The 144,179-nt window shown below is 38.8% G+C and overlaps 2 protein-coding genes and 1 long non-coding RNA gene across 6 annotated transcripts; 2 read left to right on the top strand and 1 right to left on the bottom strand.

The window, feature by feature from the left end:
- Nucleotides 1–29,039: 29,039 nt before the first annotated feature.
- LOC116509640 lies at nt 29,040–33,180 on the top strand. Its single transcript, XR_004255521.1, has 3 exons — nt 29,040–29,126; nt 29,894–30,025; nt 31,159–33,180. It is a non-coding gene; the product is annotated as an uncharacterized LOC116509640 (long non-coding RNA).
- Nucleotides 33,181–40,225: 7,045 nt separating this feature from the next.
- LOC116509245 (polymeric immunoglobulin receptor-like) lies at nt 40,226–84,484 on the top strand. 4 transcript variants are annotated; one of them, XM_032218319.1, is made up of 11 exons: nt 40,226–40,377; nt 60,869–60,947; nt 69,249–69,587; nt 71,101–71,430; nt 71,542–71,865; nt 75,395–75,709; nt 76,335–76,476; nt 77,200–77,318; nt 77,915–78,043; nt 81,743–81,777; nt 82,752–84,484. In XM_032218319.1, the coding sequence occupies exons 2-11, from the start codon at nt 60,890–60,892 to the stop codon at nt 82,845–82,847; spliced, it is 1,887 nt and encodes a 628-aa protein (XP_032074210.1). In that variant the 5' UTR covers nt 40,226–40,377; nt 60,869–60,889; the 3' UTR covers nt 82,848–84,484. The 4 variants fall into 4 exon arrangements, with proteins under 4 accessions (XP_032074210.1, XP_032074214.1, XP_032074213.1 ...); XM_032218323.1 differs by lacking the exon at nt 40,226–40,377 and adding an exon at nt 40,628–40,702; XM_032218322.1 differs by lacking the exon at nt 40,226–40,377 and adding an exon at nt 42,422–42,543.
- Nucleotides 84,485–111,981: 27,497 nt separating this feature from the next.
- On the bottom strand, nt 111,982–117,000 carry LOC116509418 (interleukin-20-like). The gene is made up of 5 exons (XM_032218574.1): nt 116,899–117,000; nt 115,082–115,144; nt 114,064–114,216; nt 113,827–113,901; nt 111,982–112,056 (listed from the first exon to the last, which is right to left on the bottom strand). The coding sequence occupies exons 1-5, from the start codon at nt 116,998–117,000 to the stop codon at nt 111,982–111,984; spliced, it is 468 nt and encodes a 155-aa protein (XP_032074465.1).
- Nucleotides 117,001–144,179: the final 27,179 nt, after the last annotated feature.

The raw sequence follows: 144,179 nt of genomic DNA, 5'->3' as shown, positions 1-144,179 counted from the left end.
ATAAAACAAATAAGCATTATGGTAAGTATATAAGGAAGTAATATAATGAAATGAATAATAGTTTTTTTTTAATGCCAATCCTGAGTCAAATGACAATATGCTATAAAATGTGAGTTTCAAGTTCCTTTCATTTGTAGGCCAGGTCCAAAGAGGTTTCTTTTACACATTTAAATATCTAATTATTACTTCCTCGAGTGCAATTCAGAATTCTTTGCTTCCCTAGCTGATCAAACAAACAAAAGAAACCTTAATGCTCAGTCTGAGTTCTCTCTATTATTAGTGAACATTCAAGGTCAGATTTTTGATAGCAGTTTGTTGACAGAAAACACAAAATACTGTACGAAGCAACATAATTCTCCTTATCACATCTGCTTACCAGTGACTTGCAGTCAGGGGAGGCAGGGGAGGCAGCGCCTCACCACTGTCATGATGAAAAGAAAAACAAAATTAAAAGAAAAAAGGCAGAGGTAGTTGCTTCCAGAGTCACAGTGGATGACTCCGGTTAGTGCTTAACTGCAGGGGGAGGCGAGAGAACAACGGGCCTCCTTTACTCTAGCTTTATAATTACTTGAGCAGATATAAGCAAGGGTTAAAAGGTGAAAAATTCCATATGCAAAGGAGGCACGTGGTTTTCTCGCCTCCTCCTGCAGAGGGCACTTTGTTTAGAGGCTTTTTTTATGGTTAAGCAGAGTCATCCACGTGGTGACTCTAGCAGCAACTATCCTAGCTTGGCTAGAGCTGCTCTTGCCTTTTTTCTTTTTACATTTTCATTGTGGCAGACAAGAGGAGAGTTGAAATCCTCTGACACAGCTGGAAAAGGTATGTTGGTCAGAGGGAGGGGGAAGGGGGGAGGAATTCAAAATTATTTGTAAGTAATTGTAATTTGTTTTATTATAAGTAATTTGTGTGTGTGTGTGTGTGTGTGTGTGTTTGTTTTACCTGCCTCTGCTGGCGCGCGGGCTGGCACTTTTTTATTTTTATTTTTTAAAGCCATGCCGCCACTCCTCGCCATAGAGCGGGACACGCCGGCTTCCGGCCAAGAAGTGGGTCCCACTGTATGGCTGGGGTGGCAGCATGCACTTTAAAGTGCCAGCATGCCTCCTGGCCATAAAGCAGGACATGTTTTACTCTATGGCGTGGCGCAGCGGCATGCACCTTAAAGTGCCAGTGTGCCTTCCGGCCATTCAGCAGGACCTGCTGAATGGCCAGAAGGCACGCCGGCACTTTAAAGTGCATGCTGCCATGCCCCGCCATAGAGCAAAACACATCCTGCTTTATGGCCGGGAGGTGCGCTGGCACTTTAAAGTGCATGCCGCCTCCCCGGGCCTGGCCATACAGCCCCCTGTATGGCCAGGGCGGCGGCATGCACTTTAAAGTGCCAGCATGCCTTCTGGCATAAAGCAGGTCCCGCTGTATGGCTGGGGTGGTGGCATGCACTTTAAAGCGCCGCACGCCAGGCTGGGCGAGTCCCAGAAGACAGGCGGGAGATGGCACAGGCGTCCGGAGCCCCTTCTGTCACCGTCCCTGAGGAGCTACCACCGCTGCCTCACTCCCCCTCGCTTTCACCGCACGTCACTGGATCCAACTATAACTTGCTAATAATATAGCCTTGTTGGCATTTTCAATAGCAACAGAGAAAATTCAAGAAGTAACACCTAAATACTTCAATATTTGGATATGTCATTGTCCTGAAATTTGCAAATAAAGAAGGACAGTAAGGATTTCCAAAAGAAAATCAATATTCAGTTTAAGATCAACTAAGTTTGGATTCATAAAGATGTAACATTAGCTCCTGTTTATCTAGCTAAAGAAAATTTAATCCAGCCAATCTGTTATATAGAGTTTAAAAATACTTATTTTTTCCTTCAGAAGGTGGAGGAAAGCACAAAAAGATCAGCTCTCTTTGACTTGTCAGTCAGGAGGACTTAGCAGGGACAGCAGAAGATAACCACTATGTCATTTTAAAGTTCATGACTATAAATGAAACAAAAATATTGGACTTCACAAAAGTAATTTTTGGTAAACTTAGAGCAATGGTTCTAAAATTAAACAAAATGTCAACAAAAAAATGGAAAAAGGAAAAGTTGAGCTTCTTAAGGTCTATTTTGATTCAGTCTTCTTCAATGAGAAAATACATGCTCCACTTGGAAATTGGGAAGAACAGAATGAGGAACTCCAAACTAATATTATCAGGAAGTATCTATACACAATGCAGGTCTACTTGAACTACACCTGAGAGTATTGAAGGCACTACCCAAAGTTTATTCTTGGAAAATTCTGAAGAAGGGGGGAAGAGTAAACATGAATAGAGAACTAGAGTGTGAGAGAATGAAGAATCTGGCCAGACTTAATCTGGAGATTAATAAACTGAGAAAACAGTATTCTTCAAACATCTTAAAAGGTGGCATATAGAACAAAATCAATAGTGCCAGAATGGAAGGATAATGGTATTAATGTTAGGCAGATTCCTGTTTTGAGCAGGGATTGGACACAGTAAAACACAATGACACCAACTCTTCAATCAAAATTCAACATTAATAGTGTCCAATAGAATAGCAATAGCAATAGCAATAGCAGTTAGACTTATATACTGCTTCATAGGGCTTTCAGCCCTCTCTAAGCAGTTTACAGAGTCAGCATATTGCCCCCAACAATCCGGGTCCTCATTTTACCCACCTCGGAAGGATGGAAGGCTGAGTCAACCTTTGAGCCGGTGAGATTTGAACAGCCGAACTGCAGAACTGCAGTCAGCTGAAGTAGCCTGCAGTGCTGCACTCTAACCACTGCGCCACCTCGGCTCTTAGAAGTCAGAAGAATACCACAGGAATTATATCTATATACTAAAATCAGTGTTTCTCAATCTGGTAACTTTAAGATATGTGTACTTCAACTTCCAGAAGGGCTGGGGAATTCTGGGAGTTGAAGTCCATACAGCTTAAAGTTGCCAAAGTTGAGAAATGCTGTGCTAAATCATATCTAGGTTTCTGGTAATGAAAATAAATCCCATTGTCACACTAACAGGTTTCATGTGTGCCAACAGTTCTGATGACAATTGATTTCTATAATGCCTGATTTGAAGACAATCCATGCTTCATGGTCTTAGCCACTTTAGTACAGATATTGTTTTCATGATTAGAGTAAGATGATTCTTCATGTCAAACTAATATAATGATTGTCTCTATAGCTACCTGTCTCTATGGTTAGCCATCTTCCTGTACTGGATGTAGTCCACATGGGATAGACTAGAACTTCAGTAATCCACAGCCAATATAGTTAGTATATGCTAACTATAAATAATGATACTTCTGTTATATGGGTCAGACATGGTTGGAAAAACTTTAATAAGGAAACATTTCTATGGATATTTTCCTAATGACCATGAAAATGACTTATCCATAACTATTCCCTGCTAGGTGAGTGATCAATTAAATTATTTTTATAATTTAAAATCCATCATTCCAGTGTAATATTATTTCAGTGGAAAATACCTGTACATGGTGTGACTGTGATTGCTGAAGCAACTTCAATGTTACAATGGGGAAAACAAATTACTTCAAGTCAGTCAAAAGTCCACCAGGTGGTGACAGTTTTGTACTAATAATAAATATTTATGTCAGGGTATCTTGGTAATGTAATTTTGTGTGGTTAGGAGAACAATGGTAAAAATTGTAAGAAACCAACAAGAAAACCATTCCATTCATATTTATTATAACAGTGTTTCAGGAAGCAGTTTTATTGGCCTTGGAAATGCCCACGCTAAATGGTTAATCATAAACAAATGAGGCTTGCTTGTAATTAAATGAAGCTAGGATAAAATTCCTGATGTCTTCTGGAGCATTCATTAAGCTAATTTTCATAGAAGATCCACTGAAAAGTTAGCTGTTTCCAAATCCACAAAAACTCATATTAAAAAGAACTCTCCATGAAAACAGCTTTTCAGGAAAAGATTGCTTACAAAGCTTAATTAATATAGAAAACAGAATTATCCTATTATATCAGTTCTGCAGCTAACACATGATCCTAGGCAAAACCTTTCTGGTTTGAGATGTTCATGACTGCTGTGTCATACATGCTCACAATCCCATATTGTCCTCAGAGATATTTGAAGAAGAGAAGGTCAGAAAAATTAAGATGGCTGCAGCAACTGAACAAGCAAACCCCCACCTCTTTCTCATGAGTTACAGTTACGGTCTCCATCCTGATTTTTTTTTTTAACTCTCTGACTGATGATGCTCTTTTTGTTCTTTGAGTCTAGATTGCTGCAGGGTTTTTTTTTATAGTTACACTTTTACAAAACACCCTGTTATGCAGATTACTACTTTTAAACAGCCACATGATGGCAGTACTAGTTCATGTATGCTATAATTGGAAAACTACAACCAGAATTTAAAAACAATAAAGTGCTGTCTCGTGAACTAAATAAAACAAATGTACAGTATATATAAGGTGACCAGATTTTCAGATTGGTAAAGAGGGACACCATTGACCGGGGGGGCGGGGGGCTTGATTAAAAATTTTATATTTTGTCAAAAGGTCACCCCAGGACACTGAAACCATCATAAATACGAATCTGTTGCCAAACAAAATTTTGATCACGTGATCATGAGGATGCTTCAACAGTCGCTAAATGTGAAAAATGATCGCAACGGTCGCTAAGTGTGAAAAATGGTCATCAGTCACTTTTTTCAATGCCATTGTAACTTTGGTCACTAAATGTTTTTCCCCTTCTCGAAACACCTCACTTCTTCCTTCATACCTCTTGCTTATCTACCTTCACCTTATCCGTCTTCTGCTCTTTCCCTCTTTTCCTTCCTTTCTCCTTCCATCCTCTCTTCTTTCCTCACTCATTCCCTTCCTCCTTTTCTCTTCCTTCCTCCTTCCATTCTTTCAGCTTCCTTTCTTTTGCCTATCTACCTTCTCTGTCTTTCTGCTCTTTCCATCTCTCTCTTCCTCTTCGCTTCTGTTCCTTCCTCCTTCCATCCTTTCACCTTCCCTCCTTCTTATTTCTTCCTTCTTCCTTCCTTCTGCCTATCTACCTTCACCTTCTCTGTCTTTTTGCTCTTTGCCTGTCTTCCCCTTTCCTCCTTCCCACCCTTATTTCTTTCTAGTTCCATCTTTTTTTCTTTCCTCTTTCCCTCCCTTTTTCTTTCTTCCTTCCTTCCTCCTTCCTCTTGCCTATCAACTTCATCCTCTTTGTCTTTCTGCTCTTTCCCTCTCTTCCCCTTTTCTTCCTACTTCCTTCCCTCTTTTCTCCCTCCCTTATTCTTTTTCTTCCTTTCTTCTTCCATCTTCCTCCTTCTCCTTCCTCCTTCTATTCTTTCTCCTTCCTTCCATCTTTTCTCCTTCCATCTTCTCTCCCCACCCTTCTTCTTTTCCTTCCCCCCTCCCTCCTTCCTTCCTCTCCTTCCCACTCTCTCCTTGGGAGGGCTTGGGGGTGGGGGTGGGCAGCAGAGACCAAATAAAGTGAGAAAATCTTATTAAAACTTTCCTATTTGTTGGATCTCATTGCTGTGAACTTATAAACCAAATGAGGGGAACATTTTGCAACCGAGGGTGCTGCAAGGAAAGGGGGGAGGCAGCCCTGCTCTTTCCCCAGTTTTGCAAGGAATGAGAAACGGTGCTTTAATCCGAAGTAACTGCAATCGGAACCGCAGACAGGGAAAGAAAGAAAAAAAGATCCTTGTAGCAGAAAACCCACCTTTGCATGGTTGTGAGAACATAGGTAAAACAAAACAAAAAAAGCACAGCGTCCCTCCGCCCTCTGAATGGAACTCAGCATGACTCCGATTTGAATACAAGGACACGGAGCTGGGCGGGGAGATAAGCACCTTCATTTGCATTCTCTGCGACCATGATGCTTTTCAAGGAACATTCCCCAGGCTCCCCGTGACTTTTTGCAGATTTTTCCTTTCGTGCTTAAAAAAAAAGAACGGGACTTCTTTAAAACGCCACAGAATGAGCTGTCAGCCTGACAAAAATGCAACCCCTTCCTTCGTCCTCCTTCTCCTCCATCACTAACAGCTGGGTGCTCAGAAATTGGAGCGAAAAGCCAGTCCTCCATCTCTTCCCTCTTCCTGGATTCACTCCAAAGTTTTTAAAATCCCCCTCCTCTCTCTCTGTATCTGTTTGTATCTCATTCTCTGTGTGGCTCTTTGCCTCTATCTCCCTCCCTCCCTCTGTCTCTCTCTCTGTCATTCTCTGTCTCTCTCTCTCTCTCTCTCTCTCTCTCTCTCTGTCTCTCTTCTCTCTGTCTCTCCTCCCTACCTCCCTCCCTCTGTGTGTGTGTGTGTGTATCCCTGCACCCGTGGATGGGCTCCGGTCTAGCGGAGCCTCCTCTTCCTCCTTTTTAACCAGGCGATCTTCGGCTGCTGCACAATCCCAAGGGCACGCGCTGCCCGTTTTGCTGAATCCGGTGCAGCTACAGAGAAAGAAGGCATGCGAGAAAGCCCCCCCCCCATCCTCGCTGCCTGAACGTTTGAATGAAGGAGGCTGCAGGCTCTTTGTCCTTGGCTATGCGATTTTCTTTTGTTTTCTGCTGCCTGAACGAGTGAATGAGGCAGAGGGAGAATGAAAGGTCCTTTGGTGGTGGCAGGCATCCTAGAACCTGCCTGCTAGCAAAAGAGCTTCCCAGAGTTGCTTTTCTGAGCAACGGGGTGACAGAAAGGACAAAATACCAGCTGGCCAAGACGGGTATACAGGGCTGGGGGCGGGGCAGGCTTACTTCCGGGTCCGGTCACAAAAATCGGGACTTGTTAAGAATGCCTCGGGACGTGGGACAAATTGTGCAAAATCGTGACTGTCCCACGAAAATTGGGATGTCTGGTCACCTTAAGTATATAAGATTTTAATGAAACAGTTGTCTGTCCAAGTGCAGCAGAAAACCATGTTGCAAAATTTTGAACACACAAACATTAGAACTATATATCTGGGCTTCAAATATTTATAATGTCCTCTAAATATCAACAACAGAATATATATTTAGATACCTATTGTTATCTAGTGGTTTGTTATCTAGAGTTTTGAGCCACTGTATGAAAGTCCTACAAAAGAGTCCAGATGGCAAGCAGACTCAATTTTGATCCAGGGAGAACAAAATTTGATCAAATATACCAGTAGTCTGCTTTTCTAGTGTATGAAAAAGCTGTAGGTATATGCTGTGCAAATTTGATATTTATAAAGAAGTATCTTTCAATGGCCATATGATGGCAGCAATTTCCTACAGTGTGATAGAATCAGCCCTCCAAACCAATTAGGATGGAAATATCACTCAGTACTGGAAATGCTGAACTGTATTATTAGTTGCAAGAAACTGCAATGATATCTTGATATGTACAAACAACAAGTGATATAATAAACAAAGACATTTAATTAACAAACATCAATTAAACCTAAAAGAGGCAGAGAAAATTTAGGGATAGTTTTATGAAAATCCAACACAATTTTGGAAGTTGCTAAAAAGTGCTAAACAAGAAGGTTTGCAGAGAGAATGAAATAAAAAATAAAAGTGTCCAGAATGTTATAGGATCTCCTGCTAAAGCAAGGGCTTGGATTAGAAGACCTCTAAGGTCCCTTCCAACTCTTGGTATTCTGTATTCTGTACGTAGAACTTTTTCAACACTATCACAAGTTTGAACTGTCTCTGAATGAGTGATTGTTAAGCAAGGACCACCTGTAGAAAGTACGTTGCCTGCAGGATGAAATTTAAGTTTGTCAAAAGATGCAAAAATTGATGGGTGTAAGAACACCCTGCTAACCACTTTGTTATATGAAAGTGAGTGTTGTATAGGTCAGTAGAAACATAAAGTTGAATGCAGTGGCAAAGAAGTACTTATGGAGCCTATGTGGTAAAGTAAGATCAAGAAGAATCAATAATGAATGAATGGTGAATGAATATTTATTTAATACAAAATGAATGACCACTATGAAAAAGGTATATTGCGCTGATTTGGTCTTACAGAGAAAATCAACTGTTAGAAACAAATGTATGAAGCAAAAGTGAATTGTTTATCAGAAGGAATGGTTTACCAGAAGGAAGAAGAGAAAGATAAATCCTATTCATCCTTAGAGAAAGAGACATGAAAGTTTAAAAAATAAATGGCAACATATAAATGAGGACATGGTAGAAACAAGGATGTTTTGTGAGAATAGAAGGGAATAATGTTGATAAAAATTAGATATAAGAAAATTTCCTTTTTCTTACCTCATGCTTTAAATTTTTCATTTTCCTTTTTGTTGTTATTTTGCATACTGTTTCTTACCTCTCAAGGGAATATTGTGATGCAGTACTGTGTCTATGTGAAATAACTTGCTGCAGACTGTCATGCCTCAATTTTCATACCTTTTATGTAGATTCTTGGCTTGCTAATGTGTTTGCATAACTTTTTTTAAAAAAAATTTTTTTCCATTCAATCTTGACACCTGTGACTGCCTAGCAAATCTCTGTGGTTTTCTATGGTCAAGATTTTTTCAACTGGTGTCAGAATTGGTTTGATAGAGAGTGACTGGTCCAAAGTCATTCAACTGGTTTCATGCCTAAAATAAGACTAGAGTTCATGGTCTTCTGGTTTCCAGCCTGGTGATAACCAAACCAGCACACCAACATGGCTGTCTTGCATAACTTTTTGTTATAGTTTGTATTATGGTGCATATAGTTTGTACTATGGTGCATGGAGCCAGTTTGGCATAGTGGTTAAGGCATCAGTCTAAAAACCAGAAGAGAGTGAATTATAATCAATTGGATGGTGCCCCCCCTCTCTCCTCCTTCCCCTTTCTCCCCCACTTCTCTCCCCTCCCTCCTAGGAAGCTGCAAACAATGTCTGAAATTTTGGCTACCGGAACTGTTGGAACAAATTGACTAAAAGGTATACACACAAAAATTAAAAGAATGCATTATGAAAGGATAGTGTCAAATATAGGGATATAAAATAAGGTCCTGATTATAATCTGTTACTTGGGGACTCAAAAATCTAGAGTTATGTACTATCTCTACAGTACTCTAAAGTATTACTTCAATCAGAGGTTGGCAATATTATCAAACAGGCACTTTCCCAAATCAACCTTTATGTCTTCCTCTTTCTGCCTTCAGTCTACCAAGGAGTAGAACTACCCTTCTTAAAGGTTCTTAGGAAAGGAGATAGCAAAGACTGGAGAAAACATTACATTACTAGGTGTTTGTGGGCTAGCAAGGAGCTCCTTATCTGCGTACTGGAGATTAGGGGACTTGGGAACATGCCCAGTATCCTCCCGAAAGATCATTTGAAATGAAAATAACAGAACTTTTAAAATAAGAATACTATAATTTCTATTTACTGTCATAGAGAAACCTCAAAAATCTCCTCTGTTGCCTCCTCTTTCACTGCTTCTATAGCCTCCTTCATTCTGTTGTGAACAAAATGAAGACATTGAAAAGATTTTTTGTTGAATATTCCCAAGTGTTGAATATCCCCAATTCACACTAAAGTGAATTATCTATCTCAATTTTGTTTGAGCAATCATACTGAAAAATTAAAAATCCATATTTAACCAAATAACAGAGTTGGAAGGGACCTTGGAGGTCTTCTAGTCCAATCCTCTGCTTAGGCAGGAAACCCTACACCACTTCAGAAAAATGGTTATCCAATATCTCCTTAAAAACTTCCAGTGTTGGAGCATTCATAACTTCTGGAGGCAAGTTGTTCCACTGATTAATTGTTCTAACTATCAGGAAATTTCTCCTTAGTTCTAGGTTGTTTCTCTCCTTGATTAGTTTCCACTCTTTGATTCTTGTCCTGCCCTCAGGTGCTTTGAAGAATAGTTTGACTTCCTCTTCTTTGTGGCAGCCCCTGAGATATTGGAACACTGCTATCATGCCACCCTTAGTCCTTCTTTTAATTAAACTAGACATACCCAGTTCCTGCAACCATTCTTCATATGTTTTAGCCCAGTGTTTTTCAACCACTGTGCCGCGGCACACTAGTGTGCCGTGACATAGTGTAAGGTGTGCAGTGGGAAAAACACCCGCCTATAGTCAATATAGGCACAGAGTTATTTTTTTTTAACATTTTCTAATGGTGGTGTGCCTCGTGATTTTTTTCATGAAAAAAGTGTGCCTTTGCACAAAAAAGGTTGAAAAACACTGTTTTAGCCTACAATCCCCTAATAATCTTTGATGCTCTTCTCTGCACTCTTTCTAGAGTCTCAACATTTTTTTACATTGCGGCAACCAAAGCTGGATGCAATTTATATTGATTTATATTTATATTGAGACAAGCAATTTATATTGAGAACAAGCAATTAAGGTTAAAATAAAATACCTCTGTTTGAAACTAGATATGCATCTTCCTAATTTTAAAGCCACATCACTCATTTTAAGTTCTCGGTTGTTTTCGTGCCATAGATATCATTGTATTTTGATATCTCTTCCAGTAATTCATTGAGTAATTCAATTTATTGAGAGGGGGGGGGAGGAAGTCTTCTGCAAGTTGGAATATCCCTAAATATACAAAAAACTACTGTTGTTGCTTTTATAAGAGAGTCAGGTAATTTTGATTATACAAAAGGAATACAGTTTATAATGGTATCAGCAATCAATGGCTGGCAAACTAGGGTTACAGAAGTTAGAAATTATTTTGTTTGCCTATATATCAAAAATAATACATGATCATATGTGAAGCTATCTTTGATTTATCCTGTGGGTATATAAAGCTGAAGTTTCTTTTTCCATCAAATGTCTAAAGTGGCTTTTGCCAATATATCTATTATTTCTATTTTATGCCTGAAATGCAATAATTATTACATCCAATGTGTACAGAATGAAGAATATATCCTATGCTTTTCTCATTGTTTATTGCTCTGGTTTCCAAAGGCCTATTGGTCCTGTCAAGTGTTTGTGAGATTTTTATCTTGCTACACTAATTTAAGATACCAAGGAAATTCTTCCTTCATCCATCACTTGGCTTCTTCCTCACTCACACACTGAAATCTGGACAGTATCATTGTATTTACCTGGGGGGGGGGGAAACACAAGCCCCTAGTAAAATCCTCCTATCATAATGAGATATGACTAAGAAAAGGAACTTATAAATGTTCAAGTGCAATGTTGCTTAAATGTTTTTCTCCTCTCGGGACCTTTTCCTATTTTTAAAAATTATGGAAGACTCCAAAAGAGCTTTTGTTTGTTCAAATTATATTTATCATTTTAAAAATAGATGTATTTGCTGCCATTACCACTTCTGATTGTTTGTTGTGAGTTTAATATTGTATTTACCATAGGCTGGCAAATAATTTTGATTTTATGGACCCTTGGGAGAACCCCAGACATGTAAGAAAACTCTATTTTCTCTTAGTTTCTTATACTCATTTTTTACTTTCAAATAGTACTACAATGTTTCCTCCTGGATAAAAAGAAAACTATTTAAAAACTTACTTTTTTTAAAAAAAAACCCTCTTGAATAGTTTAAATAAAAAACTTATGTATATAAAATGTAGGCAAATTTGGAGACTTGGAGACACATTTACAAAGTTGAGACATATCAGGAGTACTCTCACAAAAGGGCTACATGTAGGATTTTGCATATATGCCTAATGGCTTTCATAGTTATATTGTCAGCCATAAAACATCAATTTAGTTAACAGCCAATTGGAAAGGTTGCTCTGTTTCTACTACTTTCTCTAATTTCAAGAATTCTCTCTACCACCTCTCCTTTGTTTAACCTTTTTTTGACTAAGTAGGTATTTTCCTAAAGCAGCAGGCAGAATGTCCTCATCCTTTTTCCTGTCTAGAAATACCCCAGTAGTCTATAGGAGGCTTAGAAACTTTTTAGAAATAAATATAATGAAGAAGGGATTTTGCAGCTTCCTACATTCCCAGGGTTTTGTTTGTTTTGAAGCAAAACAATGTAATGTAATATCATTTTAAAAAACTGTAAGAATCTAAAACATAAAGTCAGACACAGAATATGTGGTGATCTCAAGGGAAATGGCCTTATAAACCAAATTGCTGATTTGTGAAGTAAGTGCCAAAATATCATACTAGACTTAGATTTTTTTAAAAAATATCTGAAGCTTGTCCATCTTTAGGGGATTTTGTTTCATTATGACCTCAGGTCCTTCCTCTTCTTTGAATCAAGAACTTCATTATACTACAGACGGCGGTAATTGAGATATATAAAGCCAAAATTGTGGCTTCCTCTTTTAAATATGCAACTGTTTTCTTTTGTATCCTAATTGCTGAAGAAGTTATAACATGAAACTGATGTTTTTGAATGGCTGGACTGAAATAAATTAGCCATCTCTAAAGTAAGGAAATATTTTGGAATGCAACCAAAATTTTATCATCTATATTTTGTGGGCTTCTAGGTCAGTGATGCAACTATCAAAGATAATATCTGGAAAATAGAGGTATGTAAAGTAGTCATCATTAGGTAAGTGTAAGGTAAGCTTCTACATGAAAGAGAAATATCAAACAAATATTTTTTCTGAATAACATTGTGTTTAAATTACCACAAAGTGGCATATGGTAAATTATATTTAAAATGTATATTGTATTTTATAAAGACAAGTTTTTCCTGAAACTAGTAACCTGTTGGCAGCATGCCTTATTGAATACAATGAATCGTCTGTGGTCACTTGAACAGGATTGCAACATAAGTGTGTCTTAGACTTCTTGATCACAAGGACATTTATTTTAAGTAAACATTCTTGAGATTACATTGAATAACAAAACTCTTAACTTTCTGTTATGCTGATCTTACTAAGTATTATTTTATTAAAAATAGCTTCAAAAGTGAATAGCAGCTTTTGATTGACGACTCTTAACTGCAACAATGGTGTTAGCAAGTTTTGATGGGCAATTGTTTCTTGCAGATAAATGCTAGCAAAGTGAATGGGACTATTCCAGACATAAAGAATGAGAGTTGTTTTGGGGATGGAAGTTTGTAATAATCCTGTTTGAGGATTTATGTTGCCAATCTCATTTTTCCCCTCTTTTTCAACAAGGCACAAAATTGCTGTTAATTTTCAGCAGCCACGGTCAGAGATAATCCCAAAGGCCACTAAAAGCAGACTTTTAGTGGCGCCTCCAATGCCCCTGTTGTCTACTTTTGGTTTAGGAAATAAGCTAATTCTTCTCCTGCTTCAATTCAAATGAAAAATTTGGAAAAACTTGGTTAGATTAAAATTAGGATTAGGAGCTCCGGAGCCCATTGCAATAGTCACTTCAGCCCTTCCTCAGTTTAGGTTACCTTGATTATAAGGTGACTTCAAATAAATAGGTGCAGCATTATGTGTTCAAACCAAAGACACAATTTTATCAAGGCTATTTTTCAATGTATTCAAAATATTTATATGACATTCTGCAGTTTCCATTTAAACTAACTGGAACACTGACTGGCACCCCTGTGTGTAATTTTTGAAAGACAAGATGACTAACTAAAATAAATTTGCTGCATTAGGATGTGGCCCACAGTGTCTTGGTGTGTGCTATAAATTACATGACTCATTTCCACATTATCAAAAAGGAGGAAGAATGTAGATTTGCATTAGATTGTCATAATACGTATAGACATAAATTTAGAAATAATGATGACATTTTTGTGAATACAATTTATAATAGCAGCAAAGGTTGTATCAAGATGATTCATGTATTCTATGGATTCATATATGTATTCTGTACAACAAGGGTTGTATCAAAATGATTCATGTATACATTCTGTAGATTCTCAATAGACTGTCATGGCTCTTGCTTCCCCCTCTTAAATGGCCGTGCCATCCAGTGGTGGTTTTCGGGCAGTATGGCACGGTACAGCTGTACTCGTTTGGCCCACCACCCACCCACCCGCATTCCATAGCTGTTTATAACATGACAGGCCAATTGTGCATGTGTGCACACAGCGTGCAGTGCCTGCATGACCTCCGCCGAGCAGCTGGGTGTCACGTTGGTGGTGTGCAAATGCACGCATAGCGTGCATACCCAACTGGGACGCCCAGTTCCGTGCGCAGCATGCTGGTTGAGACGGGGTCCGGAACCCACCCCCGATGCTATCCATAGAAGACAGGGCTATGCTGACAGAATGCTTGCATTAAAAAATGGGAGCTGAACATGTCCCAAAGATGCTTTTTCAAGATGTAACTGGACTTTCTGGTTTTCCATTGAAGATGTTCCACTTCTTCAGCTCTGATTAGATAGTGGGGAATGAAAAGAATGGAGATGAACATGAATTACTTTACTTGGCAAGGGGGGTTTCCATCACTGCTTACAACCTTCCCCTAAATAAGGGTTTTTTTCCTTAGAGAAGAAGAGTAATGGGAACAATGCTAAATGGCTGACCTTTGTATTTGAGACAAGAGAATATACAAACATTAAAGAACTCTTGCTTCCTTTTTAAAGGAAGGTTAGGCCTTGGGGCAAATGGAGAGAAATTAATTTATATGACAGAGAGCCTCAGGTCTAATTGAACTACATAGGCTGGATGTTAATATGTGCTGTACCTGATCAAAAATGAATTTTTGCTATGAATTATTATTTACATTTAGAGAAAAGAGTTTGGAGATAGAGCATTGTGAAAGTTACTGAGATTTAACATATAGGAATTAATTTTGACTTGACTGTGGCTGAAATGTAAAGTATAACTGTACCCAATTTAATCACCAAAAGAGAAACTATCAAAGGACTCAGATGTGACTAAGATAATTTGTTTAAATAGCTCTGAGATCAGTGGATAAAAATTGACACTATAGTTAAATGCTCTAGATAATGTGCGGCCAAGCACTGATTAGGATAAATAGTTAGGTTTCAGGTAGGATTCAACATACTCTTAGATCAGGGGTGTCAAATTGGTGGCCTGCAGTCCGGATGCATCATGCATAGGTCATGCGCACCCCAGCTCTGTGAAGGGGGAAAACGTTGTGTGATATGTCACGTGATGGCAACATGATGCTGTGAGTTTGACACCCATGTTTTAGATACTCTTCAATAGCACTTAAAAATGTTTTAATTCACATGGAGAAAGAGTCTTGATGATAACATCTTGAACATAAATATTGCTTTCATTCATCTGCTGGCATTGTTATTGAGAAGTTTTGGAAGCAAGGAATCCCTTCGGGGAAGCTGCTTATTTCTGCAGAAAGCATTTAATTAAATGTGCTATATGAATGTTAAATACTGAATCTCCTCCCCCCCCTCTCTCACACACAGACATGATGCAAAATGATGGATCACAATGCCATACAGACCAATATTTTCTGTCTTTTTTGTTCTAATGTTCTACTTTTGAGAGGAATTCTTAGTTTTTCAAAGTAGTATAAGCTTATTTTGGTATACTGTAGTTTTCATATAATTTCTAATGAAAAATGGCAGCAAAATTCAGGGGTTTGGGGGGATGGACTACAGAATGGGGTACCACTTCTTTTCTTTTTGATCTCTAATAAGTGAAATGACTTTTATATCTCTATCAGGCATTGCAAGACAGCCTGGAATCTATTCTGCTTCTACCATTCAGTTCAGATATTTTTCCTCTTGAATATTTCTGAATTCAAGCAGGATGCTGATTATCTTTATTTTGTTCACTGTGATACATGGTGAGTAGCCAGAACTTTTATCTCATTAGCTTTTTCCTCACATGTTAGGAAAGAATGACACTAATGATCCAATCAATGTTCATTCAGCAGTTAGATGTAGGATTCTTGCAAACAGAGAATTATCAAGAGATACCAGGTTCAGTATATTCAGCCATTTCCTTCTGAACTGATTTTGATTGGAAAGACAAATAATGGAAGAACAAGTAAGGAAAAAAGATGGGTTGACTGGACAATACTGTGAATAAGACAGGCTCATAGCATCCTTTAAAAAAGCAATTGGGTGTGTGTGTGTGAGGCAATTCCCAAACTAATTTGGGGGGTTCATTTTTTGTGGTTTCCCTTTTCTATGTATATCAACCACTCAAACTTTTAGTTATGTATTTATTTATTATTTATGTCTCATCTTTATTATTTTGGTAAACAACTCAAGGCAGCAACTCCTATTTTCCCCACATCAAGAACTGTATGAGTTAAGTTGGGCTGAGAGAGAGGGATTGGCCCCAGGTTGCCTAGCTGGTTTTTATGATTAAGGTGGGACTAAAATTCGCAGTCTCCTACTTTCTAGCCTGGGGCCTTAATCACTAGACTGGCTAATTTATGGACTAAATGGTTTCTTAATCAATATATCTAATACATTACTATTATTTCTAGTCTCCATTTCAGCTTTTAGTCTTCTTAAACCAGTTCTATAAGTTTGAATGTTTATTTTAATATTGAATAAAATGGCTCTTAGATTTTTCCAGAAGTGTATATTTACATTAAAGAATCTGAAAATAAAGCAAGATATAGCAAACTATATTTTTTTTCCTCTTGGATATTTCAAATAATTAAATATTTGTCAATTGATTACCTTTTAATGTATTAATTAGTAATATTTAAATAAATATTCATATTACTCAGAGGTGGATTGTTCCCAGTTCGGGTGAACCGGTAGCAGCAGTGTATGCACAGAAGTGTTGAGAGCACGCATGCGAGCACAAGCAAACCGGTAGTAAACCGGTTAGGAACCCACTGATATTATATCATTTCTTTCTTGCTGATATAATGAAAGAAGTATTGCAATAATATAAAATAATCCCATTGACTCCAGTACTACAGTAGAACCTCTGCTCATGACCATAATTTGTTCCATAATTTCGGTCATAACTCAGTTTGGTCATGACCCAAACCAAATTTTGGAAATTTGGCACTTACAAAAAAAATGGTGCAAAAGGGGAAATCAGGAAAGGGGGGTGGATTGTGAATTTTTTGGTTGGAACCCGACTTGGTCATGGTCAGAAGCTTTTGTGACCAGAGGTTCTACTGTACTCCAGTACTTACTGTCAAATGAGATTATATGGCAATAACTGTAATAAACAAAATATGTTCTATCAATTCATGATTACTAAGATTTTATCTGATTTAACTGGATCTGGGTTAAGATTATTAATTTTCTTTCAATGATTTTCTTGTAAATCTTGTATTTATCTTTCTCTTCTTTTTGGGGGGAATAATTTGCTGACTGCATTCCTTCTTTTTCTTCAAAATAGTTTCAAACACATTATATGGACCAAGGCTACTTATACATCATGTTGGTGGATCAGTGACAATCAAATGCTATTATTTACCAACATCAGTGAATAGGCATGACAGAAAATTTTTGTGCGAGGAATTGCCAAATAAAGTCTGTCAAACTGTCATTTCTAGCACTGGTTACATACATCAAAATTACAAAAAAAGGGTATCAATGTACAACAACCCTCAACAAGGGATTTTGCAAGTGACAATAAGAGAGTTGAAAAAGACAGATTCCCATTATTACAGATGTGGCATTGGCAAGATATACCATGGTTTATATGCTAGAGTGAATTTAACTGTTTTAGAAGGTAAGTAAATATCATAAATGTATTCTTCTCCAAAGCGTATATGTATGTACCTTACTGATGGCTCATAGTAAAATATTACAAAATCAAGAAGTAATAAAAGTAATATACCAGTACTAATCCTAATATTTTTTGTGTAATGAACTTGATTTTGGATACATATGGATATCACTTGATTCAAAGAGGTGAAAGGAACAAACAGTTTTATATAAAATAAGCAACTAACTCTGGCTTTTAAGAAATTATTTTATACAAAATTATAAATTCCTTTACTCTCTTTGCACCAAGTGACGTCCATATTTAACCATGCTTATATACTACTGATTGCAATGGTAAAGTTTCACATTTGGACTGCATTTGTTTGTATCACTAGACTTTTGTAGGTACAGTCCATAATGCTTAAAGGGACATTTTTTCTTTTTTTAAAAAAGCGCAAAGATAAGCAATTCAGGGAGAGAAATGTATTAGTTAAAATGCATAAAACACATTTCCTGCTATGTTTCAAATCAAACATCCCAGAGGTGGGTTGCTCCTGGTTCGGTCCGGTTCAGCAGAACCAGTAGTGGCAGCAGCAGGAACAGGAGTGCGAGCACAAGCAAACCGGTAGTAAACCAGTTAGCAAACTACCACTGAAACATATTCTATGTGAGAGGCAAGTGTTATAGCCACTGTGATGGTGAGAAAAGATTTCTGTAATACCGTAGGTGTGGAGGAAAATGAGGAAAAACAGGGAAAATACAAGAAAAGTATTTTTATTTTACAACTCGTGTTATGCATGCATATATTTTGATGCTTTATATTTGTACATATGAGTTTAGCTTTGTATGAAAGTTTTATATATGATACAATACACATATAACAGTATTTATCTCCAGTAAGACCAACCAATAGAAAGCAATTCCGATGTCCTTTTTAATATGGTCCAGAAGTAGAGGAATTGTGAAGATGCAGTAACTGGTAGTTTGGCCTGGATACTTTGCACATTGTTTCTCAGGATTAGACAGCCTAATTTGGACACAGGGGAAGATCAATTTAAGAGCACAGCATAGCTATGGCCACAGTGGATCCAGTGGTGGGCTGCTATGGGTTCTCCCAGGTTCGGGAGAACCTATAGCTATGGCCGGTTTGGAGAACCTTCAAATTCCACCCTTTGGATGGCCCTGCCCATTTCTGCTGCCACCCCACCATGTCCCTCCCAGGAGTCTCCATGCAGTCCATTTTGGATATGAGGTAAGTGCAGGGCCTGCATGAAGGCTTGGGGAGGAGGAAAAACGGGCCTCCCAGAAGGCCTCAAGAGCCTGGGCAAGGCAGTTTTCACCCTCCCAGAGACTTGAGGAAACCTTCCGGAGCCTGGGAAAGGTGAAAATGTCCTCCCTGTCATGGGGCAGAAGGTCAACTAATCCATGGCCCCCATGGCCAGACCCACCTAGCAACCGAGCAGAGTACCCGTTGCTGAAATTTTTGAAGCCCACTCCTGCTTAGATCTAAAAGTTCTTTCCCAGAGGGTTATGCCTAGTGCACACTATATTATTTATTCCATTTGTATGCCCATCCCAAATACATGACTCTGGGCATTTAACAATGATACATACACAAAAACTGTAAAAATACAGAGCAACCAGGTAAAATGACAAAACATGAATCATGGGTGAAAATGACTGGGATGAGACAGCTCTTAAAAATGTAAAATTAAATGTGACAAAGTTACATAACTTTTTTGTAACTTTTTTGTAACTTTGTTACAAAATAACAAAGTTATTAAAAAAGATATATTGAGGTTATCATAGCCTAGTAATACTGGGAATCTGGGAAACCAGATCACAAAGGAAATCTGTTTATTTGAATTTATTAGCTCAATATTTAAATGTACTAAATCATTATTAATGAGTTACATGAGTGGTTAGAATCACAACAAATAAGTTATAATTGCAAGATTGGGAAGTTGCCATGTGATTTATTAAGATATAGATAGATTTATCTTTAGGGCTGTGTTTTGAACAAACCAGGACTGAAGGAGATCCAACATTTTAGTCTGGGGAAAAAAACTCTCAAATGGTATTGAGATAAGTTTCTGTAATGTTTGATTTAGTTCACAACAGTTTTATGGCAGAAACAATAATCAATGTACTTTGTGAACTATTGATCACATAATTAAACTAGGTACAAATTGGAAACCAACCAACCAACCAACAAACAAATAAGAGCTGCTGCTTTGGTGTTATCTTATTTAATTTATCTCCAATGGACATTGTCCATCCATTTCCAAGCTCATGTCTTTTGGATATTCCAATCTGAATCATTTAGGAATGATCCAAATGATAATCCAAACTATCTGGAGTGGTTGAAGCTGGAGCAGTTTGGCTCTGGTCCCCAAAGTGTAATAGCTTTTTAGAATTATTTAAATTAATGGTATCTGTTCAAAGCCCATTTTGAAAAAAAATGTAAAAAGTGAATGATTAATATTGCTAGGCATATTAATTTATTTGTTCCTCTTGCTGTGCATTTGGAATGTTAGCTGGAATTATATAATGTTTCATTGCTATCTGATAATCAATTTGTCATGCCTTTGATTTTTTTTAGCAAATAAAGGTCAGTATTTGCCAAAATCTCCTCAAATTGTTTGGGGTAAACTGACTGGGTCAGTAGAGCTCCAATGTCCTGGAACTCCTGGAAGTCTGGAAATGAAGAAATTCTTGTGCAAGATGAAAAAAAATGGTTGCTTTCCCATAGAGGGAAAAAGCAAGAATAGTCAGCACAGTCACCGAATTATTATGACCAATGGAAATAGCTCAGGAACTCTCAGTGTTACTATAAATGACTTGAAAAAACAAGATGCAGGAGTCTATGTATGTAGGACAAGAACATTGGGCAAGAATGCAAGTATAAAAACCATACAACTGCAAACTGTGGAGGGTAAGCATTAACAGAAAAACTATAAAAGGTAACTGTAGCCTCACAAAAGAAAACTGTACAGGAGCAGAGGAAAAACCAAGATGGAACTGATTCTTCATTGTAAAATCCCTTATTCAGTTTTCTGACTCTGTGTTATTGACTCAAGGCAAATATGCTACTGTAATAATTATATATTGACTTAAACTGAGGGTGCACCTGAGCAATAAGCTCTGCAACATCATGTCTATGACATCCAGGATGAATACGTCATCTAGGTCATGGTTGTCCCAAAGGTGCTTTTTCAAGAGGCAACTGGACTTTCTAAGACATTTTGCTTCTCATCCAAGAAGCTTCTCTCTGAAGAAGCTTCTTGGATAAGAAGCAAAACATTTTCAAAGAAAAATCAGAAAGTCCAATTGCCTATTGAAACAGTACCTTTGGGATGGTCTGCAACATCAGATCTCCAACTCCTATGATGGCTTTTAGAGCCAAAATTGGCTTCTTCTTGCTCTTCCTTTGAAGCAGACCCTCAGCTGGCATGTTTCCCATGATGATTTTCCTTAAACAGTAGTTCTCCTCATTCTTTGGAAGGGAGTTAAAGGGGTTGACTCTCTCTTCTCACTTGACAAATCTTCCTACCAATATCTTTGCTCTTCTTAACTTTTTCTGTCTCACTCTTCCCCCCACAGTTCTCACTATCCACCATCTCTCATCTCAACCCTTTTGGATTCTATTCTTTCATATTTCATTTAATAGACAGGTGATTGTTAAATTTCTTACAGTTTTGTGAACTGATTGAAAGAAGAGCTGAGCCACGGCTCCTAAAATGCCAATCAGCTGTTTGGTGGCTTATGGCATGGCAATATTAACAGTGGAGCTGTCAGAGCTGGTTGTAATACATATATATCAGCATAGAACTGCCTATACTTGATTTAAATTAACATTAAGCAGCCTGAGCATTCTGTAGTTCTATTTGTCTCTACTTAATATATCAAAATGGCATCAAGCCATTGTTTGTTTTTCAAACTATCTGTTTAGTTAAGGGTTTGTCTTTGCAATAATGGATTTTTTCCTTATTCATAATTTAAACAAAATTCCACTATTAAACTAAGCTGCTTCCCAAAATATATGCAGATAGAATCATATGCAAATTTGCAAAAAGTCTGCTCACAAAATAGTCTGTAATTTCTTGAAAACATGTTGACTTAATACTAATTTACCAAAATCCCTTCTGACTATCATTTGCCTGAAGGGATTATCAAATTCAGCATAGAATAACTTGTCAAGACATTTAGCTTTCCTTATATTAAAGGGCTATTTGAAATTCAGAAATGATAAAACTGTTGACTTTGACCTTTTTCCTCTGGTAATTTTGCATTTTTAAAAGAAAATAGGAGGAAAAATTTCAAAATAAAATTTCTAAAAGAAAAATCTCTCTATATACAAATAGTTATTGGAATTATTTTTCTACAAATATCCTTTGTCTGTAAATATGGCAAAACATCCAATTATGTGAGATTCTACTTGTAGTCTTGCTAATGCTGTTTAAGTAGCATTAATTTTTGAACAGCTGGTTGGCAGTCCAATATGTTTATGTGTTCATAAAAGGAAGAGCTGAAAATCATTGGTAAAGCAGATGCTTTGTAGACAAGAAGTCAGAGGCTAACTGGATCAGGGCTATCTTGATCTCCAGAGAATACACACTGCCATAGAGAAGTCATGATTCTGGGATCCAACAAGATCATGTTATTTAATGGAAGGGACCTGGATCACACTTTCCCTGCTGGATCTGGTGGAGCAAGAAAAAGCGATGGGAAATAGACAGACCTGAAAGTAGCCTTTGGATAGTGTTTGCCATATTCCAGCACCACTGCTTTTTCTAGAACAAAAGATAAGAATTGGAAGTCCCCTTAGATGTCAGTTTCCAACATTTAGGGCTGTTGGCTACATTTCTGATATGTTTCTGACAATTCCAAATAATGCTACTCAGATGGAAGGCTGATTTTTAACATATAAAAAACAAGGAAGGTTCACACCTTGATTTAGAAATATTTTGAATTTCAAGCTATAACATTATTCTATTTTATTTTTAAAACAGAATCAGTTTTCTATAATATCTTAAGTGATACTCAAACTACCTATGAATCACAGACATATGAATCACAGACTACTCCTTTGTATTGGTACTGGCATGTGACATCTACAGATGACGTCTACAAAGAAAGGTATAGTTAATGAAGACAGATGGTTTCTAATTAAAACATTTTTCCATTTATTCGTGATAAGAATTTTTCTGAAATGTAAGCTTCAAACATTTTATTACAATTTGTCTCCGAACTAGACATCCCTAATCAGTATCCTTTGAAAACTAAGACCCAGGAAAGAATAAGAAACTGGATTGAATAGCATATAAATAAACATATTATTTAAGTGCTGCACACACCAGAGTAGCCATATGGTTGGATTCAGACTCAATGTATTTCTGTTTTTTTAAATAGGTCTGTTTAGAACATGGCTAAGTCTGAATATTGCCCAAAATTCTGAGGCTTAGTGTGTGCTATTTTTAGAATTCAGCTTCATAATCAACAATGGCAAGCTCTCTAGTATATTTCAGTATTCTCTTGAAATGTATACCAGGTATACCCGTGAATAAGCATAGAAAATATACTTTAAAAAAAAAACCAGTCAACTTATCCCATGAATGGTCTTGTTCTCAAGTATATACTGTAATACTTGTTTTAAAATACCCATATTTCCCTATATCCCTGCAAATAAGTTCATCTTTTTTAAAATCAAAAATATTAAATGTGGGTGGTATATTTTTTATATTTTAGTTAAAAAATTTAAAATTGGGTTTCCCACGGATGACCTTATACACTAGTATTAAATACTACTTTTCTAGCATATTGCTGGAATATACCAGCAGGATGAATATACTAGCTTCACTGGAATGCAGTAGCATTACTGGATTATACTAGATTGTTAACAACTTCACCAAAAACTATACTTGTTCATATCATACCTAAGGAAAAAAAATGGAAATAATTCTTGGGTTGCAATTAATTAATTAATTTATCAATTAATTAAAGATAAGCCAGTAGATGGCACTCCTTTCTTATGGCTTATTATATTGGTGGAGATGTGCATATTTTAGTTAGAAACAAAATGCGGTTTCTGCTACAAGATAAGCAAAAAGCAATACAATAATACAATAGCAGAGTTGGAAGGGATCTTGGAGGTCTTCTAGTCCAACCCCCTGCCCAGGCAGGAAACCCTATACCATTTCGGACAAATGGCTATCCAACATCTTCTTAAAGACTTACAGTGTTGGGGCATTCACAACTTCTGGAGGCAAGCTGTTCCACTGATTAATTGTTCTAACTATCAGGAAATTTCTCCTCAGTTCTAAGTTGGTTCTCTCCATGATTAGTTTCCACCCATTGCTTCTTGTTCTACCCTCAGGTGCCTTGGAGAATAGTTTGACTCCCTCTTCTTTGTGGCAACCCCTGAGATATTGGAACACTGCTATCATGTCTTTCCTAGTCCTTCTTTCGATTAAACTAGACATACCTAGTTCCTGCAAACGTTCTTCATATGTTTTAGTCTCCAGTCCCCTAATCATCTTTGTTGCTCTTCTCTGCACTCTTTCTAGAGTCTCCACATCTTTTCTACATCGTGGTGACCAAAACTGAATGAAGTATTCCAAGTGTGGCCTTACCAAGGCATTATAAAATGGTATTAGCACTTCACGTGATCTTGATTCTATCCCTCTGTTTATGCAGCCTAGAACTGTGTTGGCTTTTTTGGCAGCTGCGGTACACTGCTGGATCATATTTAAATGGTTGTCCACTAGGACACCAAGATCCCTCTCACAGTTACTACTGTTGAGCAAGGTACCACCTATACTGTACCTGTGCATTTCGTTTTTGTTGCCTAAATGTAGAACAGCAGATAATCTCTGTGGTCGTCTTACCATCCAATCAATTTATTTTGCCTAATAAGTATAGAAAAAACTTCTTAAACATCAATTTATTGATTATGTCCAATGTTTTTAAAGTTTATTCAATATATTTTTTTTAAAAAACTTGTTGATTGGATGATTCAAGAAAGATTCTTAACAGTAAAACATGCCAACTTCAGAACAGGTTTTTCTGCTAAGGAACAATGCATTACTTTGCACCACTTCTTGTGAAGTAGGCTATTCCCTTTGTTGCTTTTATCACTACAAATGCAGAGTTTGACTCAATTCCTCACGAGTAGTTGTGGCAAAAATTAGCAGCTTCCTCTATTGATTGCATGTTTGAGCAATTTATGATGTTGCATGAAGCAGATCCAATACTCAAATAGTGAAAAATCAACTCACCTTATTCCAATTTCTAAGAGAGTCAAGAAGGACTCTCTCCCACTCCCATTTTTAAATTTTTATATCAGTGGCATTCATTCTTCAGGTTCTTAATAAAGCAGAATTCCATCCCCCTTTCTTGGCCAGAAAAACCACTTCCAATCTGTTATATGCTAATGATGGCTAATCTTGTCTATATCTCAAATAGAGTTGCAACGCAGGCTTCATACAGTAACTCCCCATTGCAAACTAAAATACTAGAAATTAATAATGTACGAACAAAGATGTATTCACACTACAGTACACTAATCATCCCCACAACTGGAACATCAGCAGCAACTGAACTGAGCAGGTAAATGCTTTTAAATATCTTGGCATTTATTTCCAGTCATCTTCTTCCTTGAAGCTTCACCCCCCAGATCTTTCTTTGCATGCCTAAACAATCTCAATGCAATAATTACATATTCAACATGTAGGGCAACAAATACATCCCTGCAATAATTAAATATTGTAACACTTAATTGTTGTACCTTCCTATGACCAAACAAATTTGTAGTTCCCATGCCATTCAAAGATAATTTTTGATTAATTAAGTATTCTTGTTGAGCATTAATCATGAGTTTAAAAAAAAGTTTCCCATCATGCACAAAACACAGATACCAGTGGAAGAACTCTTAACGCGCTTTGCTGACTCCTAATTTTATTTTTACATATTTCTGGTTGTTTGGTTTAATTTGATTTGACTCCAGATGATGGTGGGTGGCTCATAAAACATCAGACAATGTGAAAATAGTTTAATATGAGGAAACAAGCAACAAAACCAAAGAACAGAAGAGAAAGGGGAAAAAAATTGATAAACTCATGATAAATCCAAAAACGATAAAAAATGACACCCATCCAACAAAAGGGGCTTCAGTCACCCTGACTCAAGCCATAGGAGAACAGTCAGACCTTTATAGTGAGTTCAACCTGCCCTTTCATCTGAACTCTCTACTTCTGTCTTATGTTTGTTTCAAATTGACAGCATCAATTTGCTTTTATTTTTCCTTTCCCAATTTAGTGCTAAAACCCAGTGGTTAGACATTGGCATCAACCTCCTCTGTATGGCATTATGCTGGGGAGACTTTCTATAATATGATATAAATATGATTCTCCTAATTACTACTTTGACCATGATATTGTTTATTGCAAGGTGTTTGAAACTGAGACCCAATCATGGATGTGGGCCAAATCCAATCAAGTCTGGCAGATTTGTAGCAATGACCATAATATGCAATGATTTTCTTATGGGATTTTGGTGGCTTTTGTTAGTTTCCAGCAAAAAACACCCATTCAAATGAATAGGTTTGTTTAACAACTGTAACATTTGCTTAATGACTGCTCTGAAAAGGGCATAAAATTACTTCTGGTCACATGGGTCCCTTGACTTACAACCATAAATCCAACTCAATCATAGTTGTAAGTTGAGGATTAGCCCAAAGTTGAAACTGGGTCAAGCATTTAAGGGCCTCCAGAATGCCATCAGGTGCATCAATTGAGATAAAAGTAACTAGTCTGCCAGAAAAGATACACTTCCAAAGTCCCTATAGAAGTGTGCCTATACTGCTCAATCAAAGGTGTGCCAACCCTATTGGATCAAGGCTAACACCACAAGAATGGTGCATCAATAAAACCAGGTGAAATAGGGCCTCAGAAATCACGATAAGCACCTCGAATCACACTCAAAAACAAAGTAACAACCAATGTAACTCATTTAAGACGGGTATCATATGTCCATTATTATTCACACTACTGTTTTCTGGAGCAGTTTCCAGAGGTTTCCAGATGGTCTTAACCCACCAATTATAATTCCTACTCAATTGCTCGAAGAGGTAACCAAATCTATATCCTATCCCCAAAAAATAAAATGAAAAGGTAGTTTCTTAAAAGCCGGAACATTAATGTTATCACCTACAATTTTCCTCAGTGTTAGGTGGAATCATTGTGATTGATAAAGAGTCCTTTTCAGCATAAGAACAGTTACGTTTCTTGATGGATGGTATTACACTAAGTGTACAATAGGCATTTTAACAGCATATGTGATAAATTTCTAATCTGTATTTAAGTCTTTTTATGATCCAGATGATAATTCTCCTTTTTGATTTGGCCAATTTCCAGATACAGGAAGTCCTCGACTTACAACAATTCATTTAGTCACTGTTCACATTTACAACGGCACTGAAAAAAGTGATTTATGACCATTTTTTACACTTATGACTGTTGGACCATCCCCATGGTCATGTGATTTACATTTGGATGCTTAACTACTGGTTCATATTTATTACGGTTGCAGTATCCCAGAGTGATGTGATCCCCTTTTGCGACCTTTTGACAAGCAAAGTCAATGGGGGAAACCAGAATCCCTTAACAACCGTGCTACCAATTTAACAACTACAGTGATTCACTTAACAAATGTGGCGAGAAAAGTCATAAAATGGAGCAAAACAAATTTCTTACTAAGCAACATAAAATCTGGTCTGAATCGTGGCCGTGTAAGTCAAGGACTCTCTGTACTTCAAAAAGGTTGCAAAATACTTATCAATAGATATGGCTTATAGAAGTGATTTGGTTCCTTCCTTGCATTATTAACTATTCAAACTTTTCTTCTAACTTAATTATTTTTATATTTCTTAATCTGGGCTATTTATTTATTTATTAAATTTATTTGCTGCCCATCTCACCTTAAGCCAACTGTGGCAGCTTACAAAGTTAAAAGCATAAACAATACAAATCTATATTTCAATAAAATTATATGTTAAGGTAAAAAGATGGAAAGGGAAGGAACAAGGTATTCAAGGAGCAAGGTGGAATTTGCTATTAGTCCATCAACCACTTCCAGCATGGAACCCACTACTGGGGCCCCAAATCAATTGTCAGTAGAGAAGGTTCTTCTCCTGAAACCCACCAGCTGAAATTCCTTGTCTGGTGGGATTGATGCATTTTTATGGATGGACTATGAATAAATAAACTCCAAATTCTAATAAAGGATATTGTGGACATTTATATCTGTTTTCAGATCTTCACACAGTGAGCAAAATCTATTGGCAATTGTACTTCCAGTTCTTGTTCTACTTCTACTTCTTTCTGTCGTGGTTATTTTGGTTCTTATTAAAATAAGACAAAGGAACACTGGTAAGTAAAATCATAAATTATTGTTGGATCCTTCAGAACTGAAATTTTGAAATAAAGGACAAACCTTGGATATAGCACTATCTGCAGCAAACCATAGGTATTTTAAAATGAGAATATATACTGTGTTGTTTTTATGCAAATACCACCATTATATACTTTTAGCCTAATAAAAGTTCAAAAGCTGTAGCCTTTATGTGACAATGTCATTATGCATGCTTTATCATTTGTCTCCCTTGGTCCGTGCAGACTCCCATGCTTATTTACAGTAACACCAGAATATTGGAGATCAGCCAATTATTTCACATTTAGTGTAGGTTTAAATTAAATAATAAAGGTGCACAAATATATGTGCTGAAATAAGTACCATGATAATAAATATCAAAAATATGTCAAGAACTAAGACTGACTTAATTCTGGAAGATCAAGGATTTTCACAGGCAGAAAGAATAACATGGATCATATCAGAGAATACGTTCCCCCTAAAATGCAGAATCCACAAATTCCCCCTAAAATGCAGAATCCACAAATGATGAATGATGCTCAGTTCTTCATGGGCATCATTCTCACCTCATCCAAAGCATCAGTAATCAGCAATCTCTGTCCCTGAGACTGATTTCAGTGGTGAAGGTATTGCCATAATATTATGGATGCAAGCAACATTGGGACTTTTACTATTACAACAATGGCCTGATTTTAACCTCAAAACTAGCTGGCAATTGATACTATATTTCCATTAATTGCACAATATGTTCTGGGCAGTTGGCAACAATAAGTGACCTAAAAGCACATTTGTGAACAATGGAGTTTCTCAAAAACAGTCCTTCACCTAGCCTTACAGAAAACTAATGCAGAATTTATCCATTTATAAATAATAATTAATAAATCCCCAAACAGCAGTCACTTAGTCAAAGAAAGGGAACAAAGGAGAGGTGAGGAAAGGGGAGGAGAGAAGAGATGAGGGGAAGGGAGCAGAGGGGAGAGGAGAGATTTTGGATCATGGCATTGCTAGATGTGATTCTCCAGATTGCAAAACATTATGATACATTTATGTTTTGCTAGTAACTGCACTGTTCAATATTCTAGGCAAACCAGGTTCTTAGTTGAATAGGCAGAGCACCTACATCCGTGTTTGTCAAGTCAATAACACATGACCAGAGTAAATATTGTCTTTTATTTAGAAGAGTTCTAAATCAGTTTGAAGCTCTCTAGAAGAGGGAGCTTCAATAGAAATATTTTGAATTAATTTTCACTGTTAAATACTCAAAGTCGAGCACATGTGAAATATTTCTTCTCTTTTATATGAAGTAAGTATTTAAGAATTGGTTTCACTACATTTTTAATAAGCACTAGGAGCTTTTGAATTGACAAACAGGGTTCAAAATATTCTTTTTGGTGTGTCATATTTATTTCATTTCTTCCAAGTAACAATGAAGTATTAACCTTACAATGTTACTTTTCTACATGGGGATGTAAAACATGAAATGTCTTGAACAAACAATAACTCGGCTAGGCTCATATTAGATGACTGAGACCAATTTTCCTACTACTGGGAATAACTGAAGGGATTCTTCAAACTTCTAATTATTTTTATGAATTTTTGTATTTTGGGTACAGTCATAACTAAGATTATTGGTAACCCCATAGATGCCATTCCTTAAATCTGGTAGTAAAAATATTGGCAACCAACATATATACCAGTGGTAGGTTGCCATTTTTTTGTATATATACCATGTTTCCCTGAAAATAAGACAGGGTCTTATTTTCCTTTGACCCCCGAAATAAGCACTTGGCCTTATTTTCGGGGAGGTCTTATTATTTTTGAGGTGCAGGAAGCAGTGAGTGTGGTCATCTCATGGCTGCTGCTGTGTTGCAATATTTTCAGGGAGGGCTTATTTTAGTGCAAGCTCTCAAAAGCCCAATTGGGCTTATTATCCGGGGAGGTCTTAATTTAGGGGAAACAGGGTGTATATATGTATGGTTTGTTCCCATGTTGATCAAGGTACAGTAATTCTATTATGTTATATCAATGGTCAATGGATAAAAATGTAAGGATCTGTTTTCTTTTTTAAAGGCTCACTTAACATTCTTTCAAAACGTCCTGAAGGAGAAATGCGAGAGACTACTCAAAAGTGTTTGGAGGAACACCAAAATGATAGTAGAAATTCAGCAGATGAAGATGAGGGTGCTCTAAATTCTAATGAAGGTACAATATTTTCACCTTTCTAACTCAAGAGTCCTTCATTTGATTTTGATTCATACAAATAGCAATAATTCTGATTCCCAAATTCCTTTCAAATTTTCATTCCTACTTCATTCCTACTTTATCTGGGTTGCAAAATCTGGCCTATTTGGAAACAAAAAGAAAACAAAACACTTTTTTTGTCATCTAGTAAGTCACCTGGAGTTTGCACGATACGGTGTACTTGTCTTTCGATACAAGTGAATTTAGATTGCAGCAACTTGTCAAAATCAAGCACACTGATGCCTACCAGCTGTTCTGGACAACAAAAATTATAATTTTTGCTATAATGTTGGAACTAATAAAAGTTAAGGCATCTGAAGGGCACCAAATTGCCTATTCATTATTTAAAAGAGACATTTAGAAAGTTACCTAGGTTCTTGAGAAGAATTTCATGTATATGAAAGCAAATGCCAGCTAAAGAACCAACATCTGTGATTTCACATTGTTATGAACAGATGGTAGTATTTTTATTCCCAATAATTTGTGTGTTTTTGTATTTACCCTCCCTTGAATAAACTTTTGCAATAATGTCAAACTCTTAAAGTCAATACAAAATGTTTATGAATGGATCCTATAGCACAGACATGGCCTTATTTATTTTCTGTTCATATAAAGTTCCAATAAAGGAAAATATTTGTAGCTCAGAGTTGAAATGAGTAGTGTTTGGTGCTCTCTGAGCTTGGTTGTTTTCTTTCAGATGTTTCATTACCCAAACTAGGTAACATCATCAGTGCTAGTGCAAGAAAACAACCAAGCTCAGAGACCACCAAACACTGCTCATATAAAGTTCAGAGTGAAAAAAAAATCAAATGATTTATATAAGACTTTAAGATGGTATAATTTACATTTTTTTAAAGCTAGTAGTTGCATATTTATCAGCTAAGACAGTAAGATTATATAATTGAAATATAAAGCTTCAGAAAATGCTGAACTATTATAAATAATAAAAACCTAAAATATTACATGGGGTAGAAATTTCCACTATCAAGTCTTCCTTTCTGTCAATTTTGTATAAATACAATTATTCTAAAATACTTATGTGCTTAAATCCATAGGATATCAAACTAATTCTTCTCTTTTTTCTTCTCTTTTAGAAAATGCCACAATTACTATCTATTGTTTAGTCAATCCTGAAGACTCCAGTAAAAATGACTGCCTGCCTTCACAATAACTTGGCTCATAGTATACAGAGAACCTATGGAGATACCTGTTAGATTATGTAGATATGGTTACCATTTTGTATTAGCTTCTTTCCCCATTTTATTTTATAACTTAATCTCATCCCATACTTATTGTACTGGAATGAAATTTGCTAAGATTTACTAGTATGCTTAGAAATCTGGGGGTAATGGCAGAATATGTAGCCATCATGTGTTACAATGTCATTGTGCAAATAATGTAACTTTCTTAATTGCAACATTCTTCAAAATGAGAATGTTGCAAATTATACAATCAAATCATGTGTGTGACAATTTCATGATGCACTGAGACAATGTCATGATGCACTAGACGGACAACCAATTTGCATCAAAGATTCAAATGATCACCAGGTGGTACAAATTCAGTCCCAGAAATTACAGATATTGTAGATCAGCATTTGTTAAACACCATCTTAGTTTTATTGAATAGCACTTGGATATTTGATATAGGCTGTTCCACTGTAGCAACTGACAGTACTGGAGCTGGTTATAACTACCCTGGTGTTCCCAGGGCTAAAGTTACTCTTTTTCTTTTCTTAAATTATTGTGTTGCCTCATGAGTAAGATGATCCATTTATCTTGCTCATTCAAAATGAAAGATTAATACTTTGAAAAGTATTTGTTGAATAAAAATCCTGGTTCTATATATGATACAACCATCTCCCACTTTTGATACTTCACACTAGGTTTAATCTTAAATATGGGGCCTACCAAGTTGGTTCTGTGAATGATAGCTGTGATGGTTGTATTTTACCATTTAGATATTTTTTTTTACCCCTTGAAGTGCTTGTAATTCTACAGATATTTAATAATTGACCCTCAGTTTAATTTTCACAGTGAGAATTTGCTGTGCTAGAAGCTCTTTTGGATATAACATCCTGTAGCTATTTTATATACAAGTGTTCTTTATGTTCTTGACCAGCTCGATACTTTTAGAAGATTTTAGATTCATAATTAAAATTACCTTTTGCCTAATTTCCATCTTTTAGTATGATTAGAAACAGTAAATCTGTCTACATGTTAGAGAGTAAATATAGCTATCAAGCTCTGCTGTAATACATTTGCCTATGTGCAAATGTGTATTAAAATAAAATTATTAAATACACATATTTAATATGTGTATTTAATGGTAAAGTACTAGTACAAGCCATAAAACCTCAGATCACTAATACTAGCACTTCTGTGGAAATATGTAAATTCCACCTAGCTTAAACTCACTTGGAATTTAGTAATGATGGCAAACATTAAATAGTAATAAAAATGATAATTGTTTTTTTATATATTTTGAGGTTTCTAAGAGATGTCTAACACTGCATGCATGTCTCTCTCTCCTCCCCCTCCCTCCCTCCCCTCCCCCCTCTCAAAATTTCTCAAATTGCTGCTACAATAATAGTTCATTTTCTGGCAATGAAGTTTCAAAGAGTAACAGCAGTTATTGAAATATGAATTGAAGTCCTAGCCCTCATTTAAAATGATAAGAACTCATAATTAGTATACAACTACCATAAATCAGCTGCCAAGCAATAAGTCAACATTTTTCTTTTCAAGTTGTTGTGTAAATGAAATGGCAAATCTAAAGAGCTAAACTAAATAGTTCAGGAAGATTAGAGTGGCACTTTAGTCAAATGCAGCCTTCGGCAGAATTCTTCTGATAATATTTCATGGCAAAGAGTCAAATAATTCTGCAACTATAGTTATGCAATCCAAGGGACTTTGGCCTTTTGTGTGTGGTAAATAGTATAGGCTATATGTCATAACCCTAAAAACTGAAAGGAGTTTAACAAGCAATTCAGATATGTAATCAACAGATAGTTCCACCCTCTTGAACTTTTGTCTCCTAGAATTTTATAAATTACTACAGTACTAATCTTTATTATGGTTGGTTGCACAATCAGACAGATGTTTAAACTGGATTGACATTTTTATCCACCTATCAAGTCCTTCCCAAAGATCTGGGATAGGCAGATATTAATAATTGTTTAATAATATTAAAGATACTGTGGCAGGAATTAACCTGTTCTAAGTAAAACTGCTTTTTACTATTGACTGATGGTGATTTTGTCAATGTATTTGAACTATGCTCCAGACACTCCAATGGGTTACTATAGGTTCTATCTTTGTTCCTTTTCCCACAGTTGTTCTAGTTCTAGTTCTATTTGCAGGTCTTTGTATTTTGTGATTTTCCCCAGTTCTTTCCCTTCTATTCTTTCTGCTATCTCCAGGTATTGCAATATCCATTATCCAGACTTTTTTTTTTTCTTATCAACAGTGATTACGTCTGGGGAGTTGTATGGCAGATACTTGTCTGTTTGAATTCTAAAGTCCCAGACAGATTAACTTCTTCATTTTTTGTTATATTGTCTGTTTATGGTCCCACCAGTTCTTGCTTGCCAGTCCAAACTCCAGTGCAAAATATTGACTATATATTTGGACAATGTTAAGTAGTGATTCCATTTCAGATGATCTTTTCTATACACCTTCAGATTAACCATCTAAAGGGGCTGGCAGATATTTTTGATGTTTGATACTCATGTCTGACTTGTTCTGTATTGTTGACAAAGGAATCAGTGCTATGAGAAGCAGTAGCGCTGATAGTGAATTTATTTGAAATATTCCTCTCTTGCTATTAACTTCTCACAATATATATTTACCATTGACTAGCAATTGTGTCTTCCATTATGCCACTGATATTTTCACAAAGCTTCAGATGTTTTTACTGACTCCTATTATTTTTATGCACTTGATTATTTAGTTATGTGGCAGGGAATCAGATGCCTTCTTATAATCAATCCAAGCTACATTCAAGTTGATCTTCCTTCTTTTAGTTTTCCAACATCATCTTGTCAATTAGGAACTGAACTCCCCGCCCCCTGCTATTTTTTCTGCTTTGGTGGAAATAATTTGTTGTCAATTAGCAATAGCAGTAGACTTATATACCGCTTCATAGGGCTTTCAGCCCTCTCTAAGCGGTTTACAGAGAGTCAGCATATTGCCCCCAACAATCTGGGTCCTCATTTTACCCACCTCGGAAGGATGGAAGGCTGAGTCAACCCTGAGCCGGTGAGATTTGAACCGCTGACCTGCTGATCTAGCAGTAGCCTGCAGTGCTGCATTTAACCACTGCGCCACCTTGGCTCTTTCAATTGGATGTTGTTGGACTGCATCTGCTATCATATCAGTTAGCAATTTTAATGTTGTTGGTAATTAGGTAATTGGCCAGTAACTGCCAATTTTGGTGAACCTTTCATTAACTTTTGTTGAATCTTCCATTATCAGGTAGGTTTGGCCAGATATTAATCAATATCTGCAATGGTGGTGAATATCTGTAGCTCAGGTGGAAGTTGAGGGTGGAGGTTCATTCTCTGAGCTTGTGGGTTGGTTTCTGAATTTTTCATTGCCAGGCTATGAAACATCTTCAGCGAAGTTTGAAGATGTTACCTAGCCTGGTGACAAAACATTCGGAAACCAACCCACAAGCTCAGAGAATGAACCTCCATTATTCAATATTCAATTTTAACACCTTGTTGTATATTGTTTGGAAATGTGTGAGTGCAGACTGGTTAGATGATTCAACCAAATATTATGCAGTTCATCTTCATCTGGTCCTGACCAATTCTTGCTCTTCCTTGCTCTTTTCTCCACCATTTCTGTTAACTGTTATCACAAGTTCTTTCATTTCAACCTTTTCCCCCTTCTCCATTTCCTTTATCCAAGCTGGATTCTTGTTGTATTGTTCCATAGTTATGCCCAGAACTGCAGTTTTTTCTTGTCAGGTGTTGCTTGGTTTATTGCACTCTCTCCACTTATGAATTGGAATTTCAATCTAAACTTTTCTGTTTAGATTGAAATTGGAGACGCTGGCTGTAAGGTGCAGTCCAAGCTTTGTACCTGCTGATTTTCTTTGCTACCGCTGTTATTTCCTGCTTTCCTTTCCCAATGCTTGTCTCTAGGTGTTATTTCTGGCTCAGATATTCTTTGGTCTTTTTTTCATCTTTTTTTTTTACCACTGTTGTAGCTTGATTGCATCTGATTTTAACATACTGGTCTTCTTTTCTTACCCTATCATTTTGGTGGTGCACAGTTTAATTTTTTTTCCTGTTCATTGATTGCTTTTGTATCCAAAGTCTTCATTTACAACTGCAGCTCTGTTGTACATTAGTTGATTTGTTCTTGCAGTGAGCTAGTGCTTATATTTAATATTACAATATTGGCATTTTTTAATATTTTGGCTAGCTGGTTTTTTGTTTGTTTATTCATTTTTATTGAAAGCAGAATACTTCGTTCTATTATTTTTGTGCTGTTTTAGATGCTCAGTTATTCTTCTTTTCAGTTCCTCCTGTTTTTCAATTACAAGACTTTGTTCTTTCTGAAGAAAAGATAGAGAAGAAGGTGCTGGGTTTGGGGACTGAGAAGGGTTCATTAGCAATGCTGGCTTTCTCTATTACTAGCTCCTTCTGGTTTTTCTCTTCTGTCTGAACTACTTCTGGCAAGACTTTGAAGTTTTTTTTACCTTGGGTAGAACTTTGCAGTTCTTCTAATTCTATTTCTGTAAATACTTTATTTCATATTACACAACGATATTGATATGCTAGTCTCTGCCCTGTTATTACTGATTCTGGATATTGTTCTTTCTAGAACTGGTGCATTCTTTTCGAATATCCCCTTCTCACTAGTCTTGATTTGTAATAGCAAATCATTATTTCTTTGTTTTCAGTCTTTGTATGTTGTGACGAGTAAGCAACTCTTCTTCAATTTGTCCTGAAGCTGCAGTTGTTGATCCTGATTGCTCAGCTAACAGTCCTGATTTCTATAGTCTTCATGTCACCTAGATGTCAAGAACTCCAACACTGACCACAGTCCTTGTTGACCCAAGTGAGGACTGATTTAGTATAAGTTTCTGTAAGTTGTAATCCATATTGTTTACAGGAAAGACATATTTCATCTGGACCCTCTGATGAGACCTGTCCAGCATAGTTGAATCTCTGGCATAGCTCTCATCTTCCTCAGAGTAAGGCAGAGGTGATATTCAGTAGGTTCTGACCAGTTCTGGAGAACTGGTACCAGAAATTTTGAGTAGTTAGGAGAATCAGTAAATACCACCTCTGACTGGCCCCGCTCCCATCTATTCTTTACCTCCCAAGTCCCAGCTGATTGGGAGGAAATAGAGATTTTGCAGTAACCTTCCCCTGGAGTGGGGAGGGGTATCCTTCCCCTGGAGTGCAGTGCGAATGGAGATTTTACAGTATCCTTCCCTTGCCATGCCCATCAAGCCACACCCACCAAGCCATGCTCACAGAACTGGTAGTAAAAAAATTTTTATCCCACCATTGATGCAAGGCCCACAACTATGTGCTTCACTGGAGGATTATTATTATTATTTTTAATTCCATTCTTTTTTACCCCACACTTGTATATCTATAACTCAAGGCAGCAAACATACCTATTCCTGCCTACTATTTTCCAACAACAACTCTGGGAAGTGGGCTGGGCTGAGAGAGAGTGATAACCCAGTCACTCAGCTGGCTTTCATATTTAAGGGAGGCCTAGAATGCAATCCTCTGCTTTATAGGCCCAAACCTTAATCATTATATTTATGCTATTTAGTAAGATTATTTTTTTTTAAAGGTGGAGGAGATGACTGTTTGGATATCTGTTTGAAATGTTAATCAAATGCTAATTTTGTTAAAAGGCAAATGATGAGAACTGACTGAAGAAAAATGAGGTCCAAGTTGAAAAATATCATCTCAATAAATAAAATCAATATTGTAAAATTTACCTGTGATAATATTTTGATGGGAAAAAACCCTTCAAATAGCAATTAAGCAATCTGTTTCCACCCAATAGTTTTTTTAAAAAAATATAATTGTCTAATTCTTTTTCTGAAAGATATATTTCCAAGATCAATTGAACATAAATGTGTGAATCTTCGACCCCTTCCCCTTACACTGGGAAAATGCCCTTAGTACAAATAGTTTTGAAGACTTCAGTATAGGGTAACAATTTGTACAACATCTCTTCCAGCCCTTTTATGATAAATTATGTAGTACAGGTAGTTCTCAACTTACAATCATTCACTTAGCAACCATTTGAATTTACAATGGTACTTAAAAATTATTTATGATCAGTTTTGCTCTTATATCCATTGCAGCACTCCCACGGTCACATGATCAAAATATGGGTGTTTGGCAACTGGCATGTACCGTATTTAAGACAATTGAAGTGTCCTGGAGTCATGTGATCACCATTTGTGACCTCCCCAGCTGGCTTCCAATGAGCAAAATCAATGGGGGAAGGCCAGATTTGTCTATTGACTGCCTGATTCACTTAACTGCAGTGATTTCCTTAACACGTATCACAATAAAGTTTGTAAAATAGGGTGTGATACATTTGACAACTGCCTTGCAATGGAGATTCTGGTCCTAATTGTGGTCATAAATCGAGGATTATCTACAAGTATAAATAATAGCAGGGCAAACTGTTAATGTGCTACTACTCCAATTTATATAAGTTAAAAAATCAAATTCTCCAAAATATAGAAAAAGAAAAAAATCTTATTGTCAACCACTTGACAGAATGACAGAATTAAGACTAAAAGCCAGAATGCTGTTAATAAGTAATAAATATTGGTTTGGAATTAAAACTTACCTTCCTTTAACTGCAGTAGTCATTTTCATGAAAGAAATAATTTGTACACAAAAGCTATTAAACAGAATAATAATCATAAGTTTGGATTTCACTTGCCTTTCCTTATTTTATAGATTTGAGAGTTACAAAAAATAAGTGCATGCCTGCAAAAGGTCAGCTGAATATTTAAAGGATATTTAAATCTAAAATATTTTCTACTGAAGTGTGAGTGTATGATGACAATCTTTCACCTGTTTAATGATGTAATTATGGAAAGTACATCTTAGACTCAAACATAAAACCTGATGTATTGTTGTTATAGTTCTTTTTGTAAGCTTAAGGTACAGGACATGTGATTTATGGTAAAGTGAAACTATATTGTTCATTCTTGTGAGAAGAAACAGGAAAGAAGTTTCTGTTTCGGAAAAATCCTTGTCCGTCTGGTTCTTTTTCTTTCTTGTGAAGCCAAATGACAGAAGAGCCTGAAGTCCACATCTCAGCCACCCTAGGCAGAGAGCTCTTAATAATCTACTATAACCCATTGTAAATGTTTTTGTTGCAATATGTTATACCATCATTTGTCCACCATTTCATTTCCCAACCTGAAAAATAGCTTGAGAGACAAAAGTAGGAAGGAGATTAAAAAAAGAAAAGATCGTGGCCAATTGCACAATTGAAGCCCCATCCCTTTTTTGCCCAAGTCACATATAAAAAAGGACAGGACTTAATCACATGGTTTTAGCAGCCATATTGATTTTTTTAAAGCCATCCCCGGCATACCCCTGGTTAAAAACTACTGGACATTCCTTTAGCTTTGTTTTTGTGGTAGCATTCATTTTATGACTAATGGTTGTGATTTCATAAGATATTAATATTTCAGCAATTTTTATAATGTGATGCGGCTTTACGGTGAAGTATCCAATTCTCTGAAAATTCAAAATATCCCTCCATCAATGAACTTAAGTAATACATACATACATACATACATACATACATACATACATACATATGCAGTGTATGTATGTATGTTTGTGTGTATATGTGTGTGTGTGTGTATACATACATACATACATACATACATACACATGTTTGTGTGGATAACTATATCCCTCCTTCCCATAATAAGATTCAGAGAATCACAGATTTAATGTAAAAAGCTTTAGAAAAGAAAATGAACATAAATTTTGAAAAATTGGTTTTTTTCATCTAACTCTTTATTTGCAATTTTAAAAAATCATTATTTTTATATATTTCTAATAAAAAGGAAAGCAATTATCTGGAGAAACTATCAAGAACACTATTCACAATTTATTGATGTGGTATTTGTTTGGGCACTGAAGTCTCAAACTAAATCTGCCTTTGCAGAATGGACACATTCTTTGAGATGGCACTTTCCCATTTCTATATCCAATGCTATATATCCACGCATCAGTTCAAGTCATTTTTGGCATCTTGGCCCTGCCTTAGTTTGAAAGCAAAGTAGTTAAGATAAATGTGTCCAAAAAGCAATCCAAAAGTCAAGCACAATAGTTTGTACTGTAGAAAAAACAAATTAATCAGGTCAGAACCCAAGGGATAGTCAGGGCACAGGAAGCACAATGCAGAATTATAGAAATCCTGTGAGCCAGAATTAACTGGCAGGGAGCCAAATTATAAGCAACAGATCATACTTTAGTACTGGACTGCTACAGTCTTACTAGGTCTCAACTATGAGATTTGGAAACTACATTAGAGGAACCCTTCTCTAAAATTACAATTTCTGTGTCTATTCCCCCTTGATGACTCTAAAGCATCTGCATTCCTTAGCTCCGTGTCATAATTTATCTGGATATCAATTTGTCTGAAACTTAACATGTATTCTTACTTTTTGTCTTGTGATTTTTTTACACTTTTAATAATGACTCTTTTTATATGTTTACTGTTTTACTAAGTGCTGTACACTGCCCAGCATCACTTTTCGTGAAATGGGCAGCCTTATATATTTGATATATAACTAAAATAAAGACATCAAAAATTGTGGAGTTTGTGTGGGTTGACTATGTATTCTGGTGTCCACATTTCTGCTATGGAATTGGAATATATTATGCAGAAAAGTGGTGTTTTCTTTCTTCCAATGTTTGCTAATATTCCCTATTGCTGTTATAAAAACCATTGGAAATGCAATAACATTGTGCAGGCTAGAAATCATATTTTCTACATGCATATGCCTGCTCAATTATATGCATAATACCTCTATGAATGTGTGCATTTGGGAGGTTGATATTCCTTTAAGAATCTCAACAGGTGGATGGATGTGCAGGGCTGGAGTTAATAGGAGGTCTTTAAATACTTTCAGTTCTTAGGAAATTCAGTATTGCACCAGCAGTACTTAGTTAATCCAGGGACAAAGAACTATAAAGAGAGAAGTGTTTAAAAAAACAAAACATAGTAGGAGAATTGAAAAAGGAAGTTCTGGATCAGTAACTTAGTCTGCTCAGCTAAACCTGGACAGTGAGTAATGATTTTTTACTATTCCATACCTGAAATTATATAGATGGGTATAATAATGGTCCTAAAAAAGCAACAACAAAATCCCAAATTAGAATATAAAACAGATTTTTAAGAAGTGCTAAAGACTTAGATATCATACTCAACTAATTTCTATCAGCTTGTATGTACTGTATATTAAAATATTTAACAGTGTTCAATTATCAATCTAATTATTTTTGATATTTTGTATATATGCAGAAGAAAAAAATATGAGGGAGTAGAGACTCACCAAGTGTAGAGGAATTTTCATGCAAGTATTTACATACATTTCAACTACTTTCTTGAGGTAAGCCTACAAGGAGTTCACTTCTAGTAGCTCCACTTAGGATTTCAGCCTAAATGAATAAATAAACTTGTGTTTAAACAATATTTGCCTCATTGGTCCGATAGAGATTCTTATACAAACTTAATATGTTTAGCATTTATTATTTTGTCACAATCTGAAACGCATCTGAAGAGGCCTAAAATATCACTCATTCTCATATCACTGTTCTGTAGACTTACACTGGCGTGATTGAAGTGGTTTCTGCTATAGCCATAACACATGAGTCAGCAAGTAACTTTCCAAATGTTATTGGACTGCAGTTCCTGTAATATTTTATTTAGGATGCTATTCACTAGATCTGTTAAGAACCGGGGATCAATGTATCGGGAGGGTCATAAATCAATTCCTAAGTGCACATTTTGAAGCTCAGGTTGCCATGCAGCTAACAAAGGGTTTGGATATTTGCTCAAATTCTGGACGTACATAACAGATTATTTTGTTTTACTCATATGTTTTTAATGTGCATTAAAGGCATATTTCAATTGTACTGCAATGGGATCTACATAACTACAAGTGGATTAAAATCAATTCAATATTTTAGTTTTTGTCCTATTCCTCTTACAGCGAGGTCTCCAGTGTACCATTCAGATGTTGACAAGAGCTTCAGGAGCAAGCACTGTGAATCTTTCATTAACTAAGTTCTGTAGTAATTTACCACAAGTCTTAGGTTGCTTAAACTGAAAAACTGTGCCTAAAGATTTATTGGAAGCCCTTTGGAATTCCTCTGAAGTAATTTTGTTCAAGCTGGAAATTCCAAATGCCATTAAGTTTACAATGTAAGTGGAATGCAATAGAAATGTACAATTGTAGGAAATTTAACAAGTTCTACACATTTATTTTGCATACTTCCTATTGTTTTGTGCCAAAACTAAAATCTAAAACTAGATCCAAAAGCAATCCTAAAGTCAAGCATAATTGTTCATATGTAACCAGGTCAGAATATGAGCCACGGCTACGGGACATGAATCACAATGCAGAACTATAGTAGTTATAAGAATCAGAACTAAACAGGCAGTAAGACAAATTATAAACAACAAATCATACTTTATTGCTGTAATCTCACTGTACCTCAGCTATGAGACTTGGAAGTGACATTTGATGAGCTCTTCTCTAAAATCTAGCCTTTCTCTGTGTATTACCCATTGATGACCTCCTGATCATCCCTTCTGGATATAGAATCATAATGCTGGAAAAGATCTTGGAGGTTTTCTACTTTAATTTCCTTGCCCAAAGCTGGAGTCCTTATACCATCTTGGACAAATGGTCCAATCTTTGTTTTGAAAACTTCGATGGATGCGATGGGCACCCAAAACTCTGGGAGGAAAGCTGTTCCATTGATTAATCATTTTCACTCTCAGAAAATTCCTTGTCATTTCTAGATTGGATCTCACTCTGATGAGCTTTCACCCATTGTTTGTTGTCTTGCTTTGAAGAATAAATAAATAAACAAATAAATAAATACTTGTATAAGCAGACCAACACTGGTCTTGCTGAAACGTAATTTTGTTTCTGGAAGGAAACTAGATTATATGGCCATAACTGGCACTAAATCAAACAGCTTGATGTTATTCAAGCTCCTGATTCGTCATTTCTTGATTTATAATACATTCTCATATACTAGCAAAACAAGAGCAGCAAGAAGTTTTGGTTTAAATAGAGTTGGAATTGCAATACAAATTTCATCTGATGAAACATCAACCCAGTTCACAAATAAGGTGCCTCCTAATAATTCTGCTGAATAAGAAGACCCTGGAGTCTTCTCCTGCCTTGATTCTGGTATCCACATTTGTTTTACAGAATTGGTAAGTTGTGCTATCTTTCTCTCTTTGTTAACTATTATTCCTCATTGCCAGTAAGAAGTCATTGGTAGTGCATTAACAAATAAGCTGTAGATCACAGTATAATAGCATTGTGCAGGCTACAAAAATAGTATAACAACATTGTGCAGACTACAAATCATATCTCCTACATTGATGTGTCTGCACAATTATATGCACAATAATAATTCCTTAAAGAATCTCAACAGGTTGATGATTTGCAGTCTGGAGTTAAGAGATATTTAGACATTCCATTCTTAAGAAATTCAGTGTTGCACCAGCTGTTAGTGTGTAGAGGAAACAGAAAAAGAGAAGTGTTTCAAGATTTTTTTAAAAAAAATAGGATTGAAAAAAGAGGATTTGGATCAGTAATTTATTCTGCTCAGCTAAGTCTTGATAGCGAATAACGCTTCTTTACTATTTCATAGCTGACATTACATTGATGCTTGTAATATCGTTCTGAAAAACCAGCCAAAGTAGCATCAAAATCCCCCCAAACAAAACAGATTTTTAAAAATTACTTCCAAGCACTAGGATCAGCGTGTACATATAGTGAAATATGATTGTTCCAGAGCTATATTCTGTAATTATTTTCAGCATTTTATAATTGTTTTGCAACAGACAACATTTCTGAACAAGTAGCAAAATTGTAGTGGAGTTTTGATGCAAGGACTGTATTTTCATACATTTCATGTATAACCAGAATATGGGAAAATGTTGGGGCTATAGCCAATCTCTTTTTTAAGCTACATGCTCTCTTGGGCTGCAAAATGTGCACTGTGGCATTGATTTATGACCCTCCAGATTCATTTCATCCCAACTGTCATCAGATTTAGTTAATAGCCTCAGAAGTAAAATATAGCAAGAACTACAGTCCAATATTATTGTTGACCCCCGCATTATGGCTATAGCAGGGATCTCTTCAATCCCCCACACACCTTGAAAATCATCAGAGCAAATGAGTGACTGGTGTTTAATGCCTCTTCAGACACTGGGTTTCAAATTTGGGACAAAGTAATAAATACTAAATGCATCAATATTATGTTAAAATCTTTATTAGCCCTTTAAGGCAACTTAGTTTTCACACATGTTTTGTATTCACTTAGGCTGAATTTGTCAGTGGAGCTACTAGAAATAAGTTATATTACAGATTGTAGGCTTATTCCCAGGAAGCATATAGGTAGTCTTTAAATTAAGGCCATAATTGTGACTGGACCTATTGTTACTAAGCAATGTGGTCATTAAGTGAGTCAGCCTGTTACCGTATCAATTTTTATAGCAATAGCAATAGCAGTTAGACTTATATACCGCTTCATAGGGCTTTCAGCCCTCTCTAAGCAGTTTACAGAGTCAGCATATCGCCCCCAACAATCTGGGTCCTCATTTTACCCACCTCGGAAGGATGGAAGGCTGAGTCAACCCTGAGCTGGTGAGATTTGAATAGCCGAACTGCAGCTAACAGTCAGCTGAAGTAGCCTGCAGTGCTGCACTCTAACCACTGCGCCACTCTTCTACTTTTTTTTTTTTTTTGGCCACAGTTGTTAAGGAAATCCAGCTTCCCCCATTTGCTTATCTGAAGTGGTCAAGAAGATTGAAAATATAATCACCTGGTCCATGGCACCCCGCAATCATCATAAATACATGCTGATTGCCAAGCACCCAGTTCTTGATAATGTGATTGTAGAAAAGGTGCAACAATCATAAATGCAAAGATCAGTCATAAATCACTTTGTTTACTGCCATTGTAACTTTGAACAGTGATTAAGCAAATGGTCGTAAGTCAAGGACAACCTTTTATTCTGAGAAAATAAACATTCTAATTCCAGGTCCATGTATAAGGATTTAAAACTTTTTTTAAAAAGGATGAATATTTAGTTATGTTCTGAGTTATATTTTTATGGACATATGAGAACAAGAAAGGAAGAGTCCTTCTCTCTGAATCTCTCAAGGACATAAGTATGTTCTTTAATATGATGTTTTGAATTTAGCATTCAAGGAATTGCAAACACTCCTTTAATTTAGTTAATCATTTCATTATTTGGCTATATTTCTTTCTTTGGGCTTTTGAGATCTTAAAATAAAATAATGTTTAGCTCACATGAATCATTTATGTGTATTTCATAGTTGCAATGCTACTACCTCTTCAGTGACAAAACAGTTTCAGGCCCACTTATTTCAATCTCAGGAGCACTTTGCTTTAATTAATACCATTTTTAATGCCTTGGTAAGGCCACACTTAGAGTACTGACCAGTTTTGGTTGCCATGATGTAAAAAAATGTGGAGACTCTAGAAAGAGTGCAGAGAAGAGCAACAAAGAGGATTAGGGGACTGGAGGCTAAAACATATGAAGAACGATTGCAGGAACAGGGTATGTCTAGTTTAATGAAAAGGAGAACTAGGAGTGACATCATAGCAATGTTCCAATATCTCAGGGGTTGCCACAAAGAAGAGGGAGTCAAACTATCCTCCAAGGCACCTGAGGGTAAAACAAGAAGCAATGTGTAAAAACTAATCAAGGAGAGAAGCAATGTAGAACTGAGGATAAATTTCCTGACAGAATAATTAATCAGTGGAACAACTTGCCTCCAGATGTTTTGAATGCCCCAACACTGGATGTTTTTAAGAAGATGTTGGATAAGCATTTGTCTGAAGTGGTGTAGTGTTTCCTGCCTAGGCAGGGGGTTGGACTAGAAGACCTCCAAGGTCCCTTCCAACTCTTCCCTTCTCTTCCCTTCTCTTCTCTTCTCTTCTATTCTGAAATTTAGTCTTAGAAGCCATGAATAAAACTAAATGCAACAAAGTGAAATAAAGTGTTGTTTTTTTTAAAAAAAATGGTACCACTTAAAATTCATTTATTATTTGGGTTATTTATTTTACAACTCTTTTTTAAAAATTCCAAGTCTTTATTTTTTACAAGTAAGTCAAAGTGGTGCACATATCTTCCTTCCTTCTATTTTCCCCACACCTACAACCCTGCAATATGGGTTGGGTTGAGAGAGACTGATTGGCCCAAAGTTACCCAGCCAGCTTTCATGGTTAAGGCAGAACTAAAATTAAACATCTCTTGGTTTCTAGCCTGATGCATTAAACAAGGGGGAGAGGGAGAATCTATTCTGTGCAAAACAAAGAAATAAAGTCAAATGTCTATGTTTCCAAAGTCCCTGAAAACAGTGAGAAGCTAACTGCCAGTTGGATAAAGCTGTTGAAAGAATCTTAAAGCAAAGGAAGGTGCTATTGATTTATAATGAGTAAATAAGCCACTCACATTGTCAGCGTAACATCTATGTTGACTTAGCCATGCTTTCACAACCTCTGACAGAGACTTTTGATTTTATGACAAACAATACACAGAAGTGTCAGAGGAAGGATTAAAAATGTCAAGACAGCAGCTGCTCCTTTTAATGTGTACATTGTTGTCAATATCTTAACCATTTTTGTCTGAACCCCAATGTGAATGGCTTATTGATCTTGAAACACCGCTTTGGCTTCCAGTCTAATTTATTTTGGTGTGAGCTCTACTGATTAAATTTAATTGACAGTCAAACAATGCGGTAGAGCATAAATAAATAAATTTTGCAGATCACCTCTATGTGCAACATATTACACAGACAAACTAGAAATAAAATTATTTCCAACAATAATAATCTTATCAGAAAAAGTGCACTGAAATTCAGCTTACCCAATATCAAGTAACCCTACAACTGAAATATAGGAAAATGTCTCACTTCTCCATATTTTAGTCAAGTTTTTGTGCAATCATTGGCCACTAAAAATTTGGTAATTCTGTCCAGAAATCTAATTACGGTAATTGCAAGTAATTGCAAGTGTCATGGGAGTGATAGAAGTGCTTCTGGATAATACTTACAATGGTAAAATCCTTCTGAACACCCACATTTGATTCTCCCGATAGCTGGATTTAAGTAATCATCAATATGTTGGAATTCTCTTATCAGGTCAGTTTATACTGCTTAAGCCTTGCAATAAAATAATTAATAATTAATAAAATAGGCTAATTAAAAACAAGTTTCGGGTCTGTTATCTTTTCCTTCTTTAATCACTGCAGGAAATGTTTCCTGAATACAATTGAAGCAGGAACAAGGAGTACTTATACATACTCATAATTTCCTAATTCAAAAAAATGTTTACCAAAATCAATTTTGCCTTTTCCATTTTCTCTACTTGCGTACATTGCATTACAGATTCCCATATAGCATGGCCATTGGGAATATGCCCCTTATAATTGTAATGCAACACATTTGGAGATCACTCAGGTTGGAGAAGACTGATATAAGACAACTAAAATATTTTTCATCCATCAAACTACAATCAGAATGTCAGTATTTAAAATGCTGTTATCAAATTAGAAAGAGTATATGTCATGGCTTGGGACAAAGGATAGATAGCATTAATTTCTACAACATGATGAATATATTTTTCTATCTCCCCTTTTTATATGCTAAGGTTGGCACAAAACGTTCTTTTATGAAATTATTTGCAATTAAAAAGAATCTCGGTCTAATGCCAATACAAGCTCTGACCTGAATTACAAATACCACTTTGCTAGAGTTCTTTATCTGAATCATTGGAAAGATACCTGTCTTTCCACCCAGATAGGATGATACCAAGACCACAGACAAACTTAAATAAGAAAAAAAATATTCCAGCCACTCTCAGTGCCAATACATATGAGTGAGGTTTTATAGGCTAAATATATGCATATAATGTGACCTAACCCATTGTTGTTGTTAGTTGCAAAGTTGTGTCCAACCTATCATGACCCCATGGACAACATTCCTCCAGGCCTTCCTGTCCTCTACCATCTTCTGGAGTCCATTTAAGCTCACGCCTACTGTTTCAGTGACTCCATCCATCCACCTCATTCTCTGTTGCTCCCTTCTTTTGCCCTCAATCGTTCCCAGACTTAGGCTGTCTTCTCCAGCACCAGTTCAAAGGCCTCAATTCTTTGGCGCTCAGCCTTTCTTATGGTCCTATGATTCCATTAGATGCAAGACAATCAAACTGATCAGTCCTAGAGGAGATCAACCCTGACTGCTCTTTAGAAGTATTTGAGTTACAAATACTTTGGCCATTACTCCTCCTTTCTCGGACCAGGTGTGAGAATGTCCTTGGTTCCCAAGAGAAAGTATTTTATTTTGGCTACAAAACCTCAGTGTCGGCCTCTGTTTTGCTATTTGCTTTTGGTTGCTATTGAAACAGGGAGGGGGGGGCTGGTATTTGGGAAGGGAAGTTTTAAGTACAGGAGAGATTGAAAAGGGGAGTTTTGTTCTCACCATCTACTGCACATGCTGGAGATAGTGCTTGGTGTGGTCAAGGCCAACCATCCTGCATACCAACCTGATGATGCTCCTTGAAGATGGAACTCATATGACACCTAAGGGATTTGCAGATTGGACTGTGGGATGGGGTTACCAGGGGGAGGGGGTTTAGTCACATATTGATATGTATGATTTCACATGCTTTTGCCTCAGACCTTGCTTTGCTTAGCTGCTATCTTTTCATAACCAGTAAAAGTACTTTTAATTCTGCGAAGTGGAGTTAAGTGGTTTCTTTCTTGGTTGCTAAGGGAGGCCAGCTTGACACTCAGCTATCTACAATGCCCGCCCCCCCCCCCACCACCACCCAAAAAAATCACCACTGCAGTGTGGCAACACTGAACCTCCCGGTTAGCTTCGGTCAGCTTCTGGGTTGACACTTGTTTGTTTTTAACAGCTTTTAAACTCCAAAATGTATTTGAAATAATTGAAATTCCATTGAAGTCATATCCAGGTCTTTTGTGATCTTCAAATATAAGAATTGTGGACTCATTTTCTGGCATTAAGACATAACATAATGTAGGATTAAAATATAATTTAGGATGAAAAAGTGAAGTATACAGCATAGATAAAAGAATTCTTTGTCCTATTTTTTTGGCAGTATGTGTGTGTGTGTGTGTGTGTGTGTGTATTCAATTGTTTAATTTTAATCCCTTTTCAATATAATAAAAAACTTTATTTTAGTTTTAGTCCAATGGAAGTCAACAGTTTTTGTATACGTGGTTGTTAGAGTTTGTTTCAGTTTCCAAGGTTGTGCTTAGAGAACATACCTTGGAAACATGGATCAACATTGTGAAAGCACAAACAGACACTTTAGCTTCCATTAACCAGAATACAAATAAGTATGCAATTGATTTCAAGGGCCAAGGGATCTTTACATTGTAAAACATATGGGTTGTTAAAAACAATTATAACAGCAAAGGTTGTGATGCATAGAATAAATTATCAAAATTCTTCTGGTTGTGATTAAACCTCTGGTTTCATTACTTTCTGAAAGCAACAATAGAAAGTGGGTTTTTAAAATATCATATAAATTGGAATAAATCTTTAACTGCAATGCAATTTGATAATTTTCAGTATTATAATTAATAGCTACATGAAGAAAATCTGTTTAGAACACTACCAGCCTTCTTCCAAAGTTCGACTAAGAAATTACCCTGAAGTTTAAATGTACATTTTTTTCACGGTGTTTATAATGTCATTTCTTAAAGGGATTTTAAGAAAGTTACACACTCACTTCTGCACACACCTCAAAATTACTTTCTTAGGTGTAAATGCAGAGTTTTGCATAATTCTAGTGTCTATATGGCAAATGAGATATTACCAAAAAGATCTCCTTTTACAGAAATTAAGATAAACTATGAAGAAATTGCTTATGTTACCATTTTCAAATAGGCTAAATGTGCCATCAACTCTGTTAAATATTCAGTAATAGCAGAAGTAAGGCTGGGAACAGCATTGCACGTTTTTCTCATAAATCATTACATGAATAATAAGAATTTTAAAAATACTCTAAACCACTGCATAGCCAGGTGGTTCAAGAACAAACATGCAAATTTACTTGCTCAGATTAAGTCTGCTTAATACCACAAGTTCCTGTAGTTTGATACATACATCCGTGATTTATATTAGTCAAATTTCTCTTTGTACTGGATAACTCACTTTTTCCCTGTTGCAATAAGCAATGAACAGCAATGTTGAGATGCTATCTTTAGCTTTCTTTTTTGTGGTTGCCTGTTGAATATTTTGGATCATGCAATCTCCTGTCCAAGCTTTAATTTAATAAGGGCTAAATTCTAACGTAGAATTTACATATTGCACACACAAATACGCACAAATACACACACTCCAATAGGTAGGTAGGTAGGTAGGTAGGTAGGTAGGTAGATAGGTAGGTAGAAAGGTAGGTAGGTTGGGTGGGTGGGTGGGTGGGTGGGTGGGTGGGTGGATGGATGGATGGATGGATGGATGGATGGATGGATGGATGGATGGATGGATAGATAGATAGATAGATAGAAAGATAGATAGATAGATAGATAGATAGATAGATAGATGCATACCAAAAAAAAACCCAAAACCCTGCTTATTGTGGAGATTTGAAAGCACTCTGATTTTTCTAGGAATATTGTAATTGTAGAGTAGAGAAGATTTTAGCAAAAGCTGAAGGGACAAAAGTACTTTGAAAAATGTTCTAAATGCAAGTATAGTTGAAGCCAAACTTACATCTGGTGGCAGAATATTCTGAAATATGGGGGTTGCCATTGATAAGGCTATCTCACGTCCATGCCCCTTTTGACTTTTATGAAAGGGATAACCTAAATTGAGCTTGGCCTGGCCCTTCCCATAACCAGCACATTTAATGGGCCCAGAGGTCTATTGGAAATCAATGTGGTAACCTCAAGATGGACAGAGCACTGCAATAATAGATTTCCTAGCTAGCAGTTTGGTTACCACAGTCTAAACCAATTGCATCTTCCAAATCATTTTTAATCATGTAGAGTGCATTGAAATAATCCAACATAAGGTAATATGATGGGTTGTGTCTATAAAAGGGGAGTTGGTGCAATAGACTATAGTGAAGCAGAGTTTCCCAGGAAGAAGGGAGCATATTCCAAGGGAGGCAAGACAAGGGACAGCACAGTCTGAAGCCTGATTGGAGAAAGAAGAAGAGATTTAGGATAACTACTCCCTTGGTTTTTTTTAGGGTATATGTATTAGAATTAGAGTAATATAGGTTTAGTGTGACAAGATTCTGCCTACATGATGTGTGCAAATAAAGCACTGAACTTTGGCTGGAATGTCCTTTGTTGTTCTTGGGCTGGGCCTGACAAGTAAGATCATAATTGGCACAGCAGCCAAAGTTTGACAAAGCTATAGTATGCACACTCCAATCATCAAGGCACCTTCTGTTCAAGCAACATTGAGTGCAAAATTACCAAGTGATGGATCAGCATTTTCAGAAGAGCATGACCATATCAAGAGCAATTACCAAGTTGAAGTTATCACATAGCTATTATATTTATAGGTGCATAGAAATTCTGTCTTGTCTTGGCTTTATTCTGGGCTTAGTTCTTCCCATCTAATTTCCTATAACCTCCGGGAATTAGTGTCTATGATTCTCAATCATCCAGGTCATGGTTGTCCCAAAGCTGCTTTTTTGAAGAGGCAATTGGACTTTGTGGCTTTTTTCTTTGAAGGGATATGACAGCATCTATCTCCAATCTACAACACAGTCCTTTCAACAATTCAACACCACTCAGGCGACCCTAATGACACAGTTACACCCCGTTAAGGGTGACCTTAACAACCTGATAAAAAATGCAAATGAACAGCTGTCTGCAAGGAGTATAAATCCTTCCATTCCCCACCATTCAGTCAGAGCTAAATAAGCTTCTTGAATGAGAAGCAAAATGTCTTCAAAGAAAAAACCAGAAAGTCCAATTGCCTCTTGAAAAAAACACCATTGGGACTCCAGGAATTAGGTTAAAAATTTCCTTAACATCTCCAGTCCAGCCTGGGGTAGCAGTGTATAATTGAGTGTTGTCAGCATATTGAATGAGACCTCACTCCAGAATGAGTTGCCCAACAGATTTATGTAGAAGTTAACTAGGATAGGATGATTCAGAAGAATATAATATTGGATGGTATTAAGTGCTGCCAAGGTGCATAATTAGATATAAGAGAAATGGTCCTCCCATCCTAAAGCTAATGAAATGAAACTCTGAAATGAAATCATGTGATGCAATTTCCAAACTTTTGGAGGAGATTTTAATCGGTTGTAAGGTTTCTAATAGAAGAAAAAAGTCAGTCACCAGAAAGAGAACATTAAATTCTATCACAGATAAGCATCCTTGGGTTCACGTTTGTTTATTTTAATGAAGTCAGTAGCTAGGATGTGTTTTGAATGTTTACTTTGGGCTATAAATTTTAAAAGACTTTTTTTTCACTGCTTAGCAGTTAATCAACAGCCTGAAGCATTTGGTTATTGGGCAATATCTTAGCAAGAGGAAGAAAACTCAATAAAAGATTATTTAACCAAAGGAGGAAATAAAAGATTTTTGTTGTTGGGAAATACCCTTTACAACAAAGTCCATACTTGAAGGCCAGAAAATAAATCCTTTGGGTAATTTAAAAAAGTCTCTGAAAGTATAAAGGATGAAAACATCATTTTACAGGCATTTACACTGATATCCATTTGTTCTTGTTAATAAGGAAGTTGGATCAAAATTTTACTTTCCTTCTAATCACACCCACAGTTCAAGTATACTTTTCAGGCACAAGTATCCACTGTGGAGGGAAGTGACATTTCATGTATCTTCACATTCTGCAAATGCAACAGATTTTGTAATGCAATATCATTGTGACATTATTGTAGCTTCTAACATTGGTATCTTCATACCACTTACTTGGAATAATTTTCATGGCTTTCAGATAGTTTTATAAACAAATAATAATTTTCTTAAGTTCAGTACACAAAAAAGGCAGCACAAAAGTAAAATCACAGCAAAACAAGTCATAGGTTTAAAAATAATTGTATGTATATTTTAAAAAAAAATGTAAATATAGCTTTCCTATAGCAACAAGAGATATGGGCTCTGTTGCATGGCATGTCTAACAAAGTAAGTCTCTAATCTAGTCATATGTTCATCAAGGAATAACCATTTGTATGTCTCTCCACCAACCCCTTCAGAAATACATGGAGTATGGACCTGGTAATAGGCTTTCCAAGGTGCACCCCCATTCTATGAACTCCATCCCCTTACCAAAGTACCAATGGTCTCTCCTCTTTTGGCATTTTGCAAAGTACCCCTATTTCAGCAGGTGGCTTAGGATAATGTAAGTTATTAAGAACCTACGAGGTTTTTGATCTGGTTTGCCCAGAGTAAACTATGACTGAAAACACAAACATTAATCTTGTAAACTTCATTTTCTCCTTCAAAGTGGACAAGGAACAAAGATCAAATCTGATGTAAACTTAGAATTTTAAGGAGTGGTTTTGGCAACTCTTCAGGAGCCTAAGACTCTCTCTTTCTTCTTCTGATGAGTACTTGTTTAAAAGACTACAAGGAGAATGCCAGGAAAAAAATAGGGGGAGAAAAAAGGTAGGTAGGAAAGCACAGTAATGGGGTAAAGTTCTAAAGAGTTTTGTTTTGTAGCATCTTATCAAAATTGCCTATACAGTGCAGTCCCCAGAAAGTGGGCAGAGGCATCAAATTTCACTCTGGTATAATTCCTGGAAGGGTAGAGAAAGCACCTGTTTCTAAATTGGACTCTAATGAAAGTTCCTTGGTATGGATCTGGATTCCAAATAACCTTTAAAAATCTTACCATTTTGAATACGAAAATGGACTTTTATTCTGACCATTATAAAATTAGGTGATCTCTGCCTTATTCTTCAGCTTGCCTTGATTTGGACACTGATTCCATGGAATAATTATCTAAACCTACTTTTTTGTAAAAAAAATATGTATATTTTCATTTATTTATTTTACAGTATAAAACATAGAAATTCAATATCTATATAAACAGTGTGCTGTCTGAGTACATTTGAGTTTGAGATATAGTATTGGTAATAGTAAACATATTTTCTTAACATCTGTAATGATCACACAATAATAGTAATATTTACTTATCCAATTTAGTAAATCTTCATTGTAATTTTTTTTTCTCTTAGACTTTTAGGCTAATAACTTCTGTTTCTACTGATTAGCCATTGATAAAACAAATCCCATGTTTAAAAAAATATTCTGTTTCTTCTTTCTCCTTAATTTTAAGTGTTAATCTATTCATTTCTGCACATTGTAATATTTTTTATTACAATTTCATCTGGAGGAATTTCTTCATTTTTCCATTGTTGTGCAAACACAATTCTGGCTGCTGATAACACATGCTAGAATTAGATATGTATTCTCTTTATTGTATTTTTCTGGTAAAATACCCAACAAAAATAATTTGGCTTTTGATCTATATGTTGCTTTACTATTTTTTCTAAGCATGTGTATATTTTTGTCCAATATTTTTTGCTCTTGGGCATGTCCACCACATGTGATAATACCGATATCTATACATTTTCAGCAGTTAGTGGACATATCCTTAAACATATTTGCTAACCTTGAGGGCAGAAACTGCCATCTATAAAACATTGTATATACATTTTCTTTATATACAGTTGACATTGTTAATTTATAATTCCTATCCTATAGTTTCTACCATTTCTCTAGCTCTATAGTATAACCAAAATTCTTTGCTCATACTTCCATTGTTTCTTTTACTTGCTCTTCTTCTATTTTGATGCTCAGTAGGTAGCTATAGATTTTTAAATTAGTTTTTCATCTGTCCTTGTTAATACCTGATCAAGATCTGTTGGTTCTTTATAGAAACTGTACATTTTAGCATTTTTCTAATATCTTGATTGTATTTGCACATGCAGCCACCATGCTAAATCAATCTCTAGACTATTCAATTCTTGCTTGGTTTTAAGTTACCCTTTTTCATTCAAAATGTCCTTATGACTTGTAATATTTTCCATGTTAACAATATTCGGATGTATCAATGCCTCCATCATGGAAAGCCAGGCTGGTATTTTCAAATAGTGTTTTTCTTTTTCTTTTGCCCACATTAACAATAGTGCATTTGTAACATAGTGTCTTTGAAAATATCTATGTATTCTATTTTCCCCATTCTATAAAAAGGTGTGTCACCCCAACTGAAGGTTATGTCCCTTCAATGTTAATTATCATCTATGCCTCAGACTTATCCACTCTTTCATGGTGGATCAGAGGCCTGATAATACAACTTCCAATCTGGCAATCCAAAATCCCCTTTGTTTTTAGAATCTTGTAACATTTTCAGACCTATTCTTGCTTTTTCCCCTTGCCAAATGTATTTTGATATCATTTTATTTAATTTTGCAAAAAAATATTTCCCAGCTTTATCGATATTGTTTGGAACAAACATAGTAATATAGTAATCTTGGCAAAATATTCATTTTTATAGAAGCTATACTTCTACAAGTGTGATATAATTTGTTGCAAGAGCTTGGTGTAATTGTCTTCTTTGATGGCAGCACATCTTGCTGTTAAATGAATTCCTAAATATTTTACTTTCTTAACTATTTGGATATCTGTTTTCTTCATTAAATCTTTTTTATGTTTATCTGTAAGATTTCTAACTAATATTTTAGTTTTCTGTTTGTTTATTTTTAATCATGCCACTTCATCATACTCTTCTATTTTTTTTAATTAGTTTAGATCCAGTTTCTTGTTGTTCTTCTAAAATAAATTCCAGGTCATCTGCAAGTGCCTGTAGTTTATATTTTTCTTTCTTTACTTCCATACCTTTTATTTCTATATCTTGTCTAATATTTCTATTTAACACTTCCAACATCAATATAAATAATAAAGGGGACATCCTTCCTTTGTGCCTTTGTTTATTTTAAAGTTTTCTGTCATATTCCCATTGACCATCACCTTTGCAGTCTGTTTAGAGTATATTGCCTTAATCATATTAGTAAATCATTCACTAAAGTCCATATATTTTAATTGTACAAACATGAATTGCCAATTTATGTTGTCAAAAGTTTTCTATGCATTTAAAAAGATCAAAGGATTCTGATTCCACAGAATAATTATCCAAACCTACTTTTTTTTAAAAAAATTCTGACTGAATATTAGTACAACATTTAAAGTGATGATAAAGGTAAATATGAAGCGTTAGAGACTGGAGAAAAAAGTCTTGTTTGCAGGTTTCTGAGTATGGTTGATTTCTAGCAAGGAGAAACATTAAAAACACTGAAGAAATGGACTGGTTAGGAAAGTGTTAGATACTAGCTTCAGCTATAATGGTTTCCATCAAGGTCCTCTGTTCCAGTGGGAACAGAGGTTTAATCTCATTGGTTGAAGGGTCTGACAGCTTCCTATAAAAGGGCTGCTGTCAGACTCAACCTTCGCTGGATTGTACATCCTTGTTCTGTAACAATAAAGTGCTGCTGTTGCCTTTAGCATTGTGAGCCTTTCCATTTACCGATCTAACACTGGTGATGAGGATGGGATTGGAAGGCAACTAGGCAAACTAAAAAGAGCATAGCAGTCCAGCAAGTAAATCCAGCCCTCAGAACACAAAATGGCCATGCATGCCCCACCAACTCCATATGACCCAATCACCGAGGACTGGGACTCGTATATGCTGAGGTTCAACTGCTTCCTCGAAGCCAATGATCTCATGAGCCTTTTTGAAGGCCACAAGAAGAACATGTTCCTCGGTTACTGTGGATGGGAAGTGTTTCAAACTGCCAAAGACCTGTCAGAGCCAAAACTGCTAAAATTGGTCACTTGGTCCATACTCCAGCAGACCCTGAGGACTCACTATGCTCCCAAGCTGTCTAAGCATGTCTGCTGGCATGAATTTAATATTCGCAACCAGAAGGAAGGCAAATCAATCAACAAGTATGCTGTGGTGCTACGAAAGGCTGCAGCGTACTGCGAGTTCCAGGACCTTGACGAGTTGATTCTTGACCGCATCATATGCGGTGTGCGGGATATTAAGTTTCAGAGGAGATTACTTGCCAAATGTGACCTCACTCTACAAATTGCCTTGGACAAAGCCAGGGCATCAGAATTGGCCGTAAAGTCTACAGAGACCCGGCAGCGCCAAAGCGCTCCGCAAGATGTGTGGAAGAGCGCATGTGCCCATCGCAAGACTGCAGAGGCCAAAAACTCAGAAGACGAAGATGACAGCTGCCGCATGTGCAGTAGCCACACCAAGTCGGCGCACAAATTCAAATCGCGTCTCCTGCCTTGTGCTAGCTGCGGAGGAGACCATGCCAGATTGTTTTGTCATTACCGCGATGCTATCTGCCAGCACTGCGAGCGAATGGGACACATCACCAATATTTGCAGAAGCGAGCACCCTGCGATGACCTGGCAGCCAAGAAGCCGACCTAACCACCAGCAGAGGCCCAACTAAGGGGCATGGCAGTCACCACCACGGTGCTCAAAAGGCGACACCAGAGTCACCTACCACACCTCAATCAGCCAAGTCCACACAAGGTGGTAAAAAAAGCTGAAGGTCAACTTCAGTGGCCAGTCCCAGTGACAGTGGTCAGCAGTGACTGGCAGAGCCTTCTGGGGCTTGACTTGTTCAAAGCCCTGGAGCTAGAAGTGACCGGTATCAACGAGAGTACCAACGAACTACTCGTAGACCCTACCCCTGAGACGCCAGTCTTTTGTATTGACTGTTTAGAGACTGGTCCCGTCTTGTTTAGTGACGTTGCCCGCAAATCTGCAAGAGACTCCATGATCAAACAGGTTTTGAACTGGGTGTGGAGGGGGTGGCCCAAGAGGCCTGTTGGGTCTGATTTCAAAATGTATTATCATAAGAGAAATGAGCTGTCCATTGTTAATGGCTGTTTGCTGTGGGAGGACTGGGTCATTTTTTCACCCAAACTGCGCATTGCAGTAATAGAGACTTTGCATGTAGGGCATCCTGGAATTCTCAGGATGAAGTCTTTGGCCAGGAGTTACATGTGGTGGCCTAACCTGCACACCATGCCAGGAGCCCAGACCAGTTGCCCCAGAGGCACCCGCTAAGGAGTGGGAGCGACCTCAAGCACCGTGGTCTAGGGTGCACATTGATTTTGCTGGTCCAGTTCATGGCCAGACTTTCCTCATAGTTGTGGACGCCTACTTGAAATGGCTAGAAGTAGTCATGATGACCTCCACTACGGCAGAAGCAGTCATCAAAGTACTACAGAGACTTTTCTCCAAACATGGCCTGCCCAATGTCCTGGTCTCTGACAATGGGCCCCAATTCACAGCCATGCAATTCGAGACCTTCTTATCAGCACAGGGAATCAGACATGCCCTGGTTGCGCATATTCCATCCGGCCTCCAATGGTCAGATGGAGAGAATGGTGAGATCTGCAAAAGAGGCTCTATCTAGGATGGGCCCAGGAGATTGGCAAACACGGGTTGACCACTATTTGCTAATTCAGCACATTACACCCTTCTTCATTCATTCTCTCTTTTCAGACTATAAGAATCTATGCTACACATTCTCACTAAAATCAGAAAAAAAACTCCCCTACATTGAAGTTAAAGTTATAGTTCAAACTCTCTGAAAAAGAAAGTGAAGTTTTGATTCCTAATGGGATAATTCTCCCCCAACTGCCTCTGTGATTTGAAGATTGTGAGGCTGAGAAAGCTAATAACATATTCCCTTAGCCAAGCAAATGAGAATAGTGCAAAGGGTAAAGGGTTAAGTTTGAGGTTTATTCGATTTATATGCCGATTTATATTTTCCCAAGGACTCAGGGTGGCGTACAACATTAAAAGAAACACATACTACAAAAATTAAAAAGAAATTAAATAGGATATCCCCAAACCCAATTAAAATTAACAAGGACACATTTTTTAAAAAAAGAATTCAAATTAAAATTAACAATAGTCAATATTTGATTTGTTTTGTTCAGGCCAGGCTGGCTTGCTGGAAAAGCCAACTTTTTAGGGTGCGTCGGAAGGACCAGAGGTCAGGGATTATACGAAGCTCCCGGGGCAGCTCATTCCAGAGGGAAGGCGCTCCCACAGAGAAGGCTCTCCCCCTGGGGGTCACCAGTCGACACTGTTTGGCCGACGGCACCCTGAGGAGGCCTACTCTGTGGGGTCGCACTGGACGATGGGAGGCTACCGGTGGTATTTACATTATTTTTTTCTTGTGCTGTATTCCAATAAATTGATTCATTATACCAGGAAGGAAGGAAGAAAAAAATTACGTGTAGACTGTAGGTGAAGACAACTATGCCCTCTTGTGGCTATTGAAAAAATAAAACTATTAAAAGTCATTTAATTTTTTTATCCAATTAACTGATTAGCCAAAAAAGTATGAATATAGTATTAAATGCTAAATTGTTTTGTGAATGTTTAGTACTGAAAGTTAATTATTTTCTAATTTTGTATAGTGCTAGTTTTGAAGAAACAATCTCAAACCAGGTCCTGTAATAGCTTTATCATCCATTTGATAAACTCGCAAGATTCGTTTTTCTCGACATGTACATGTATACATCCGAACTAGACTGTGTTGTTTCTCTGTATCATATAAAATATGTGGATATATGATAATTTTGTATTATTTATTTATTCAGTCATGATTATGTAGTGTATATTGGAGATGGTGACCCTCTGAGATCTGTATGCAATGACATTTCATTTCAATGTATGCCGATCAGTGTACATTTAAAGTTACAATAAAGTTATTCTATCCATCTATATTAATCCAACTTAATTAAATTACAAATATGAGGAGTAAGATGTGTTGGATATGTTCGCTACCTGGAGTTATTTATAAAAAAATAAAAAAATAAAAGTGCATTGTCCAATTAGGAAAAGTTTATGAATAAACTTGTCAAATTACAACAAGTGCATAAGATATGATTTAGGCTATGTGCTTGGAACATGACTTCCACAACATCATAATGAAAATGAGCTACTGCAACATGTAATGACATGCTTATGATACATGAATCCGATACTTACCATTGCCAAATGCAATATAGTTTTAATGCTTTATTATTGTTTGTTGGATGGAGCTTTTTAAACAAAGTCAACTTGTTTCCTGCATGATTGAATGTCCAACTATTATTTATATGTCTGGCACATACACATATGTCATCATAGCTGCCCTCTTGACTTTTCTAACTCCCCGTGCAGATATCCTTGGCCAGGACAAGATAATACACGTGATTACATTTATTATTGAATTTACAATTAGTTTCATTCATTCTCATAATAGTTTTCCCTTTCTACATTACAATTTGCAAGGAAGTTGCATTTGTGGGTTGAAGATTAGTGCAATCTGGAACCCCAGATTCTGCACTTTAATCATGGCATGTTGTGCAAACCAATCACTGTCGCTGCTGTAGTAGTTATAATAAATTTATTTCATACAATGTTTACCTAGTAGGTTGACTGTTCTAGGTACAAATACTTTCCCATCAGTTTTCTTTTTCCTAAGAACTGTAAAATGTATTTGTTTATTTAAAACAAATATTATAGTCCCTTATCTTATATCAAACACTGGGTGGCTGCCAACCAACTAAATTGACTTCCATTTTATCCAGAAACATGCAGCTTGGATATTTATTTGCTTCTGCTGACAAAAGGTGCTTTTTATTTGCACAGTGACAAAGTTCAAAAGTCATAATTGCTCTTTGATCAATGCAAAGTTAAGTTGTATATTTGCTTTCTTTTTTAAATGCGTATGACAATATTATTAGCACATAATACACATTAGTTTGGAAGCAGGGGTGTGTGTTTTTATTGTACATAGGTATCAGGTTTGTCTATATGCTTAACTAGATAGTGATTGATAGCAGCACAGTATTTGAATATTCCGAGAGAAATCTCATTACTTCCACAGGGCTTCTCTTTCAAGTAAGAGAAGGCAGGACTGAAGTCCTATGGCACAAAATTAGTGATCTGGGAAATACTGATAATTTTGAAATGCAACCACATCGATGCTGATATCTAAGTAGTAATGGAACATAAAATAGCCTCTCCCTTCAAGCCTACCTGGTATTGCTTGTATCTTAAAGAAAGCTCCAGTGTATACAGCACAGGTGGTATTCAACAAGTTCTGATCAGTTCTGGAGAAAAATTTGAGTATTTCAGAGAACTTTGACTGGCCCCGCCCCATCTATTCTCTGCCTCCCAAGTCCCAGCTGATCAAGAGAGAGTGGAGATTTTACAGTATTTATCCCCTGTCATACCCACCAAGCCATGCCCACCAAGCCACACCCACCAAATCATGCTACATCCACCAAGCCATGTCCACAGAACAGGTAGTAAAAAAATTTGAATCCCTCCACTGGTATACAGTCTTCATATTGTTTCTTCTGAGTTATTTACTTGATTGAATCTATACATACATCTAAGATACATTAAATTTACAAGACTATTTGATTTATTTTAATTTTTTTTTCAAGGTTTCAGGACTATCTTGTGAAATGGCTCTCCTGATCTTTGTCTTGGTCTTAACTTTTATCCAGGTGGAATTTGAAAGCGGTGAGTATTTAAATAAACATCAGAAAAATTAACTATGTTAAAAAAAAATGTAGGTGTCATTTGTCCCTTTAGCACACATTGTTGGCTTTCAACCCACAGATACCGTATATACTCAAGTATAAGCCGAGTTTTTCAGCCCACTTTTTGGGCTGAAAAAAGCCGCCTCGGCTTATACTCGAGTCAGTGAAAAATTTGCCCGAAATGGAGGAGAAAAAGGAGCGGGGCCATGCCGCTGGGTGACGCTCGTGAATGGCCCGGCGCCCCTGTGAGTTTCCCCTCCCTCTGTGTCAGTTTGCCACGCAGCGCGCACCGCACCATCCCCCCTCCTCACGTTCTAATGTAATGCAGGGCTGTCTTACGATTCCCCTTCCTCCCCCTCCTGCCGCTCTGCAATGATGTCCCACCTCCTCCTTGTTATGGCAAGCAGCCACATAGCGATGTCCCACCTCCTCTGGTACAGTGATCCAATGATAGGAATCACTGTGCCGTGTGTCATAGGAGGTGGGACATCGCTCCCGCGGCTGCACGGGACATCATTACCGGTAGCTGCTGCATTTCCCACCCTAGGCTTATACTCAAGTCAATAACTTTTCCAGTTTTTTGTGGTAAAATTAGGTGCCTCGGCTTATATTCGGGTCGGCCTATACTCGAGTATATACGGTACCTATGACAGAACAAGTAACAATCAAGACAGGCTTACTACATATACATTTCATATATCATAATGAATTAAAACCAATTTAATTAAATCAAATAAATATTTTAGTCATAGTCCAGAAGAATTTAAAACATCTGAGTTTAAATAGTTCAGCTTTGTTTCTTTCCATATACATATATTTATTTTAAAAATTTATTATAATAGTAAAATCTAATACAAACTAAACTTAAAGGAAAAAAAGAATAGAAAGGAGTAAAAAGTGCAAGAAAAAAGAAAAAAAGTAAGAATATAATAAAGATAAAAACATATAAAGAATTGATATTCAGCCTTTATCACACGTATAAAACATAGTGATTCTTTACCTGCCCCCAAGGTTATAAGCATTTATTTCTTCATTCCAAATCCTATTATCTATAATATTATCTTTAATGCATCTTATAAAAACCAAAATAAAATCTATTGCCCATAAGAAGCTATCTTATCTCTACAATTAATTACAACGTCTTCATTCTGCATTTCATTTATATATATAATATTTCTTACTTTCGTTATGCCTTCTAAAAACCAAAATTAAGTACATCACTGCATAAATTAAGTGAATTGTGCAGTTTAATGGATTATGGTAATGATCTTGGGGAAATAAGGGAAGAGATGCTACCCAGAAAACAATCAGACAAGGAAGGCAGGAGCTCCCAGTAGCTTAGCAGTCAACGAAAGAATCTTAGAAAGGACCAGGGGTGGGTTGTTGCCGGCATTATTGCCGGTTCGGTCTGCACACATCTGCATTTGCACATAAATAGGTTTGCACACGTGCCAAACGTTTTTAAAAAAAATCACAATTAAATTGTTCTGCGCATGTGCAGAATCAAAAATCAAGATGGCACCATCATAGGAGAACTGGTTCAGGGGCATGGCAGGCCTGGGTCGCTGCCGGTTCCAGCAATCCAGGTCAGCAAACCACTACCACTACCGAACCGGTAGGAACTCACCACTGGACAGGACCCACCCTCAAGGACCATGTAGAAAAAACGATGGCGGGAAGTTTTGAAAGCTTACTATTGTAAGCAGCCTTACAATAAAGTAGATTTAGGTAATGTAGCTGTGTTTCTTGTCTGGTTTACCTTGGACGACTGACATGCGATGGTTAAACAAATCTGGCTTCCCCAAGTGACTTTGCTTGTTGGAAGCTCGCTGGCAACTTTTCAAATCACAATCATGTAACCGCAAGACATAGCAACTGTTGTAAATGTGAGCCACTTGCCAAGCATCCAAATTGCAATCATCTGACTTCAGAGGTGGTGTGACAGTTATAACTTCAAGCAGTGGGTTGGACTAGAGGACCTCTGAGGTACCTTCCCTCTCTATGATTCTATGTTCTGTGTTCTAAGGATAGGTCATAAGGACTTGTTTCCAAGGCCTTTGAACTTTTGAATTGTCATTAAATGAACAGTAGCAAGTAAGCAAGCAAGCAAGACTAACTGTACATGGTCCCATAATGCTGAAAGCTTCAGTTGTCTTAGAAAATTGAGACAATGAAATCCCTCAAACTAATCAGTTCAGCTCTCATTCCAGAGGAAAAAAATAAGGCTCCAATATTCCTATTATGCTGAATTTCTTGACAATAAAGGGTTAGAAAATGTGGGTTTAGTTGTTTTATTCAGAAAACTGAAATAATAATGAAATTACACTTGAATGTCTCTTTGTCAGAAAAACACATTTGTCAGGTGTGTTACATACTAGCTTTAACTATAGTGGTTTCCACCAAGGTCCTCTGTTCCAGTGGGAACAGAGGTTTAATCTCATTGGTCGAAGGGTCTGACAGCGCCCTATAAAATGGCTGCTGTCAGACTCAGCCTTCGCTGGATTGTTCTCACTTGTTGCATTTAATAAAGAGCTGTTGTTACCATTAGCCTGTGTGTGCCTTTCCATTACCCGATCTAACACTGGCGACGAGGTGGGATTGGAAGGCAACTAGGCAAACCAAAAGGAGCGTAGCAATCCAGCAAGTACATCCAGCCCGGAACTCAGCGCGGCTTCGAGCAGCCATTTTTGAGCGACAAACTCAAAATGCCCTCAGGTCACAAAATGGCCATGCATGACCCAGCGACTCCGTATGACACAGTCACCGAGCACTGGGATTCGTATATGCTCCGTTTTGACTGCTTTCTTGAAACCAATGACCTCATAGGCCTTTCTGAAGGCCACAAGAAGCATGCTCCTCAGTTACTGTGGACAGGAAGTGTTTGAAACTGCCAAAGACATGTTAGAACCAACGCCACTACAATCGGTCGCTTGGTCCATGCTCCAGCAGATGCTGAGGACCCCTATACTCCTAAGCCATCTAAGCACATCTGCCAGCATGAATTTAACATTTGCAACCTGCGGGAAGGCAAATCAATCAACGAGTACATTGTGGTGCTACAAAAGGCCACAGCGTACTGCGAGTTCCAAGACCTAGACGAACTTGTTCTTGACCACATAATTTGCAGTGTGCAGGAAATTAATTTACAGAGGAGGTTACTTGCCAAGTTTTACCTCACTCTGCCAATTACCTTGGACGAAGCCAGGGTGTCAGAATCAGCCATCAAGTCCACAGAGACCCTGCAGCGTCAAAACACTCCGCAAGATGCACAGAAGAATACACGCGTTCACCACGGGACTGCAGAGGCCGAGAGCTCTGAAGGTGAAAAAGATGACAGCTACCACATGCGCAGTAGCTGCACCAAGCCAGCACACAAATTTGAACAATTCCCGCCTTGCGCTAGTTGCAGAGGAGACCATGCCCGATCGGCTTCCATTTCCGCGACACTACCTGCCAGCACCGTGAGTGTAAAGGGCACATCACCAAGGTGTGTAGAAGCGAGCACCCCACGACAACCTGGCAGCCAAGAAGCTGAACTAACCGCCAGAAGAGGCCCAACCAAGGAGCATGGCAGAAGCTACCACAGCGCTCAGAGGGCAAAGCCAGAGTCACCTACCATACCTCAATCGGCCAAGCCCGTATTAGGCGGCTGAAAAAGCTGAATGTCACCGTCTTCATCGAGGGCTCTCCATGCGAGATGGAGATCAACACGGGGTCATCACTGACCATCATGCCATGGTCGATGCTCTAGCGGGCTATCCCTAGCCTGAAGAAGCAGCATCTACGCGCCCCTGACATCCGGCTTTGCGATTACCAGGGGAACTAACTCCCCATCGTGGGCCACGGCTCCTTTCAGGTGCAATTCAAGAAGTACAGCGGCCAACTCCCAGTGACAGTGGTCAGCGGTAGCCTGCAGAGCCTCCTGGGGCTTGACTAGTTCGAAGCTCTGCGCCTCGAAGTGACTGGTATCAACGCCTTGAAAGATGAAAGCACTGAAGTGATTTTTAAGGAGTTCAAGGACGTCTTCGGCACCAGTCTTGGTAAGTATGTGGGGGCTCCAATCTCCTTTAATTTGGACCCCAACATAGCCCCCATAAGGCTAAAGCCCAGGAGAGTATCTTTTGCTCTCCGCCCCAAAATAGATCTGGAAATTGACAAGCTCATAGCCCAGGGAATCCCAGAGCCAGTTGATCACACACACTGGGAGACTCCTATAGTGACACCTTCCAAATCTGATGGGTCTGTCTGCATCTGCAAGGACTACAAATGCACAATCAATAAAGCATCACAACAAAGCGCTTACCCTGTACCCAGTGACATGCAGTGAGGCTTATGGCTGGTGAGGCACTGACACAATTTTTTTTAGCCTTGTGGACTTCAACTCCCAGGATTCCACAGCCAGGCATGCTCAGTTCTGATTTAAAGCAACAGCATTTGTTTTTCTCCTTTGCAAAATAAGTTTCTTTCTTTCTTTTTCTTTTTCTTCTCCCTTCCCCTCCTTCCTCCCTCTCTCCCTCTCTCCCTCCCCCCTCTCAAACACACACACACACAGAAGTTGGATTGGACTATCTCTCCTACCCCCTTCCCTCTCTCACTCAAACTAACTCTCTCTCAAACAAGGGCGCGCACGCACACACACACACACACACACACACACACAAAGTTGGATTGGAGGGAGTCAGGGAGACCACAGGAGGAGGCAGGAAACCAGTCAAAGAGCCATACTGGAGCACACACACTTTCCCTCAGCCCCGGAAGGATCCAGCACAGCTTCACTGATTACAGGTTTGAAAAGACAACATGGCTCTGCCTGCAATCAAACTACACTCTGGGAGGGAGAGCATTTCCCTCCAGCCTTTGCCAAAAGCCCCGCACCAGGAGGATGAAGTTTGAATTCCTCCCACTCCCTCCGACCTACATGTACCTTTTCCAGCTGTTTCAGAGAGGATTTCAACTCTGCTCTTGCCTGTCATCATGAAAAGAAAAAAAAGGTAAAAGGAAAAAAGGCAAGAGCTGAGGTCAGGCTGAGCTAGTTGCTTCCTCACCATGGATGACTCTGCTTAACTGTTTAAAAAAGCCTCTAAAAAAGTGCCCACTTTAGGAGGAGGCAGGAGAACAACGTGCCTCATCTACGTCAGGAATTTTTAGGCTTTTAACCCTTGCTTAACTCAGCTCGAGTAATCATAAAATGCCTAAAATCAGACTAGATGAGGCACATTGTTTTCTTGCCTCCTCCTGTAGAGGGCACTTTTTAGAGGCTTTTTAGAGGCTTTTTTAAACAGTTAAGCACTAAGCAGAGTCATCCCCGGGAGAGTCATCCCCTGGCAGCAACTAGCTCAGCCTTACCTCAGCTCTTGCCTTTTTCCTTTTACATTTTTTTTTCTTTACATGATGACAGTGGTGAGGCTCTGCCACCCCTGCCTCCCCTGCCTCCCCTGACTTCACGTCACTGCCTGTACCAATTGTACAGCATCTATTACATTCATTAGGCTCAGCAAAGTATTTGCTAAATTGGACATGGCACAGGCAAACCAACAATTGCCTGTAGATGGCGCTACAGCAGAGGCCCAAACCATTGTGATGCACAGGGGTGCATTCAGATATCACCACCTGCAATTTGGTGGTGATATCTGAATGCACCCCTGGATTGTTCCAAAGCATCATGGAATGGCTTTTGCAGGGGACTCCAGGAGTCGTCCTATATTTTGATGGCATCTTGGTATCGGCTGCAAATAAGGCGCAATTTTTCAAATGTGTACGAACTGTTTTGGCTTGAATTAGAGACAAAGGCTTCCATCTCAAAAAAGAAAAATGCCAAATTAATGTGCCAAGGGTTGAATTCCTAGGGTACCTAATCAACGGCTCTGGGATTCACCAGACCTCGAATAAAATTAAAGCAATTCAGGATGCCCCTACACCTCGCAATCAAACCGAGCTAAGGGCGTTCCTCGGGCTCCTTAATTTCTACAGCATCTTTTTTAAACAGAAAGCCACCATTGCTGAGCCCTTACACTGTTTCCTGGCTAAGAATGCAAAGTGGTCCTGGGGCAGAGCCGAAGCCACTGCATTTGCCATGGTAAAAAGACTTCTCTCGGTGGACACTTTCCTGGTGCGGTACAGCCAGACCCTGCCACTGGTGTTGACCTGCAATGCTTCACCGTTCGGTGTTGGAGCCGTCCTAAGCCACCGCATGCCCAACGGAATCGAGGCTCCAATAGCAATTTTACTCTAGAACCTTGTCCGCTGCTGAGTGGAACTACAGCCAACTGGACCGTGAGGCTTTGGCTGAAGTAAAAAGGTTCCAGGAGTACCTATATGGCTGTGATTTCGAACTCATTACAGACTACAAACCGCTACTGGGCTTACTGGCTGGGGACCAACCTACTGCTTTGTCATTATCACCATGGTTGACCAGATAGACCATCTTTCTTGCTGCCTACTCCTACCATCTCATCCACCGACTAGGCTGCACTTTGGGACATGCCAACGCCTTGAGCCACCGCCTGCTGCCAGAACCTCTTGCTGACCCTACCCCCGAGATGCCAGTCCTTCTCATTTACTGCCTAGAGGCTGGTCCTGTCTCATCCAGTGACGTTGCCCATCACTCTGCAAAGGACTCCACCATCAAACAAATTTTGAACTGGGTGTAGAGGGTGTGGCCCAAGGGGGCTGTTGGTCTGAATTCAAAATGTACCATTATAAACATGATGAGTTATCTGTTGTAAATGGCTGTTTGCTATGGGAGGACCGGGTCGTTGTTCCACCCAAACTGCGCATTGCAGTATTAGAGGCTTTATACATAGGGCATCCTGGAGTTGTCAGGATGAAGTCTTTGGCTAGGAGTTACATGTGGTGTCATAACATGGACAGGGAGATCGAAGAATGGGTAGCTACCTGCACACCGTGCCAGGAATGCAGACCAGCTTCCCCAGAGGTGCCCACTAGGGAGTGAGAGTGACCTCAAGCACCGTGGTCTAGGGTTCACATTGATTTTGCTGGCCCAGTTCATGGCCAGACATTCCTCGTAGTTGTGGACACCTACTCGAAATGGCTAGAGGTAGTCCTGATGACGTCCACTATAGCAGAAGCGGTCATCAAGGTACTACAGAGACTTTTCTCCACACACGGCCTGCCAAACGTCTTGGTCTCTGACAATGTGCCCCAATTCACGGTCATGCAATTCGAGACCTTCTTAGCAGCTCAGGGAATCAGACATGTCCTTTTCGTGCCATTCCATCCGTTCTCCAATGGTCAGGCGGAGAGAATGGTGAGATCTATAAAAGAGGCCCTCTCTAGCATGGGCCTGAGAGATTGGCAAACACGGGTTGACCATTATCTGCTAATCCAACATATCACACTCAGTGCCACTACAGGGAGAAGCCCCTCTGAACTTCTCATGGGTCACCAGCTAAGGTCCCACTTAGACCAGCTACACCCAAACTATTCTGCCACATCGCCCCCGGACTCCACAAGCAAAATTCAGAAGTTGAGCATAGGGGATTCAGTTTACGCCCACAACTACGCCGGGGGAACTCTGTGGATTGCTGCCACAGTGATAGGCATCACCGGGCCTCACTCTTATCTTATAGAGCTCGAGGACGGTCGGAATTGGAGAAGGCACATTGACCAACTCCGTGGCTGCCTCTCCAACTCAACTCTTAGACAACCAGAGGTAACTCCTGCGCAAGTTAGCCAAAGCCCTACCCAAAGGGAGCAATACGCCACTCCTTCCACAGGCAGCTCAAGCCCGAGGGACCGGGAAACTTATCTGGTTGTGTTGCAGACCCGCAGGGTGCTCCGAGTGAACCAGCTCTAGAAGCTCCATCCGCGGCCTATGAAAGGTTCCAGGAGCTTCCACCAAGCGGAACTGTGGAGCAAACAGGTCTGTTCAACCTGCTCAAAAAACACCCTTCAACTGAACTGCGCAGGTCAGGCAGAGCTACCCAAAAGCCCGCCTACCTGCGTGACTCTGTGACTAGTAGGATTGTTCCATCTAAGAGGGGAGGGATGTTACATACTAGCTTCAACTACAGTGGTTTCTACTAAGGTCCTCAGTTCCGGTGAGAACAGAGGTTTAATTTCATTGGTCGAAGGGTCTGACAGCTCTCTATAAAAGGGATAAAAGCCTTCGCTGGATTGTTCTCACTTGTTGCATTTAATAAAGAGCTGTTGTTACCGTTAGCCTGTGTGTGCCTATCCATTACCCGATCTAACAAGGTATGTTGAATATTATATAAATATATATATACTTACACATTCCCATATTATTTCCTTTTCTCAGTTTCCGCCTCAAATGTCCTCTTTGGCCCAAAGCAGATAACTGGATTGGTGGAAGGTTCCGTGAGTATCAAATGTTTCTATCCTCCCACGAGTGTGAATATTCATTCCAGGAAGTACTGGTGCAGGGAATCAACAAGACGTTGTTACACCTTTATTTCATCTAATGGTTTTGTTCTCAAAGATTACAAAGACAGAGCCTCCATAACTGACTTTCCGGAGAATGGCATGTTCATCATAGAAATATCAGACCTGAGATTCAAAGATATGGGTCTATACAGATGTGGCATTGGTTTAAATGACTATGGATTGTCCTTTAAAGTCCAGCTGGAAGTTACTCAAGGTACTGTTTTCTAATCCTCTAGACTTTCTTAGATAATACATTAAGATTGCTAAATGTGGACCTTCCCTAGCAGAAATGTATTAGGTTTATTTAACCCATCTCAAAGAGAAATATATGAGATTTGTATAAATGAAAGGACCTTTTCTGTGGTCTCATCCCTACTTAATTTGTCAAAGCATTTTAAATAATAGTATTTTTATCTAGTTCACTGTTATATTGCTCAGTTTTATTGCAGTTATTTAATATTTCATGAATTGTATTATAGATTGAAACATCATACTTTTTAAATAAATGCACATTTAAGAATTTCTTAAAATAAATACACTTTGTGAAGATAATTGATCTGTATTATGTTTCCCCCTTTAATAAAAATGCATGTACTTTATAGCTTAATTCTAAGAAGACATTCTCTGAAAGAGCTACCTGACAAAATTGGTGTATGGGGAAAGGATTACAGCACAGTATAAACTTTAGTGGGTAGGGAGTAAAAATGTCTTCAAGTTTTCTGTTGCTTGCTACATTTGTTATGTCAAAAAGTAGACATAGAAATTTAAAATGTCTTTCAGTGATTTCTTTCCATACCACAATTGGGTATTGGGGGGCGGGGGGCACAAAATGTTCATATAGTCCGAGATATCATATTAATATATGTGTCAGACCTGTAAGCCATCTTTTCTTTTTGGACTTCAGGCCTGCCACACTTTCTCTTGTGGGAAACTGGGAAGGGGGGTTATGTGGAGTTGGGTGATGTGTAGTCATAATAACATTCTTCTCTGAAAGTCAAGGTCAACTTTGTCTCTGCACCTGGCCAGATCTGGATGGGAGGAATCTGTCTTCGTGGCAGTGAAAAATTGGACCATGTGATGAACTTGTGGGTGTTGGGGCAGTATCTTGAACTTTCAATTGAGTGGGGAAAACCTGGAGTGCCAACCAGGATTAAGAACTGCATGCATACATTTGTTCCTTCATATGCTCATTTACGTGTACACCATACCATATCCATATACTCATTGTACTAATAAAAGTATCATTCCTGCTCTTTCTCCCCCCCCCCCCTTAACAATTAGTCACATTGTGCTTTTATCACTAACAACGAAAACCTATGGGGAACTAGATTGTTTTGTTTTGTGTCATTAATTGCAACAGAAAAACAAGAGTCCATGCTGATCAGCTGGCCAGAGAGAAAAGTGGGCAAACACTGCTTTTGGAACAGCATTTTTCGTGACCAAGATCCACAAGCAGCTCCTTCATGCTAAGAGAATGAGCTCTATTTGTAGAGTGCCAAGTTAGGCACAGTTTACCAGGATCACTAAGTTTTGATAAAGCTTATGGTTTATCAAGCTACTTTGGATACTACTTATCTGTTATAGTTGTAGTTGTGGCTAAAATGCTAACATAAAATAAATAACTGTTAGTCAAAATGCTAATATAAACCATTGTGTGATATTGCAAGAAAACAGCATAAAGGAAGCAGAATAAATGCATCTAATGACTTCTCATTACTTTAATGCAGACCAAGTACCACCCGAGGAAGCACAACTTTATTATGCTGAGCAGCAAAAAACAGTGACCATGACCTGCAACTTTGGTGTGCAGTATGCAAGTTACAGGAAATACCTGTGCAAGATGACAAAGAGCAACTGTTACAATGTGATTGATACATATGGAAATGTGGAACCATCCTACTTAGGAAGAACTCTGTTGACCAATCTTGGTACACCTGGAGCTTTCAGTGTCATTGTGAGCCAGTTAAAGAAAGAAGATTCAGGTTTATATCTTTGTGGAGCTGGGAATTATGGAGCAGATGGAGAATCCAAAAAGTTAGATCTACATGTCTATGAAGGTAAGTGAAAGAACTCTTGGATTCCAAATCTGTCGCTACAAATAATTAACTGATTGAGAAAACAATTATAATAACATTTTTATAATTTTATGCTTATATTTCTATCTGTAGATGGATTGGCACCTAAACAACAGTCAGTGTTAAATGGAGTCCAGGGTGGCTCTGTGACTGTTGAATGTCATTATAATCCAAAAGAAAACAATACATTGAAATACTGGTGCAAGTGGAAAAAAAATGGATGTACTGAATTAATAAGCAATAAAGGCTTTGTGCTGGATTCCTATGAGGGAAGACTTATGATGCATGATGATCCAGAAAATGGCACATTCACTATCATACTGAACCAACTGCAAAAGGATGACATAGGCTATTACTGGTGTATGACTGATGGAAAATCGGAAAGGAAGTCCTCAGTAGAGCTGAAGATTGTAGAAGGTACTGCTTGGTGTAATGTATTTTAGGAATGTCCTTTGCCTAACTGATGAGTTCCTGCAAAAAATAAACCTAAGCCACCTCAACCATTCTCTTGGTTTTAAATAAGATATATTTACAGAGAAATGCTATTCCACATGATTAATATAAGGCCACCTGCTCAGGCAGCTAATTAAAAAAATCCAGCAAATTAAAACTTATTGCATCAAAGACAATTAGCACATTCAGACAATTAAAATGGATTCTCAGATGAGCATGTCCTTAAGACCTTTTGAAAGTCAGACTGGCTTGGGCTACCTGAATCTTTGGGGGTTGCTGTTCCAAACCCAGATGGAAAGTCAAAATAAACATAATAGAATAGAATAATAGAAATAATATGTAAGTGGTAAGCAGGAAGATGAGTCAGAAGGGGAAGTAACTCTTGTCCCCCTTGCTGCTATCCGAGCAAAAAGTTCTACTAGGTAGCTTGTCTTTGCTTTGAAGTATCATTACCCACTGTCCATGATTTTTATTCATTTCAAATTTAGCATTTAAAGATTTGTATAATAAATTAAAAATAAAATAACATATACATGTATATACATATATAAATACATTATTTATATCTACTGTAGCTTGCAGTACTCTTAAATCCTGTTGTTGTTTTGGTAGAAGACGCAGATAGAAACAGAAATTTAATTTGCTGTTGAAATACTGGGTACTGAAAGACTCTTTATATCTATGTCACCATTTCTCAACCAGGTAGCTTTCAGGTGGATTGGGAATACAAATTAATGCCTTTTAGCATTATAGATGTCTATAAATATATGTCTAAGTTACTACATTAGTTTGAAGAAGGGTAGACAGAGTTTTACCCAGTGCACCTCAGTGTCAGGCCAATAATTCTCAACTTTAAATTTCTTTATGTTTGATCAGGATGCATCCATAACCAAAATCCTTTCCCCATTTATTTTTATTTTTTAAGAAAATCAAGAAAAAAGTATAAACAGAGCCCTGCTGCACCCCCAGAAAGTGCCTTCCCACCCTCGCCACGACAACTGTAAACAATTCCACAATCTCTTCCCATAACCCATAACTTAACAATAAACCAATCAAATAAGTAATGTTCATCCAACTCCAGCAAAAGATCCAAAGATCCAAACAAAGCTGTAAGATTTTAATATAATTAACATATATATTTCACAATACACATCCCAACTTTTAAGCATAACAAAATCCTATTTAAAAGATATAAAGTGGTCCCAATATCCTAATATTAAAAAAACCTTAAAAACAGACTAAAAAAACTACTCCAATTTAATATGACAAAGAAAGATCATTTTTCCGAAAAGCAAGCTCCAATATACAACTTTCCAAATGCCAACTTATTCTGTTCAAATATATATTTCATGTATCTACTCTAACCCATCAGCACATCTACATTTCAGAAATGTGCAGCTTTTCTTTTGACTTCATATTATCTTTTATTGTTCTTTCCAAAATTCTTAATAAGATTATTACAAAAATAAGTACATAAAGGAAAAAAGCAAGAAAGACTTTTACATAGTGTCAAATGTAAGCAAATCCATATTTTCTAATCCCGGACAAAATTAACTGATTTAATAGTCCTTCTTCCTTCTATAAAGACCTTTCTAATCCATTCAGATGATTTTTGACTTTATTAGAAATTTCTTACCATTTTAAACAGTCTCATTTATAAATGCGGCAAACAGAAATTATTCCAGTTGTTTTCTAGGATTATGATTTTTATTTCCTTTTTAATTTTTAAAACCAAATTCTGTTTTCTTTTTATATCTGGTGACAATTTTTTTATTCAGAATATCATTTCTATTTTCCTCAAGTAAATTATTGCATATGTTTGTAACATCTTTGTTTGGGAAAAAAACTTTTCCAAGAAGACAATTACCGTATATACTCGAGTATAGGCCGACCCGAATATAAGCCGAGGCACCTAATTTTACCACAAAAAACTGGAAAAGTTATTGACTCGAGTATAAGCCTAGGGTGGGAAATGCAGCAGCTACCGGTAAATTTCAAAAATAAAAATAGATACCAATAATGTTTTTGAATATTTATTTCAAAAAAAACAGTAAACTAGCGGTGTATTCAATGAAATACTTCACTCACCTCATGATGCTGATGTCCCGCTGTGATGATGATGTCCCGTGCAGCCGCGGGAGCGATGTCCCGCCTCCTATGACACACGGCACAGTGATTCCTATCATTGGATCACTGTACCAGAGGAGGTGGGACATCGCTATGTGGCTGCTTGCCATAACAAGGAGGAGGTGGGACATCGTTGCAGAGCGGCAGGAGGGGGAGGAAGGGGAATCGTAAGACAGCCCTGCATTACATTAGAACGTGAGGAGGGGGGATGGTGCGGTGCGCGCTGCGCGGCAAACTGACACAGAGGGAGGGGAAACTCACAGGGGCACTGGGCCATTCACGAGTGTCACCCAGCGGCATGGCCCCGCCCCTTTTTCTCCTCCATTTTGGGCAAATTTTTCACTGACTCGAGTATAAGCCGAGGCGGTTTTTTTCAGCCCAAAAAGTGGGCTGAAAAACTAGGCTTATACTCGAGTATATACAGTAACTGGCTAACGGAGATTTAAATCAAGATTTCACAACACTTTACTATATCACAATGCAATGTGTGCAACTTACCATGTATGTCATTGTCCACCTTAATAACTAAGGTTTTCATATGAAAGATTCATGGGAACTACCATCTCTGTTAAATTAGTTAATTGGTGTTCTGACCCCCTCCGTATGGTGAGTCACGCCGACACAAGATTACTGCTAGACAATTTATTCACAGTAAATTAACACACTGACAAGACTTTGGCAACAACCCAGACTTCCACAGATAAGAAATACACATAGACCTTCACCAGCTTTAGTATAACAGTTGTGTCCTGCAAAAAAGTCTCCTCCCAAAGTCTCTTCTTATATACTCTCTTGGGAGGAGCCTTAATCACAACCACCTAGCCCCAATTGTCTTCTATATCTCCGTAGTTGCTGTCGGCGCTTATCTGCCCGTCTTTGCCTAGTGTCCGGGACCAACTCCCTTAGCTCCTCCCCACTGCTCCAGGGCCTAATGTCTTCACCACTGCTCCAGGGCCTGACGTCAGGGGCAAACTCCCTTTGGCTTTCACCGCCTCAGGCGCCTTCTGGTGGCCAACCAGCCTCTCAGGTCCCTGCTCGGAGTCTGAATCCTGTCCAGGGTCCTCCACATCTTCCAGAGTTGACTCATAGGGTCCCTTGCTATTGGAGTCTGTTTGCAGCTCCAACGGCTCCTCCTGGGCCACCACAAATTTCCTAATTCAAGTGTGACAGTTACCCATTGATTATGTGCCAAGGAAAGGCCGGCTAATTTCTGCTTGTATTATAGCTGTGTAGATTCAGTGGGTAAGGAAGCTGTATTATGTAGACAAGATAATCAATCATTTTAGTGGTGCTAAAAATCAAGCACTCTGTTTTCAAGTGTTTGGGAGGGGTTATTACACTTTTTTTTTTCTTTCTCCTGACACAGGACAACCTTCATTACTAACAAAGAAACAAGTTCGCGCTGTTGCTGGCTCCTCTCTGACTATATCATGCTCTTATCCATGCAAATATTTTACATATCAGAAATATTGGTGCAAATGGAAGAACACTGAATGTAAACCACTCATCTTATCTGAACAAAACCAGACCGGCTTGGTAGTTAGCTGTGACAAAGATAATAGAATTTTAACTTTGAGCTTTGACCAGGTGGCACCCACAGACCAAGGATGGTATTGGTGTGGTGTTAAACATGGACAGCAATATGGAGAAACAGCTGCATTGCAACTGCAAGTACAAGGAGGTGAGTCTAAACAACAGGGAACCAAATTAGATTATACCCATTCCAATTTTCAGCTGCACTTAGTCAAAGTCTTGTCAAAGTCTTGGAAGTTATTTCATGGCCACCAACATAGAACCGTTCCTTCTTTCTGGATGATATTCTCAACTTCCTTCTCTATGGCATAATTGTCTTCATTAGCTGACTTACGTAGTTTTAAAGAAATGCAGTGGCTCAGTGGCCAAGACTCTGAGCTTGTTGATCAGTTCGGCGATTCGAATCCCTAGCACTGCATAATGGAATGAGTTCCTGTTACTTGTCCCAGCTTCTGCCAACCTAGCTGTTCGGAAGCATATAAAAATACAAGTAGAAAAAATAGGAACCACCTTTGGTGGATGGTAACAGCGTTTTGTGTGCCTTTGTCGTTTAATCATGCCGGACAGGGCTGGCTCTTTGGCTTTGAAATGGAGATGAGCACCTCTCCCTAGAGTCGAGAACAATTAGCACATATATGTGAGGGGAACCTTTACTTATGAAAAAGAATATAACTTGAGTATGATCTCATTGATTTTTTTGCTGATTTTTTTTTCTTGGCTTTTCTGTTCTCATTTGCTTCTGGGTTACCAACTCCCCAAATACTCCAAAATAGTACTTCTAAATTTTGAAGAAGCATCCAGAATCAATGAAGACCCCAATGAAGAGATTGTCATTCCTGGAATAAATCCTGTTAATAGGAATTCTCCCTTAGACAAAGCCAATCAGGCAGCTGAAAGTGGAACTTCCTCAGGCAGGTAAGCTGCTTTGAAAATAATTAATAATGATTTATGAATGCATGCATATAAAGAATCAAAAGTATTTAAGCATCTCCATATAATTATTGGCTTAAATAATATTAACCAATAGAAAATTAATTTGCAATTCTGGAGAGCCAAAAATGATGTAAGAAGTGGCAGGTTCGGGTGTTTTAAGTGCTGGGTTATTGCAATTGCGCAGAAACACAATTCAGGAATTCATCTCATTTCTAGAAAATAAATATAACTAGTTTCAGGCAATCTCAGTCTTAATCAGATTTTTAAAGTCAATCCAAGTTTGTATCATGTTGGTTAAGCACTATGTTGCTCAACAGAATATTATCCAGGCAGGTAGCTATATACACCCAGAATTCCCTAGTATACATGACTGCTACTGAGACTAATGAAAAATAATGATCATAGCCTTCCCCCAGGTCTATACAGTATGTTATTTCATTCTGTACATCAGTGTGGACATATGTGGGTGTTGAAGGGTTTTTTCTGCAAACAAGGAAAACTACAATCAATCAAAAATTAAAAGCTAATTTTCCCAATCTCTTTCTTAGAGTCAAGATGGAAATATTAACATAAGAGAGCCTTGATGGAATGAAGTTCATTCCTATAGCATTACGTTCTAGAACTTCTTCACTGTCTTTCTGAAAAATATTATTAAGACTGTACTAATACTGTATATTTGCTATGCCAATTTTGCTTCTTTTCCAGCCATGGTGAAAATAAGAACTCTGTTGTTCTTCTTGCCACTTTGATCCCCTTTGGAATTGTGTTTCTGCTTCTCATCACTGCCTTTACCATAAAGAAGTTCAGATTATTTAGGCATTCTGGTGAGTATATACTAAATATAACCTCCTTGGAAACCATTTTAATTTCTATACTGATCGCTTTAGCATATTTTTGAGCATCAAATAGGGCAAAGAATGCTTTTACATATAGAAATAAAATTACAAGGTAAAAATTAGAAACTTTATAGTCTGGATTATAAATGTGCTATGGCTGAATAATTAAAAAAATTCTTTCATTCCAGAAATTTGTTCTATTTAATCTCCCTCCCTCCCTCCCTTTCCCCTCTCTCTCTCCTATTAAACCCAGAAAGAATGAATTAATGTTATCTGTGTTAGGGCTGTCACAGTTTATAGATTTATTTAGTGTGGTATTAGAAGAGCTTAGATTTAGTCCTAAAACCTTCTCTAACACACCTATGGATTGTGGCCCTTTAATTAATGGAACAATGCGAATACCAGGTTGTAAGCTTTTCTGACCCAAGCTGCATCTCTGGTAGCTCCTTCAAATAGTACTTCAATAAGATTTCAGCAATAAGACTACAATCTATATCAGCTTTTATCTTTTAGAATTAATACAGTATGAATATAGAATCTAAGGTGGAACAAATTGTGGTGAAATGTTCTTTTTCTTTTTATAGATCTTGTATCAGTTGGAAGCTACAGAACAAATATCAGCATGACAGAGTTTGAGAATGTGAGACAGTATGGGGCAAAAGACAATGCACAAATGGAAGAGTTTCATGAGACCCAAATGGGAAAGAAGGATGGTAATGCTATTCAAAATGTATTTTGATTGTGGTTTGATTAAGGTGACCAGATTTTCAGATTGGTAAAGAGGGACACCATTGACGGGGGTGGGAGGAGGAAGCTAGGCCGTGGCAGTTAGTGCCAGCCCGCGGCCTCGCTAGGGACGTCTGGTCACCTTAATTATACATATCCTCTCTCTCTCTATCCATCTGTCTGTCTGTCTATCTGCCTGCCTATCTGTCTATCTAGTTATGGTATCTCTCTGCCTCTCTCTCTCCTTCTGTCTGTCTATCTGCCTGCCTATCTGTCTATCTAGTTATGGTATCCCTCTCCCTCTCTCCCTCTCTCCCTCTCTCTCTCTCTCCGTCCATCTATCTGCCTGCCTACCTATCTCTCTCTCTTTCTCTCTATCCATCCGTCTATCTGCCTGCCTATCTGTCTATCTAGTTATGGTATCTCTCTCTCTCTCTCTCTCTCTCTCTCTCTCTCTCTCTCTCTCTCTCTCTCTCCCTCTCCCCTCCCTCCCTCATCTCATTATCATCTATCTCAGTGTTTCTCCACCTTGAAGACTTGAAAGTATGTGGACTTCTGGGAGTTGAAGTCCACACACTTTCAAGTCTCCGAGGTGGAGAAACACTGATCTATCTAATTAATATAATTATTTCTCCCTCTCTTTTTCACTCTCTCTCTCTCCCACGCACACATGCAAATGCATAGGGCAGCCCACATCACACACAGGTAATGCCGGGCGGCTTACAACATTATGATGCACACCCAAAGCAAATAGAATCAGGTGCCTGTGATCCCAACCCTCCTTTCCTGAGTGGGGAGGGACGTGGAACACTGAAAAACTCTTCTTGGTGGTGTCACTCTATGGGCTTTCACTTTCGCTTGTCCCCCCTTAACCTTTCCAAAGCCAAGCTTCATCCGATTCTAACCAATCCCAGCGCCTCTCGCATCTCTCCTTTGCAAGCGTCATCCTGTGCAGAGGGCTGGGATGGGAGCTGGAGTCCGATGCCACTGGCGATCTGGGGCTGCTGTAAGCAGGCGCGGGGCTTTGGGGGAGGGGGGATGCGCAAAGCCCCCTCCTCTAATGCTTCTGGCTCTTCTAAAGAAGAGGGGGAGGGCTTGTGCAGAAAGGAATCTTTCCTCTCCTCCCTGCACGCACCCCACTGATGCCCGCATCAGAGCTCGGGCGGGATTCAGGCAAAGGAAAGGACTTTTCTTTCGCCGGCATCAGAGCTCGGGCGAGCGAAAGCAAGTATTTTAATCAGTGGGCTGCACGCAGGGACGAATATCTCCTCTCCTCCCTGCACGCATCCCACTGATTAAAGTGCTTCCTCTGGCCCGCCAGATCTCTGCTGCGGGCGAAAGGGAGCTGGGAGGAGAGATTCCTCCCTGCACGCATCCCACTGAAAGCGCTTTAATCAGTGGGGTGCGTGCTGGGAGGAATCGCTTCTCTCCTCCTGGCACACACCTCCCTGCCTAAAGCGCTTCCTCTCGCCCGCCCGATCTTTGCTGCACATGAAAGAGAGCAGTTTAATCAGTGGTGTGCGTGCTGGGAGGACAGGAGAGATTCCTTCCAGCATGCACCCCACTGAAAGCGTGTGGATGGGCGGGGGACCGAGCGACAGCTGATGGGCTGGGGAGCGGGCAATGTTCCCTCTAATTTTTTTTCAGGGTGAGCGGAAAAGTATAGTGTTTGAACGGCACAGTTTCATGCCTGAGCACCTAAGAGAGCAACAGTTTGAACTTCTGTCTCGTCTGCTGGACATTTGCGCAACATTCCAAGCGCCAAGCACGAATTGTGAGCGAGGTTTCAGCCTGATGAATGCCAGGCATGAAAATGTGCTACTCAAACACTATACTTTTCCGCTCACCCTGAAAAAAAAAAGACTTCTGCTCAGCTTTTAGATCATTAGACTGGCTAGAGAGAGACATGGCACCAACAGGTCCTGGGTCCTGGCATTTTGCAGGCAACCTGTCCTCTCACATTCCTTTGGAATGCAACCCATCACATTTGAATTAGATTTTGCCAATTATCCTATTAAAAGATAATCCTATTATTCTAAAATATGACTAACTCGATATTAAAAATGTAAATATTTAATGCTGATAAATAATAGCAGTAATTGTTATTTAGTATGATTAAAATCAGTACTGATATATCAATATATCTATCAAAATTGACAATAAACACTAAAATAACAATACAAATATATAATGTGGAATATAAATGTAATAAATATAATATATAAATACAACATAAATGTAATAAAATAATTTATCATGAAACTCTCCCCCTTTAAAGTAATAAGATCAATTAAATAGTCTAGCAAGTTTGGACAATATGCTATATGTTATGTTACTTAAGAATATATATGCCTCAGAATTAGATACAACATCCACATCATTTCCAACTGAGTCAATAAAATGATATGCCATGCCAAAACTATTTTAAATAAAGATATGAAATTAATCAAGTATTGCATTTATTTTTCAAAATGAATGTAGAATTTTTTTTATTATTTAAGTTTTGTACCCTATCTTTTCTAACTAACGTTAACTTTAAAAACATGTTACATCAGACTACAATACAAGTAATTAAATGAAGACTAAAATAAGTGTTTTGGCATATTGAGCTTTTTATATTTCTTTCTAATATTGCTTCCTTAGTTGAGAACTTCCTCCTCAGCTTACTTACGCATTAACTGTTTGTTGCTTTTATGGCTTATTCATTCACTGCTCCATCTTCAGTTTTTTTCACAGGGGGCAGGGCTTCCTTCCTTCCTTCCTTCCACTCCTTTGGCCACCAATTTTGATCCAATTCTCATTCATTCTCATTCTCATTCTCATTCTCATTCTCATTCTCATTCTCATTCTCATTCTCATTCTCATTCTCATTCTCATTCTCTCTCTCTCTCTCTCTCTCTCTCTCTCACACACACACACACACACACACACACACACGTGTTCTTTGGGGGGGGTTGAATTACTCCGCCTCACTGCGCAAAGTCGGCTCAGCATGTGTTCGGCCCCTGCTTACGCCGAATCAAATCTGCAGCCGGCGGGACCATTTCAAAGCCGCCAGTCCTCTTGCTCCTTCTCCTTCACCGGCAAAGCAGTGGCGGTGGTGCCTCCCCCTCCGCTCGGAGCACCTCAGCTGGGCTCTGGGTTATCCCTGCCATCGCCTCCACCTCCGCCGCTTTCCTACTAGCTCCCGCGGCCTCAAAAACACGGCAGAGGAGGAAGGGGGAGGGATAACGCGGGAGCCAGCTCAGGTGCTCCGCGTGGAGAGAGAGGCACCACTGCCACGGGCGGCTCATCAAAACAAGTCTGGGGAGGTCCTTTGCAGGCGGCCAGTTCTAGCCGCCTGCAAAGGACTTCCCCACGTTTGCTTTGGTAGAAAGCTCTGCGCGGCAGTTAGAAATCTCTGCGCGGGGGTTTCTAGCGACGTGTGTGGCTGCGCAGGCGCGCACCTTAGAGGGAACAGTGGGAGCGGGACTTTTTGAAAACTGCGCGTGGTGCAGGACAAATTGTACAAAAGCGTGCCTGTCACGCTGAAAGCAGGATGTCTGGTCACCTTAGGTTTGATACTTACTAGCCAAATATAATTGTCACTTTGTCAGCAATGAAGTTACATTATTTTGCCAATTATAGAATTGATGCTACATGAAGTTTTATTTTTTCACATTCAATCTATCTTGTATTCTTTTCAGAGCATTCAGGCAGTCCTAAGGGTAAACCAAAGAGGGTAAGGACAAATTATATCATTTTGAGAGGACTATAATGGATTAATATTATTCATTTGTATGTTTATTTATTTGCTTTTAGAGCTTAAGATAGTATGCAGAGACTTTTCTCTATTAATGTCTTTCATATCATAGTCTCTTTTAGCAATACTTTGTCAAGCACAAACTTTCTTATGGTTGTCCCTAACATCAGAATTTTCTGTACTTTGGAGTAAAGTTGGCTATCTTTTTACTCAATTTTGAGAGAAATAAATGTCTTCTTGTTTCATAGTACTATTCTATCTCATCATAGTGATAGTTTTGGAGGTTGGATTAATTTATTCATTTATTAATCAAATTTACATAATACATCAATATCACCAGAAGGGACTCTGACCAACGTAGAAAAATCAATCAATGTTGGACCATTTAAAAAAGATTGCTATGTTATTTTTGTTTCATATATAATTCTACATTATAATTTTAAATGAACAGCTTATTTTATTTGATATTGTAAAACCTTCTCACAAACCTTTTGTAAGCCATATTGTTTGAAATATTGTACCAAGTATTGTAGACTGGAAGATACATAGTTTAGCAACAATTCCAGATTCAGTTCTGTTACTTGCTGGTTGAGCTGGGGAGAAAAATTGGATTGAAACTCTGAAAGTTGTTTCTCAGTAGTGTCAATAATGGGTTAAATAAACCAATGATCTCATACAGTTTAGATTCCTAATATTGTAGGAATTAATTGCATATGACATTAAGTATAATGAATATTAGCATGAAATTATAGCATTAAAGTTTAGGCTTAAATATAATTATTAGTATTTAAGGCAGCCATACTGGCTGATTTGTAGAGCTGAGATTACATACCTGGAGAATATCCAGTTTGGGGATGACTGTTTTAAAAAGCAGATGACAATTTTGGTTAGGTTCCTTATAACGTTATCCTCAGGCGCCATGAAAATAATGCTGGGATTTCTATTCATTTTAGGGTTCTAAAGAGGAAGCTGAAATGGCTTACACAACATTCCTGCTTCAGTCAGAAAACATTTCTTCTCAAGTATCCTCAGACCAATCATCTGGATAATCTCATTTGGGAGACCTCTGCAGATCAGTGAAAACTAATTATGCCTTAATGATTGAAGACAGATCATGACTGGAATCAGCAAACATATTCTTATACTCATTTTGATAATTTCTCAGATAATTTCAGTGTCATCACAACTTATCCAATTACACACTTCTGAGTCTGATATATTGGTTTAAGAATTAAACAGCTTTACTCAAATTGAACAATAACCTTCTTAATCTTAAAAATATAACCAACTGTGTTTTGAAATGATATTCAGAAGTTTTGCATATGTGATTTGGTTGTCTTCCTATAAAAGGCAGAAATTCTACAGATCCTAATGGTAATGTGTTTTCATAAAATACTGGGTTAATCAGGGGGCGAAGAAGGATTCCACTCTCTCCCCATTAGATTAACCCAAGATTAAGTATACCGTATTTACTCTGGAAAGCTCATCAAATTATCTCTCTTTTTTCATTTTGACAACTTTATTCTGATGTCTATAGGTAGAGCAATAATAGCTAGTGGTCTAAGTACATTTCAGGACAGGACAGGGATTTTAATCACCTGACTCTAGCTCTAGCGCACCCTAGACCTTCATCTGGGAGAAAGGAAGACAATGAAAGCAATGGCTTCACCTCTGGGCTGGGCTTCACATCTAAACCATTGATCTTTTGATGCAAGGCAGTAAAATTGATTAAAATGTAATCCTGAATTAGTTGCACATTTTGTATGTGTGTGTGTGTGTGTGTGTGTATGCATACATACATATACACACATACATACATACATTCATACATATACACCCACACATACATATACACATGCACATATATACTGTATATCCATTAATAGTAGCAGACACAGCAACAATTACACCTATAATACAATAAGACTATGGTTGAATAGGGGTCTCCAATGAATGCCCTCTCTTTGGCCCTTTTACAATTTTACAAAGGCTCAGGCGACAATACACTTAAAAACTCCATTGATACCAAATATTAGAATGCTTTAAGTGTAAATATATTTAAGAATGGGACAACCTAGAAAAAACCCTGAGCAACAGGCAGAATTAAATCTCTTACTTTAAACTAAATCCCAAGAACTAAATAAAGTAGACTCACTGCTACATCTGAAAAACAGAAAAAGCCCAAGCACAAAAGTGCAATAAGAATAAAATAAAAAATATATTTGTTTTGTGTGTTTTATTGTGCAAATTAACAGCCTGAGTATTTCCATGATGACTGCAGGATGTCAGCTGGGTAGTCTGCAGGCCCTCTGCAGATAGTTGTAATTTTGCAACCATCTCCATCAGACAAAAGTGCTTAATAAATTATTAACTGGGTGTACTAAAATATTCCGCATTCACGACAATGAATTTGATTAAAACCATGTAGAATAATCATCCTCCTATAGATATTTTCAAGTCAAAACTGAAAGCAAAAGCATTTGTTACTGATTATGATCCCTGAATCCTAAGTGATCCTCTGCTGAATTTAGCTATTGATGTGCTTTCGAATTTTTTTTTTAAAAAAAACAATGAACCATCTTTTGTAATGCTAATGATTTCATTTGATCATTATGGAATAAATGAGTTGAAGACACATATAATGTTTATTATGTTATGATTTCATCAATAAATATTTAATGAAGCATTTGAGTGTGACAGTTGAGTTTATCTTTATTAGCGGCTTTAAAACATAATTCCAAATACCACAACTCTCGTTCATGTTTCTCACATGAGGAAGAGAAAGAGAGAAGAATATAGCAAGATATAGAATTTTAAAGCACATGGAGACCATTTGTTTTCTTTAGTGTGTAGAGTCATAGTAATTAATTGCCCTCAAATTTTCATATCATTACTAACCATAGTAAGCCAATATAGTTCAGATTTTGGAGATACATTATATATAATCACTGCTAATTCAGTTTCTTTCTCCTGAGCAATATTGAGACAACATTGAATGAAAAAAATGTAATGTATTTCTTGTACAATTGTAAAGAGATATGTTTTGCCATCATTAATTTTAGAACTTTTATTAAGTTATAAACTTAATTAACTACAATAATAACATTAATACAACCTAAAAGAAAGAAGAATGGAAAAAAGTGAAAGATGCAAAAGAAAAGAAAAAAGAATGTAGAAAATAGGAAAAAAAAATATAGCAGAGAGAAAAAATTAAAGCCTTCAACACAAGTATAAACATGTTAATAATGCTTTGCTTCCCTCTATTCACATCAATAACTCTTCATTCATATCCCACCTCTTATATATAGGCAAATCCATAAGACATAATCTTTTTAGTCCCAGTGTCAGCAGAAATTTCATTAAGGGTTACTAGAAATAATATATTTTAACTTTGATCAAATAAATTAATTATAAATTTGTTCATTCCTAACAGTTTTAATTGCTAGTTCATTTAAATAACGTTGCTAGAATCTGATATAATTTCTTCTTAGTTCCTTCTCACAAGATTCTTCAAAGCTTTACCAAGCATCTTTTGTAAATCTAGCATAAAAGAATTACCCAGGTAACTCTCTTGGTTTCTTATTTGCATTTACATTTTGATTTTTAAAACATCAACTAGTTTCTCTTCAGTGACGTGCGGTGAGGGATACCGTTGGTGAGGCAAGAGTGCGGCAGCGGCGAGAAGCAACGTCCCCGCTGCTGTGTACGACAGGTGTCTCTCGTTTATGATGGACATAAACGCAAGATGCCTGTCGGACACAGAGGTGGGGGTGTTGCTTCTTGCTGCTGCCGCGCTCTGCCGCCTCGCCCCCCGCCTCCTCTGTCCCCACTGACATTCTTGGGAGCAGGTTGGGTGGCTGGCTGGCTGGGAGGAGAAGAGTGGTGAGTCTTTGTGCCGGCTGGCCAGCCAGGCAGGGAGCAGGTTGGGTGGGAGTGCTGGCTGGCTGGCTGGCTGGGAGAAGAGCGGCGAGTCTTTGTGCCAGCCGGCCGGCCGGCCAAGCAAGGAGCAGGTCGGGTGGGGGTGAGTGGCTGGCTGGCTGGGAGAAGAGCGGTGAGTCCCTCCCCAGCCAGCCACAAGGGCTCACCGCTCTTCTCCTCCTCATCCTCCTCATCCTCCCCGCTCGGTGCTGGGCTGGCTGCAGAAGAAATGGCGGCTGGTGAAAGAAAAACCTCTCCAGAATCACCCTTGCACTTGCGCAGTCGCTCAAGTGCAAGACATGATTCGCTGCTCTCAGATCAGGAGGCGGGAGAATCAGTGCCTCTTTTGCATATTAAATCTTTTGCTTTTTAACTCCGCCTTAACTTTTAAAAGGCGAAAAATTCCTTAAGCAAAAGAGGCTCCGAGTTCTCTGGCCTCCTCCTAGTTAACACCGAGAGCAGACACCAAGCCACTGTGACTTGAAATCTGGTAGCAACTATCCTGGCTTTAATTCATTAAAAAAAATATTTAAAACTCTTTCCTTTCTCTCAGGAGACTGGGGAGGCTCCGCCTCCCTTGCCTCTAGTGACTGCACGTCCCTGTTTCTCTTGTACATCTAGTACAAGGGTATCAAACTCACCTTGTCACAATGTCATCTTGTGATGTATTGCAACTTTCCCCCCTTCACTAAAATGGGGGTGGCTGTGGCTAGCGTGTGATGCTTCTGGGCACAGGCCGCGTGTTTGACACCCCTGGTCTAGTGTGACAACCTTTTCCATGCCATTCTCATAAACTTCCATTTTTAGATCTGTGATCATGTCTGCCACGACATCTGTGCCATGTCAAATAGAATTTGTTCCTCATCTGCCATTTTTTTCTAAAACATAATTTGTATACAGTCTATCCATAGAAGCAAATATCAGTATTGAAATTGTTGATATTCACTTCTAATTTAACTTTTCCAAAGTGTCCTTCAATATTTTCAATGTTAAAATGTTTTATCCATCCCAGTTAAGTAATGGTTAATCAGTCTTATATATGTTTTTCCTTTAACTAACATCTTTAGTTCCCTCCAAGCCTGTAAAATCTCTGTAAATCTCTTTCCTTCTATAAGATTTGTTTACAAAAGTTATATAATTGGATCTACAAACTGCAACTAGAAGTGGAAGTGGAAACAATAGGTGATCCAGATAAACTGGTTCATAGATTTATAGGGTTGAAAGAGATTTTGAAGATCTTCTAGTTCAGCCTCTTGTCCAAGACAGAAATTTGCATACTATCTCAGACATGACTAATTTTTTTTTGTAAAACTATGATACAGATATGACTCCAGAAGGCAGATTGTCCCTCTGCTTAGTAGCACACACAGTCAAGAAATCTTCATTTAACATTTGGATCTCCCTTTTGTAAAGTTTCCAACCATTCGTTCTTATGCTACCTTTGGGTGTTATATTCTCTTCAAATGTTAAAGACTAGAAAAAAATAGAAAAAAAAATATTTTAAGAAGTAAAATATTCTTTGTAATAAGTACAGGGAAATTAATACTTTCCTACCTCTTATGCAGTTAGACTAAGGTGACCAGATTTTCAGATTGGTAAAGAGGGACACCATTGACCCGGGGGGGGGGGGGGGGGGCTTGATTAATTTTTTTTTTATGGAGCAACAAAAATTTTCATACAATGCAAAAATAGTATTGTAATATTTTTTTATTTCAACATAACTACAATTAACAAATATAATACATTTATTTACATTTATATTTATTAAATGTATTTACAAAAATTATGTACAGTATTATTTTATTCTTTGGCATATTTCTCACTTGAGTGAATTTTTTTTAGTAGATTGCTGTCGTTGTTTAAAAGGTCATGAAATTTTTCACAAGTATTTGTTAAATTATATTTCACACATAAAATGGCTTTCAAAGTCTCAACACTTAATTGTGATTTTTCTGATGTCCACACTTTATTTACCATAGAAAAAACGTGTTCAGTCGCAGCAGACTATTTAAAAAAAGATTCTATCCAAAATACAAAATACCAGCTGCAGTTATTCACTTAAGAACTGTGCCAAGAAAGGTGGTATAATGGGCTTAGTGACCAGTTACAATGGCATTGAAAAAAGTGATGGAGGCCATTTTTCACACTTAACGACCATTTTCACACTTAGCAACCGTTGCAGCATCCTCATGGTCACACGATCAAAATTTTGATGTTTGGCAACAGATTCGTATTTATGATGGTTTCAGTGTCCTGGGGTCATATAATCACCTTTTAACAAAGAACAATGGGGAAACCAGATTCACTTATGTTACTAACTTATCAGTTGCAGTTATTCACTTAAGAACTGTGGCAAGAAAGGTGGTATAAGGGGCTTAGTGACCAGTTACAATGGCATTGGAAAAAGTGATGGAGGCCATTTTTCACACTTAACGACCATTTTCACACTTAGCAACCGTTGCAGCATCCTCATGGTCACACGATCAAAATTTTGATGTTTGGCAACAGATTCATATTTATGATGGTTTCAGTGTCCTGGGGTCATATAATCACCTTTTGACAAGCGAGGCAGTGAGCTGGCAGTAGCTGCCGTGGCCTAGCCTTCCCAAGGGAAGGCCTTCCCTAACCGAGCAAGGCTGTGGGCTGGCTGGCAGTAGCTGCCGTGGCCTAGCCTTTCCCTCCGCCCCCTCTCTCCACACCTGCTTAGTGACCCTAGCCTTGTAGTCCCTCCACAGTCCAGTGTCTTACCTGTTCCTGCTGCCTCTCTGCCTGCCTGCTCCCTGTTGCTTCCTGTTGCTGCGAGGATCCATTGCATCGGAGTTCTTCTGATTCTGCCTGCTGGTGAGTGAGCTGGGTTTTTTTTCTTTTCTTTTTTTAGTCAGCAGAACTCCAATGCGATGGATCCTCGAAGCGATGGATGGAAGCAACAGGGAGCAGGCAGGCAGAGAGGCAGCAGCTTCAGAAACAGGTAAGACACTGGACTTGACTGTGGATGGACAACAAGGCTAGGGTCACTAAGCAGGTATGGCGGGGGGGAAGGCTAGGCCACGGCAGCTCCTGCCAGCCAGCCCGCAGCCTTGCTAGGCTAGGAAGGCCTTCCCTTGGGAAGGCTAGTCCACGGCAGCTACTGCCAGCCCGCGGCCTCGCTAGGGAAGGCCTTCCCTTGCGAAGGCTAGGCCGCCGCCGCCCACCCGAAGCCTCCCGAGTCCCACCACCGGAGTTGCTTACCTGAAGCAGCAGAAGGCGAAGGCAAAATGGAAGACTCGAGCAGCGTGAAACTTTTAAACTTAAACTTTTCCGCCCCCAGCCCGCTCACTGATTGGCTGGAGTCTGGACTCCAGCCAATCAGTGAGCAGCAGGCTGGGCTGCCTTAGTCCGAATGGGTGGGGGAGCAAGCGAGCAAGCTGCAATGCGGCAAAAATGGGAGAGCAAGTGAGTGAGCGAGAAGGCGCCAAAATTAAAAATGAAGAATTGGGACATTTTGATAACGACGCGGGACCCGGGACAAATTGCAGAAAATCGTGACTGTTCCACCAAAATTCGGGGCATCTGGTCACCTTAGACATAATTCTATGTCTTTCCATAATACTGAATTTGTCCAATCATAAATCCAAAAATTGTTGTCATTTTTGTCCACATATTGACATATTTTGTCCACTGACAGACAGACCAACAGACGGATGGATACAGATATAGATATACAGATATAGATGTGTTGCATTTGTGCTGATAAGTAAATAAAGGGAGACTAGTATAGATCTATTTCAAGCTATTTAGCTCTCATCAGCTAGCCATACCAGGCTAGCCAGGGGTTGTGACACAATACATAGATATAGATATAAAAATCAGGTTTAAAATACAAAGCTATTTTTATAATAGTATATGCATACATTTATACATGCATATATACATACATTACACACACACAGAGACACACAATATTTTTATATATTGATTTTATAAATGTTTATATTCCTTCCTCTAACTATCTTTATCTTGATCCAGATTAAGATTAAGATCCTGACCAAGATTAATCTAGACCATGTTCCTTACGAACAATCTAATTCTGGATCCTGTATTCAGGATCCAGAATATTTTTTTCTGTTATGATTTGATTTCACAAATTTAAACAGTTTCCATATGTAAAAACAGTGAAATGAGTCAATCCTTTATGGCCTGAAGAACAATAAGAAAAGACTCAGGAGCCCAAGGAGCCAAAGAAAAAAAAAAAAACCCCGAACAGAACAACCCCACCCACCACCTACAGTTTTAAATTACAGCTGAAGTCATTTCCTGAGATTCACTCCATGGGAGAAAAATTGTGTGGGTGAACAGTGTAGAAGGTTTATAAATAGAATTGCTTTAAGGACTTTCTACCTTCCCTAATCTTTAGCCTTTTCTTTCACTTAAATACATATGTCAAGGATAATTAGTGTTATTGTCTAGTCCCTGATCTGCCAGGGGCCTGAGAGGAACAGATCCATCTTCTTGAATGGAAAGTTTCCCAACAGGTGTGGTGATCTCTCTGTTCCTCTCCAGTATTGCTTCATTTAAAGTTTCAATAAAGACAGGCAGCAAAAACAAGCCACCATACATATGTAATGCAGTGGTGGGTTCCTATTGATTTGGACCGGTTCAGCTGAACTACTAGTGGTTTGGCTGCCTGGGTTGCTGGAACCAGCAGTGACCCAGGCCTGTCATGCCCTCGAACCAGTTATCCTGGCGGCGCTGTAATACCTCTATCTTGATTTTTGCTTCTGCGCATGTGCAGAACAATTTTTATTCCACTGTGCATGCGTGCACAGTGCATATTAAGTGTGCGTGTGGGTGTGGTGTGCCCACAAGCCAACCTGCAGTAGTGACTGCCAGAACCCACCCCTGATCTAATGAGTTATATTTGAATGGCTTACCATTTGTGTTGTTGTGTTCAATGTTGACCTGCTTTGATCTTGTGGACTTAGAATGCCTCCATCCAATAAGATGTGCCAAAACAACAGAAGAAGTCATAAAAATATTGGTGTTGCTGGTAATCTGCTTATATCTACTGTGTTTCCATGAAAATATGATAGGGTCTTATTTTCTTTTTACCTACAAAATATGGCTTGGGCTTTATTATGGGGCGAGGGTTTATTGTTTTGGGGTTGCTCAAATGGTTGTGGGCCAGCTGCCTGCAGAGTGTACAACCATAGACCGTGTGCCCAGAGCAGCCACTGCTGAAAGACTCAGGTTGGAAGCCGCAGAAAAAGCCAGGCTGGGATGGCGGTGGCGATGGCGGTGCCCTGGCTCCGTAATGAGAGCTGGGCCATGCATCATGAGGTTGGGAGGTGGGTGAGCGAGAGCGGAACAGCCGCTTGTGCAACCCCCCTTTCCAACCATGCAGAGCACCATTCACATTTGGCATTTGGAAGGTGCCAAGTCATGGGAGCCGGGCAGTGGTGAACAGGCGCTCACGCAGCGTGGTGATACCTCTAGGTCAGTGAATGATGCTGTGCCTGGCTGCAAAGGGGGTTTGCTGGGTGGCTGCTCATGAGCATGGATGCTTCATGGTTGTTATGTTGTGCTGCTGCAACAGCGCAATACAGCCATTCACCCATGAGCTGTGCCCGGCTCTTTGGGAGCCCACTCGCAAGAGAGCAGCCACCTGACAATCCCCCTCTTCAGCTGGGCACAGCGCTGCTCACTAACCTAGAAGGTGCCAAACAATGCGATCACCTTTGCTGTCCCCCATATTCCCATGGCTTGGCACCCTTGGGATACTGCTAGGTTAGTGAGTGGTGCTCTGCCTGGCCAGAAGTGGGGGGGGGGGGGCATATATTTTTGCCCACCAGAAAAATGTGGCATGGCTGTATTATGAGGACATGTCATCCTATTTGCTTGATTCTGTAGAACTCAAACAGCATGTAGTATCCCTGTCTCCTATTTTCTCTGCAAAACAACTCCCTTCTGAAGTAGGCAGAGAGGGAATGACTGGTCCCAAGTCATCCAATCACTGTCTTTCATCCTCATTGTCCATTGATTGACAACATCTCAGGTTTATGTATTAGTGCAGCTAATGTGTGAAACAACAAAGTAATATAATGAAGGCAAAAAGGAACTAGTTAAGAAATATGTAATTGTTCCTAGGGTGAGTATATTAACTCATAAAAGATGGAGAAGCAAATATGCAAAAATGAAATAAAGATCCACCCTCTGCAATCCTACTTCAGTTGGTAGAAATGCCACAGATGCAGCTGTTCTATTGCTATTGGAAAGAATGAGGCTAGTGGTGATGATGAAAGTCTTCAGTCTTTCTGGACCAAAGGTCATCCACATGTGTTTTGAAAAGAAGCCACAGCCTTTTTGTTGCAGCCTTAAGGCAAGAGCCTATTATGACGAAATGCAACTTGCTTGGGACCTTCCCAGAGTGAACAAAAGTTTAGGGTTGTGCAATCATATCTAACTCCTGCATGACAGGTGATTTCTAGACTTACAGGAAGTGAAGAACATCACTAGACTTCTGCTGAATCAGATGTAAACTCCAACTAATTGAGCATCCTTTTTCCGCAGCATCCAGACACATTGGGAACTCACAAATAGTGGTTTTTCTTCTGGTAACCATAGGGCTGAGTAATAACCAGCTTCTGAGCCAAAGACATTCCTAACACTACCAAGGTCAGATGTATTCCCTTCTTCGGGAAAAAAAAACCCATATACCAGGGGTGTCAAACTGGTAGCTCGCAGGCCGGATGCAACACATGCAGGCCCTGCCCACCCCAGCTCCACAAAGGCATAAAACGTTGAGATATGTCACGTGACGTCACATGATGCGATCAAATTTGACACCCTTGCCATATAGCATTGACTAATTCTTATTTTTCAGAGCGTTAGTAAATCAACAATCACTTTATTGTTAGCATTGGGACCAACTTCTGTGGAATTGCAAAGGAAAATCATCTTTCACCTGTTGACCACTTACAATAAAATCTGTTTTCTCAAAGTCCCAAATCTTAATTCAAATATTAATATCAAGAATTTGATTGTAGTTAGGAAGCAACACATAAAAACACAAGCCAGAAGTAACATGCATATTCATATTAACCCAATTGGGTGGAAAGTTATTTTTTGCTTATTCACTATTATTATTAGGTCTCAGGTTTTTCTTTAACATTAATTAATATTATATCTTAAAGTTTGAATATGATCATATCTCTTTTTGGATTATTAATAATGCACTTGTATGACTAGGTTCATTCCACATGCTAAAGCATAATCTGATTTCTTGGTTTAACTTAATATATTCTGTGAAACCAACCTCTCAGTTTCCACACCTTACTTTTGTGTGCTATTTGAATCTAAGCAACCATGGTTTGTGTAACAAAACATGGTTAAACAATGATTTGTGACAATGTGTGAATCCAATCCATGTGATATTTTTGTTAAAGTTCACCTTACATATATTAGATCTGGGGAGCAAAAATCTGAGAACTAGTGAATAGTAACAAAGTCATTCAAAAAACATTTTGAATTGCCATAATATGTTCTACCCTGTAGTTCTAAATTATTTTCAGGAATATAAATATACACATTAAATACATTATTATACACCTCTATGTCTTTATATTGTGTGGATCACTTTGCTTGTTATGTATTTGCAACATGCCATACAAATGATTTTTTTCTTTTTACCCACCTCCACTTCTGTGCAAGATATAATAGACACAAATATTTTTTATTTTAGTCGTAGGAAACATTATGTATAATAGAGTCTCCTTTGGCTAGATTGGAGGCATACAGATTTGCTTAATAAATAAATAACTAAATAATTTTATAACACATAATGTTATTGACAAGCAGTATAGACCCTTTTCTTGTTTGCGTGTGTGTATGTATTATAAGTGCAAGAAAAAAAACTTCTAGAAAATAGAAGAAATAGATTTAAATGTGAATGACAACCATATTTTAAAGGTAGCTTTAAAAAAATGCAATAAAATAAAATAAATCAGCATGTTGGAATTTTTTTATCAGTTTAAAATATGTTGCAAAGATAAATTAGTGTTTAAATTAGGTCATTGTGCAATAATTACTGTAATCATTATAACTAGTATTACACAAATTTTAAACAGGAAAACATTTTAAAAATTGTCTCAGTTATGAAATTTATCAAATTTATCAAATTATATTAAAACTACAATGTTTGGATTGAAGAGACCCAAACCATGGATGTGGTACAAATATGTGATTATAATTCCAAAACATATTGTTACCAAATGATAGGTAATTCCTCACTCTTGTTAATGATAATGCCAAAGCACATATTGTCCCTTATGCAATTTAGCAACTTACTTATTTACTTTATTTATTTACTAGCTGTACCCGGCCACACGTTGCTGTGGCCCAGTCTGGTTAAATGGAAAAGAAAGAAAAGAGAAAGCTCAAGTTTCTAATATGTTTAATTTCACAATGCTTGTGGGTATACAATATTTTTTGTTGTTCCATTGTCTGTGCAGATATAGAGATTGTCTGGTTTGCCGATTCTAGAACATGCAACATATAATTGTCCATGTGAGAAACAATTTTCAATTGCTGGAAAGATGTTGGACCAGGCACATTTACCAACAGCATGTGAAGAAAGAAACATTTCCAGGGTGGTTCCCTCCGGGCAGGGTCATGCCGTTGCCAGTGAGGTCTAGCCCACCAGGCAGGCCCTGCCACTCACTGCACCGGCCACGGCTCCCCTGGCAGAGGTGGCCCCCACATGGAAGCGAGCCACGGTGGATGCTCCCATAGGCCCCGGCCTGGCGCCCTCCAAGCTCCCCACGATGGGCAGCCTCCAGAACGACAGGCTTGATGGGGGCCCTCTGCATATGGGTGGGGACCCCAGCATGGGAGGGAGGCTGGGGGTCTCCCCTGTGGGCGTAGTGGGGCAGAGGGTGGGCCCTGCCGTTGGTCATGCCTTGGGGCTGCTGGGCTGGGCGAGGCTGGTTGGGGGAAATGGCGCCGGGACTGTCGGCCTCGTGGAAGTTGTTGAGCGTCTCCTCGGAGGAGCTGCGCTCAAGCTTCCCCAAATTGGTGGCCTGGGAGTGAGACATCCAGGATCTTGGAGGAGGAGTAGTTTTCTGTGTGTGACTCGTCCAGGTTGTCGTAGCTCTCTGTGTCTTTGGCGATGCTGTTGTTTGTTTGTTTGTTTGTTTGTTTATTGGATTTATATGCCACCCTTCTCCCAAAGGACTCAGGGCGGCGTACAACATTAAAAAAACACATATTACAAGAATTAAAAAGAAAATTAAATAAAGTATCCAAAAACAAACCCAATAAAGTATCCAAAAACAAACCCAATCCAAAAACAAACCCAACAAACCCAGTAATATTAACAATAACATTTTAAAAATTAGATTAAAATTAACAATAATCAATCATTTATTTTATTTTGTTCAGGCCAGGCCGGCTTGCTGGAAAAGCCAACTTTTTAGGGCACGTCGGAAGGACCAGAGGTTGTGGATTATACAAAGCTCCGGAGGCAGCACATTCCAGAGGGAAGGAGCTCCCACAGAGAAGGCTCTCCTCCTGGGGGTTGCTAGCTGACACTGTCTGGCCGATGGCACCCTGAGGAGGCCAACTCTGTGAGATCGCACTGGACAGTGGGAGGCTACCGGTGGCAGTTGGTGGTCTTGCAGGTATCCTGGGCCTAAGCCATGGAGCACTTTAATGGTCATAATTAGTACCTTGAATCACACCCTGTAGACAACCAGCAACCAGTGCAGGCCGCCTAAAAGGGGCGTAATATGGGAGCACCTCGGTACCCCCAAGATGACTCGTGCAGCCACATTCTGGACCAGTTGAAACCTCCGGGTGCTCTTCAACGGCAGCTCCATGATGGAGCTGAGGCTGGCCGAGATCTGCACCGGGGTCATACTGGTGATCTGGAAGCTGCTCTTCTTCTTCAACTGGGTGCCCGCTGGACCCCCCAATGCCTCCTCCTCCCTGCGAGAGCAGCACCAGGCTCTGCGGCAAAGGCGCCCTGGTAGGGCACAAGGAGACAGAGATGGAAGCGGCATTGGAGGCCGGGGGAGTCAGTGTCGGCTGGGCCAGCAGGCTGGGCAGGAAGTCCTCCAAGCCGGCGCCGCTGCTGCTACTGCTGCCGGCCTGCCGAGGCAGCATCTCAGGCTGCGCCATCTTCTTCCTCTCCTGCGCCTCTGCTGCTGAGTCAAGCTGCTGCTGGTCCTGGTGCTGCTGCTGCATTGGGGCCGATGGAAGGAAGGCCCGCTGCCGCCACCAATGACGACAACACTTCCTTCAGGCACAGTCCCAGCTGGGCTGAGGAGGAGAGGAGGACGAGGCTGCCCCCCCAACCCAGCTTCACTCAGTGGTGATGGCAAGAGCAGGTGGCTGGTGTCCCCTGAGGAGCAACAGGAGGAGGAGGAGGAGGAGGAGGAGGAGGAGGAGGAGGAGGAGGAGGAGGAGGAGGAGGAGGAAGGAGCCACCCCTGGACACAAGGCAGCCCCCGCTGGCCATGGCCCCATCCAGAGACGCTGCCACCGCTGCAGCCACTGCCTCATGGGACACCCAGCAGCCGCCTTAGCCCTGCTGCGCCTCAGACTGACACCGTTGCCACCGCCCTGTTGGAGCTGCCTTGGCAAGGCCATAGCTGGCTTGCTGTGAGGGGGGTTAGAGAGCACGAATGGCTGGCCAAGCTGAAGAGACCCTCTGCCTCTGCCTCCTCTGGAGCTCCGCTGGGCTGGGCGGGGGGAGACCGGCTTAAGGGTGGGGGAGACAGCCAAGGGATGGTGCAGGTGCCACCCCACCCCAAACAGCAAAGGCCCGGCGGGAGGGGAGGTGGAGGCCGAAGGGCTTTGGCTCACCTTGGCAGAAATGGCCAAAGCTCATTGGAGGAGGGGTGGAAAGGGGAAAGTGTGCAGCTGCAGCCCAGCCACACATATAAAGGGACTGTCGGGACAAAACTGGAGAGAGGCCAAACTGTTCTGAATATACTATACTCACAAAATGAACGCTATGGTGAATGACACAGCTCAATTCCAAGGCAATGTCACATGAAATAATTAAATCAAAATGAAAATAAATCAAAATCTATGAAAATTCAATATAACAATGCAATCAGAAACATTGAAATGGAATTGTAGAATATTTAGTATAGCGTGTGAGCTTTCACGTCCAACAGATGGCACTGGTTTTCAAAAAAGTATGTTTTTACCTGTCACAGGTGTGACATCTATATAATAGTAGGTATATAAAAACCATGCGCATATTCAAATGCAACATGTCAAAATTTCAAAGCAATTGGTGAAGAACTTTCGGAGATTTAAGATTTTGAACAAATGAACATTTACATTTTTATTTATATAGATGACAATTTGCCACAGTCAACTCAAGGCCAGCTCTCTGCAGGACAATTTGCTGCGAGACAAAAGTTACATAATATCAAAGAAATTTTGAAATTGAATCAGTAAAGAAAGGATGCAAAAAGAGGGCCAACCTGAAATGTGAATGTCAATTTTTAAAAATATATATTTTAAATAGTTAATTAAAATTGTTTAATTGTCCTGCGATGAGTTTTTCACTCATTGGCCAATGGTGAGTTGGCCATGGTGAACTGGTCATGGTGAGTTCACAATGGCGAATTGGCAGCAGTGAGTTGGTTGCAACAAGTTGGCTATGGCAACTTTGTCCCATTCCATCCCATCTTGTCTAGAGGCAACGTTCTTACATAGTAGCATCTCTGCAATGTTTTCTGTTTCCCAGAATTTGATTAAGTCAAGCCAATCAAGCTAGTCTCAATCAAGCTTTAAAACCACTCACATAAATGTCTTATCAAATTTTTAAAAAGATTACAGTTTTTTCAAATTCCAGAACAGCGACAATCTCACTACACAAATCCATCTGAAAATGGCCAGAAACAATAAATGTACTGTGCTGGAATATCTTTCCCCTTTTAATAAATCTATATCTATAAAAGCAAAATTCCACTCATGCAACATCACGAAATCTCCAGAATTGTAAAGCCTACAAAGTTGAAATTTGGCACATATGTTCCTCTTGGCTTCTAGGTGCCCACTAAGAAAGGATTTTTCAAAATGACCATCAGATCATTAGTATTTCTTATATTATTATTAACATGCTCTGATGCTAAGCAGTTAGATGTTCTACTTCCCCCTCCCCACCTGAAAAGATCTCTGTTTCAACTGCCACTTGGGCATGGTGAGTGTTTGACCATTCAGCCTGTGGGCTGGGAGTTTGGACAGGATCAATGGGGAAAGAATGAGGGAGAGTAGGGGATAGGAGAGAGGACGCTTTTGTGAGCAAGACTGAGGAAGAGACAGGGATAAGAAAGGAAAGGCCTATGTGTGGCAAGCCTGACGGAGAGAATGGGGAGGGGAGAGGCTTCTGGGGGGCCAGCCTGAGGCAGGGACAGGAGATAGAAGACATGAGATGCCTCTGTAGGGCAAGCCTGAGGGAGAGAAAGGGATAGGAGAGGATCAATGGGACAAGGGGGATAGGGGAGAAGAGGCTTCTGTGGAGCAAACCTAGGGAGAGAAGGGGAGAGGAGCGGCTCGTAACTATTCATTAATTTTCAAGCTGTAAGTGTCGATTTATCAAGCCCGATCACATAGTTTCATAGCGGAGCACGGGTATTCAGCTAGTGTTACATGTAGTGGCAAGCCTTTCCAAATTTGATAACTACATCCATTTAAAATCACCTGCTTTGCAAAATGTTTATGTTAAAAAATGAAAAATAATAGAGAGCTGTGTTAGCTAGAGAACTACAGGAAATGACAGCAGAAACTTCTAGACACCCCCATGTCCCCTCCCATTCCTATAGTACCCAGATGAGTAGTGCAATAGTGGTAGCCTGAGAGCCTGCAATTGCAACATTGGAGTAGTGGGAGTAACGTATGTCAAGATTCTTTTTCAATACCCACTGAAATATTGTGGTTGCCATCCTTCACTGGGTACTTGAGGGGAAGGCTAGCAGGAGAAGGCTAGTAAAAGCCATTTTGCAGACCTGGATCCGCTCTTCAGTCAAAATGTCTTCTTTACTATGAGATGTAGAAATCCCCACCCCCTTTAGGGTTGCCAGCTTAGTATTTTCCAGTAGAAGAGAGAGAATAGTATTTCCAAATTGGCATTGACAAGCCATAACATATGCTTTGATTTCCTTTCCTGCTGTCATTTCCCCCCCCACCCCAACCTCATATCCAGGTAGTGATGTTTAGTAGGAGGAGCAGGAAACACGTCCTAAAGGAAATGTAAGCTTGCTTAGTGAGAAGCACCAATTTTTCCCGGTAGGAGTTTATACTACCAGATGATTCTTCTGTTTTGAATTAGACATCTTTCTAGCAGGGGCATGTCATTCCAAAAATAGTTATGCAAACCAAAGAAATGTTTTGCCTGCTGGCATGTTAGGTAATCTTTTCTAGCAGCCCACGTTACTGACTGAGAGGAGAAGGATAGAGATCTTAGCTTTTTTACATTTTCTTTCCTTCACATGCCTCTTTATACTAGGAATAGGTTTGCATGACCATTATGGTATCATTTTGTCTTAATCAAGAGGGTTTTTTACTACGGCACTGGCAAAAAGACAAGCAAGTTTGTCATAATCATAATCTAAATGTGAGTCTTTTATAAAGATTTAAACTTGATATGAGCCACAAATGCTGTCTCACTAATATAAGTCTTCATATATTTCTTAAGAAACATATCCAGTGAATATGAAGTTTATTCCTAAATTAGTGCCAGAGAAATCGGAGCTTTTCTCTTTTTTTCCTAATCAAGCATCTGAGCCAGTGGTAGGATTCAAAAAATATTACCACCCATTCTGTGGGCTTGGCGTTGCTTGGTGGGAAGGATATAGTGCAAAATCCCCATTCCCTCCTGATCAGCTGGGACTCAGGAAGCAGGTAATAGATGGGGGTGGGGGAAGTCAGAGGTGGTATTTCCCAGTTGTCCAAATTACTCAATTATTCTGCTTCTCCAGAACTGGTCAAAGCCTGTTGAATATCACCTCTGATCTGAGCAATCTAAACCATTTTTAAAATAAACCATAAAAGCATTTCTACAGAGAAGATACATTTCTGGGTCCCGATGGATGACTTTATTTAACTGAAGGAATTCGAGGCATGCCAATTCTGCCAAATCAAACTGGCAGGTAAATACTACGCAAGGCAAGCAGTACCTCAGCTAACTAGGCCCTTTGCCATGTAAGGTTTTATAGGTACAGTAATGACTAAGGTGACCAGACGTCCCGCTTTTGGCAGGACACACCCGCTTTCCAATGCATTTTCCCGCGTCCCGCCTGCCTTTTTAAAAGTCATGCTTTTTTTGGCGCTCGCAGCTCCCGCCCATCAGCTACTAGCTTGCTGGGCTGGCTCATCGTTCTGTTCTCTATCCTACCAGATGAGCCAGCCCAGCAAGCTAGCAGCTGATGGGCGGGAGCTGCGAGCGCCAAAAAAAGCGTGCTTTTAGCCTTTTACCTACTACCTACAAATTTAAGCCAGCCCAGCCTGCCGCTCACTGATTGGATTGGCCTGGACTCCAGCCAATCAGTGAACTGGCTGGGATGGGAAATTTTCAGCACGCTTGTGCGAGTCTCCATTTCCTTTCGACAAATGACGAAAGAGGTTGCAGCTGCGCTGACTGGTGAGTAATCTAATTCTAATCGAATTTTCCGCTCGCCGCAGCAGGAGGAGAGGGTGGGGGCAGCTGCAGCCGCCCGCGGCAAAGAAGTTCCACGCGGTTCAGGGGCTCCCGCCGCCCGGCAGAAGCCTCTGAAGCGCGTGGAAGTTGTCTGCGGTGCGGCTGCCAGCGCACCCACCTGTCCTCCTGCCTCTTCATGAATGGGATCGCTGCCTCCGAGAGCGTGGGAGCGGCCGCGAGGAATTCGTTCGTGCAGCGCCCCCACCTCTCCTCCTGCCTCTTCATGAATGGGATCGCCGCCTCCGAGAGCGTGGACGCAGCGGCAGCTGCCCGCAGACAACTTCCACGCGCTTCCGGGGCTCCTGCCGCTCGGCAGAAGCCCGTGAAGCGTGTGGAAGTTGTCTGCGGGGCAGCTGCCAGCGCACCCACCTCTCCTCCTGCCTCTTCGTGAATGGGATCGCTGCCTCTGAGAGCGTGGGAGCGGCCGCGAGGAGTCCATTCGTGCAGCGCCCCCACCTCTCCTCCTGCCTCTTCATGAATGGGATCGCCGCCTCCGAGAGCGTGGACGCAGCGGCAGCTACCCGCAGACAACTTCCACGCGCTTCCGGGGCTCCTGCCGCTCGGCAGAAGCCCGTGAAGCGTGTGGAAGTTGTCTGCGGGGCAGCTGCCAGCGCACCCACCTCTCCTCCTGCCTCTTTGTGAATGGGATCGCTGCCTCCGAGAGCGTGGGAGTGGCCGCGAGGAGTCCGTTCGTGCAGCGCCCCCACCTCTCCTCCTGCCTCTTCATGAATGGGATCGCCGCCTCCGAGAGCGTGGACGCAGCGGCAGCTGCCTGCAGACAACTTCCACGTGCTTCCGGGGCTCCTGCCGCTCGGCAGAAGCCCGTGAAGCGTGTGGAAGTTGTCTGCGGGGCAGCTGCCAGCGCACCCACGTCTCCTCCTGCCTCTTCGTGAATGGGATCGCTGCCTCCGAGAGCGTGGGAGCGGCCGCCAGGAGTCCGTTCTTGCAGCGCCCCCACCTCTCCTCCTGCCTCTTCGTGAATGGGATCGCCGCCTCCGAGAGCGTGGATGCAGCGGCAGCTGCCTGCAGACAACTTCCACGTGCTTCCGGGGCTCCTGCCGCTCGGCAGAAGCCCGTGAAGCGTGTGGAAGTTGTCTGCGGGGCAGCTGCCAGCGCACCCACGTCTCCTCCTGCCTCTTCGTGAATGGGATCGCTGCCTCCGAGAGCGTGGGAGCGGCCGCCAGGAGTCCGTTCGTGCAGCGCCCCCACCTCTCCTCCTGCCTCTTCGTGAATGGGATCGCCGCCTCCGAGAGCGTGGACGCAGCGGCAGCTGCCCGCAGACAACTTCCACGTGCTTCCGGGGCTCCTGCCGCTCGGCAGAAGCCCGTGAAGCGTGTGGAAGTTGTCTGCGGGGCAGCTGCCAGCGCACCCACCTCTCCTCCTGCCTCTTCGTGAATGGGATCGCTGCCTCCGAGAGCGTGGGAGCGGCCGCGAGGAGTCCGTTCGTGCAGCGCCCCCACCTCTCCGCCTGCCTCTTCGTCAATGGGATCGCCGCCTCCGAGAGCGTCTCTTTGGTTCCCTTCTCCTCCTCATCCTCCTCCTCCTCCTCCTCCTTTCTGGCGCCCCTTCCTTAAAGATTTGGTACCAAAGCAATGGCAGTGAGGTCGTGAGGAAGTTGTGTCTTTTGGATTTTGCTGCACTGTTGTCTTTTCAATGGTTCTCAGACTGGTTGAACCTTTAGCAGCTGGGGTGATATTCTTTACTGTTAAGGTTACAATTGGATGTGTTGGACGAATCTTAAAAGATGAAACTTTTATTAAAACGTTTGACTTAACTAAAAACGTCTTCCTTTTTCTTCTTCTTCTTAAATATGATTTATTTATTTATTTTTACTTCAGAAGTTTGATGACTGTTGTACAAACTAATCCAACCTAAATGTAGAGGAGGAGAAGAAGGGGGGGGATTTAAAAAGAGCAGAGGAAAAAGAAAAGAAAGCATGAAGAAAACATAAAGAAAACATAAAGAAAGGGATGGGAGGGAGGGAAGGAAGGAAGGCACTTTATGTTGAAACAGAAAATATTATATAAGGAAGAAAATGGAAATAACTTAGGAAGGAAGGAAGGAAGGAAGGAAGGAAGGAATTGCACTTAATATTGAAGGAAAAGAGAATGAAGGAAAAAGTATTGGAAGGATTGAAAGAAGGAAGGAGGAACAAAGAATTACACTTAATATTGAAATGGAAAAGAAAATATAATGAATGAAAGAAGAAGTATAGGAAGGAAGGGAAGGAAAAAAGGAAGACAATGTTGAAATGGAAAAGAATATAAGGAAGAAAATGGAAAAAATTATAGGAAGAAAGGAAGAAATGTACTTAATATTGAAACAGACAAGGGAATGAAGGAAAAAAATATTGGAAGGATTGAAAGAACAAGGTTTTCCTTGTATGGGATTGATAGTGTCATTCTTAAATTTATTCCCCAAAATTTTTCCCATTTGTCTAGTTCAATGTTATAGCCAAAGTTCTGTGCCCATTTTATCATTGGTTCTTTTACAGTTTCCAATTTCCTCTTCCATTTGATACTTCAAGAGGAATTTGTATATTTTCCCTATCATCTTTCTGTCCAGACTTTGAATAATTTTATTCAATTTGTGTGGTTCTGTTTCAATACCATATATTTTAGTGTCTTTATTGTATTTAGTTTTAATTTGGAGGTAGGTTAGCCAGTCACCTTTCATATTCTGATCTGCCAATTCTTCAATTGTTTTTAAATTTCCCTGTCTGTCAATTAGATCTCTGTATCTTAGAATTTTGTTCCAATCTGTAAAATTTGGGTTTGTCGTTCTTTCTGTTGGTGATAGCCAATTTGGGGTTTTCACATAGTGGATTTTTTTAATTTTGAGCCATTGTTGCAGTAAAGTTCTAATTAAATGATTTTGAAAGTATTTGTGCGTTTTATGTTTGTCATTCATTCCATAAGAAATTATGCCAGCCTGCCTGCAGGTCATGGCCTTCTAAGATCAGAATTCTTTTATTCTTTAACTCAATCCAATCCTTCATCATTGTCATTGTTACTGCAGTTGCGTATATATAGGCTCCCTGTGTGCTTCCATCCATCCCTACGAAGATCTGCTGACTCTGCCTGCCTGCTGGTAAGTGAGCTGGGTTTTTTCTTTTATTTTTTTAATGTATTTTAAAATAATATTTTATTTATTGTGCATATGATTTTTAAAAATAGTGTTATTCTGTGTTGATTCTTTTTTTAAATTGTCTTAAACTATTTAAAAAAAGATTCTATCCAAAATAAATTGAAACAAGCCATTTTAAAAATTTCTATGCACAATACTTTGAAATGGACTCAGGAGTCATGATTGACACTGAGTGAATTTGCACTTTTAATAATCAGGAAGATACAATAGCATTGAAAAAAGTGACTGATGACCATTTTTCACACTTAGCGACCGTTGCGAGCATTTTTCACACTTAGCGACCGTTGCAGCATCCTCATGGTCACGTGATCAAAATTTTGTTTGGCAACAGATTCGTATTTATGCTGGTTTCAGTGTCCTGGGGTGACCTTTTGACAAAAAAATTTTTTTTTAATCAAGCCCCCCCCCCCCCCCGGTCAAGGGCGTCCCTCTTTTCCAATCTGAAAATCTGGTCACCTTAGTAATGACCAACACATTGAATCGCACTCAGAATCAAACTGGCAACCTGTGCAGCTTGTGAAGCAAAGCTATTATATGGGCATACTGAGGCAGGGCCATCATTGCTTACACTGCTGCATACTGGAGCATTTAAAGTTTCTGGATTTTCTTTAAGGGCATTTCACTGTATAGTGTGTTGCAGTAGTCAAGCTCCAATGTGACCGGAGTACAAATGATTGTCTGAATCCCTAATCTAGGAAAGGGCATAAGTGACATCCTAGATGAAGTACCATATTTTTGGAGTATAAGATGCACCCTTTTCCCTCAAAAAAGAGGCTGAAAATCTGGGTGGGTCTTATATACTGAATATAGCAATTTTTGCCTTCTGAAACCCCACTCCTTCACCAAAATGGCCGTGCATACCATTTAGGAGGCTTTCAGAGTGCTCCTGGGGCCTGGGGGGCAAATTGAGCAAAAAACAGCCTGTATCCATGTCCTTTTTTGACAAAAAGGGCATATTTTCACAAAAATGGGCTGTTTTTTGCTCATTTGGGGGGGGCACCCTCGGAAGCACTCTACAAGCCTCCTAAAGGCCCATTTTTAAAAAATGGGCCCGTTTTCATGAAAAACGGAACATATTTTGGAGGTTTGCAGAGTGCAAAAGCTTTTTTTTTTAAAAAAAAAAGCCTCTTCAAAACCTTGGTGCATCTTATGCTCCAGTGCATCTTATATTCCAAAAAATATGGTGGTACAAAGGCCTTCCTAGTAACATTTGCCACATTCTCTTCAAGCAGGAACTATGAATCCAAGAAGTCACCAAGATAGTGCATAGCCTTTGAAAGGTTGACCTAAGATTCCTTTAAGAAGGCTTCTGGTCGTTGATCTTAGAATTAGGCTTTGAATACCCTCGTCTCTTGATTCTGAAACTAGAGCCACAGTTTATTACAGGGTTAGGATTAGGGTTGTGCAAGTTTCTCTTCCTTGTTTCTTCTCTGACATCATTAGTTTCTGCCTCCTCACATCTTTAATTCCTGCCTCTATCATTTTGAATTAGCCCCTTATTTTGCTGTCTAATTTGGCTGAATTTACAAATATAAGCAGTTTAGACATGGTTAATATTTGAATGGGTGACTTACAGAAAATACCAAAGCATTTTTTTAAAAAAAGAACCCCATAAGAAGGTAAGGAAATCCATTTCCATATTATTACAAAGGACATTCTATAGGTGTGTCTATCAGGTCATTACCTACTCCTCTTAAATTTAATTTCTCAAAGTAGACCTTACTATTCTCTTTCCCAGATTCACTCCAGTGTCATTTTTAAGTGCTGTGCTTTCATACTTACACAGCTTTTGCTAATACCTTTAGCTGGTTTCCATGTATGCATACGTTCCCTTTACAATCACTTTAAACTTTAAAAATTGCTTCATGACTTTTATAACTTACATGCTTAATACCTAAACCTCCTTGTAATACAATTAAAAGTGGAAAAGGATATGCCTTCATTATACTGATAATTTATTTAATAAATTTATATGGCTGCTCATATCACATGAAGTACAACCATTAAAATAAAACAATAAAAACAAATTAATATTAAAAATACAGCCATCTGCTGTATGTAATTCTAGAGCGAGATAATCTATCATCAGTCCCCTGGGATTTACAAAACATTAATCTACAACATGTCAGGCATAAGAAATCAGGAGCTGGAATAAAGTTCAAATGTACTACAAGTTTATTTAATGCTATCTATACACAAGAATCTGATCTACTAAAGGTCAAGGCAAATTGGAGCTAGATAAGTCAACGAGAATTCATGGGGGGGGGGGGAGCGTAACTACTCAAAACAGATTGTATATTTGACCCTGCTTTTGACTCAGCCTGAACATCCCCTACATAACACTTGGAGACCACTAAAACCTTAACTTCCCAAATCCCCATAGAGCAGCTCTGTTTGGATAGCTTGACAAAAGGATGCCTATCTAAGCTCTGGATAGAAGTATTCTATAAGGATAGGCCTGTCAAAAAGAAAACCACCTATGGGCTCCCACCAATCTCATATCTGAGAGACATCAGCATCTTCAGGTTTACATATTGGGCAGATACATTGGGTGGATTGATGCTACTTCCTTAAGTATTTAACATCCATGCCATGTTCAGCTTTAATTACCAAAACAAATACTAGAAACATACAAGGTAGCACCTATAATATAAGTATTTCATACAGATATCTGTATGAGTGTCACTTACTAACACACAAAAAGCTGCATTCTGTATCAATTGTGAATTATGAATACTGCACCAAGGTAGCCCTATATATTGGAGTACTCTGTCATGGTGTTAAGAAGGATCTGGATTGTATTAATTACAGAATTATATTGAATATCGCACTTTAAAAAGCTCTACATGCACAAAGCATTCAGCCTTGACAAAATTTGCAAAGTAATAAATCAATTATTGGACACGTGGAATGACTCTACAAAACTTTTTAAGATCTGCATTCTGGTTATAAATTCCCACTAGCATAGGTGTTACCTAATCTAAGATTATTTGGGTTTATAGTAGTGCTATTTTGAACCATCCTGCATTAAGACACACTCAAAGATACAGAGGTATGCTAAAATTGCTTCAGGCATTGCAAAGAACATCATCTGTAACATGACTCATGTATTTAACTATCAGCCCTTTTAACCATATGCAGAAAGAAATACTTTTAAAAGACATGCCCAAAATCTCTCTGCACATTAAACCTGAGCCTCTGCCAAGTGATTTTTTTTCTCTTTGGCTATTTTAACAAAACACAATAGGTTAAAAGGATGAATTATGAAATCACAACAATTTAGTAATCAAACAGAAAATTAGTAGCTGCAGAAACAGAAAAGCAATGAAACACACTATTCCCACCCACCAGCACAATGAAATAATTAAAATAGCAAAATGCAAAATTATCTCAGTTCTATCCACAGGGAAATGAAAAAGTCATTTTGGTAGAATCCATAATAACTTTTGCAGGAGTAATTGAAAAGGTCATGTTGGCTAAAGCAGCATTATTGAAGACTTGTCACATCAACAGTCAATGAAAAGGGAGTAGGAGAGATTGCAAGAAAGCTGGGGAATCCTATGCCATTGTAATTAACAATTTTATGACATATTCCATGGCATTTTAATTAGCACCCACATTCAGAGGATGCTCAAAAATGTTTTCTAATCAAACCGAAAACAGGTAGTGAAATGGATGCTTCAAAGTTTAATTATTTATATGAAAATGTGGATTGATTCCTTATCAAACAGAGATGACAAAAATGGGGCAGGTGACTAATACTCAGGAAGATAGATATTACTTCATGATGGGTTATTAAAATGATTTTAATTTAACAAAACTAGATTCAAAATACTTCATTTAGGGAACAAAAGTAATTGCATAGGTATAGACAATTATGTAATGTCCAGATCTTGTGGAAAAGAACTTGAAATATGTGTTAATTGTGCTCAATATAAATCAGCAGTGCTGCCACCAAAAAGACCAATGTAGTTTTAGACTACATCCACTAAACATCTCTATCTATCTATCTATCTATTTCTCTCCTTCTATCCATCCATCCATCTATCTTTAATCTCTCTCTTTTTCTCCCTTATCTCTATCATATCTCTCTCTATCATCTCTCTATCAATCTACCAATTAGCTAGCTAGCTAGCTAGCTATAGTTCTATATCATCTCTACCTCTATCTCTATCATCTCAATATTAATATGCTATCCACTTTGCAAAACTCTTAGCAATTCATAATAGCAAAATATAAACTTTTACAAATATAATTAATTAAATAATAATAAAAATAGAATAAATAGCCAATCTACATTAAACATAACCACCAAACATTATCTAACATTCCTGTATAATGAAAGCTCATCCAACATCAGATGCAGTTTCTGAATAGTTTTTAAAAAACAATCTATGTAAGAAACCTGAGAATCACAATAATTTATTGTTCCATTGATCAGTGCCCACCATGTTCACTTCTAGAATTCAGAAAAATTGGATCAGATACAAAAAATGACAGTGAGGATTATCCTGGGACTAGAACTACACCCTGCAAAAAAGGAGGTAGGTATATTTAGCTTTGAGAAAAAGTAAATGGGGATATGGTAAGTAGCCCTCTTCAAGTTTCTGAATAGGAATAAAAAATACATGCAGCATAAAGGATCTGAATTCTCTAATTCCAGACTGCAAGATGCACAATTATGAATGTAAATTAGCCAAAGGTAAATTACAATTGAACATTAGAAAAAACTTCCAGGTAGTAAGAGCAGTTGAAAAGTAGTACTAGACACAACTAGAGAAGTTTTATTTTCATTAGTTGTGCTCAAGATAGCTTTCTTTTAGGAACTCTGCATATTTTTTCTTCCTCCTGCACTAAGCAGTGGGTTGGGTTCAGCAACCTAAATGCCCAATTCATTTCTATGATCAACAACTCTAAAACAAAAGTGAGATGAATTTAAATTAACTTTGAACGATGTCAGATCTCAGGAATTTTACTTCCTGGAGACATCTGCTTAAGCACTTTGTTCTATTCCTGGCACCACTATCTATGATTCTTGCTGTTATGTATATCAGGTAAGTGTAAGAAAACCTTATTAAAAAGGACACATTATAGCACAGGCACCTTAGGGAGGTACAGCTCAATGCTGATGTGAGGTATTTTGCTACCTACTGCAAATCAATGCTGCTTTGAGGTATTTTGTAATGGCAATATACATATGGGGTGTATGGGGTGTATGTTCAGTGAAGGGTAGCACCTCTGGTGCAGGGGCATATTGTGTCATTTTAGGGCAGCTCATTTTAGGGCAGCTTTTGGGGAAGCCCATCCACCCACCTTTGGTCCCCACTTGTCACTTATCTCTCACCTATGACTCCTAGTAGCTGTAGCATGCACAGCAGCCACATCCTGGGCAACAGCTTCAATAGGCTGACCAAACCAGGTTGAGAGTAGCCATTGTGTCATTGACCTTCGGTGAGATAGAGACTTGTCTATCCCGAGCATGTGATGATAGATTCCAGTGGATTGAGCGGATGAAACCTACTAGAATAGGACAACAGTCATGAAGGTGGTCTCTACAAGTGATGTGATACATTAAAAGCACGGCAAGACACAAAAGACGCCCTGGTCAACCACTGTGCCCAGCCTATCTCCAATTGTCTCGACTCTTGTCCTGCTAATGGAGCAAAATGGAATCTGGGAAGAGAGAGTAAGGCTGACTCTGCGCTCCTTTCCTCACTTTAATCCAATTCACACACAAGTCTTGACATTCCCCTCAGTTAGATGTCAAGGTCCTCTTTGAACAGGATGGACGAACATCATGTGTGTGTGTGTGTGTGTGTGTGTGTGTGTGTGTATAGTCTTAAGATCAGAATCTGAACCTACTGAACTTTATATCAGTTCCATCATCTAATTTTTAAATTTTCCTTATCAATCCTTTCATTCAACTTCTATCTCAAAGTGAATTTTAGCCGATATATTTCTTTTATGCTAATGATATTTTATCACTAACTTGGGTGCACCATAAATAGAGCGTGAAATCTTTAGCAACATTTGTAATAAAGAAAAATTGGCCATCAATAATTCCAGAATAACAGGTATTTTATTTACATGCTAGCTGATTTCATAATTGGCATGTAAGCAGTATCTGTATTAAACAAGTAAACAAGTAACATATTTTAAATATATAGGTGTTTTCTTCCATCATCTACAGCAGTGATGGGCAACCTTTTTGGCGTGGTGTGTCAAAAATCGGCAAAAAATCGAGCATAACTCGCGTTGTGTGTCACTTCAACAAAAACATAATTTTGCGCAATTTATAGTTTAAACTACAAAAATGTATAATTGCAATATATAATTGTATTTAATAAACCAAAAACAAATTATTTAACATACCTGCTTAGTAACTTCTTTCATCCTCACTTTTTTCCAAGAGCTGGGAATGATTAGTTTCAAAATGTCTATCTATATTCCACGTTCTGCTTACTACCGTTTCAGTACATAGAACGCAAAATGATCTGCCATTTTTTTCTATAATGCCATACATCTCGCTCCATGTCTCTTGAAAGGGTCGGCCACTGCCACTACCACTCCCTTTACTTAACCTTTGTTTTTTATTTTTTGAGTGCTCCATCAGTGGGCCAGTGACAGCAGATAGAATTATAGATAGCCAATTAGGGGTTAACTAGCCTAACAAGCTAACACAACCTCCCCCTCACTTATCTCAGTTATTGTGGGCAATTACAAGTCCATGGCACCCCAATAGTTGCTGCTAATGGCGCTCACAGTTCCCGTTGGCACTCCGCTGTTCCCTGCTGTGGTGCGGTCGTAACCGACAGTCCCAGGAGTAGACTCTCTGTGCCGGCCTGACTGGAGAGAGGCGCGCACTGTTCCCGCGCTCCTCTCCTGCGGGTCCTCTCTCGCCGCGCTGATGACGTGTGTGCGCACGGCACGCACGCCTTACCAGCAGCCCCTGCGCTCAGAAAGGGGCGGCGGTGATACAGTAAGTGAGTGTGGGCGGGAGAGATCACACGTCCCCCCCCCCGTTCCTCCAGCACAGATTCTTTCATCCTCGGCGGCCGTGCAGGAGCCGAGGATGAATCGCATGAAATCCTGTGCGTGTCACCCCAAATGGCTACGCGTGTCAGCACTGACACGCGTGTCATAGGTTCGCCATCACTGATCTACAGTATAGCTTGGAACACATAGAACTATAATAAGCCAAGCATCAAATGTGTCATATGTTTCTTATATTTGGAATCTGGCCCTCCTTCTACAGAAATTCCATTTAAAGTACTATCTAAAATTAACCCTACAGGATTTTTGGCCCCCTTAGTTCTAGCTGAAAAGTTTGTTCTTTCTTGGCAGAAAGATATAACCTCACATGTAATTGACTATGGTTCCTCTTCCCAATTTTGATATTGTTTGGGTTTAACAGGTCTACTTCCATTCCATTCCCAATTTATTCTACACATCAAAAATAAGATTTAGGATTTCATCATAAATTCCTTTACAGAGCTTTAGTGCTGTATATTTATTGCAAGTTATTATGTTTAACTAAGCAAAGTATTAGATCAAAACATTATTGTATTAATTACTGTTGCATTTTTCTCTTTATATTTTTGTGATAAAAAGCTAAGCAGAAAAAGAAGTATCTGTTAAATAAAATATGTGTGTGTCTGAGACAGAGCAAGATCCATAAAGTTTTGTAAAAATATTCCATTTTTATTAAGGTAAAATAAAAGCATCAACATTATATAAAATAAGGCATTCAGAGTTCAACATACATGTATTTGTTTGGACTAAAATGTCTTTTAAATTAAAATAATTTTAAAAACTTATAAAATCTTAATACTGGATCTTGTTAACAATAAATACAACAGTTTAAAAATATTACAATGAATTAAATATATTTAAATAGATTAAATAATGCAATAATATATAATTATTTATAAATAGCATTACATTTTTCAAGCATTTTTATTTTGTGGTCAATTAATAAATAGATCAAAATAGATCAAAATGATGTCCTCATTTTGAATGATTAACACTTTATGAAATTTTAAAGTCTGAATTCCAAGCAATAAAGCAAGTACAAAATTGTTGCTCAGAGTTGCAGAAGCCTCTGAAATATCCAAGTATTGCTTTCAGCAATCAGCTGAGCCACTGATTCATGCTCTCTGATTGGACATGTCAAAAACAAATGCATTTCTAAGAGGCCCTGAATAGGAAATACTGTATAACCAAGTATTCTGGTTTCCCATTAATCTGACAAACTAGCCTTGATCTTCTAGCCTTAGTGCTTCATCAACAAAGGATTTGGACATCTTTGTTATAAAATAATACAAAATAAATAAATATAAATAAATATAAATATTTTAAATTATTGAAATGAAATATTTTTCTATAATGAAAGTTTGAAGACCCTCTCTTTCTCTCGCTCTGTGGTCAGGTTTAGAAGCTTTCCATCCAGGCAAAGAGGATGTCGATTTCTCCAAGAGCTTTGCTTGTTGCTGCATTCTTATCAAGCTGCAGGGGGGAAATGTTCAAATGATGGTTAATGATGCAGCAAAAAACTTACTTTTGCTTAATGTATATCAGAGATGTTATTCAGTTAGCTCTGACAGGTTCTGGAGAACTGGCAAATAGGCTGGCCCCACCCCCGCTGCCTCCCAGCCACCCAGCTTTTTTTTGTTGCTGTTGTTGCTCTGAACAGGAGAATGGAGCTGGAAAGCAGGTTAGTGGAGTGGGGAGGGAATGGGTATTTTGCAATAACCTTCCCCTGCCAGGTCCAAAAAGCCACGCCCACATAACCAGTAGCAAAAAAAATTGAATCCCACCACTGGTGTACATACATATAAAAGAAGGACAAGGGTTGCCTGGACTTAATGTTTTTTCCTGTAATTTTTTTTAATATCCATATATTCAGTGGGGCATTTAAGTATGCACTCAATCACTTATGAGGTAATTTCTTTAAATTATTACTACAATAGTAGTAGTAAATGATTACAGTCATTTCTCCTCATTACAGCTAGGTCTTGGCAACAACCACAATTGAAATCAGAAATGCAGTTGTAAGTCATTGCAAATGTAAGTTGAGACAACCATGTGACTGGATTCATTTTTCCTACATTTTTTTCACAGTGGTTGTTAAGCAAATCACCATGGTCATAAGCTAACCCACTATGCCAAATGGACTCTCTCTTTTTTGCCTAAAACCAGCAACAGATGTCACAAATCATGGTCACGTCAACATGGGACATTGAAACCAGTAATAAATGCATGCTAGTTGCCAAGCATCCTAAATTGTCCGGGGGGAAGGGGCAGGGACAGCATTGCAAGAGTCAGAAGCACTTTACAGGCTGTAAGGCACCCATTCATATCTCTAAACAGTAGTAAAAAAAAAGCTAGACATACAGTAAGTCAAGGACTACACACACACACACACCAGAGGTGGGTTCCTACCAGTTCGCACCTATTCGGTAGAACCGGTTTGTCAAATCTACCGAACCGGTTAGAAGAGGTTCCACCAGTGGACCCGGAAAGCAGGCCACACCTACAGAAGAGCTTCCAAAAAATTTTGAAACCCACCACTGGTCCTTGGATATGATTATTCTACACTATCATGCTCATATTTATAAAACTCAATAAGGATGACTACTGAGTTTGTGGTGCAATCAGAACATTGTGTGTGTTAAAGTTGTTTTAACGCAAACCAAAGATGCCTTTTAAAAAACAAGTTTACATCATATTCTTATGCATGCCAGTGCTGTGTGTGAGGTAATTTAAGGTGGTTCTAACAAGTGTCGTCGGCATCTTCATATCCGGTCACATGGGTGACAAGCCACTCCCATCTGGTCACATGGGCAGCAAGCCACTCCCACAAAGGAGGCCACACCCACAGAGTAGGTTCGAACAATTTTTGAAACCCACCACTGACACACACACACTATTCTTTTTCATGTTTTTATTTTTTATTTGGGTGGAGTCTATCTTTTGTTCAGTTTAGGGGTTTTTTGGGTGGGAGGTAGCTTATTAGTTGATTTTGGGAAGGACATTTTGTGGTCTCTGTTGTTTACGGTAAATATCAAAGTCAGAATTCCTTGCTGATTTACTATAAATCATCTAGATTCTTTCCTTTGTACAACCATCTGCAATCCAGATGGATCAAAGATTCAGATTCTGAGTAAGCAGAATTGAATGCACATAAAACAGTGAGCTGAAATTCCTTAATTTTGCTATCCATGTCCTTTTCTAAAATAGTAACAGGAGGAAAAACCAATCCCCCAGTCCCTTTACCTTGGCATATTCTTCCAGTAATAACTTGTATCTCTTATGTGATTCTTGCCCACAGGAACATCTGTTTTGATCATGCTGGTTTTAGAAAAATATAAAGAGAAAAGAAACAATGATTAGAGAAATCTCTCTGTGTGTGTGTGTGTGTGTGTATTTGTATAACTTTTAAATATCTATTTGTAGACATCATTTGCATGGCTCTCAATAGCACAGAAAATCAGAGTTGTATGTCATACTTACACATTGTTTCAGCGTTGTCTTAATGCTGAGGAAAGCATTAGCTAAAATGCTGCTTTTCCTTCTAAGTATGTTACTTGTTACATTGTAGTTCCTGAATATATTTTCAACATAAAATCTCAGCAGATGGCGGAGTAAGCAGCAACTCTCTGAAGTCTAAAAACAAGAACAAAAGCAATTACAATTCCATTAGAGCCATTTACTTTTTTCCCCAATGGTAAGTTCACAACAAAATTTAAGCCCTTCACTGTTTCAAACTCACATGGAAATCTACAGCACTAATCACTGGTGCTTTTTTGCTAAGATGGTCAGCTGTTTCCATTAACAAAGGTAGAATTCTTTATAAACCTTCAGTTTATTCAGTTGTGTGAAGTCCAACAGTTTACATTATGACTTGCATAAGGGTAATGAGTTATGAATTGAGGCAGGCCACCAACCACTTTCATTAATCTACCTATATATCTATATCAGCTATCAACTATATTTGTTGTTTGGGAAGCCAACCACATATCCTTAATATAGATTCTATAGCAGCTATTGAGCTGACATAGATTCATATGCAATAGAATATGCAAACTTATACCAATTTTTCTTTTATCTTTTAATCTTAAATATGTCACATAAAAGGACAGTTTAGACTATAACATAGCAAGCTCTAGAGCTACTTATGGAGGAATGTTATTCCTTAACAGGACTACCTATTCTTACTAACAATGCATGATAAAACTGAAGAAATAAAAGTCATATCTGGACAAATGTCTACTGAATGTAGATGTATGGAATTATCTGAAATAAAAGGATAGTTAAATGAGAGAAATGCAATTAGGCAGTCACCTTCTACACTTGTACAAACTAAGTGGCTGCTACTAGATTATTTACTTATGAGGAAATATACATAATTTTCATATATAATATATTTAAACTAAATTCCCTTCTGTACACAGCTGGCCTTGCCATGTATTCTTGACTTTCATGCAAACAATTGAGAGCACTCTTGCATTTAAAAAAAAGGTATTCTTACCGAAACATTCAGTAGGATACTTTCCTTCAGCAATTTTATATCTGTTCTCTTATCTTGGGATTGCTGCAATTAAAAGAAGATAAATTAGGTGAATAAATGAAAAAAATCATTTAGAAAGTAAATCAGTATGAATGGAAACAGAAGTATTAAATACAAGTCTTATTATTTGGGGGGGGGGGATGAACCATAGAATCCTCATATACTTCGTTTTGTTTCTACTATGGTTAATTTTAGGATCTTTGCTAAAGTAAAATATTTGATACTTATAATGCTTTGGATTGACTTGGCATTTTTTATCCTTAGTCAGTAGGGTTCTCACTTTGAATCACCCTCAGTCCATGATTTATAGAGCCTTATTCTGCAGTTCGGTGTAGTATGATAGAGATAGCAATAAAGGTGGAGAGGGAGGGAACAGCAAAGAAAATCAAGACAATTCATTAAAATTCCTGGCAACTCATTTTAATATTATAATAGAAGCTGATTGTTTTATTACAGAAGTTTTACTACCATAAAAAGTATTACATTTCAGGAGACGTTGAATAGTAGTAAAATAATGACAACAAAGAAAGCATTTAGTAGGTGATTGGTTAATAGCATTGATTTAAGCGATGATATCCCATACACTGAATAGGTACTTTATTTTATGTCTAGTTTATATCCTTGCAAGTATCCTTGCAAAGTATTCCATGCCAAGATCTGGAATGATTATAAGTAGTTTTTATCAGTATCCAATAAAGTAGCCCTTCTCAAAGTATTTCCTCAACTTTGTAAATTCTGGAATCTCAAAACAAACATGGTCAATGGATTTTCTGATATGATATTATGGGAGATGAACTCTAAAGTGCGCAGGTTAAGATTTTTATACAGAAAGATCCAAAATCCTACTCTCTATGTTTTAGCCTCTTTAATTATACCACTACTTTTCTGATCAATAATCATTGGTAAATATCCTAGGTTGGGGGGGAAATAAATCATTGAAGAAATAACTGAAGTTGAAAAAGTGCTTAATTGGATTATTGGAACAAACTCCTTCATTAACTGTAGTAATTAATAAAATTAAAGTGAGGGTCACATAAGGTCAGGGTAGCAATATTCCTTAGCATTTATTAGGTGCTGATAGAAGGGTTGATAGAAAGTACATGAGAACCCAGATTGTTGGGGGCAATATGCTGACTCTGTAAACCACTTAGAGAGGGCTGTAAAAGCACTTAGAAGCAGTATATAAGTCTTTCCTCTACTAGAGATTATTTTCCCTGCTAATATCAGAGACTGAATTTGGGAATCTATCATATAGCCTTTATTGTCATTGTACAGCATGTATACAACAAAATTGAATTTAGTCAAACAGGATCTTCTAAATGGTAGTGAGGCTGAGGGACATCGAAGGTATTAGAGAAGAGATATGGGAATATAGGGTTTATGTGTATATGAATGGATAGGTTTACCTTTGTAACAGAGAAAAATCAAAAAAGGGAAAACCATTGGTTGTTTATACATACTATGGATAGATACTATGCATGTGTAGTTGATGTATAAGAAAGGTAGAAAATGAATGAATGCTGAATTTGGGAAAGTGAAGAAAAATGTTCCCATCCACCTCTTGGATTTACTTCTCCAGGAAACACTATATTATAGTGCCAACTATATTCTATTTAAGCAATAGGGCCTTCAACTTCAAAAAGGTTGAATATCCCTCACTTCAGTTAAACAATAGTGCTCCTGTAGTTTTTTTCCATCATTTTTTTCATGTGATTAGCATATTAGAAATACAAGACAAAAATTACTTCAACAAAACACTAATTTAGAATGGTACTTACAACATCATCTTTAATTGCAGTAAAGTGGTCTCTTAATTCCCGGAAAGATACCCCATTCACTTCACATTGGCCAAAGCTGAGGCTTCTGCCTTCTGGGGTCATGGGCTCAGCAAAAAGAAATGAAAGAACAAGGCAGACGAATGGTCTGACATCCATCCTTGTTTGACAATTGCAAATGATGCTGTAAAAAAGATACAAGTTATTCAATGGTCTGCTAAGCTGGAAGTATAATTTTTAACAACTCTAAATAACAACAAAAATCAGAAGGAATTGTATAAAATAGCCCAAATATCTGCTACCCAAAATGGTACTCTGAAAAATTAGGGATGTTCTCTAATGTGTTTACAGTGCATTCATATAAATTGATCCATTAAATTCAATGGAAGTTGAAGGTAAATTATATAAAGAATTACAGTGTATCCTAAATTGTTTTCTATTTTTTAAATTTGTGAAATTTCATAAATTTCCCCATTCTGTTAATTCAAGAGCAGTATTTAATATCAGAATGCTTTGTTTGTACTTTAAAAGTACATATACATTTATTTCTATACATCCTTGATCCGCCATCAGATTAGGTTAGGGTATCATTTCCACCTTGATATAGTGACATGCACATTTTGTCCAGTTAATGTGAATATAAATTTTTTCTATTCTTGATTTATCCTTTTTACTAAAAATACATTTAAATTACTACTTAATTCGCCTTTCAAAACTCAATCACTCAGGTTATGATTAATGATATCAGTAGTATAAAATATAATTTCTTTATATTTTATATTAACTTAAGACATTATTTCTAATGCTTACCTTAGAGACTTATTTGTTCTGACTTGCAGTCATGTGTAGTTCTATCTGTCTGTCTTAGTCCTTTATATATATATAGGCTTTACAGGAAATTTTCTTTACCTGAGTGTGGGTGGAGTTTAAAGCTCTATTCTCATTTTCTCTCTAGTGTTTCATTTGCATATTTCAAAGAGTTTCCCTAAACCAAAATCCAAAAAAATTCTAGAGTCATGAGTAAGTAGCAGATGACATAAGGTAAATGATAATGATGAAAGTGGTAGTGGTGTTGTTTTGTTTTTTCTTTTTCTTTCTTTTTTTGCTCTTTTGCTTTTCAAAATTTGGAAAAAATAGATCACACAGGAATGTGTATTAATGATTTTTAAAATATGAAATCTAAACATTATACTTCAGGCTGTTCATGTGGGGAACAATTGATTTTACTGTAAATAATTTGTCATCTTATATTTTAAAAAATATTAAGAAGGTTATTAAGAACAAAAAAAAGGAATAGCTTCAATTTTAAAACACTAGTATCTGCAAATAAACAATGGGAGCCATTATATCATCACATAAAACTACATATATCTACCCCATCTAAGTTTTAAATTAAAAACTAAGTTTTTATTTAAAGATTATTTAAACTAATTAACATCTCATGTAATAGCTATAAAAATTATCTGGTACAGTCAAAGCAAAGCTTTTAAAATTGCATCTTTGTTTCAAAAAGACACTGATATGGACCTGATCAGTGTTGGGATTCAAAAAATTTCACTACTGATTCTGTGGGCATGGCTTGGTGGACGTGGTTTGGCTTGGTGGGCATGGCTTGGTGGATGTCACAGAGGAAGGTTACTGCAAAATCCCCATTTCCTCCCAATCAGCTTGGACTCAGAGGGCAGAGAATAGATGGGGGCAGGGTCAGTCAGAGGTGATATTTACCAATTCTCTGAACTACTCAAGATTTCTGCTACCAGTTTTCTAGAACTGGTCAGAACCTACTGAATACCACTTCTGGACTTGATGGACTATCAGAATATAGCAAAAATGTGGGGATAAAAAAATTAATGGTAACATTTTATATAAATACAATAGTAAAAAATGGAAAATTAATTAAAACAGTTTTTGGTATATTTCTCACATGCTAAATGGAATAATGTATATATCAAAGTGGAAACAAAAAAATGAGAAGCTTTTCATTGATCTAAGATCTAAGATTCAAATATATCAGAAGCCAGGAAATTTTACTATTAGCACAGTATAACCATTCCCTCGCCACAGGTAAATATTTAAACATACAACTAATTACAAGGGAATGGTTGAGAACTCTGTTAGAGAATATATTAGAAACTTTCATGATATAAACACAACCGATAGATCTGTCACATTATTAGATTCTTATAGATAATATGAAAATAGATAATATAGATTTCTGTAAAAATTGATGTAAAGAAAAGAATAGCAATTCATAATAAAGAAAAAAATTCTTAGTATATCTCTAAAAAGCTGCTGTACCCCAGAGCTTCCTTATGGAAAACATATATGACATCATATACAAATAAAAGGATGCACATCCTTTCTGACATGATTGAAAGCCTAGTTGCAAAACCCACAGACTGCTATTTGCTTTGCTTCCTGACAACTATTTAATCTATTGATAGAACACCTAAACTTTTAAAAAGAACATTACCTATATTATATGCCAAAATTTCTTACTAAATGTGATCGTTATCAGTGGAATGCAATGCTGCTTAGTTGATTTATGTTTCACTGATAGCTGGAATGGAGAGGGGTTCAGTTAGTGGGATTTATCCCCATGCCTTTATTAGGTTTTATCTAAGCCATTTAGTACTTATGGAAGCTATATTTGTTTTTGTTTTTCCAAAATCAAAACTTGTTCCTTGTTGTTGTGAATATTTTATTTTTTGCAGAATTCCTGTTATTTGCATGTTAAATTTAACTATATGAAATGAAGAAAAAATAGTTTTTGACTGTGGCAGTTTAAAGCAGATTTCTGGTAAAATATCCATTTCCTAGACTTCCTTGATATGTGAAATTCATAAATCTGGCCTGAACATCTTTTAGATCCCAGACCCTACAATTGTTCCATTTCATTGAATAATTTGGGTTCCAGGAGCTTCCTCTGACATTTCAGGATGATCTTGGTTTCATAAGGTGAAACCAATACCTTTTCCCATGCCTTTTGCCTATTACATCTATTAAAATTATTACCACTTCCCTTTATAAAGGTAGGCTGTAAGATTGTGACATCAATTTACGTCATGAAAATCAAATGGTGTGCTGTCATCATACAATCTACTAAGTTTCTACCACTACCCCACTATGGGAACCCCATTAAAGGTAAAGACAACATTGATTTAAACAGAAACTAATTAATCTTGTGTAGTCTGGAATCTGAATTAGCCTAGCATGTAATCCTCCGGTCTAGCTCAAATGTGCAATTCATGAGATGGCTAACCTTTCTGAGCCTGTTCTTTGCCCAGTTCCTACATCTCCTTTCCCCTCAGAGCTGCAATTCTGTTGTGCTGAACCACAAGCTCCAGGGAAGCTCTGTATCAATTTGAAAATAAGTAAATATTTCTATGTAGTTGAATGAAGAATCTGATCAGGTTGAATTCTCATGTATGCAGAAGAGGATTAAGGGACATCTTATTTCTGACAGACATTTTCATCCTGTTTCCTAATAGTATTTCTAAACAAAACTTCATATACATCAAAAACAATTTATGGGCATTTAAGGCGAGGAGAATATATCAGTGGTAGTAATAAAGCAAGGCTATTCTCCTTTTGGCTACTCATATTCTGAAGGCTGCTATGAGGATTGAGAAAAATATGTGTAGATCTGAGAAGTCCTTGGTGCTCTTTGGGAACTGATTTGTTACCTAGTTTGGGTAATTAAATGTTTTCAAGGACACAACCAATCTCAGAGAGCACCAAAAACTCTTCATTTCAACCATTGATTACAAATATTCTTCTCGGTGTACAAATCTGTCAAGCCATCATTTCCTTTTGATAGAATATCTGAAAATATTTATGTTATGGAAGAATTTTTAACATTTATTTTGTTACTGTTTTATACTGGATTCTTTTAGAGCTAAATTGTCATTTTATTTTATGATTTGGACTGCTTTAAATTTTGTTTTTTAAATGAACAAATGGGACACAAACTAGATAAAATATTCACAGTAGATTTATTATTTATAATACATCTTTTAATTTGGTGTACTTGAAGTTGAAGTGTGTTCATGTTGAAAAACCTTAGGTGCCAGTCAGCACTGGATATTGATGTTCAAAACATCTATGGTGAACAAAATATGAATAGATGTAAACTCTTCAAAGTAGAGAATATATAAAAATACCAAAACATGGCCACTTTCAGAATTTTCTTAAAGTTTCCAGTGTAATTTTATAAAATCACTTCAGTTGTTTTCTGAAAAATGTCACAAATGAAGGCAAACATACGTGACAAGGGATAATGTTGTAAGATGCAATCTGGATCAGTCACTGGAACCAGAGGTTGAGTTTCCAAACTTTCAGACTCATGCTGGAGCCATCCTCAGGGAATACACTGCTAGACAGATGTTCCCTGAGGATGGGCTCCAGAATGAATCCAAAGAAGACTAAACCTCTGGTGCCACTGTCTGACCCAGACTGGATCTTGCAATAACGTATGTTCTCATATCTTCATATTTTAGTTTCTCTATTTCATTTCTGGAAGAATTGTGCAGTTTGGGGGGTTTGATCTTTGAAGAATTATTAAACCATGATACAAACTCATTTAAATCCAGACAATAAGATTAAGATTTTTTACCAAAAGTCATCATCTAATACTTATGTGTGGCCCCTTGTATCACATGATGTCATAACCAGTTTGTACTTGTAATTAATTTTAATATATTGCAAAGCTAGTGGTGTTGAATTGCAGAATGGCCAAACCATCAGGAACTATAAGGATATAGCATAAAGGTATCTGGACATTTTGGTAGTATCAAGCATAACAAATTAATTGGACAAATTAAAAATATGATTAGTAAAGAATACATCTCAAAAGTGAAGAAATTGTTAAAGTTACAGTAGTAGGAACACCATCAAAGCTATCAATCCCTGGGCCATACCTGTGATATGATACACTGATGGAATTATCAATTGGACACAATTTGAGTTGCACAGTATAGATTGAAAAACAAAAAAAACCTGATCTCTATTCATTATGCCTTATAACCAAATTAAGGGATTACAGGGTCATAAAAAGGGAGTGATATTAATTGATTATACCTGCTTCACAGAAATGGAGGCAGAGGTTTACTTCAAGTCAAACAAACTGTTGAAGAAGGGATGTGTGCATTGGCTGAATGTGTAAAACACAGCAAGGAACAAGCCTTGATGTAATTGGAACTTACTAAATGTATAGGAAATAAAAAGTGAATATCAAAATAATGTAATAAAAGCCCAAACATAATGCTGGCAAGGAAAAGCATTAGCTAATCAATTTCTACAAAAGATCAAGGGGAAGCTCGATAAAGATAAAATGTCAATGTCTTACAACTGTAACATTAAAAAAAAAAGAAATTGAAGACTTAATTTTGGCTGTGGGAGAATAATTATTTGAACTAATGCACTCCAGATCAAAATTTAAAAATCAATTATTCAAACTGCTGACTGTGCAAAAAAGCAGAATAGAACATATACTTGTGCAAAAATATAGCACAAACTGATTATAAACAATGACATAAGTCACCAAAATGATTCATTGGAATATCTATAAAAATTTTCCAGTAATGGAAAAGTGATGACAACATAGAATTGAAAAAATATTTTAAAATAGCAAGTTAAAATATTGTGGAATTTCTGAAAACAGACTGATAACACACCTTCTATAACTGTAATTAAAGAGTAAAATGTGGATAATTCTGGACAACAAATTGAAGAAGATCACAAGTATCAGGATTTGAAAATCTAAATTGAAGGATTAATTGTAAACTTGCCATGGCGGTCCCAGTGGTTATCAGCACACTGCGTGCCATACCAAAGTATCTTGGATAGCACTTATAAAACCTGCACAGTGACAAAATTTCCACCTGTCAATTGCAAAAGGTTACACTACTGTACACACATATATTGTGTCAATACTGTACATTACAAGATCCTAAATTCTTGGGGAAAGTTGATGCATATGAAGGCCAATGCCAGCTAAAGAACTAGCAGCTGTGAGTTCACATTGTTGTGAATAGATAGTATTATTAATAATATATTATGACACCCTAGGCTCCTGGGAAAATCTCAGTGCGTATGAAGACCAGGTGTGTTACGTGTAGGAAGCTATGTAGGAAGATCCAAAAAATAATAACAATGAATCACGCCCTTCATCCACACAATACTGACAGACTCTACTTACCAAAGAAGTTAGATGGGTGTGAAATCTTGTAAGTACACCAGACAGTTGAAGAACAAAAGGGCATTGGAAAAAATAAGTAAAGGACTGTGAAGAAGATGCACTGAAATTGGTACACCAAATAAACCAAGCTAGCTTATAATGCCAACTGAAGGATACAAAAGAGACATGGCAAGGCAAAGTATTACATGGCTTGTACATAAAAAAGAATAGCAATCTCTGCCATCTCTGCAAAGAAGCTGAAGAAACAGTGGACCATCTAGCTAACTGAGAGAAGATCACAAGACTGATTACATGCAATGGCATGACACAGGAGGAACTATGTTCCATTGGAATATTGCAAGAAATACCATTTGCTTGCAAGCAAGAAGTGGTGGTACCAGTGGTGGGTTGCTAACTGGTTTGCTACCGGTTCGCTCATGTGTGCATGCAGAAGCACCTGGGTGGGTGGGCAGAGCTTCCTGCCACTGCCACTACCGGTTCAGCTGAACCGGCAGCAACCTAGTTCTGGGTGAGACCACAAAATAGACTAAGTATTAGAAAATAAAGGAGCCAAAGGCCTTTGGGATTTTAGAATTCATATAAAGAAGCACCTGCAACATAACACTCCAGAGATAACAATGTTTAATAAGAAAAACAAAATAATGGATGTTGCAGTACATGGAGACAGCAGAATAGAAAAGAAAAAGTCGAACAAAAATACAAAATATAAAGACCTGCAAATAGAAGTAGAATCCCTGGCAAAAGACAGGAAAGATAGTGCCAATACTAATAGGTTTCATTGAATACCACTGGCATTGACAAAATTATTATCAGTCAATTGAAAAAGACAGCTTTCTTTGGAATAGCTTAAATTGTATGATGATACATTTAACACCATCAAACAACAATATCTGCCTATCCCAGATCATTGGGAAGGACTTAACAGGTGGACAAAAAGCCATATCCAGCTTAAACATCTAGCTAACTAAGCAACCAAGCATAATCATTCTAATAGTAGTCTGATGCCTGAAGGGATCTTAAAGTAACCATAGCATTTGTCTGCCGGATCAGTTCTATATACAGTATGCTTAACCTAATTCAGAAGGACTATGAAATTGAAAGTCTTGTTGTTTGAAAGTGCTATAGAGTCTTTTGGAGCAGGTGATCACAATAGATTTAATAAAATAATATTATAATAATAATGCTGCTTTAATAATACTCTATTCTGAAATCTGTGTTGAGGCAAACATGTAATAGAAGAGTGCTTCAAGTGTATAGGGATTATTTTAAAATATAAAGCAAATCTCCTGAGTATACAATTAGCAACCTTTAGATACTGGGGATTAAAAATAGGTAAGGTTCTTCATTTTTAGTGATGAGAAAGATAAAAGGAGTTGTTTTTGACAAATTTAAAGTTAGGAAAGAAAAGTGATGAAACAGTTTCAGTGAATCATATCACCAATGGCCAGCTAGCAATCTCACTTTTAACATATATATATGTCCCAACTCTAGTAAGAAATTCAGTGCAATAAGCTCTTCCATTATCATGAGCTAATACCTGCTTTATTATTCCCCCAATAATATACCAGATTTCTTAAATATTTGTGGACATATTTCTCCTGTCTAACAAAGATATTCCAATCCTTTAATATTTGCATTTTATTAATTAACTAATCTGGGAAATGTCAAGCTGGTGCAAATATATGGATTTTTTAAAAGTGCTAATAATTACACCATAATTTCTAAATCTAGGGAAGTGTAACAGATTTATACCATTTAACTTAATTTGTACAATCTCTATTAAAATTTATGTCTAGGGTGGCCCCAGAATAATTAGGCCAAACATATGAGCTGCAGTATATTAAGAGAGGTGAATTCAGATCATAAAGTGAAAGGATTAACTGAAGAATATACTAAAGAGGAAAAGATAAAGCTATGTCTTTGGTTGGCCTTTTCTTAACTGGCATATCTGAGATCATAAAGTGTTGGACTTCAATTCAAATTATCCAGGATATTCCAGGATATTATATACAAAAATCCATTCTCTTGATGTGAAGGGTCCCTACTGAACTACTGTACTACTAAAAATGAATACAACAGTTCAGGAATGATGGCATAAACAGTATTCCGATCTAATATTTGTATCAAGAACAAATCATACTACCAAAAATAGAGTGTCATGACAAAACCTTGAGCAGAGTATCTTTTTGAAGTAATTTTCTGAAGAAATAGAAGCCCTGGTTTCCTTTGTTTTGGTCTCCTTTGGAACTCTCTCAACCCAGCCTGCATATCCAAGGGTTGGCAATATACTCCAGATATTGTGGTCAACCAATAATACTACCTTACCTGCCACTTTCCTGCTATCAGTTAAACTAGAATATTCAATTCCAACAGCAATTATTTTAAAATAATTCCATGCCATTCGGCTTTATGAATAAGAAGTCTGCAAAGAGATGTTTAGTATGGACAGATTTGGTGGTATTCTTGTATTTATGTTCATATTTGACGAACTCAGTTCAGAATGAAACATATAAACAGACAGCCTCCGAACATGCTGAATATTGAATTTATCATTTGATACAGAAGGTAGAGCATCCATTTAAGGCAGGTGTGTCAAACTCATGTCATCATGGCATTGTCACATGACGTATCATGATTTTTTTCTCCTTGCTAAACTGGGCAAGGGCGTGGCCAGCGTGTGAAGCATCTGGACCGCAGGCGGTGAGTTTGACAGCCCTGATCTAAATGTGATTCTGAAATTTACATGAAGCATACATGAATTTGATTCTGCTATTGTGCAGTTGCTATTTTTGCTGAATCAGCGTGATACCTGCTTTCTACATCCTGTTTTCCTGAGGAAGGATTAGTATGTTAGATTTATTGCACAGTTTCCTTCCTAGGCTTGACACCTACATTGTCCTGTCAATGATAGTCCACCAACTGAGAAGGATGATGTAAGAATAATGTCCTGTGCAATCTCTGTCTCCTTAGCCTTTGTAGTTTGACATGTAGTTGCATTAGTTTTTCCTTTGCATATTACATCACGTTTCATCCTGCCTCACTTCAGAGACAGTTAAGGTGGATTTTTTTCTTTGAGGAAGGATGTTTAGTTTTAAGATCAAAAATTCCCTTCATCACTGAATTTTCCAGCTTTTATTTACATCATAATTCTGATATAATGGGAAGCACAAAATGCTTCAGGAAAAAAAAGTATTATCTGATGCAATGCTGGAATATTTCAATTTCGGTAGAGAGCCACTATAACATAATAATTCAGTTAAGACAGGATGGACTCAACTTCAGATCAGCATGTTCTTCTTCAATATCTAATTTACTATAGGATTGTGAGCTTAAATCTGGTGGTGGTTGGGAAATACATATATCCTATCTTAAACAGAAAATTGGAGAGGTGTAAATGGAGTGGAGAAGAAATACACAAGTAATTGAGAACAATTCTCTTCTGTTGTTTGGAGACAGACTCCTATAAATGTATTCTAAAATTGCTGTAGGTTTTGAATTTAGTTTACGCCTTTCTGAATGCTAAGCTTTCCCACCCAGTTTACACTTTTTAAAAAAATCAAAGAATTATAAACTAATCAATTTTTAACCAAAACTTAAATAAAAAGAAAAAAGTAAAACAATTCAGAAAAATCATTTTAGTTGTTTTAGTTTGTTTAAACTGACATTACTCCACGACCTAGTAAGTTTTTTCAGATCCCACAGCTATCATAGTATGAGCCAAACAAATATTAAATCAGCCTCTTTATATGTATGTGGGGAGTGGGGGATGAGGTAAAAGAGTCAAGATGGTGAGATGGTGACTGTGTGATCTGCCATATTGATTTTGTTTTAATGTTTTCCCTATCTATTTATCCAGAAACAAATCCTGTTGAATTTTATGGGACCTATCTCCCAATAGGCATTATATGATTCTGGTTTTAATTTCCTCTTGAAATTGAGGAGACTTGCAATGGTAAGGGACGTAATAAACTATACATCCCAATGGTTCATACTATCATGAAAAAGATTAAGTTGATTAAGTTGTGATTTGACAATAAGTAGTTTTGGATTCAGGACACCTGACCTGGTTCTAGTTGCATAGTCCTTGTTGCTCAGGCCAATGCAAAGAAACAGAGTGAGGATTTGAACATCCTTTTTCAGATATCAAATATTGAAAGCAATATTGTGTAAATAAATATGGTATTGTAACACTTCAATGTAAGTTATTATTTTTAATTTTTATTCACATAGGAAAACCTTTTGAAAGACCTGGAATAGATGTTGTTTGATAGTGTTAAAGGTATTATTGCAACACGTAAGGTATTCCAAGCAAAGCTTTTTCCTTCGATCAATTGATGGTGATTTTCTCGATGACAGTGATTTTCAAGTGGTGTTCTAGATATTTTGGGTACCAACCAAGGCACATAATAAAATAGAGCAAAGATCTTTGCTTTATGTTGCCACAGTGTTTATTTTGTCTTTGTATTCTGTGATTTTCTCTATTCCTTCTCTTTTATTCTACTGTCTCAAGATACTGCAATATCCAAAGACTTTTTTGTCTTTCTTATCAATAATTGTTAACTCTGGGGTGTTTTGTGGCAGAGGTTTGTTTGAATTCCTATTGATTCCTGTTAATTTCCTATTGTTTGTCTATTTTATGGTCCTACTACTTCTGACTTGTGGCATTTCTTGCAATATTCCAATACACTATCCAATGTTGCTACATTGTCATGTTATATAGTTGAGCTGTTCATCTTGATTATAAGTTCAGCGATTCAGAAGTTCATATAGCTTAACCCTATTGCTTGGTGTGAGTTCTATTAAAGCATTTTGGGCTAACAACCTTCCAGCCTGTTTGAAGATGCCTGGGGAACACCTTCATAGGGCAGCAGATTCCTTTGGCTGACAGCCTTATCCTAATATCTAATCTAGCTTTGTGTACAATAGTTTCAGGTTATACAAGGTTCTGTTTTTTTCCTCTGGGATAAGAAAGAATAAGACTATCATTCCCTTATATCTTAACACCGTAAGTGTTGCTATATAAAATCCAGGTAAACACATCAAGTTGTTTCAAAGGGTTTGATTTCCAATTTCTTCCTCAGTTTAACAACCTTTCTTAAACCTCATACCAATTTGTGAATGTCAGTTTGTGCCCCTTTGTGGTGCCCAAGACTGGACCCAATATTTCAGCTGGGGCATAAGTAGAGTGAGACCATTATTTTCAGTGATTCTAGCTTAATACACCCCAAAATAATATTGGCCTTTTAAGCATTTACATCATAATCTTGCTGAGTGGCTTATCCAAGCAATTTTGGTTATAACTATCCCATGAATTGCAGTTATGGTTTCCTTTGAAGAAATCTCTTAAAATGATTCATGGAGAAATCAATGTATCAGGCCTGCAGTTATATTCCTTTTAGGATCTTTGGCCTGCCACACTCTCTTATTTCATTATGCTGTTTCATTAGTGTAGTAGTTGGGAGGGGGGAATAGAAAGGAATAGAATTGTAGAATGTGTTGTTGTCATTATTTTCTAGAAGCCCAATGTCATCTTTTGTCTCTGCACCTCTGTGCCTGACTGGAACCAGCTGGGTGGAGAAGATTGGACCATGTGATGGATTTATGGGTATGGGGATAAGATCATGAACTTTCAACTGGCTGGAATCCCAGGAAGTTTCAGATTTGGGATTCCACAGATGTGCCAAGATGTCTGAAGTCATCTTGTCAGGTAGCAGTTGTGACTAGGAAAGGTTTTGCACAATTTTATGTTGTGCACTAATTGTGTCTTTTCCTGGATCAGGTGTGCTTGCACTCAGACACTCAAACCTGGTCATTTCATATTTGGACTACTGCAATGTAGTCCAATACCTTGAGAAGTATCCAGAAGCTTCAGCTGGTACAAAATGCAGCTGCATGGATAGTTCTTGTGACATCTACGGTGGCCCACATTATACCACTGTTCTGTGAGCTGCACTGGCTGCCAGTTTGCTTCCAGATCCAATTCATGGTATTGGCCATCACCTTTAAAGCCCTTGGTGGAATGCGTCCAGGTTATTGGAGAAACAGCTCATCCTGATGGTATTAGTCTACCCACCTATGGGGACCTTGTCCTAAAAACTGTACAATAACAGAGATTGTACTGAATTTCATCCAAGGGTGCAAATTTCCCTATGGAAAAAACATCTAAAGATTATCATTTAAAATGCAATTGCTTTAAAAAAATGTCAATTCAAAACATCTCTCTTTATTTTTGTAGAATTATAACTTCATTGTAGTTGGTGAAGTAAGGTAGTAAGGCACCAGGCTAAAAACCAGAGATGGTGATCTCTAAGCCAGCCTTAGGCACAAAGTCAGTTGGATGATCTTGGGCCAGTCACTCATTATCAACCCTAGGAAGGAGTCAATAGCAAACCATTTTTGAAAAACCTTGCCCAGAAAATTGCAGGAACTAGTCTCAGGAGCCAAATACTGACTCGGAGGCATGTGTATGCATGCACGCCCACTCACACAGAGAAACACACATAGACACAATGAAAGGACAATCATGTCTGAAATAGATCTGTCTGTCTCTCTTCCTTTCCCACAGAAATTCCAGAGGATCCACTTTGACCTTCCTGTCCCTCTAAGACACTTTCCATGGACACACCTTTTCCCATTGCACCACAACCAGTCACTTCCAGCAACTGTATACATGAACAGGCAAGTCCTATGTCCCATTCATTCTTACCTTGAACATACAGGACATTAAGCATTTTATGTATGAGAAGAAAATAGGATAATGAGTCAAGCAAGAATCAGTGTACAGGACTGAATTCCACAGATACAGAGAGAAACATTTTCCTCCTGTAATAATAGCTTCAATCCAGCGGGGTCCTAAACTACTGAATCTTGGACTATTAACAGAAGTTTTTCCAGCACTGCTCATGCTACCATTATCTTTGAGGATTAGTTTACCAAATACAGCCTGTAGAAATTAGGCAGAAATATTTTATTTTGTTGATATTGAATTCTACCTGAATTTCAAGAATGAGTAGTTTAGAGGGATTAACGAAGCATAAACCAGTTATGTTTATATGCAGGAGAAATGCTAGTATGGAATGTGACCAATCTGCCTTGAGACATGCTTGGTCTAGCCAAAGTACTTGCTGTTTCTGAGTGTAAGAAAATGCTTCATAGAAGCAGTGCTAGCTTGCCTATGTGCTTTGCTTCAATATGAGATTTTTGTATGCCTTGTTCTGCCCCGGGCAATGAGGTTCTGCTCGGGCAGCCAGTTAACTCCACGCTTAGAAATATCTTTCAGATCAGGTTTATTATCAGGCATCCTTAATAGCAAAACTTAAGTTCAGTGTTAAGATTTTTCTGACTTTCCATGATCTGTCCCATCACGTAGTGTAAAAAGACATTAATTTCCTCTTACCCATGCCGCTGGTGCAAAGCTGCTTCTGGTAGTACCGATGGCAATTCAGTGAGTGCCCAGTAATAAATCAATTTCCCGGGCAGAGTACCCCACTGTCCAATCAGGGAGCACAGATGTGGTCATATGTTATGGGACTATATTTCCCATAAGGTAGTTTCTTAAAGGAGACAGCTCCTAATTCCTAAATTAGCTATATATGGGATCCATGGGGAGGATTGAATGTCCATACACAATCACGGGCCTTCAGGTAGCCCTCGATTGCTGGGTCTAGGCGGTCATTTTTACCTATCTTCAATTCCTTGGAGGCTCCTACGAAGTTTGTGCCACGGTCAGATCTAAATGCCTTAACCAGTCCACTGTGTGCCAGAAACCGCCTTAGGGCATTGATGAAGCACGAACTGTACATGGATTCAATGACTTCGATGTGACAGCTTGAATGCTGAGACAAGTGAAAAGTACTGCCCAGCGTTAGCTTGTCCTCCTCTGGTCCGGCGGGCAGAAACAGACCAGGGGCCAAAAACGTCTATACCTACGTTGGTGAAAGGAGGTTCAGTACTAAGACGTTCGGGCAGCAGGTCGGCCATCAGCTGACATGGTGTCGCACCTTGTTGCTTGCGACAGTGTAGACATTTGTGTAAGACAGTAGCAACGAGCCTTTTGGCGCCTACGATCCAGATTCCAGCAGCCCTAATGGCTCCTTCTGTGAAGTGTCTGCCTTGATGTTGAACGTTCTCATGATGGTACTGGACCAGCAGTTTTGACACATGTTGACAGGCTGGAAGGATGATAGGATGTTTGAGATTAGAAGTCATTTCAGCCTTATCTAAACGCCCTCCTACTCGCAGTAAGCCATAGTAGTCAAGAAATGGGCTCAGTTTTAGAAGTGAGCTGGATTTCGGGAGGGGCTTTTTAGCCTGCAGGCACTCATATTCTGCTGGGTATGCATCTCTTTGCACATTACGTAGAATGGATCTCTCTGCTTGGGTCCGGTGGACTGGGGAGCCTGTTTTGTGATGCAGGAAACGGATGATCACCTCCACCCCTGATACAAGAGATCTCCATCTGGAGAAGCGTTCAAAGCGAGATAAGACAAAGGGGAGGTTAGGGAGCAGTTTTCTTGCCTCTGTTATCATTGTTGACAAACATGTGGCCATGTTGGGAACCTCCGGTCGTACATCAGCATCACTATCGGGGTCTTGAAGCTCATATTGTTCTGGACTCTGGGACATCGGAATGTCTGGGCAAGCCAGGAACTCTGGGCCCTTCCACCAGGTTGATTCTGCCAAGCGAGATGCATGGACAGAGCGTGTAGCATGGTCTGCTGGGTTCTGGTCAGTCAGAACATACCTCCATTGCTCTGGGTTAGAAGATTTCCTGATCCTGTCTACTCTATTACTGACGTAGACATAGAAGCGCCTGCTTCGATTGTGAATGTAGCCTAGCACCACCTTACTATCTGTGTAGAAGGTGGTGGCTTGCAGCTCAAGGTCCATTGACTTTGTTATCAGGTCTGCGAGCTCTACAGCCAACATGGCACCACAGAGTTCCAACCTTGGCACAGTATGATCTTGTTGCGGTGCTAATTTCACCTTCCCCATGACGAAACTGACGTAAACATCATTCTCCCCACTTTGATGTATCCTACGGCTGCTATTGCCTTTGTTGACGCATCTGAGAACATATGTAGTTCTTTCCTTTTTGCAGCTGTAGGTGAGATGGGAACGTACATGCGCTGTATCTGAGCACTTTGTATCCAACTCAGGGAGTCTCGCCACGTTTCCCACTCTTGTTTCTGCTCTGGCGGAAGTGGCTCGTCCCAATCTTTGGTGTTTTGAGAGAGCTTGCGCAGCAGGAGCCTCCCTTGGATCGTTACGGGAGCAGCGAACCCTAGGGGGTCAAACAGGCTGTTCACGGTTGACAATACTCCTCTTCTTGTGAAAGCAGTTTTCTGAGCTGGGATTTGAAGGTGAAGAGGTCCTTTTTAAAGTCCCAACAAAGACCAAGACTGCGCTGAATAAAAGGGGTATCTGTGCTGAAGTCAAGTTCCTGCAACCCCTTAGCGTGGTCTTCAGGATTGAAGGCAGCTAGCACTTCCTCACTGTTGGATGCAATTTTATGCAGCTTAAGATTGGCTGCACCTAGCATCTGGCATGTTCTTTTTTTTTTTAATTATTTTTTTTTATTTTGTTACTTAAACAACACATGCCCACACCAGTGGGAAAAGAAAAAATCAAAACACAGAGAAGACAAAAAGAACAAAAAACAAGGCAGGGGGAAAAAAAGGAAAAACAAAAGAAGAAAAAAGAAAAAAACACAGGTATATATTATTAAAAAGTATATCAGCTGGTTACAACATGTTTTGGTGCATCTCTTCCATTAATTCATATTAATTCAAATATCTTAACTCAAATGTTTACCATATTGACATCATTATACCTCCACTTTTAGTTGACTACAGTTATTTAAACATCCTTCATCCTTAACTATGCCAAGGATTTAATCCATAACCACATGCTAGCATTTCATTTACTTGTTTGTAAAATCCTCTATTAACATCAAATCCTCATATCCTGTTTTAGCTGAACATCCATAATATTTAATACCAAAAATTCCATCTTCCATGCATATAGTTTATTATCATTCTCCCTTCTTTATGTAATTATATCGTATAACGTAAGATTTTCCCCATATTAGTTAACATCTAACTGTATATAGTTTTATTTTATTTTTTAATAGTGATAATTATTGTGATCAATAACCTTTGTATATGGTCCAAAAATATTTCCAACCTTCCCTTCTCAAATCCAATTATTAATTATCATATCAACTCCACATTATATACATTACTATCAATATCAATTATTATTCAGCTATGTCTATTACAAATAAGAATAATTAGGTTTAGCTAATTTTGAATTGTATTCTTCCATCTATCAGCCTGTGTCTCTCCAATAACAAAACCTCCTTAATCCAATTACCATTCGTGGATCAAATTCTACAAACGTCTTTATAAGCAAGTCCAAACAGGAATATCTTCGCACCTTTTTGCTTAGGATGCCTCTCATATAATGTCCTAGGCGTTGTCCTACGCTTGTTGCACTTTTCAGCTTGTCTTTAATTCTCAGTGGTGGTATCGGAAATTTTGCAAATGATGTTTCATAAAGTATAAATTCTTTAATGCTTCTCATTCCTCCTGCGCTCTGTCTTTTGAAATAAATCTTCTGTATGGCTGCCCCCCCTTCAAATGTTGCATCTCTTTCTCCCTCCGAAGTAAACCAGACGCCCGGAGTGTCAGCAAGTTGAGAATCTTTAAACAAGATGCCCGGAATGTCAGCAAATTGAGAAACTTCATTTCTGACATTCTTCATTTGTATTTCAGGAACATTCAAACATTCAACATTCTCACTTTTTTCTTCATATTTTGATGTTAAAACCAACAAATAGTCCAGCTTTTTTTTCAAATCTATCATACATATCAGACAACTTTTGTAACGTGGAGAAAATCATTTGAAATGAATCATTTGAAACTTGCATAGACGCCATGTTTGTGATGCAGCTATTTCCCTTTAGAAGCTTTAAGGTATTTGCAAGTAAGAACACGCTGGGAGCTGTGCAATCTTATCTGATCTTAGACCAACACAGCCAAGCAATAAAAGTGTCAAATTGTAAGGAGCCAAATTATAGTAAATTGGTTTACAGCCCACTTAAGGAGAGTCAGAGGAGATGTTGAAGTAATCTTTCCTTTATCCATGTAAGTAGCATTTAAAACATTTAAGAAATAGGGTAACCACCGGCCATAAACCCATAAAAAAAAAACCAATTCGCCGCTAGATTCTTCTGTTCTTTGGTTTCAATTAGCTTACATTTTTATGCGGACTGTGTCTCTTTGAGTAATAAAATCAGCTTACCAGTTGAAAACACTCACACCATTCTTAGGGGCAACCTGCAGTTTCGGTTAGCTTACGGCTAATCCAGAAGGAACTGGCAAAGGAGATTAAATTCCAAGCCCCCCAGAGACTTTGCGAACGTCTCTGAGGTCACTGGATCTCCTCCAACCTTTCACTGTCTCTCCAGGACAGCTTGGGTCCGAAATGAACCGTCCAATTTCCTTCAGAATAGGGGAATTTCAGGAATAGCCTGAAACTCTGTCATCTCACTGCTAAGCCCCGCCTTCTTCCCTGGCGTGTTCTTTTTAATAGGTCTGTGGCCTCTGCTGGGGTGGGCATGGATTTTAAGCCATCGTCGACATAAAAGTCCTGTTCCACAAACTGTCTGGCAGTTCACCCACGTGAGCAGTGTGTTGCAGGCCGTAGTTGGCAATTGCTGGGGAAGAGCCATTTCCAAAAACGTGCACTCGCATTCTGTACTCCACTGTCTGCTGTTCATGTTGTTCGTCACTGAACCACAAGAAACACAAGTAGTTTCGATGGTCTTCTCTGACAAGGAATGAGTAGAACATCTGCTGGATGTTGGCCATGATGGCTATGGCTTCCTTCCTGAAACGGATGAGCACACCAAGCAGACTGTTGGTGAGGTCGGGTCCTGTGAGCAGGACTTTATTCAGAGAGAGGCCTTGGAACTGTGCGCTGGCATTGAAAACTACTCGGATCTGACCTGGCTTCTGTGGGTGGTACACTCCAAAGAATGGCAGGTACCAGCATTCTTCACCATTTCTCAGAGGTGGAGCAAGTTCTGCATGTTCATTCTGGACCATTTTGTTCATGAACTCCACTAAATGAGCTTTCATTGTAGGCTTCTTATACATGAGTCGTCTAAGACTGAAAAGGCGAGATAGAGCTTGCTCATGGTTGTTTGGAAGCCGTTGCCTTGGTATGCGAAAAGGTAGTGGAGCCACCCAACTCTTGGTAGCATCTTGTTGAAACTCCTTGTCCATGAGCCTCAGAAATTCTTTGTCCTCTATTGACAAGGCTAAGTCATTGTCTTCTTTGCTGGTCTGGAACACTGTTGCTCCTAAAACTGGTTTAATCGATGAGGTCGTGAAGTATTCTTGGCATGGTTTCAAGTGGGATGTTCTTCCATTACTGAGAGTGGAAGTTGTGAAGACATTCACCTGGGTTGGGACCTGCAGCCGATCGACACAGACCGTTCCTGTGATGACCCATCCGAGTTCTGTCTTGAGCCTTTTGGGCCTCTGACCATTCCATGGCAATCGAAAGCGTCAGGGGCATCCATTCCCAACAAGAGCAGGATTTTGGCTTCAAGGTCTAGGGCAGGAAAGTGATTAGCCATGTGTCTCAGATGAGGTATGTTGCTTGTTAACTCTGGTGTCCCAATCTGACTGCGATTGTCTGGTAGACCATCCCATTCTAGTAATGACGGCAGTGGGAACTGTGCACTCCCATCTAACGCTTCTATGCAGAATCCGTTGACTTCCCTCCCCACCGTGCGCTGGGATCCAGTGCACCCTGAGATCGTAAATCCTGTCTCTTCAGTTTTGACGTCGAAGAGATTGAAGAATGCTGACCTCGCTAACGATCTGGTGCTTTGCCCATCTAAGATTACGTACATTTTCACGGCTTTTTCTAGGTGAGTGACAGGGTAGACTTTGGCCAGGCAAATTTTGTGGCATGTGCGAGGTGTTGAAGAGCCACCACATATTGAGGTGCATCTGACGCTTACCTCTGTCTTAGTTTCTGGGTGCGCTTCGGCATTTTGTGGAGCCTCCTTGCATGGAGGGGTGTGGGCCGTTGGACGATGCATTATCTCAGAGTTTGGGTGTAGGGCACCAGGGTGCCTGCTACTCTTGCATAGATGACATTGCACCTTGGCTGTACATTCTTTGGCTATGTGTTCTGTAGAATCACAACATTTATAGCAAAGTTTGTACTCCCTAATTAGAGCTTTCCTTTCTTCCATAGGTTTCTTTCCAAATTCTCTACACTTGTTCAAAGGGTGGGAAGACTCATGGAATGGACAGAATGGGTCTTTGTTGTTGGGGGTTTAACTATAATTTTCCTTGATGGTCACATGTCGGAATCGTTCCTGGCAGGGTTGGAGAATTGCGTTTTGTGAACTGACACAAAGGTTCTTTTTCTTGTATCTCGTATGGGACTGTTACTCGGTCCGTGGTTCGGAACACATTTTTTGCTCTCTGGGGACACTGGCCTTCGAAAGGCTTGAGCTTGGGAATCAGTATAACCCATTGTTTGCTTTTGGACAAAATCTGCAAGGACGGTAAAGGCGGGATCTTGTCTTTGATTGTTTTCCTTGTAGAGCAAATAAACTTCGATCCATTTTTCAACTATTGGTTCTGGTAACTTTCGAACAATATTTAGCTGTGTCGCGTATTGGTTGAGGTGTAACATGCCGTTCAGCTCAGGTTCCTGTTGAGCTAACCTTAGTTGCTTAATTGTGATGTGAGGGCGATCTGGCTGCGACATCTGTCACCCCATTGATCGCCATGGTTGATTTGGCTGATCTGGGGTGTCCCCTTCCTCCCTCACCGTTCTATGTGCGCCCCTCCCGAAGCTGCGCGCTCGGTGGAAGAGGACGACCATCCCAGATAGAAGGAGTGTACCGATCTTCGGTCAAGGGTATACGATAGCTGCGCTCCCCTGCTAGAAACCTCCAAACAAGCTCAAGGTCCATTGCAACTGAACAAACTATCTAAGTATATTTTTTACCAGCATTTGTATTTCTGAAATTTTCTCAACCCACTTTTCACTTCTAATGAATACTAGACAACTCCATGCCCCATTGGGTCATCAACATTGGTCTATGAGAGCTAGTTGGGTCAAGTGGTTTAGGCAGCTGGCAGAAGATGATGAGTTCTAATCCCACTTTGGCATGAAAAGGCAGCTGGATTATTTTGGGCCAATTGCTCTCCCTCAGCCCAGCTCACCTCACAGGGATGTTGTAGTAGTGGAAATAGGAGTATTATGTATGTTTCTCTCCTTCATTATTTATAATAATAAAGATAGGATAAAAATGAAATAAATAAATGGCAGCGAAACCAAATGACCACAAATAGACAAAAACACAGTGGGGGCAGGAGTGACTTCTGACTTCCTCACTTAGAAGCTGGCAGGGACGATCAGAAATCCTTCCTCCCAGAGGTGGGTTTCAAATCCCGGTGCTACTGGTTCACTCGTGCTTGCGTGCACACTTGTGCATACGCACAATGCTTCTGTGCATGCACAGAAGTGTCTGGGTGGGTAGGTGGAGCCTCCCGCCACCGCCACTACTGGTTCGGCCGATCCGGGTCGGACTGGGACCAATCCACCTCTGCTTAGCTCTCCTTGTACATTAATTCTTCATAATATAATAAATAACCAAGGGGATGCCACACATCCTTGCCTTAATCCCAGTTGCATACTTAACGTTACACTATGCATTATGTTTATTCTAATGCATATTTTATCTCCATCATACACTGAACTTATCTTATTTGGCAACCAGTTTTCAATTCATTCTTTCTTGCATTATTTCATTGCCGAAGAATAAAAACCTGGCCTGCATGCCCCCTAGCGGATATAAAGTCACTCTGCACTTCCCAGATTTTGTTCACTGTCATTTCTTGTGTCCCTTTAGTCAATAATGAAGCCAAACAATTTGGCAGACAGGTTTAGCAAATTAATCATCTGGTAGTTTTTGAAGATAAAAGGCATAGTTCTAGTCACAAAGATTGATGCAGACTTCACACAATTATTGAAAAAGTCATAGCATTCTATTTCTTTCTATTTCTTCCTTTATGCCATCTAAACTTCTGGTAATTAATTGCCAACTGCTTATTACTGAAGTCCTAACTGGCTCCAACAACTAAGAAGGACACATTGTGATTCTTCTAAGCAGATGTGTTTATTGTTCCTCACCTACAGAGAGAAATCTTATCAAGCTAAAGCAGACTACTTTGTACCATAAAACATATACTGTAGGAACTGTTAGAGATGAGCTGTCTTCACCCTTTTTCTCTCATAAAACCTGTGCTCTCTGTCTTGCTCCTCTGGAATACACCTCATCCCTCCTGGGAATGCCGACAACATTCCATCACAAATAGATTCTATATGTGTAATGTTCTCTCGTGAATTACTTTTTCCCACACTTCCTCAGGGTGACATCATAATCTCATTGGTTTCACACCTCCATCCGGGCAATGTGAAATTCATTTAGCAATATGGTAATTCATTTAAATCCTTGGATATGGGATGGTGTTGGAAGAAATATCCTTCTGGGTTCAGTCTCATGTGGGGAGAAAGATACTGGAAACATGGTGGCTGCTTAGAAAGATGGCTTTTAATGGTGGACAGGACCACCTGGCTTGAGGTCCTGGGGAAAAGGGAGATTGAAGAACTTGAAGAAAAGGGGCAGAGATGCTGAGAGTCCTTGGGTTTTATGCCCTCTTTGGCCTTTTGAATTTGAGCTTGTACTCTCATTGGTTGTCAGACTCCCAGGGGCCATGCAGGGGCAACTCTGTAGGTTGTCTTTTGAATCCAAGCTTGATTGAGCTGTTGCTGGGTGATGATGTAGTGAAAGGGCTTTGGGGTTCCTATTAAGGAGGTAGATCTTCGTTATGTAGAATAAGGCTCAGGCCTTAATGGGGGGGGTGAATTTCTGCCTCCCTTTTAGGGGGAAATATCCTGCCCTTTTAATATTTCCTAAAATATTTCATTTTCTAGGAGAGGGGTGGGTTCCTACAAGGGGACACCAGTTTTGCTTATATTAATCTTTAATTATTTCTCCCATGGAACAGGAGAACAGGCTCAAAGGCCAAGGAAAAGCTTTCAGGCTTGTCAATGGAACCTTTTGGGCTGGGAAAGTGCTCAAACATGCTGATCAGGGATGCCGGCAGGGACATGCAGTCACTAGAGGCAGGGGAGGCGGGGCCTCACCAGTCTCCTGAGGGAAAGGAAGAATTTTAAATATTTTTTTAAAAATAATTAAAGCCAGGGTAGTTGCTACCAGATTCAAAGTCACAGTGGCTTGGTGTCTGCTCTCAGTGTTAACTATGGGAGGAGGCGAGAGAACTCGGAGCCTCTTTTGCCTATGGAATTGTTCGCCTTTTAAAAGTTAAGGCGGAGTTAACAAGCGAACACTTTCATATGCAAAAGAGGCACTGATTCTCCCGCCTCCTGATCGGGGAGCAGCGAATCATGCCTTATGAGCTTACGTTGAGCACGCTTACGTTGGCTGGACAAGAGGAGAGTTGAGAGAGTTTCCACAGCTGGAAAAGGTGGATCAGACGGAGGGAGGGGGGGGTTCAAATTTATTGTAATTTAATTTGTAATTTGCAATTTAATAAAAAAATTAATTTTTTATTGTGAGGTTTGTGTGTGTTTTTTTTCTTTCTTCACAGCGGTGGGGTCGGAGGAGGCAGGGGGGCGAGGCGGCGGAGCACGGAAGTGGCAGGGACGTTCTCGCCGCTGTGTTTCAACAGGCCAGGCGTCTCACATTTATGTCCGCCATAAACGCGAGACACTTGGCCTGTTGGACACAGTGGTGGTGGGGGGAGGAATTGGCTGGGTGGGCTGGCTGGCTGGCTGGGGAGGGGAGACCCCTTTAAAGCCCAGCACCGAGCGGGGACGAGGAGAGCGGTGAGTCCAGGCAGGGAGCAGGTCGGGCGGGCTGGCTGCAGGATTGTGACTGTCCGTATGAGGAGGTGGCGGGGGCAAGGCGGTGGAACGCGACGGCGGCGAGAAGCATCTCAGATGGAGCCAGGACACCCAGAAGACAAGCCGGCACTTAAAGGCATGCCGAAGTGCCGGCTTGACTTCCGGGTGTCCCGGCTCCATCTGAGATGCTTCTCAACACCGTCGCGTTCCACCGCCTTGCCCCCGCCTCCTCCGACAAACAATCCTGATGCCCCGGCCTGCAGCCAGCCCAGCACCGAGCGGGGACGAGGAGGAGGAGGAGAAGAGCGGTGAGTCCAGGCTCGGTGCTGGGCTGGCTGCAGGCCGGGGCATCAGGATTGTTTGTCGGAGGAGGCGGGGGCAAGGCGGTGGAGCGCGACGGTGGCGAGAAGCATCTCAGATGGAGCCGGGACACCCAGGGAGCAGGTCAGGCGAGGGGTGGGTGGGCTGGCTGCAGGCCGAGGCAGCAGGATTGTTCATCGGAGGAGGCGGGGCGCAAGGCGGTGGAGCGCGACGGTGGCGAGAAGCAACACCCCCGCCACTGTGTCCGACAGGCGTCTCGCATTTATGTCCGCCATAAATGCGAGACGCCTGTCGGACACAGTGCCGGGGACGTTGCTTCTCGCCACTGCTGCAGTCTTGCCTCACCAACGGTAACCGTCACCGCACGTCACTGGATGCCGGCCTTGCCACTGGCTGGGAACAAGTGACAATATTGCTTGTATTCAATTTTTATTATGTTTATTTACAAACTATACTGAAACATCAGCATGAAAGTTTGCAGTGTGTATAGAAATTATTAAAAGACTTATTATAAAATGGGTAATATGGGCTGATTAAAGCAGTGATACATATATTAGTGTTCAAGAAAGAATTGTTGAAAATGGGGAGCTGTTAAAATGTAGAAAAACAGTTAAACTGTTTTTTGTTACTGGATCTTGGAAAATTCATCTAGATCATATAAAACAATGAACACTAAAGAGTTCAGTAGCAAAATTAAATTTAATGTGCAATTCAAATAATACCAGTATATTTCTGAAGCACTGACGTTATTTGAGGCAAAAGTTATAGGCAAAATACTTTATGGCACAAAATACTATTAGATCCATTGCCTAATTATATACCTCTATAAATGTTCCAAAATGCTTCCTACAATAAATTCTCCACATATCTAAATGTATATCAAATGCATCACTAGAACTATGAATGTTAAGATAATTGAAATTAGAAGCAAAAGCATGGCTCCATATTCATATTTTACCATTGTTATGATTGTCATTTTTCCCAACAGGTTTTACTCTGTTAGTTGTAATGGATTAATTTCAGTATCCCGTTGTTAATTTTTTTTTAAAAAAAACCTGCCTTTTTAAAATTTTCCCTTTGACTAGTTGTTGTTTTTAGAATATAAACATGTCAGATTTTTAGGACTAGATTATTAATACCAATACTATTATTAATATCAAACAGTGGAATGCATTTACTGCATGCACATATGATGTGGCAAATTTAGTCCTTTTGCCACATTATATGAACACTTACAATCTATATTTATAACCCCTGCTCAGCAGCGACCCTGTTTTACAGCCAGAAATGGTGTTAACCCAAAATCACTTCTCAATGGTAAAATAGCCAAAAATCTTTTCTCCAGGTAAATCTGCCCTGAGATTGTACTTCAATAGAAACCACCCAATGTATCTTGTTATACTGCTTGTATTATCAAGGTAGACATCTATGTACTCCTTGTTGGAAAATATGCCAGGATCTTCCTTTCCTCTTTTTAGATAGCAAAACAAACATTAGCTATAAGGTAGCTAAATTTTATGTTATGGCTATTAAAGTCTGCAAAACAAAACAAAAAAACATAGAATTGGATCTGGGGTAATGAATGATAAATATTATACCTCAGTAAATTATGTCTCATGTTAGGTTATTAGGATTTTACATATGGTTTCTATCACTTTGATTATGCTACATTATTGCAATGCAATTTGTTGCCTGGTTCTTTTAATTGTTCTGATCATGGATTTAATAAATCCTGTATCTGTCTGTCTTTCAGGAGGAGAAAGCAGAGTCTGAAACTTCAGATATTTAAGAACATTATCCAAACTTGCATGGAAACAATTCTCACACTTTTTCACCATTTACTTCTAAAAGAATTTTAGAAAGTTGCTTAAGAAAAATATTGGCTCTAATCCAGTGATGGCGAACCTATGACACGCGTGTCAGTGCTGACACGCGTAGCCATTTGGGGTGACACGCACAGGATTTCATGCGATTCATCCTCGGCTCCTGCACGGCCGCTGAGGATGAAAGAATCTGTGCTGGAGGAACGGGGGGGGCGGGACGTGTGATCTCTCCCGCCCACACTCACTTACTGTATCACCGCCGCCCCTTTCTGAGCGCAGGGGCTGCTGGTAAGGCGTGCGTGCCGTGCGCACACACGTCATCAGCGTGGCGAGGGAGGACCCGCAGGAGAGGAGCGCGGGAACAGTGCGCGCCTCTCTCCAGTCAGGCCGGCACAGAGAGTCTACTCCTGGGACTGTCGGTTACGACCGCACCACAGCAGGGAACAGCGGAGTGCCAACGGGAACTGTGAGCGCCATTAGCAGCAACTATTGGGGTGCCATGGACTTGTAATTGCCCACAATAACTGAGATAAGTGAGGGGGAGGTTGTGTTAGCTTGTTAGGCTAGTTAACCCCTAATTGGCTATCTATAATTCTATCTGCTGTCACTGGCCCACTGATGGAGCACTCAAAAAATAAAAAACAAAGGTTAAGTAAAGGGAGTGGTAGTGGCAGTGGCCGACCCTTTCAAGAGACATGGAGCGAGATGTATGGCATTATAGAAAAAAATGGCAGATCATTTTGCGTTCTATGTACTGAAACGGTAGTAAGCAGAACGTGGAATATAGATAGACATTTTGAAACTAATCATTCCCAGCTCTTGGAAAAAAGTGAGGATGAAAGAAGTTACTAAGCAGGTATGTTAAATAATTTGTTTTTGGTTTATTAAATACAATTATATATTGCAATTATACATTTTTGTAGTTTAAACTATAAATTGCGCAAAATTATGTTTTTGTTGAAGTGACACACAACGCGAGTTATGCTCGATTTTTTGCCGATTTTTGACACACCACGCCAAAAAGGTTGCCCATCACTGCTCTAATCAAACTGTAGTTAATAATTTTTATTCAGAAGAAAGAAAATGTTTAAGAAGTATGTTATTTTATTTGCATATGACTGCAGAAAGAAACTACACTTCTTATTCTTCAGAAATTAATGGGAAAATAGATCCAAAGCTTTCAGTTCAATGCACTAGATCTGTATTCTCTATGTATGAACTTATAATTAGATAGCCTGCTAAATAATACCACAAAAAAACGAAGGTCCAGATTCAATGAAAAATATTTCTGCCATTGTAGGAGTTAGCCACCAGATGGCAGGATAACCAAAAATATTTCCTATTTCGTCCTTCAACTTAGGGTAATAATTGGCAATTTACAAAAACTATTTGTTTCATTTATTTTATTTATATATTTGCATCCCACCTTTATTATTTTTACAAATAACTCAAGGTACTGAACATTTCCAACACAGAGTTTTCCTCCTATTTTCCCCACATCAAATGTGAATGATAAAGTTTTTGAAATGAATAAGCATTTATACTCATGGTTATTATTATTGTGATAACTTTTGAGCAGCCATTGCTGAGAACACAGCTACCTATCACTTGCAACACACTGGTCAAGGCTGGGAGTGGGATTGGGGCAGGGGTGGGTTCCTGCCAGTTCTAACCTCTGCTATAGAAGAGGTTCCACAAATCTACAGAGCTGTTTATAACCAGTTCCAGCTCCCTTCCCCCGTCCGTCCGCACATCATCACGATGAAGAGCGAGAGGAGGAATTTTGGGAGTTGAAGTCCACAAGTCTTAAAGCTGTCAAGTTTGAACACCCCTGGTTTTTTTTTTTCTAAAGGGTTTGGGGTGCAAGGGTCTTGTAACTTGACAGCTTTAAGACTTGCGTGCTTCAAATGCCAGAGTTTCTGAGCCAACATTTTGGTTGCTAAGCAAAAGCATTGTTAAGTGAGTTTCACCACATT

The sequence above is a fragment of the Thamnophis elegans genome, chromosome 5 (assembly GCF_009769535.1).
Source record: "Thamnophis elegans isolate rThaEle1 chromosome 5, rThaEle1.pri, whole genome shotgun sequence".
Classification (NCBI taxonomy): domain Eukaryota; kingdom Metazoa; phylum Chordata; class Lepidosauria; order Squamata; family Colubridae; genus Thamnophis; species Thamnophis elegans.
Note: the sequence above shows the minus strand (reverse complement) of the source record. Positions and strands in the feature narration are given on the sequence as shown.

Coding starts and splice junctions, on each gene's coding strand:
- LOC116509418 (XM_032218574.1), bottom strand. CDS start 117,000: ATGACCCCAGAAGGCAGAAGCCTCAGCTTTGGCCAATGTGAAGTGAAT. Junction 115,145..116,898: donor CTGCAATTAAAGATGATGTT/GTAAGTACCATT, acceptor TTTTAATTGCAG/CAATCCCAAGATAAGAGAAC. Junction 113,902..114,063: donor AGACAACGCTGAAACAATGT/GTAAGTATGACA, acceptor TTCTAAAACCAG/CATGATCAAAACAGATGTTC.
- LOC116509245 (XM_032218319.1), top strand. CDS start 60,890: ATGGCTCTCCTGATCTTTGTCTTGGTCTTAACTTTTATCCAGGTGGAA. Junction 60,948..69,248: donor CCAGGTGGAATTTGAAAGCG/GTGAGTATTTAA, acceptor TCCTTTTCTCAG/TTTCCGCCTCAAATGTCCTC. Junction 81,778..82,751: donor CTAAGGGTAAACCAAAGAGG/GTAAGGACAAAT, acceptor TATTCATTTTAG/GGTTCTAAAGAGGAAGCTGA.